The sequence below is a fragment of the Phalacrocorax carbo genome, chromosome 8, assembly GCF_963921805.1.
Source record: "Phalacrocorax carbo chromosome 8, bPhaCar2.1, whole genome shotgun sequence".
NCBI lineage: Eukaryota > Metazoa > Chordata > Aves > Suliformes > Phalacrocoracidae > Phalacrocorax > Phalacrocorax carbo.
In genome coordinates, this window is record NC_087520.1 from 22016707 (window position 1) to 22121457 (window position 104751).

The 104751-nt window shown below is 56.3% G+C and overlaps 2 protein-coding genes across 7 annotated transcripts; both read right to left on the reverse strand.

Moving 5' to 3' along the window:
- Positions 1–4095: 4095 nt before the first annotated feature.
- On the reverse strand, positions 4096–52785 carry PPARGC1B (PPARG coactivator 1 beta). Its single transcript, XM_064459007.1, has 12 exons — positions 52637–52785; positions 17108–17281; positions 14387–14599; positions 12403–12519; positions 10451–11618; positions 9878–9914; positions 9385–9449; positions 8252–9023; positions 7675–7750; positions 6689–6810; positions 6166–6317; positions 4096–4392 (listed from the first exon to the last, which is right to left on the reverse strand). The coding sequence occupies exons 1-12, from the start codon at positions 52718–52720 to the stop codon at positions 4289–4291; spliced, it is 3084 nt and encodes a 1027-aa protein (XP_064315077.1). The 5' UTR covers positions 52721–52785; the 3' UTR covers positions 4096–4288.
- Positions 52786–68743: 15958 nt separating this feature from the next.
- Positions 68744–93277, reverse strand: ARHGEF37 (Rho guanine nucleotide exchange factor 37). Of its 6 annotated transcripts, none has more exons than XM_064459011.1 (15): positions 92627–93277; positions 91010–92522; positions 89493–89652; positions 83560–83774; positions 83043–83166; positions 82538–82685; positions 81429–81628; positions 80738–80868; positions 80065–80169; positions 77947–78057; positions 76370–76699; positions 75284–75412; positions 74720–74915; positions 74116–74288; positions 68744–73724 (listed from the first exon to the last, which is right to left on the reverse strand). In XM_064459011.1, the coding sequence occupies exons 4-15, from the start codon at positions 83758–83760 to the stop codon at positions 73515–73517; spliced, it is 2058 nt and encodes a 685-aa protein (XP_064315081.1). In that variant the 5' UTR covers positions 83761–83774; positions 89493–89652; positions 91010–92522; positions 92627–93277; the 3' UTR covers positions 68744–73514. The 6 variants fall into 6 exon arrangements, with proteins under 6 accessions (XP_064315081.1, XP_064315083.1, XP_064315080.1 ...); XM_064459013.1 differs by having other exon boundaries at positions 91010–91112; positions 92046–93277; XM_064459010.1 differs by having other exon boundaries at positions 91010–93277.
- Between the last annotated feature and the right edge of the window lie 11474 nt (positions 93278–104751).

Below are 104751 nucleotides of genomic sequence, written 5' to 3' on the forward strand. Positions count from 1 at the left end.
AGGGTGGGCAAGGGAAGAGGAATGAAACCCGAAGGCTGCATTTGGCTCTGTATTGCTTCAGATTGTCGGGGATGGACTGCGACGCTTAGAACAAAAAGGGTGTCAGGGCTCAGCTATGAACAATGATGTATCTCAGTATTCAGCATACCTTCAAAAACAAAGAAAGAAAAAAAAACCAAAGCAGAAAAAAAAAAAAAAAGAAAAAAATAGTGCTGGTCTGCAATTGTAACACTCCTTTGCATGGACCAGTGCTGAAACCAGACACCCAAGACTGTAACATGGTGACTGAGCTGCTGCTTGGTTGAAGAAGATGTGCAGCCCAGCCAGCTGCACTGAGTAGGAATTGGGATAAACCTTTTCTTTGGGGCAGCATTGAACCTAAAACCCAGGATTGTCCTCAGCATTCAGCCCAGGCACTCAGAAGCATTTGCTCCTTCCCGCGGAGCCCCAGGCACCTGCTGGATTGCAGCCAGAAAGCCGTTACCCAACCTTGAACAACAAGCTTTTCTGGGGCAAATCTGTGCAAATAAAGCAAAGGGGCATTTTATCACAAGACTCTTCACATTCAGCATTTCCCCACAGTACCTGCAGGAAACTACTGGGGGACATTCTATAGTCATATAGTTTTAAAAAAATAAATCTCCTCCTCACTTATTGCCTACCGTAATGTACCCTTTTGCTCCCAGTTTCTCTTTGAAGTAGCGCTCCTGCCCACCCTGCAGCCCTGGCCCTTGCAGGTGGCAGAGGGTGGCTCCCCGGGGCTGCTGTGGGGGCTGGGATGCAAGGGATCCCTTTTTGGGACACCCAGCTCTGAGCTGCACCCACACCTGGGCACCTGCTGCGATGCCACAAGCTGGGTGGGACAAAATGCTAATCCCTGGGGGCTGGCGATCCCCACTCCCCAGCCCTGGCAGCTCCTGCAAAGCGCTGGGTGCCTCTGGCCTCCCGGGTGGCGCAGGCTGCCTCCCCTGGCACAGTGCCTGGGCATTGCGTTTGCTCCTGCTCAGCTTCCCTGTCAGCATCTGAAACAGTCCCATGCTGCTGAAGGAGTGAGCTCTCACCTGCCCTTTGTGCCCAAGTCCTCCTTCCTGCCCCTTTGCAGAGTGGAGCGCTGTGAGCTAAAGACACATTTATATTAAAAAAAGAAAAAAATTTTTTAAAAAATCAAGTGGAAACTTATTTTTCACCATAAACCCTGCGTGAGGGATTCTAAACCCAACAGACCTGTGCTTCTTGAGCTGAACACCCTCCACTCTCACCCAGTCCCTGGGGCTGGCAGCACGTGCCCCCAGGGCAGGCAGCACGTGCCCCCGGCTTTTCCCTGCTGCAGTGATGAGCTGGCAGGTGCAGGCAGCAGCAGAGGGCTGCCCCAGCCACAGTTGTGCCTTGCACACCTCTGCACATAGTGCTTAAGTACTGGAGACATTTCCTGGGGGAGGGAGGAAAACAAAACATCCCAATTTAATGGAAAAAAAAAAAGAAAAAAAACCACCAGAAAACCCAAACAAACAAAAAGACGAACCAACCAACAACAACAAAAAAACCCAACCCAACCCCACTTATAGGCTTCAGGCACCACGAAGACCACTTATTGCATCTTTTCCTACCCTACAGGTGCAGTACTGATCAGCTCTGTGCAGGACAAGCCCTCCTCTTCCCAAGCACCAGCCATGCTGTCCAGAAGCCAGGCACGGGCAGGGGCTGCGGGCCAACCTGGGGCACCCAGCCGCAGGAAAACAATGTGAAATTTTGTATTTGGGTACACCAAAACCAATGCTTGGGAAGCGACTGAGTGATCCCCCATGAGAGGGCTCCCCCTGGCTCCGGAGCCCCACAGCTCTGCACTAACCCTTCCCCTCTGCCACGCTTGATGCATCCCCAGAAGGGCCCAGCCGTGGGGGCTCAGTCCTCCCGGCTGAGCGGGAGATGGAAGAATTCCACTTACTTTGCTCTTTTTTGTTGTTGTTTTTTTTGGATTGATCGTTTTCTGAAAAACATCAGCACAGCACAGGACAGTACTACCCACCCTAAATGTGTCGCTATATACATTCTACATAAGCTCTATAGCAATCACATGTAAACATCATCGTTGTGAGGAAATACTAGGACAGAAAAAGGCAAAGCTACAATGAGGCAATTGCCAACAGCAGATGCTCAGTCTCGGCCGGAGCTACTTGTGTTTGCTAAGATGAGATGAGAAGTGTGGGTAGCTTGTGGCAGGAGAGACCCCAAACCTTGCTGCTGAGGCTGAAACGGCACAAGGACTGTTCCCTGACAGTGATCGCCACCAGTGGCAGATGGGGGACCCACAGTTCCAACCCCACAGCGGCCTGTGGGCCCTCACACCGCCGGGCTGGTTGTCGTCAGAACCACAGCTCCCCTGAAAGTGAGGAGACATAGCCAGGTCGCTGTGCTGGTATCGGCACTGCTGGCATTCCCACTCCTGCCAGAGACCAGCTGCACACACAGCCCCAGAGCCAAGGGCCACCTCAGCAGGGCTTAGGCTCTTGGCATCGCATCTTGTGCGATTTTGGAGGCTTTGGCCATACTCCCTGCAAGAGCAAATAGTACCCACACCAGGGAAATGAGAATAAAACCCCAAAGTCATGTCAAGGGGAGACCCCAGGAGACTCTAATCTATCTATTGGCAGAGTTAAGGCTATAATATTCTATCTACATAGGATGGCTGAATCCCTAGTGGTCTCTTCGTCTGAAAAATAAATGGAAACGATGGCGATGGCTTGAGGAGCAGCAAGATTCCCACTCCCTCAGGAAAACAGTGCCTCTGGCCAGCTCGCGGTGGGGTTTGCTCCAGCCAGTGGTGGCCTTTCTCCCCCTCCCACCTCCCCCGGAGATGGAGGAGCAATTTGCAAGCAAATTTCAGGGGGCTGCTGGTTGAGCACGCCTTAAATCCAGCACTGTTGTGTAGCCCCGAGGGGCCCCGGCCAGAGGCAAGGCAAGCATGCCACAGGGCGCCGGCAGCCGTGGGGGATGGATCCTGGGTGCCAAGTGGGTGCTGGGGAAGTATATGGCTTATCAGGTACCAGGCAAAGCGTGGCAGGGTGTTGGGTGGGACAGACATTTGGCACAGCTGCTGTGCCCCCTCCTGCCTCCCTGCCTCTCTGGATTTTGGGCTGGCTGCTGGGCAGGGATCACAGGCGGTTCTCACCCCACATGCTTTACAGGGGGTGGAAGCAAGCGGGGAACAAGCCACTTGGCCCGGCTGGTCTCCCAGCCACCCAAGGTGCTGGAGAGAAGCCAGCTCCCTCGCACGGACCCAGAGCCATCTGTTCCCCAGGCTGTGCCAGCAGGACCCACTGGATCAAGCCTGGCTGGCTCCTGCCCCCTGGATCCTGGCTCCAAAGGCAGCAGAGGGCTGGAGCAGCTCAGGCCAGCAGGCATCAGTCCCATAGTCCCCCAGGTAGTGCATCCTTTTACCACCCCTCTCCTTCACACCTGCAAAGCTGCCTGGCCCCACAGCAAGAACAGCACAGAGCTGGTGTGTCCCACCACCCTCGCGTTCCAGCACACACCAGGAACGGGCTCAGCATCGGGGTGCTGCGACCCAGCCGGGCTGGGGGGGGGCTCAGGCCACGTGAGCAAGAAGAATGGCTTTGACAACAAAGTGGGTGACCCCGACGTGACCGCCAAGCACCCCGGTTTGCCGGTGGGGGAGGTGGGCGCCTCCATGGCCGACGGGTGAATGCCAGCTCCGTGACTCTGCTCTGACCCCCCATTTGCTGAGTGGCAAGTGCCTCATTACAGTGCATAGTTAAAAATCAAGGAAGCGGTACAATAAATCTGAATTACAGTACATCTGAGCCATAAATACATTTTTTAAGTATATACTTTTTTTTCTCTTCTTCTATTAAAAATTAGTTTATAATCCTGATTCTATTCACAATTAACAATTTCATCATCACACACTACGGACAAAAAAATGTTATGGTGAACACAGCTGCAACTCCGCGGCAGGAGCACGGAGGGGCCAGGAGCAGGGAGAGGGGCCGGGGGGGCTCCTAGGCTCCCCCTAAAACAATCAGTCAGAAGCAGGGGGACTAACGTGTGGCAGTGAGACATCAACACCATGGGGACTCACAGACAGAAGCAGCTTTGTTCAATGTAAACATCAATCGGAAGGGACAGCAGTCTCTCTCTCGTGCGTGCGTGCTCTCGCTCTCTCTCGCTCTCTCTCGCTTTCCATAGACTGAATAATTTCTTTGAAAACGTAAACATATTGGAAGTGCCTTGACTGAGGTATTGAGGTATTCCTCCAAGGTTAAGGCTGTTACCGATGCAGGCTTAGCTGGGCTTCCTGCAGCAAGCTGTCAAAATCCATGGTCTCATACTTGCTTTTCACTGGAGCTGGGGAGGACTCCTCCGTGCTGCAATCTGGGAACGGCAGGGACAGAAGACAGCTAGGTCAGGGAGTGGGGCATGAGTGCTCGCTGCCTGGCGGGAGGGAAACTGAGGCACAGCAGGGCACTGCTCGCTCCCCTGCTACCAGCGTGCTGCACCCCAGCACTGCAAAGCCAGCCTTTGAGGATGAGGATGAGCCAGCCTGGATGAGGTGGTGATGGGGAAAGGGAGTGGGGACAGTCCTGCCTCTCCCCCGTTTAAAAGGAGCTGTTGGGCAGAGGGCCTGTAGCAGTGCCCAGCCCGGCAGGCCACACGTACCACAGACACCCATTTCCAGGTGTGCAAAAATGTGCTGGATGCAGCTGAATTTCAGGGCCATCCCTGTGGAAGCCACGCCAGTCACGGGGAAGGGGGTGCCTGCCTGCAGTGCTCCCCAGCCCTCTGTCAGAAGCTGAGCAAACAGTGCCACCGCAAAGCCTGGGGAATTCAGCAAATGCCAGAAATAAGGCTGCTTAATTTAACAGTAGCTTAACCCTTTTGGGTTTATAATTTTGAAGGAGCCGTGAATGGCAAGGTTGCATTTCACCTCTACCTGTGGGCTCCCCATCTCACCCATCATCTCACACCCATCTCACACCAGGGCGATCAGGATTTTAGGAACGAGCCCAGCTGTGCAATAAGGGGGTGAGTGCCAGCCTTGCAGCAATCTGCAGGTGAGAAGCACTGAGGAGGGTTTCTCCTCTGCAAGGGGGACCTCTGGCCTCCCCTCCCCACAACACCGCACTGCCACGTGCCAACACCTTCATCACAGGGTGCTATCTGTTTCCTATCTTCTCTATGCCCAAAATGAGAGGCCCTGGGATTTATTTAGAGGAACAGTGGGCATTTGCACCCACAACCAAAGTCAGAGGGATCGCTGCTCTGAGCAAGTGAAATATCATAAGGTGCTAAAAGATCAGGCAGTACTTGTGTCAGACTGGGCATATAGAGATAAGTCATGGCTTAGGGCTTTATTTCATGGGCCTCGGTCTGTCATGCATAAGTGGGATACTAGAACCACTTCACCCCCTGCAGAGGGTACAGAAATAAATTCATGGTGTTCATGAGACACCTGAAGATCACAGCAATGAGGGCTGAGCAAAGCTTGGATCACGCTTCTCTTGCAGTGTTAACATAGGGTTTCGCTCCTGTCCCTCAGCTCAGGATGCAGCCCTACCACCCGTGGAGGGACAGGGTGCAACGAGGCCCTGGCTATCATGGTCACCGAGTGGGGCAGGAGGTCTTGCAGCAGCTCATACAACGCAGAAAGAGTTAATGCGACCACAGCACATTTCAGTGCTGTCATTTTGGCTCAAAAGTGATATGCATTGTGGCAAATCTGTCCTGCGGAGCAGCAAACCACCCAGATAACTTTTTGGGCTAATGAGATGTTGCTGACTGCTTTCTCTAATGACTAGGAACGGACTTGTCTGCTGGAAAGAGTCCAGTGCTGTGTAGAAACGCAGTGGAGACAGGATGGGCTGTGGCCAGATGAGACCCAGCAGCCCTGGGCTGTGATGCTATGTTTTGCAGCCAGCACACTCTAGGTCCTCACACTGGTTGCTCTTCTTCTCTCCCCCGTTTCCCAAGCCATCCGACTGAGCTAAGAGCAGCTATGTGAGCCGGAGGAGAGCCAGTGGGCTTTCCACGCAGGCTCTAAAGAGATTTAGGATCCTTGGGTGACTAGGGTTCAGCACTGCAACGTGCCGTTACAGCTCTGTGATAATAAGCAGGATGCTTTGGAAAGAGCAGCTCCTGCTTTCTTACCCAAGTCAGCGTATCTGGTCCAGAACTGCCCGAGGCCACCAGAGCTGAGCTGGAATGAAGGCTCATTCCTCTTCCTTAGCGAGGTGCCGTTCTTCAGTGATAAGGCAGCATGCTCCGAATACCGGTAGGTGATGAAGCCATATTTATCGCCCCTGAGCAACCGGAGAAAGAATTCCAGATGTGATGGGCCCTGCAGCCTCTCTGACATGGCTCTGCCCAGCACTGCACCCCTGTCCCTCCACCCCATTGTCTGTCCATCCCACTGGCCCTCCATCGCGCCAGCCCTCCCCATGCCCTTGGACCTGGGACACACTGCGTCTCCTCACCCGAAGTGCTGAGACTGTGGGCTCGGCTGACCGAGGGGGTTGGCATGGTGCAGAGCATTTCACCCCACCAGCACAACCGCATCACTCACACACGCACAGCTGGATGCAGGGGTGTCCCTGCACCTCCTGGCAGCACTGATGCTGCTGCAGGAGAGGGGTTACCCGGAGCCCCAGGCCGTGGTTCACTTGCCACCTACCTATTAGTCCTGGACAGGACCTGACACTCCACGATTTCACCAAACACTTCAAAGCGTTTCTTGAGTTCACTGGAGTTCATGCTGCTGGAGAGGTTTCTGATATACACCACCCGGCCTTCTCCCTGGCAAAGCAAGCGACAGGTTTCAGGCTCCAGGAGCCCTGTGCCTCTGTGCTGCTGACAGGCACTGGAAATATAGGGCCACCGAGGAGCCCCAGGGAGCCAGTGCTGGGAATCACACTGCAGCAGGGCGATGCCACTGTGGGTGCAGCCTGGCATCCCTGGGGTCTGCCTGTCTCTGCTCCAGCTAGCTCACAGGTGACTGCTGAAGGGGACAGCCATACCCACACCCCTTAGGACGCTGTTACAGCCAGGCTGAAGCAGCCACCCCAGCTGCCGTCTCATTTAAATTTCTCCTTTGTTCCTGCAGCTTTTTCAGCTTCTTCTGGTGAAGATGCCAGGAAATATTCCCAAGAATTGCTAGGGGCAAAATTCAATTGCATTGCAGAAAAAAAATGCTAGAGGCATGTGTGAGCATGTGTGTGCATGCACACAACAGTAGAGAGGACAAATATTATTTCCCCAGGAGCCTGCCACCCCACCCAGCTCTTACCCGTGGGCACACACAGGGCTCCCAGTGCACAAGGCTGCCTCCGCTGTGGGACCACATCCATAACAGCTGAGAAGCTTCAGGGATTCCCCAGCTCACCCCGCTAACTGCCAGCGCCACGTGCGCTGAAGCACCGGCGTAGGATGCTCTGGGCATTTCTGCACCAAGGACTCTGTGTATTGCAAATCGCCGGTAGCTTCCACTTCACATTAGGTTTTTCTCTCCCCACCTGCACTCCCATGTCCTTGTTTAACACTGGCCTTGCACCAAGGGATGCTGAAGCCAGGGCTAATGGGCTGCACTGCTGGTTTATTGGAGCAGGAGATGAACTGAGGGCTGGGGATTGCTTTGTCCATGCAGGGCCCCCACTCACTTACCATGGCCTTTTCCCGTCTCTTCTCCAGCTGGCCCCGGTGCCCGCTCCCACCCTGACACTGCTCGCCGTTCTCACACCTGGGAAGCAAGGGAGAGGAGGTCAGCCAGGGGGGTGGGGTGTATCTGGCAGGGAAAGCTTCAAACATCAAGAAGCAGCTGAGGCACCTGGTGTCTGCAGCAGCAGGCAGGTGGGTGCTTGGAAACACCAGCAGCCAAGGAGAGACGGGGGTCTGGAAACACTGGAAAGGACACTCGAAAGTCCTTTCTGACAGATGCCGGGGGAGGTCCCAGCTGGTGCTCGCCCCTTCCCAGGCATGGCTCCGGCCCCTGCCCATGCCCCATCACCCCCAGCGCAATGGAAATCCCTGGCTGCTTCATCCTGGTGCTGCTTTCTCTGGCCATGGCTGATGTTTTCAGCAGCTGCTGATGTAGTACCAATTATTTCAATGTTTTTTCTTTTATTAATTAGCATCTTTATTACCTGGGCTAGCAGACTGGAGAGAGCTGGGGCTGCCATACACCAGGGCAAAAACACAGGGTACAAGAACAGTCCCCAGTCGTCCCCCCCCAGCCCTGTACCTGAAGGTCCGTCTGCTTGCTGGTGATCGGGACCGGCAGCACGAAGATCCTGAGCTGGACCTGCTCCGGGAACAGTAATGCAAACTGGTCCTGGAAAGGGGGTTTCTCCGCAGGCACAGCTTGGTGTCACTGTGCTCCTCTTCCTCCTCCTCTTCCTCCTCCTCCTCCTCCTCCTCCACGAGGGAGCCACTCTCACTGCAGCTGTCTTCAAAGACGGTGTCATACTCAGGGGTCTTGCAGAAGACCATGTCCTCATCATCGAGAGCACTGTCCAGAAAGCCAAAGTGCTTTGTTAAGCTGGCTCTGATCTCCTGGTCTCTCAACTGCTTGATGCCGTCCTTCCACAGCATCTCGCCGCCCGCCTCCTTGCCGCCGAGGTCCAGCCCCTGGTAGTGGGCAGCCGGGACCTTCCTCTTGTGCTCCATCTCCACCTGGCCTGTGGGCTCCCACGACTTGAGCACCTTCCTCTGCAGGGTGGCCTCGGGCTTCAGCACCTGGCAGTAGTCGTGGTCCCCGAAGGAGCGGGAGAAGGGCCGCTTGAGCACACCCTGCTGCTCAGGGAGTGTGGGGCGCCCAGCAGTTCGGCTCAGGTGGGCGAAGAGCTCTGTCCTCTCAGGGTGCTTCTTGGGGGCTTTCCGGGAGGCTGCCGTGTCCCCTGCACCCCCAGGGCTGGGGGCTGTCCTGTCCTCCTTCCCTGGCTCCTGGGGGATGTCTGGCTTGTACAGGTCCTCCTCAGCAGGCTTGTATGGCGGAGTGGTGGGTGGCGTGAGACCTGAACCCCCCCAACAAAGGGCAGGAGTCAGCTCTGCCCCCGCCATCCTGTCCCGTCCCACGCTGACACCTGAGCTGTACCAGGCATTGCAAGGGAGGGAGGCTGCTTGGGGAAAAAGGATGCCTGGTCCCAGAAGGCACCAGAGGACTCCCCCTTCCCTCCTGGCTTGCAGTGTTTGGATGCGGAGGCAGTGCATGGGAAGTACCCTGCATTTGCAAAGGAGAGCTCTTAGGCCAGAGAATGAATGTGCCTGCTTGGCTGGGCTTGGCTGGAGCTGGCAACTCCAGGCTGAATTCCGGGTAAATTTGCCCCCTCCCAGGGAGGATTTCTGCAAAATTAAAAAAGTAAAAGCCTGTCCTACCTGCTGTCCCACACAGCTCCACGGTCAGCATCGGCTCAAAGTTTCTCTTCCCAAAGGTTGAGTCACTGGGTAAGAGGAGAAAATAAGGAGGGAGAGGTGTTTAGGTGAACCACAGTTGCAAAAAACGAAAACAAAAGGAAGTTGAGAAAGTCCTGCCTACAAGCGAGCCCTCCCACCACGGCTAGAGCTAGACAGAGTAACCCCGTGGAGGGGTGCGAGGGGCAGGGTGGCGAGCTGCATGCCCTCCCTGTCCTACCCAGAGCTCCAGGGCACATTGCCACTGGCACACAGAAATGCCCTGCCTGCAGCCCAAGGCTCTCCGAGCTTCTTGCACCCACACAAGGAACGTGGCTCCCCACAGCCCTGCGCCCAGGTGCACAGCTCTGGTCTGCAAAAGCAGCTTTGCTTGGTCACTGCAGATGCATGCCCAGCCAGCCAAACCAAGGTGGCTTTCCAGCCCCAGTGCGGTTCATTTAGCCCCGTGCGCACTTACGTTTGTGCCAAGGACAGCGTGAGACACCTGGGTGTTTCTGAAAGGCAGGGAGAGAAGCAGGGTTACCAGTGGAGCTGTGCTCCCTCCAGTGCCCTCAGTAGTCGTGGTGGGAGCTGGGGCCCCTCTGCCCACCCTGGCCTGGGGCCAGGGACCATGGGCTTTGCCTGCCTGCAAGGCAGCAGCATCTGCAGGAGGGTTAACGCTGCCAGGGTTGTGCCACTCATGGTCACCAAGCACCTGTGGATAGCTGCAATTTTGGGACGCTGGTGCAGCTGAACCCTGGTGCCCAGGCACAGGGCGAGCCCACAGGGGAAAGGGGCCCAAAGCGTTGGGGCAGCCTGGTCCCTGCTGGGTTAGTGTAACACCGGCTCCTTCATCTCATTGTAAGGATGGGGAAACTGAGGAAGGAGGCCCCATGGATTGAAACAGCACACCAAAACCAGAACAGGGCCCCAAACTCCCCATGCATGGGAGCCCACAGCCAGCTGGCACTTGCCTGCAGCAGGGACAGTATGGGCAGCACGGACGCACTGGGGAGGGGTGAGCAGAGTGACAGCCCCTGGTCCCCCTTACCTGCTTGCTTCAGGTGGGCACAGTGCTGGCTCTCAGCCCCGTTGCCCACTTCACCATCTGCCAGGGAGCCCAGGGAGAGGCGCTGGGGCTCTGCCGGTGGTGCCATGCTCCTGCCGTCTCCCTCCTCCGTGCCCCCCACCTCCACTTCAGCCGCAGGTTCTTCAGCGGAGAAGCCCTCCAGCGCCAGGCATAGCGTGGGCTCTCTGCAGGCCAGCGTGTCCAGGCGGCCACGGCTGTCCCCTGCCTCCCGGGGGATGGAGGGCTCAGGGGGTGGGTCGTCAAGGAAGGAGAGCCAGTGGCCGAGCTCAGGGTTGAGTCTCTTGGACCGGCGGACGGCATAAATGGTGCTCTCCTGCTTGCGGGCCACCTTCCCTGCGGCTGTGCCGGGGCCACCGGCATGCTTCCCAGCATCGTCCTCTAGGCCACCCAGCTCCCACGGTGCCTCTGCCTCAGCCCCAGGGTTCTGCCGTGGCTCACCCTTCTCCGTTTTGGCTCTGGGTGCGCAGGTCCCACTAGTGTCCTCCCCATCCTGGGCTGGTGATGCAGGGGAGCAGGAGCCAGGCGGCCGGGCCAGGGTGGCGTACACAGGCTTGCCCAGGCGGTATGGCTTGCTGACGTCACACAGCAGGTCCCGTGCCAGCAGCTCCTTCAGGATGGAGAAGGATGCTCTGGGCTTCTTGCAGCCCCCAGCTGCCTGCCAGGCACAGCCTGGCTGGCTCTGGGTGCTGCTGGGGGGGCCTGGCTGCGTGGGGCAGTCCGGTTTGGCTCTCTTGAAGGGGCTGCTGCAGGGCTGGGGCTTGGCATGGGCGGTGTCGTGGGTAGGTAGCTTCCGCGGTGGCAGGCAGTAAGTATGCATGTAGCGGATGAGCTCCACCACCGAGTGCATCTGCCCCATGCAGGAGAACTGGCTGCTGGAGCCATCCTCTGCCAAGGAGGGGGTCACCAAATCACTGGAGCTCAGTGAGTCCTCACTGGAGTCACTGTCATCCTCATGATGGGTGCAGTCACCTGGGGATGGGTGGTGGCGGCTGCTGGGGCACTCCTCAGGCGCTTCGGGGGCTTTGGTCTGGGGGCAGGGGGCGGTGGAGGTGAGGTGCCGGTGCAGCTCAGTGCAGCTGCGGCTCTGCGCCTGTGGGACGCTTGCCCTCCTGTCCCGGGGACCCTCCACCTTTGGAGAAGAGAGCGGAGAAAATCAGCCCCAAGCTCTGCAGCCATGACCTGACGCAAGTACCATGGGAGAAGCCCCCCCAGACTAACAGAGCCACCCCACTTCCTTGAATCCCCTGGTCCCGGCCCACCAGCATCCCACCCTGCCTGGGGGTCAGCTCCACACCCCAGGGGGTTTCCACCAGACATGTGGGGCCAGCAGCCCAACCGCTGTGCCTCCAGTAGCCGGCACACAATGATGCTCCTTCTCCCTGGGAGGGATTTGCTGCTCTTCCCAGGCAATCTAATTTGCTGGGCCTAATGCACCGCACAATTACTATTAGCTAGTAGAAAAATCTCTGAAGGCAACTTCTGCTGGGTTTCAGGAGACAGGCTTAAGTCGGCTCTGCAGCATAGCATGCAGCTCTCCCCAGCCAATGGCTCCCGGCTTGGGCTCTAAGTCAGCAGGGAGGGTGGTGGCCAGGGACCATGGGGGACTTTCACAAACCAGTGCTCAGGGAAGCTGGGAGAGGCCTGGTCCCACTGGGTCCAAATAAGACCGAGACGTTTCCCAGCCCAGCACAAAGCCCGAAGGTTTTGCTGGGCCTGGACTGTAGCCCCCGCACAGACAGGGACAGAACGCTGCATGCTGCTCGCTGGCGGTGACTGTCCCTGCTTGTCCCCAGCCCCTGGTCCAACTCAGAGGCTGCCCACACTCCTCGACACTGTCCTTCGGTGACCTTCTTTAGGACGGCTCCCAAGAGGTGGGCGCAGATGGGCTCGAGCTCTGCCCACTGAGGAAGTACCTTTGTGCAGGGCCGTGTGGGTCGGGACTTAAGGGTCCCCGGGCGCCGGGTGCTCCCGTCCCGCTGACCCTCACAGCTTGGAGGCACGTGCGATGGAGAGAGGAGCAACTTCTTCAGCTGCAAAGAGAAGCAGCAAGAAAAGGAGTCGGCATCATAGCAAGGGCAGGAGAAAGTGTCAGCGGGGCCACAGCCCCTCGGCTCATGCCTATGCTGGGCATGTCCATTGCTGAGCATCAGACCCAAAAATGGAGGGGGTAAAATAAAAAGGCAGGAGGCATTTCCCACTCCCCCATGGCTGTGGGGGCAGGCGCCTGGCCACAAACAGCCCCAAGGGGGTCGGGGCCGTCTCCGCAGCATTCACCTGTGTCCCCAGGGGTCCCCCAGCAGGTCAGCAGGACATGAGGATATTTACTTCTCAGGGGCATCCCCACTCTAGCTAGACATACATGAGCTGTCATGGTGTCCAAACTTCTCACTCCATCAATTCTGCCCTTAGGTGGCAGAGACTTAACATTGGCATGAGTTTCAGCTTTGGACTCCTTGCTTGGGTTCCCGTGCAAGGCTCATTTAGCCAAAACATCCAGAGAAGGGCTCAATTCATTAGTGAGCTTGCAAGGCATTTTGCAGATGCAAGCCCCTGTGGCACCTGTTGAGGATCTTCCCCAATACACCCTGTCAAGTGCGTAGGCAGTGGGAGTGGGGTTCTCCCTGGGTTATCCACAGTGTCACCGCTTCTGATGGTAAGGTCAGCATAACATTTTTCTTCTACTCAAAACCATTTTTGGTTAGGGGGAAAGAAATGAAACCCCACACCCATCAAGAGCATTTCATATTCCACCCATGTTGCGCTGACAACTGAAAGCAACACAGCTCAACAGCAAGACGACTGCGTAGGTGCCAGGGGACTGAACGGAGGAGACAGATCTGGGGCTCCCATGCTGGCCAGCGGGCAGAGAGCCCCAGGACGGACATGGGGGGAGTTAAGGGGTGATAGAAATAGGGGGTGCCCAGGTCAGGGTCTGCCTGGAAACATCAGCCAGTGCACCCACGGCTTTAGCCGTGCAGCTCCTGTTGGTGGAAGCAACCAGCACCTCCCCCCACCCCTGCAACGTATACATCCTATATATACACATACATATTGTGTGTGATATATACCCCCCTGTGCAGGGGGAGGGTGGTGGAAATGCACGCTCTCACCACTGGATGTCACTCCTCCCCATCACAGCCCCGGCTTTTGGGGAGACGTGGGGCCAGGCTGGGGGTCCCTGGGGGAGACTGAGCCTCAGGAGGGAGCAGGCTGGGTGCCCCTGTCCCAGGGGACCTGCCAGCGACGGCGGTGGCTTGCAGCAAATGCTGCCAGTTAGTCCTGGCTAGGAGGGGGAGCAGGGCCAGAGCCCCAATACTGCAAGGAACCAAGAGGGATGCTCCGGTCACCACATCTGTAGGGACTGGAGGGCACACAGCCCCTGAGCAGGCTGTGGTGGAAGGCATGGCGGGAGGTCAAACCCTTCTTCTGAAAGCTGAAGGCATGGGCATGCCAACCCCCCTCTGTCCCTCCTGTGAGAGAAGCAGGGCGCTCATCCCTGAGGGAGAGCCGGGCGGGAGCAGCGACCATTGCCCATGGGCACGGGGCTGGGATGCACTTGGGAGACCCCTGGGCAGCCCCACATCCATGTGTCCTGTTAAAGCAGGTGTGGGTCTTGACAAACCAGCTCCTGCCCCTTTGACACCCACCCCCGCCCCCTTCATATATATATTTGCATACACATAGCTTGTTCCCATGAGGATGGTGATGGAGGTGACAGCAATGATGCAGAACATGTATACGTATACAATACAAGTATATGCTTTGGTATTGACGGTTAAAAAGAGTTTTAAGCCTAGAATGAAAAAATTCAGACCTTTGCTTCCTATCATACCCATGCAGCCGGCTTATCAGGGGCTCATCCAAATCCACCTTAAACAGTAGGAAGTAGGTTCTTACTAGAGACAGCTCATCAAACTCGGGGACCGGGGGTGGCCCCCCCGTGACCGGGGCGGTGGGTTTGGGGGAGGGGGCGGGCGAGGTGTAGGCATGGTTGAGCGTGTCCCCCTCTTCCATAGTTCGGAAGGCAGCCAGGCCCATGTCATCTCCCTGTATATCATCCAATGTCTCGGTGAGGGCTGCCAGCAGCGCTTCATTCTCGCTGTCTATTATCTGAAAGGAGCAGGCAGAGAAGAGAGGGGGAGTTAGGCTGGGCAGAGGGACCAGGGGATGCTGGGCAGGGGGTAAAAGGGGTGGCAGTGCCACATGAGAACCCAGACTTCCTGGTGACCCCACAGGGGACCTGGGAGATCTTCTCCCCAGTGGAGCACTAGGATGGCATCGGGGAGAGAGACCCATCTGGAAAAGGAGCATCAGTATGTCCCCCTGCACCCTCAGCAGGAAGATAATGAATCAGAGCATCTTCCCTCTCCAGAGTCGCCTCTACCCCACCATGAGACAAACAGCAGCGGATGAAGGATCTGTGATTAAAAGGCTCCTTGCCCAAATCCTCCTGACTCTGGGCTGCAGGCTCGCCAGGCACTGCCTATCACAGCACTGCTGAGCCAGGATGCACAGCATCCAGCCAGGATGGGAGCCTGGGGAGGGGGCAGGCAGAGCCCCCTGCCCTCTGAGGGGCTGAGGAGGCCCAAGAGGGCATGGCTAGTTATTCGCAGCTCTCCTGATGGGGAAGGCAAAGAAAATGCAGAGACCTGTAAGCTCACTCCAGGGCTGCCCAGTGGACAAGAGGGCATGACCCTCCTGGGAGCACACTGCCCAAGCTGCACTGCTGGCCAGATACCACAGCTTGCAACAAGCAGTATGGGGCTTTGTTTTCACTAAAGGCCCCCAAACGCAGGTACCTCCAGTTCAACAGGGGCTCTGAGACCTCACGCTTAAAGCTGGCTGCGCCCAGTGCTCTGTGAGGGACCCTATCGACAGAACACGACCCCCAGAACGAGATGGGCCTTGTATTACAGCTCCCCTGATCTATTTTGTTCAGCAAACAGCATGATCTGGGGATGCTGATGGGAGATTTGTGAATGTCTGGGGCTGTCCTGGGATAGGCAGGGCCGCGGGCTGCTCCTGCCTCCTCTCTTCCTGCCACACTGGCCTGCCCCCTCAGGCCCCTCTTTCCATCTGGGCTTCACCTTGGCTGATGCACCTTCAGCTGTCCCAGCACACCCCCCCAGTCCCACACGGCCCACGAGTCCCCTTCCAGTCTAGAATTATGATGCAAAAGCCCAAAAGAGGATGCAGAAGCTAAAAATGGCTGAAGTGAGCCAGGAGTTCCTTCTTTTTGGTCCTCCTCCATCATATTCTGAATGCAAACCATGTCCAACAAGAAGCAGGCTACCATCAGCTATAAAATTAGTGCAGGATTGCAAGGAGGACTGTTGACTGCACACAGCCTCCTGTGTTTCTCTCATCTTGTTTGAAAATTAAATATCTTTTGTTCCATGCCATAACCTTGCTCACAGTTACTAGAGCAGGCTCCAGGGAAGGGCAGCAGGATGCTCCGTTTCTTTTCGTCCTGTTATTGGCACAAGACCACTGTGCATACAAGTTCAGTGGGATACATTTCATCATACACTGCTGCCCCTAATGGGCCTGTCTTTTGCATTTATTTTCTGTTTATCTTTTCCCCAGGAAGTTCAGCGGAAAATATGCAGCTCGTGATGAAGGTCCCTCAGCTGGACTGGACCATTTTCAAGCACAGCATCAGCATAGCATAAAAGCCAGAGAGTTGTTATTATGGCCAGGTTAGAAAATATTGGGGCTTTTTTTTCCCTTCCTTGTTTAAATACAAATCCTCCTCCCTCCCAAAATGTAACCCGGAGTTGGTGACTAGCAGACACCAGTGGGTCGCAACCTCCTTGTCCGAGGGGGTAAGGGGCTGGGTGCTGCTTGGGAGGGCATGGCAACCCCAGCCCCTGAGGATGGGGCACATCCAGGGCATGGCAGGATCTTTGGGAGGGGTGGGTGGGCTGTCCAGCCTGCTCTGCCCCCAGTCCCTGGGCAGCCTCTGCAGCTCCCTGCCTCCAACCTGCCTGCACTATGCTCACAGCCCTGCCCTGGTGTCACAACTCTGTGAGATGCTCAGCTCTTCCACAAGTAAGGCAAAAACATGCCAAGGGACAGGGCCAGCCCTGCTGGTGCCCAGGAGCATCCTCTGCCCTGGCCCTGCTTTGTACCGTGTGGTCCCAGGTGCCAGCACAGTGGCCATCTCAGGGCAAAGGCGAGGAGAGAAACCAAGTTGCCCGCTGCCAGAGGGACCCTAGCCCCAAAGCCAGGGGGGGTGCCAGAGCTGGAGAGCTGGGGGAAGGGGCTGCTTTCTGCTCCTGGGAAATGAATATACATGCCCTGTGCCACAGCCCTAAGACCCCCACGCTGCCACTCCAACACACCCTGCCATGCTGGGAATTGAACAGGACGTGCTGTGCACCAGCTGTAATTCCCTTTTAATAGTACATCACAGCAGCCCTCCTCTGCTCGTCCACCTCCTCATTAGCCTTACTCTGCTCGCTCCCGTTTACAGCCAGCAAATTAATGAAGCACTAATCAGCTGGGGAGGAGCTATTAATAGTTGTGTGGTTCTCTCCTTCCTCCCTCTTTCTCCCACTCTCCTGTCCTCCCCCTGCCTCCATCCTCGGGTCTGCTGTGCCAGGAGGATGGGGGTACCTGGAAGAGCTCGGAGTCATCGGTGCTGTACTGGCTGGAGTCGGTCTCCGAGTGCTCCACACACCACTGCAGCTCGCTGAAGCAGCCGGCCGAGTCAAAGTCGCTGGCATCCAGCTGAGACAAATCAATCTCGGGGAAGTCAGAGTAGAGGTGCTCCTCGCCAGACACCTCATACTAAGGAGAGAAGAGAAAGTGGGTGAGCCTGCTGCTCTTCCAGAGGGGCAAGCAGCAAAGGCAGCGGCAACAACCTGCGGAGACGGCTGGTCTCCCTGCATTCCGTCACCTCTGCTTGAGCCCATTACTCAGACCCTCTTTGGAATCAGCTTTGCCAAGTGCCTCCAGGAGCAATTACATGGCAGTGGAGAGCACAGAGAGCACCTCTTTGCTGCACACCTTGCAAAACAGTTTGCACAGCCTGGCACTGGCACTGACGGTTAGTGAAAGCTGCCCCGCAACGGCCACCAAACCCCCCACTCTTGTGTCCCTTGCTGTGGCAGCCGTTGAAACTGCAGTGTCTGCAAGGGAAGAGCCTCGTCCCCTCCAGTGAGCAGAAGCTCAAAGCACAGCACAGCTGTCTGGACTGCGGTAAAGCAGCTGCTGTTGCTTTTAGGGGAAACTGAAGCCACCCAGGGTTATTCAGGTGCCCCAGGGATCAGCGATAGCAGAGCAAGGCAAGAGACTTGGGCTCACACAAGACAGCAACACATGGGGCCAGGCTCCTGTGGGTAGCCTCACACTCAGTCAGGGTGGCCGCTCTGTATCCCATCCCCATCCCTGCCACATGGCACCAAACCGCTTAGGGACAGTTCCTCTGGGGAAGCTGCACGTCCTGCACATCCCAAGGCACTGCCAAGGCAAGACAGACCCTGGGCCCCATGTCACACACACAGGATGAGAAAAATGGCATGGAAACAAATCGATGTCTGGGTGCACATGGGGTGATGCAAGCTCTAGTAACCGAGCTAAAAATCTCCATTTAACCACAGAAGGCAGCTGGGACCTGCCCTGCTTCTGCCTGTCTCCCAGCTTCTGTCCAGCCACAAAGCCCCACGGCTGCATCCAGAAGCCGCGGGAGCAAGGGCTGGCACTGGCATGGCCCTGCCCGCACTGCCGCTCACAGCCTGCGCCGAGCCCTCGGGTCACGCTCGGTTTTGTACTGACTGATGTCCAGGTTCAAACAGGGAGGGGAAAGGTCTGGTGCGACTCCTCCTGGTATTGGCTGCCCAGGGGGAGTTTTCTGGTGATGAGGGAAGCAAGTTTATTTACAGAACAAATGGATTTTGGAGAAGGCACACATCTGAGCACGTGAGAGCTGCTGCAGGGGCAGAACAAGGGGCCTCCCCTCCTGAAGTACCCTGGAAGAGTCTCCTCCAATGCTCAACGGGAAGGAAAAGGGATTTCAAACTGAGCGGCAGGAATAGAAAATACAGTGTTTCACTCTTTCTCCTTTTTTTTTTTTAATTGGGATAATCTGGGATTATCAGCTATGTTCCCACAGACTGAAGGGCCTGTGTGCCAGGTGCTAGCCACTGGGTTTAAGATACCCTGCGCCACACCAAAGGATGTTCCTGTGCACACACGTACACACACCCCCCTGCACACAGAACCCATTTTGCATTTCTCACCTGCTTTCTGCCCTGTTCCCTCCCAGGGGTGGCAAGGAAAGGGTGAGTGGCTTGGAGGACACAGCAAGGGCAGGAGAGAGCAGTTTCATGGCCTGATAGTGAGCCAGTGCCGTGCCCCAGCAGCAGACTGCCGGCCCAGCCATCCCCACGGCCACAGCAGGGCTGGGGGTTGTGGGGAGCTGCTGACACTGCCCCAGCCTCGCTGGTGAGGGAAACCCCATGGGGGAACAGGGAGCTGCCCCTGTGCTGGGGGAATGCTCTCCCCATGTCCTCTGCCTGCCGCTGGAGGGAGGCGTATCAGCTAGACATCCATGTGCGTGGTGCCGCCAAGTATATCGGGCACAAAAAGAGGTCTGTGCAGCCCCTTGAATGGCTGCAGGATCTGGATACTCCTCACGGATCCCCCAAGCCTGGGGCTCTTCAAACCTGCCCTGCAAAAACTTTCCTTCCCAGGTGGTCAGAGCGCATGTAGCAGGTCAAGGGTCCCTGTCCTCATCACTGACAGCTCTGGGGGACACAGATGTTACCTTTCCCCCAGCTGTCCTGTCCTCTCTGCTCAGGAACATCCTGGGCTGCTCTGGGATCAGACGTCCTTTGGCCTTTCAGATGTGTCCCTTACCTGCTGTGGCTTGTCCCTGATTTCCTGCCACCGCTCTTGCGCCTGCTCCAGAAAAATCTTGCAACAACTTTGGCTCCCACTTCTCCCCAAATCTTCCCATGGGAACAAAGGCAAAGGCTTTTATTTTTAGAAAAGCCATACATATATATATGTGTGCGCGCGCGTGCGCGTGCGTTCCATTAAAAATAGCAAAGCAGTCAAATTCTCCTGCTCCTTTTGATATGCCACAAGGGAAAAGATCCTGGTGCTGAGATCACAAGGAGCAGCTGACACCAGTGCTTGGGATGTCTTTTGATCAACTCCACAGATGTGACATGTCCCCATTGGCAATAGGGCTGGGTAAAAATAAAACTCCTGCAATCAAATGCTGCTGAGCTGCCCTCATTGGGCACCCTGAAGGCACTGCCATGCTGCATGCAGCTGTCCCGAGGCAGTGGTTGGCAGCAGATGCTCCCAGGTTCCCAGCTAGAACAGACCAGGAGTGCCCAAAAAATCTCTGCCTGCGTCGGTCCCCCTCCTCCCTGGAAAAAGCAGGGAGAGCCTTCGCTCAGCGTGGCCGCCCACATGGGCATGAGGCAGGGCATCCCAGGGCAAAGCTGCAGCTCCAGCCAGCCCCCTCTGCTAGAAAGGGTCATTTAACCAGCCCAGCCACCAAGGCCTTGAGTCTTGGGAGGGAATCTGTCACTCGGAGCACCGCTAGCTCGGCACTGAGCACCGAGAACAGAGCCCGTTGCTGGCTGCAGGAGTGGGGGAGGACCCAGCCCCTGGCCCGGGTAGGGGGTGGCAGTGATGGGGATGCTGCCTGTGGGCACTGGACCTCATCTGCTCTGACTTTCCCTTTTCCCACCCTTTGCATTTCCTGCTGCCTTGGGAGAGGAGTGAACTTTTGTTCTAATTTTACTTGGGAGTTTGTAGGAAGATCAGCCATGGGTTCTTGGTGTGCAGCCAGCAAACACCCATGGAGACATGCTCTAAAATTCAGAGAGATCCTCCAGCCCAGACACCTGGCCCGTGCATGCTGCAGCGTGATCACGACCAGAAAGCTGCCGGCAGATCCTTGAGACTTGTCTGATGAATCCCTGCTCCAGGGAAGAGGGATGCCCAGGAAACTATGCGGGTGCCCCCATGCCACACACCTACATCCTTTGGGGGGAGCAGGAGCTGAAGCCTGGGCATCCGCTCCAGCTGCAGGAGCTCCCCACAGCAGCACCACGCAGGCAGCTGCACCTGAAAGCCAAAGCTAAAAGGTGGAAGGCATTTGGGGGAACAGCCTCCATCCAGAGACGTCCTCCTCAGCTTTCCATAAAGGATGAACCAACTCTGACCTCAGCCCTAGCAGAAATGCAGTCACAGTTACAGGACAGAGAGGCAGCTGATACTAGCTTGCGTGTTGCAAGGAGCTTCGCTTCTGCAGAGGCTTTGCTTGCTGGGAGGACAGAGCGTAAACATTTTCATTCATTTACTGCTGAGCTCAGACAGCCCTTCCCCACTGTGAGAGGTTTATAACTTCAATATTGGTAGCAGGGGTTGCCCTGGGAGGCTGGCAGGGACCCTCACACCAAGGGTTTGTGCTCATTTTGTGTCCTTGCTGAGGATGACCAGATCCAGCAGCAGCCATGCTGTGTGTGCCCAGGGACAGCCTGGAGATCAGGAGGGCTCTGTGCCCGCTGCGGCTGCACCACCCTGCTGCCAGACCCACTGTCCATGTCCACCGTGGCAGAGCTGATGGTAGTGAGAAAGCAGGAGGGACCACCTCCAAACCAGCAGCCAAGGATGCCCAGAGGTCACCTTGCCAACTCTCCTGTCCCAGGGAGCTTCGGCTGCACCTAAACATTTCCAGTCAAGAACCAGCAGGCCCACTACACAAGCACTGCAGGTGAGAAGAGGCTGGCTTGACCCCCAGCCTGCGCCATGCCTTCTCCCGGAAACCCCATGTGAGGAATTCAGTCTAAGAGCTTCCGGTGGCTCCTTGGTCAGAATCCCTTTGTCTCCTGGGTCTGTGAATGGAAGAGCTCCCGGGTGCTCTGGGGACTGCACCCACCAGGGCACCTGCTGCTCTAACTTCCCATCCCCGATCTTTGCCCTTCCCAGGGCAGTGGCAAGCGGGACGAGGAGCTGGCATGGGGGTTAGCTCCATCTCCCTACACGATCATGAGGGTGGCCGATGCTGGCAACCATCTCTAGTGTCCCCAGCAGCTCCAGCATGTGTCCTGGGCTGGACGTGCAGCAGGGTGAGGGCAGCCAGCAGGATGCCCCATTGAGCACAGCTCCGTGCTGGCTCCTAAAGTCATGGATGTGGCAGGTGGGACATTTCCCCTTTCAGGTCTCTCCTGCTTTGGAGCAGTGTTAAGTCTGGTGCGGGGGCATGTGAGGTCTTATCTCTGCAGAGACATGAGGTTCTTCTCCAAGCCCAGCTCTAATTCAAATATTGGATTAATGAGACAGAAAATGTTTTCTGCTTTTCAGTGTCAACTTGGGCACCTCAGACTAAACTGCCCTGGTCAGCAGGCTGGAGAGGCTGGCTGGGGCCAGGCTGCTGGCTCCTGGGAGCAGCCTGTACCCAGCGAGCCCACCAAGAGCAGACATTGGCTCCATGTGTGCACAGCCAGCTTGGCTGGGGAGCAGGCAGCGCATGGCCCTCCTGCCTGCCAGCCTGAAAACAGGCACCTGCACCCGGAGTTCAGCAGCCTTCAGGCAAATGCTGATGCTCTGGGGTTTTGCCTTCCCTGCAGCAAGCCTGGGAAAGAAGCAAAGGGGCAATGCCACCTACAGGCACTGTCTTGAGGGAACCACAGCCCTGTTGCCAGGCAATAGCAACTTAAACCAGGGCAAGCAACAGAACTCAGCCGGCTGTTGCCTGCAGTGCTTAGCTGGATCAGAGGGCTTGGGATGGGGCAGTGACCGTGACACAGAGACCTGCAGGTCTTCTCCTCTGTCACACCCCTGACAACAGCACCAGGAGAAATTTCCCTTATCTGTAAAACTCCTGGGTCCAGCCCCTTGAAGTTGTGTCCAAGTATTTAGGAGCAAGGCTCTGAGTGCGCCGGGTGATGGCACATACATTGTGCTCATGTTTAGTGAGGCTGCAAAAGTTTAAGCTTCTGAAGTCTGCCGGCATGAAAGCGCTGCTGGATGGGCGCAGCACCTTCACGGGAATTTAATCCTGTTTAAGCCTGGGAGGCCGGATTTGCATTGCTGCCTGCATACACAGTCCCAGGATGCTTTGCAAATGCCTCGTCACTCACAGGCCACTTTGCTGTACAGAATAAAGGGAAGAAAGCGGCAGCTCCTCAGAGGGGCCAAAGGAACCAGCCAGAAACAGGCAGCCCATCTCCTCACCGAGGAGCTGAAGCGGTGATTCAGCCCCGCACAGAGCTTCCTCCCTCCCTACAGCTGAGTGCCTACCCAAAGCATTAAGGGATAAATATATATCCACACGCACTGGAGACAGAGCCCCAAATTAGCCAGTAGCATTTAGGCTGGGACCCAAACCAGCAGAAGGTGAGAAACACTGAGAACATTAAGTGTCAGCTCCTGCCAGCCCTCCCTCGGTGGCACGGACAGCGCCAGCTCCTGGTGCCCATGTTTGCAGTTGGCCATGGAGTTTCCCCCTCCTTGCCCTCACCCCAGGCTTGTCTCTAAAAAGGAAAGAAAATCCTTGGGCAGGGGTTTTGGAGAGAGCTGTCCGGGCTTATCAGGGGAATCCGTAACTACAGACTGCTTGAAATGGGGCTTACAGCCATGCAGGGAGACGGGCACCACCCAGCTGTTTCACTGGGATGAACTCTCCCCCAGGCAGGCAGCAGCAGGCTGGCTGGTGCAGCGGTGGGCACAGCTGCCCACCCTGCTAGCTGCTTTGGGCAGGTGGGAGCCCACTCACTCGGGCAGGCAGGGACAGGTGCCTGGAGACCCCCAGCACCCTCCTGAGCTGCCCCAGCACCGGCGCAGGGAGGCAATGGGGCACACAACCACCACGGCCCACAGTGGGGCCAAACCCGGCCCTATCGCCCCCGGGGTGCACCCTGCTGTCCCCATAGCTCCTACCCAGGGGACATGATCCCCATGCGGTCAGGCCACCAGCACCCTGGTGGGGGCAAAGCTAGGTGCTGGCAGCCCCTTATCATCCCCAAGGACATGCCAGCTCCATCCCAGCCCAGAGGGACCCGCGTGGGGTGGGCAGCCCCCCTCCAGTACCGGGAAGGAGGGCAGAGGTAGGGATGGAGGAGAGAGCTATAAATAAGTGTAAATACAGCAAGGAGGCACCTGGCCAGAGCTGTGAAGGTCACTGGAGTGTGTGCCAGCAGATAAGCAACCCCCCCTTCCCACTGGCATTTGACAAAATGTCAGTGTGAATGAGGGAAAGGTGGTGTCGGGTTGTGCCTTGGCCCGGCCACCCCTCGCCACCCCCTGACATTTATAGCCTGAGAGCCCCGAAGTGGAGGGTGACCAGTACCAACTCGGGAGGCAGCAAAGGCAGAGGGGACCCTGCCTGCAAACACACCGATGTGACACAGTGGAGGGAGGTGTGAGGAGTGCAGAGGCAGTGCTGCCGCTCCCTCATCCAGCTCCCCAGTTTTGGGGGAAAAAGAGTGCAGGAATCTCCCAGGCTCCCGGGTCTGCAAGGTGGCGTGCAACACCTCACTGTCCTGCAAGGAGCAGGGCATTTTGCCCTCTGCACTCTGTTGATTTTTAATTTTTTTTTTAGTTTTTACTAATCTGTTTTAACAATTCACCCCAGCCAGCAAGAGGAAAATCCAGCACTAGCATTTAAAGCCCAGACAAAATAAATAGCATGTTGATCCTTTCTTCCACTCGAGCTGCTCAAAAACAACTGCTGCTTGTCCGCATTGCTGCGGCACGTGGAGGCTGCCGTGGCAGTGCCGGGCCCCACGCTGGATGCCCTGCACCGACACACATGGAGCAGCCGCCCTCCCGATGCAGCCCGTGAGCTGCAGAGTGGGGAAAGGGGAGGGGGTGCTGGCAGCACCAGGCACCTGGCCCCGTGGCACCAGCAGGACGAGGGGTGCTTGGTGCCAGGCTCTGAGCCACAGCCCAAGTGCGAGCGCGGTCTCGCTCGCTGACTTTTGTCTTACATTAGAAGGGTGTAATTAAGACCAACCCTAAGAAGCCAGTAGTAGGAAATATTAAACATTAACTGCAAACAATAAACACGACCTTGCCAGATATCTTTGATATGGAGGAAAGATGGAAGAAATTGCACTAAACTATCCCTGAGTCACAGGATAGAAAAAAGGAGGCTGAGATACTGCTAATAATGCCCTGAATAAACAACACTCCGCTGGAACACTTTAAACAAAGGTGTGTCAGGTGTAAGAAGAAGGGCAGCAGCAAAGTATATCACAGGTTACAGAGCTGCATATTCATACTATACTCTGCAGCCGTTTATTTGGGCTTCAGATTAGAGAGTCCACTTCTGCCGGAGGTCTGGGGCAGGCTAGCTCAGGGCTGCAGGACCTGCTGGTGCTGGCAGAGCTGGGGAGACCCTGCAGCCCCAGCCGCCCTGCACAGAGTCCGGAGCACCTCTCCACTGCCGTCACCCTCTGGCACCACCACTACCGGGCGGCACCACCAAGCATTAGGCAAGGGCAGAAAGGGAGAACCAATGGTTGCTTTGCCCCATACAAGGAGAAGGGGCAGCAGGTAGACACAGCAGGGAACCAGCCATTCCCAAAGAGGGACACTCCTCTCTCAACACCAGCTAATGGAAACAGCACCTGCTAACTGTGGCTGCTGCCAAGCGCAGTGCCATGCTGTGGCTGCTATGTCCCCAGGATATGGTCTGCCAGGCAGAGGGCTGTCCGGGCAGTGCCAGCATGCTCAGGGACACACACAACAGGCTGATAGCAGTGTCTCCCATCGCAAGAGAAGTGTGATGGCTTTATCCTGCACCCCCTGAGCCACACAGCAGCACCCCATGCCAATCCTGCCAAGCAGCCAGCCCAGCAACACTGCCCACCACCTGCTGATCCTGGCACAGCAGAGAGTATCATCCCCAAATATGCATGTGCCAGTGACTCCTGCCAGCCTTGCCCTAGTCACTGACGGGTGCTGCTGCAGGCAGCGGCGCTGACACTGCTCGATGGCATCAGCCAGACAGGGCACAGGACGGGTCTTGAGCCCTGGCGGTATTTTCTAAGAAATTCCTTGTTATCTGCCCCAAAACCAAAGGCAGGACCAACACACAGCAAAGAGCATGTGCTGTGCTGGGTACAAAAGAACAGCAGGAATGGCAATGTCCCATCAGCTTGGGAGGTCTCCAGCCCTGCCACGTGATATCCTGGCCATGGGTAGAGAGGCACAGGCAGGAACAGGCAGGTGTTGCACTCCAGCGCGACGCTCACCTCCTCGCCGCAGCATTTCTGCAGTGAGACAGCACAGCCTGTGCGGGGCAAGGACAGAGCAAGTGGTGGCACAAGCCCTGCAGCCTCGAGAGGCTCTGCAGCGAGGATGCCCAGTGGGACAGGGAGCAGCAGGGGCTGGGGCTGAGGCCAGCAGAGGCATCGAGACCTTGGGGCCGCTTCCACTCGCAGACCCACAGCTGGAGGTGGCAAGAAATGCTGTGGCCCTGCAAGACAGGCTGGGGACCCCCAGGAGCAGGCATGCCCCCAAGCTCCAGCCAGCCTGGCAGCACCGGGGGCCCAGGCTGCGCCATGGGAAGGGGCAAGTGCCTGACTCACCAAGGAGCTGGCTAATAGTCAGCTCTGAGAGTCACAAAAATTCCCCACAATCACAACTCCCTCATTTTGAAAGGAAAACATGAGGGAGTGATTATTTTCAGACCTTCCTCTTCTGATGTCCTAGCAGCCAGCAGCCACATGACAGCTGTGGGCAGAGGGATGCCAGCGAGGAGGCTCCCCGGGGTTGGGGTGGCTGCAGGGGCTGGAGGAGAAGGAGCCCTGCCCCTGCCCTGCTCTGGCCACTGGCCACTTTGGAGGTTTGGTCACCAGCTCTTGGGCTGACAGGGCTCCACGAGGCCCGTTTAGTCCAGAGGATACTGCAATCGTCTTCCCATGGCACAGCACTTCCCAGCAAACACCAGTTCAGCTATGTGGGTGCTCTTCACCCTAGCACTGGCAGCTCTTCACCCCTCTCAGCTGGCTGCAAGAGCAAATCCCTGCTGGGAGGCAGCAAGCAATTGTCCCTCCAGCTCCCCGCACTATGACTGAGGTTGAACCTGCAGTTCCACGAGGAGGAAAGCAGAGCAGTGCCCGCAGGAAGCACAGTAGACATTACTGTGTCGTGCCACGTCAGGTTCCCGCTCCAGCTCCAGAGCTGCCCAGGCTGCATAGGCAAGCCCAGCCTCAGACATGCTCCCTACCCACAGCCACAGCCTCAAGATCTTCCATGGTGTTGTGCTTGGAAACCTCTCACTGGCTTTGCCGGGAGCCACAGCCGCAGCCTGTGGTCCTGGGAATACCTGAACTACTCCCAGGGGCTGGTACAGGCAATGCGGGGAAGCTGGGAGGCTTTCAGGGTCCACGGGCAGGCGGGAGGGAGCAAATGTGCTGGCAGGGCAGGCTCTCGGTTGCACCAGAGCCACTCACCCTGCAGTGCCGCCAGCTCTGGGGTTGCTGCCTTGAGGCTGTGAAGTGGAAGGGGAGGGAAGGCCAGCTCAGGGTGAACTATCATTACTGAAACATCTTCCTCCCCTGGCTCGGGACATGAAACAGGGCTTTCTGGGTGGCAGCTAGCGGGAGGCAGCGGCGTGGCACACAGCCTGGCTCTGCCACCCTCGGTGGGAGGGCTGTAATTCCCAGCGCATCCTGGCATTCCGTGTCAACAGCTCGGTGGCTGTGAAACAGGAGCTGAGGTTAAAGCCAGCCCAAATCCTGCCCCTTTACATACACACGTGAAGAGCTGGTGAAGAGAACCTGCTGACTGCCGGACACCACAGCCCAGTATTACCCCTCTGCCAGGTGTGTGTGTAGCCGTCATCTGCAGGATGCTTTCTACCTCCCCGAGCCACAGGCACATTTTTGGACCTTGCTATTGCTCCCATGCAGAGGGACTGTCTGGGCAGCCCTTCCCCTGCTGGGAGCGCTCCCACCCCCTTTTGCCAGGGAGGTGGCAGGCAGGGGAGGGGAGAAAGCATCTCTCCTGCCTGCCTGTCTGCCTGCAGGTTTTTTACCAAAGGCCCCCCTCCTCCCCTGCCACAGAAAACAACACGGTGCCCCACACTGTTCGGTGCTGCCCATGCCACCAGCAGCAGAGCACCATCTTAGCACTAATCAGTACAAGGTGGGAGATGGGGAAGGTTCAAGCTGGGGTTAAGAAGGCGCAATGAGGATCTTCCCACATGAGCCTGACTTCCCAGTGGGTCCAGCCCTGACACTCTGCTGCCACAGGCATGCTCCAGTGACATGCCGTGCCCTGCCAGGGGTCAGGGCACCATCACCAAACCTGACCCACGGTGACTCTCAACAGACCCTTTCTCCTGCCAGACACCGGCTGTGCTGGCCTTCCTGCCAGGGGGACTTCGGGGGAGCCCTCGCTGTGCCCAGCAGCCACATGAAAAATAAAGTTTTCAGCTGGAGGCACGAGGTTTCAAAGGGTGAAAACCACTGTGGAAAGGGCAAAACCTCTCAGATCCATCCATACCCTCCTGCCAGGCCTGTCCGTGCATGCCTGGGCCCATATTGCAGTGCTTGTGGAAGTGCGAGCCCTGCCCAGCCCACCCTGCCAGCCACCCCTGCTGCAGGGGAGTGGGCAGCGCTGCCCATGCCAGCTCCTGCCTGCTGCTCTGCATGAGGCCCTGGTACCCCATGGTGTGGCCTGCTGCCTGCACCTTGCTGCTCCTCATCACCAGGGTCTCCTGCGAGAGCAAGGAGGAGGAGATGCATCACCACCCAGCGTGGTCACTGCTTGGCTCTGCTCCAGCATAACTGTGCCCACGCTCACTGGTAAAGCCAGCGGGCAGGCATGACACGGGCACCGCTGCATCTTGGGCTCTCCCAGGCAGGGCTGTGCCAGTCCCAGCACCCCAAAAATGCAGAGAGCCAGCACAGCCGTATCACCCCTTCAGTGACTGAAACCACCTAAAAAAGTGGTGGGGAAGGGGGATGCCAACAGCTGGGTATTTTCCAGGTGGGCATCATCAGCGCTAGGAAATCACCAGTATTAACTGATCAACAGCACTGATACTATTCCAGTTATTACAGTGGGGAAACTGAGGCACGGGGATGTGAAATGAGAGCAGGTTATAGCAGGTCCCATGACCACGGGCTACGAACACAGCTCACAAGGTGGATGGCAGAGGCATGATCCCTGAGCAGCACCTCTGGGGCTGCCGTGCAGGCGCTGCCAGTGCCCGCTGCGCTTCACTAGCACAACCTGTTTGGTCTGGGGATTTCCCAGTGCTACATCAACTGCACAAGGCTTTACTGTGCCTGAGTCGGCACCGGAGCACTGCTGGTGGGCTGGGAATCAGCGGGTGCCCCAGCCAGGCCCCCAGGGACCTGGGGCTGGGGCTCTGTGCCTGCTTTTTGGCTCTGCAGGGAGCATTTCTAGGAGCTGCAGCCTAGAGCCAGCACTGCCAGCCTGGCTGCTCCTCCAAGCTTTCCCCAGTGTCAGGACCAGGCGCTCCCTTCTCCCCGCACAGCACACAACTGACTCACCCCAGAAAGAAACTGCTTCAAGATCTCCAGATAGAAAAATCCCTCCAAGGGCAAAAAGCTCCTTCAGGAGCACATGCAAACCTGGGCAATCACTCACATGCACAAAACTTCATGCTATTGCAAATTCACCCCTGTAAGGGACCACACCTTTCCCCTCCCCAAAACCCCAGCCCAACAGGCTCTGGCGGGGCTCATGGGAGCTGCAAGCCCAGGCTGGGTCTGGCCGCTCCCCAAGCAGGGTCTGGCTCAGGGCTGGGACCCCTCTTTCCCCCCCTCCAAACCAAGGGGGGTGAAGCCCACAAACGTGACTTCCTATGCTTAAATCAGACCCTTTTACCCACTTGATGACATGTGCCAACTCCCTCACAACACTGCCCTAAGCTTGGCTGCTCCCAAGCCTTGTCCCTCCCTATTTTTGACCCAGCTAATCCAGAGATTGACCTAAAGCCAGGAACCTCAGGACAGGCTGGCTTGAAATCCAGCTTTGAAACCTGCATGTGACAGCCAAGTGCCTAGGAACTGGTCTGACCCCGCATCCACCTCCGGCTCGGGAGCATCAGAACCAAGGATCCCCTAGGGTGTGCGGGAGGCCACCTCTGCCCTGGCAGCACCAAGTGCCAGATGGGCCCAAATCCCCATGCAGGGTTCACAGCGTTTAAGGTGCCTGCTTGGTGTGCCACCTTCACAGGTTTTGAATGGACCCAACACCTGGCAGCAGCACCCCAGTCGTGAGCAACTCCAGTTTCTGGCCCCACCACCACCTCTGCGCCCTGCTTTTATCCCCATCCATCTCCCCACTCCATGGAGGCTATCCGTCTCTCTCAGCTGCCTCTGCTCCCCGTGTCGGGGGCTGCTGGGTGGGACTGCAGCCAGGTGCCCTTGGGCAGAGCCTCCAGTGTCACCTTGGAGGGAAGCACTGTGGCCCCATCTGGGCAGCTGCAGGGAGGCAGGGCAGCGAGCCCCACAGCCACGCTCAGCATGGCACTGGCGAGAGAACCCTGCCCAGCCCACACACGCTGAGCCCATGGGTGAAACTGGCTCCACACCCTCCCACCACTGCCAGAGGGGAATGAACCAACCCTGCACCTCTGAGCCCCCAACAGCACGGGCACGGCATGCAGCAAGCAAACCCTTCGGCCTCTCTATCCAGCGCTCCACTGCGAGCGTGGTTCCAAGCCGTGGGCGACCGGGTGGAGCCACGCGTTCCCCCCAGACCCGGCTGAGCCGTGCTTGGTTATGCAAACCGCAACGGGAGCTGTTTCAACTAGTTGGACTGCTGCCTGGCAGTCAGGTGCCTTCCTCCTCCTCCTCCCAGTATGCTGCCAGTCCCCCGCAGGCAGCTGCCCAGGCTCCCACGGGTGTCTCTGTCCCCACACTGAGCATGCCATGCCTGCTACCAGCAAGGGGCTTTCCCTCCCTGGGTGCCCTGGGAGGTGGGGGCAGGCGTGGGGGCTCGCCATCCCCCAGCACAGCATGCTGTTATCACCCAGTGCAGCTGTGAACCAGCCCCATCAGTGGGTTTCACAGTCCTTGAGGTGTCCTCACGTGTCCCGGTACTGCTGATGCACAGGGAAGTTTGTCCATGCACAACTCGTACTGACCGGGAGCAGGGAGCCAGGACCATGCAAGCCCCAGGGTGCAGCAGAGGCGGGGAAGGGGCTGTTTGCCCCATTGCTGGTGAGTATTGCCCAGCACTGTGGTCGTGCTGGGATTTTGCACCCTGCCTGCATCCTTGGTGGGATGCAGGAACTCAAGAAAACTGCTCCCTGTGACCTGCTGCGATCAAAATTTGGATGGGTGCTGGGAAAAAAGCAGTCAAGGTCCTGTGAGCCACAAAGGAGGCCTCTGGCAGAGCTGGTCACCATGTCTGTCACCAGCTGGCTCAGTCATGTTCACGCCTCATGGCAATGGCTCAGAGTTTGGCTTTGACTGCAGAAAGGCTAGGCTAGGAGGGGATAGAAGCCAGCGCATGGAGAGCATCTGCTCCAAACAGCCTCCAATACGTTGCAAAATGGGGGAAAAACCCCACATCTGAGCACCAGGCATCTTCATGCAAATCTCATCCTTCCCAAGCCAATACCAACCTCACACTCTGGGATGGCAGGAAACCTGCAGCTCGGCTCTGTGCAGTGCTCTTCCTCCTTTGCACAATGCATTGGCCTCTCCTTAAATTTCAACACAGATTGCAGGGAATTTACATGCCACCGGTGGACTCAGTGGGGGCCTGGCAACCCTGGCTCCAGCAGTGAAATATTCCCTAACCACCCCCAGCTACTCCCAGCAGCTTCAGCAGCACAGCCAGCAATTTAGGCACTGTATGGATTAAGAGCTCCACGGGGCAATAGCTGATGCAGTGTTAAAATGTGGGATGAAGTGGGATGAAGCCAGCTGCCCACCTGCACCAGGGCTGCAGGGCTCCTGCCACGGATGGTGTCCAACCCAGGGGAGCCCAGGTGGGAATACGGAGAAGGAAAAAGGCTGCAGAGCCAGTCTTTGTACTGCTCACTGAAAAAGGGAGAGGAATCAGCTAGCCCAGCGCACAGAGAAGAGAGACGCTGGCCCAGCTGCACCAGCGGCAGTGCCCGGAGAGGAGCTGATGCTAGGCTGGGGTGACACAAGAGGTGGCTCCATCCCTACAACATGGTTCTTTACTACAAACTTCTGTGCAAGAAAATAAGGCCTTTGCTAAACCAAAAGGGCCCCAAGCCAGCTCCTTCCAAGGCTTCCTGGGATGTTCCACTCTACCCATCCCTCAGTGCGTGCCAAGCTCTTGTCATGTATACAAGTTTTTCTGTTCGGGGTGTTTTTCCAGCTGGTGCTGGATGTCCTTGACGAGCTTCTCCACAAAGGTGGCAACAAGCTGGAGGAGCGGGAAACCTGCCTGTGCTGAATAGTAAAAACCCTGGCAACGCCATGACGCTTCTCCAGACATTGCAGCTAAATATAGACTCCTCTTTTATTACCCTGACGGCTGCTGGATTGAGTGCAAGAGGAGCCGGAGGGCTGCACTGGAACTCCCCCTCGCCTGCGGACGGGGATTGCCCATACGCATCCAGTGCAGAAGCTCACACTTGCTTAAACAGGATGCAAAGCTTAAAACAGACCATAAGCCTTCTCCCTGGGTGTCTCCTGAGAAACACAGCTCGTTTGCTGGTGAAATGCTGTGGGTCCAAACCCCTCACTCTGCATCCTGGAGGGGTTTTGAGATGTGCTGGCGTGATCAGGTCCTGCCTGGGTGGGAAGGGATTCCCCCTGCTCCTGGCATGAGCAGCCGCAGTACACAGGCCACCCAGTGAAGGATGCTGAGCCAGCTTCCAAGAGCGCTCCAAGAGCGCGGCTTTCCTGTGGCTTCCCTGCAGGCAATACTTCCTCACCTAAAAGAGCCACAGATGAAGCGCTTGACCCCACTGCACTTACCGTGTCCCTGGGACTACGGGTGAGAGATCATTTCTGCCAAACACTCCGGTCACACCAGGATTTGTCCCTCTGTTGCAAATCCCGGAGGGAAGAAGACATGCCCCACAATTTGCTGGGGACCTGCAGCCTCTGTGACACCTTGCCAAGGTTTTTCTGAGAGACCTGGTTCACTGATAGAAAATGTGATGCCTGGGGTAAGGGGTTGATTCTCAGGGTAGGGAAGGCAGGTGAGGATGGAGACCACATCCTGCATGCCCAGGAAAGCACAAAACCCCACCAGGTTCAGCTCTGGAACATGGTGTAAGGCAGCTACTATGGGGCTGAGGCACAGGCAGGAGCAAGAGGGGTGAAGCCCAGGATGTTGTAAAACACTGCAGGCTGCTGCCCACACTCACACACGGCTGCGAGCTGCCATGCCGCAGCACTGCTCCCCTGCCAGCTGACCCTACACAGCCTCCCCGCCCTGGGCCAAGCTGTGTGGCCCCTTCACCTGAGCTCCAATGGGGAAGCATTCGAGGGGGTGAGACCCCAAGGGTGCTCCTGCTAAAACCCCAGCACTGACCCCAGCCCACGGCCCCCATCAGAGCCATCCCAGGAGATGCAGGGCTGGTATGAGCTGCCTGCAGGACGCCCACCTGGGCAGAGCAAGTTCCTGGGACTTTTCCCACTGCTGTCTGGCGGGGACATCGGAGCAGGGGTCCTGTGCAAGAGGCAGAAGGCTCGTAGAGCCACGCTCCGGTAGGTGCCATCAAGACCCAGGCTGTGTGCTTGCTGCCTCCATCACTACATCTGAGAAAAATGGGTAAAAAAGGGGATGCACTGCAAGCCAGCCCCTACCCCCCCATTACCAGGAAGTCAGGCTGGGCCAAGATGCTGCTGGCTGCTCGCAGCAGCCATTTCCCCCACTCTTGGCTCTGAGTCCCATTGAGACGGGGCCAAGCAGGACGGGAACTACAGGCATCCTGCCTCCTGCCATCGGTGCTCCCAGCTGGCCAGTTCATGCTGGGACACCAACTCCCCGGGTGACCAGGGCCGCCCCGCTGCCAGCACCACTGGCCTTGGCCACAGTACCTGCCCCATGACCGCAGCGCTGGCTGCGGAAAGCAGCCCTCCAGCTCCCCATACCAGCTGGCCTTTCCCCCACAGCCATCCCACTGGGCAAGTGGGAGGCTGGGAGGTGGCAGAAGGGAAGGGGTTAAGCCATTAATCATCCCTGCTGGAGAGCAACTGGACCCAGGGCCCATGGCATCCATCCTGTGCCCCATGCACCCCTGTGTTGGGACCACCCAAGGGTCTCGCAGAGTGGCAGGGGTCTGCTGGGGGCTGCCTTGTCCTGCCAGCAGCAGTGCTCCTCTGGGTGAATTGGAACACGTGCCGACAGCAAAGGCAGCCGTGGTGCCCACTACACCTATGCCACTGCCCACATGGAGACCGAGGCCTTGCACAGCACTCCTGCTACACTCCCACCCATTGCACACCCTTCTGCTACACTCCCACCCATCACATACCCTCGTACTGCATGCTCACCCATTACACACACGCCCACTGCACACCCTTCTGCCACACTCCTGCCCATCACTGGCACTGGGAGGGTGTGATGCAGGCACTGCGAGCATTCCCCAGGCAGGGGCAGAAGTGACTCCCCCTGCTCCTGAGCGTCTCAGTGCTGGCTGGAAGCTGAACTGGGGGGCTGCAGAAACAGCCCGAGCCCCTGGACACAAGGAATGTTCGCACCCCAGGCTGCCATCCCCCCATGGGGACAGGCAGGACAAGGTGCAGGGCTCATGTAAGGCAGCTGAAAAAGTCACCCTCCAACTGGCAGGTCCTTGGCCCCCATGGAGTGTCCCCACTACCATGGGGATTGTAGCGAGACTGGTGCTGCCAGTGGCCCACAGGGACCCACAGCAGCATGGCAGGGAGGGAGCTGGGGGTCTGCAAGCCCACGGGAGCCCTGTGCCCACGAACATCCCTCAGCCCAACGCTGGGTACAATGGGATGCTCCCAGTCTTGAAATTTCCATTCAAGTCCCTGCTTGCGGACCAGAGAAGGGGGATGTGTTTTGACCCTTTCCCCCCAAATCTCACCATCTTCCAACCAACCTTGATGATTTCAGAGCATGGAGAAGCCTGAAGCAGTCTAATCCTCACTGCATCCCCACACTTGGGGTGAGCTGGCCAGTCCCATGCTATGTTCTTCAACCAGACCTTACAGAAGGCAACAGCTCTTCTTTTCGAGTAATGTCTGGGCTCACAAGGCAGGAGCACATCAGAGACCTTCCCCTGCCTTTGGGGGCTGCTCCCCCTTCTCCCCTCGTTCCCTGCCCAGAGACCAGCCTTTGCAAAAAGACTTACAGCAACCCAAAAACTCCTCAAACGTGATTTCTGGATGACTTCCTCCTCCCTGTGCTGACATCTGCTGATGCAGCAGAGAGAGGACACATGGACATTCTGCTTCTGCCTCCACCCTCAGCCCCAGAGGCCTTTCTCCTGCTTTCCCCAGGCTCACGGGGGGGCATAAACCCTTCGGCAGTGGCTGGTATTTGGGTAACAGGGCATGGAACACTGGGTATGCAGAGCCAGGAGCATGTACTGCTCTTGTCCTGATGGCTGTCCGGCTGTGGCTGCATCAGCAGCGCATGCTCCAGCAACTCTCCCACGGCCGCCAGCAAACACCCTTGGGACCCCTGAGTCCAGATGTGAGGGGTGGCAGATGGGGGAATAGCTCAGAGGGGAGCAGAGTTTGCCTGCCTGCAGCTCTGCCCTCCCTGCCTGCAGCTCCCCGGGCTGGGGGTGGGGGGGAGGGGGAGGGGCGGGCTCCTGTGGCATCACTTTTGCCCACCCCCAGGACCACAGTTTATTTTGGATGATGACATGTGCTGGGTGAGGCTTCGCTGCTGTCCTGCTGAAAGGAGCCCTGTCGCTGTCCCTGATGGGATGCTGTGCAACAGGCTCCTCCACCCAGAACAGTGCAGTCCCCTGGCTGTGCCACCCTCCTCACCCTCCAGCTAATGACAGTAACCCTCTCCCACCTTTTCCCGCAGGAGGATTTTGCTAACGCCCGCCAAGGGATTTGCAGATATAAAGGGCTCATTAAGTGCTAACCACGCCCAGGAGCCTGCTGGCATCCATCTTGGCAGATGCCCAGCCCTGTCCTGGAGAAACCTCTGCAAAAATTGCACCCTGTGCCTGCCGGTCCCCTGCCCAGGGCAGCCCCTCACCCTGGCCATCACCCCTTGCCAGCAGCATGGGTCCTATGGGAAGGAGGCAGTGCCTGGGCAACAAGCACAGGGGACGTCCAAAGAAGGAAAGGAGTTGGACAGATGGAGGAGCCGGCCGGGCTCCCTGGCCAGCCGGCTGGCCCATACTGTAAAAGGAGTGGGAACAGGGACTGCACAGCTCCGGCTCCAGCAGCTTTACAATGGCTGTGAAGCTGAGAGGAGGAGGAGGAGGAGAATATTAACCCTCCCAGCACTGCCACATGGGGAGGACAAATGGCAGATTTCCTGAGGCTCTGCTTAACAGCAGATGGACAGGGGTCCCCCCGACTCCCATCCAATAAAATGCATCTGGTGATGCTTTCAGGCCTGGGAGCATGGAGTCAGGAGATGCTGCCCTCAGACAGGCTGTGGGAAGAAGGAGGAGGAGGATGAGGAGGAAGCGGAGGACGAGGCACGCGGTGGATGCCTGCAGGAGGGAAGTGACCCTCCACGGGTGCAAGGCCTCGAAGACCCCTTGAACATGGGCTCCCTGGGAAGGTGCCCTCCTCCTCATGCTGCCCCCAGGAAAGCACCCCACTGGGGGCTCAGCAGCACTGGAGGGGCAAGAAAGGGGCACCCATGGGTGCCACCCCTCAGGGTGCCTGCCCATTGACATTGCCATCCCTTGCTAGCTGCTCAGCAGGGAGCAGCAAGGCTGAGTGGCTGGTTGCTCAGCTTCCCTCCTCTTTTCCCTGTGGACATGCAAGCGAATAATCACTTTTTTCCTGCTTAATGTTTTCCTTTAAAAACATTGGGCTTGGCCTTCCCTGCACTTTTCTGTGGGATTCATCAGAGCTGCAGGAACCCAGGCGCAGCGACTGGAAGAGCAAAGGTATTGGGCACTTAACAGCAACTTCCCTTCTCCGAAATGTTTATTGGTCATTGACGTCAAGTAATTATTGGGAATTATTAATTAAGAAAGCATTTAAGAGCATTGCTTTTGTTGAGGTTTTGTCATTACAATTAGTTTATCAGCCAACAGGAGAAACGTCAGCCTTTGCAGTTGCTTGGAGTGCAGCAAAGCAAATTTCCCTTTCCGCAGCAAGTATTTTGCTTTGTCCTACCTTTGGGGACTTGCCTTTCTCCAGGTGTGCCAACCACAACAGCGCTGGAAACACCCAGCCAAAAGGACCTCAGGAGGCCATCAGATGGGAACACCATGTCCTTTCTAGCCTGTCAGAGCCAACTATGCATGGATACTGGCTCTTTTTGGGAAAGCGTCTTGACCAGACACCCTGATCCCAGGCAGGAAGCTGCAGGGTTAATGGGGTTGACTCCCGCAGTCTCTCCAGGGCCACCCTGCCATACTCCCATGCACTCACTCCATGTCCCCAGTTCTCATGGAACCTACCTCCCCGTGCCAGTGCTGGCATTCTGCTGCAGAGCAACTCGGTGCGAGTGCGAGCTCAGGCATGCTGTCATCTGCAGCCCTGCGTGACGGGCGATTTGGCACCAGACCCTGTCCCCATGCCTGGGCACCCCTGCAATGCTCTGCCCCAAGGGCTGGGCTCAGGGCTGGCAGCAGACTGGTGGGGCAGGATGCCTCCTCCCACCTTCACCTGGGTGACCTGTGTGCTGTGGCTATTACATGGTGGGGCGTCCCACTATCTGCACTTCGAGAGATTTTCTTTTCTTCTCTGTCCCACCCTGGGGAATTGGGTGGCTCCCAGGTGCTTGGCACTGAGAGTCGCTGCTTTGGCCGCCCACGGCTTTCCAAGGGCTCCCCCAAGCCCCTCATATGCCAGCAGCACCCACCACAGGCAGCAGCAGGCAGCTGGAGGGGTGAGCTGGGGCTGTGGGGGTGCCTGGAGAGGGGGACAGCCCCATCAGCATCACGCAGGAGAGGGGACCCAAAATTTATTCTTGGAGTGGTCCGGGACATGAATTTCAGTGGGTTATTGCTCCCTTATTTCCTGGGTCCTCTGGCCCACGGGAGCATGACCCTGTAGCAGGCTGCGTCCCTGCCTTTTACAGCCCACTCTTCTCTTGCCACCTACTCTGCTCAGCCCCATCCTTGTACCCTGTTCCCCATGGGAACAAGAGCCTCAGAGGCCACCACACTGCACCAGGCTGTACCTTTGAGACAATGTAAGCCCTGGGGAGCAGCACAGCTCCTCAGTGACCAGGACACAGGGGCAAGGTACCTGTGCCCCTGCCACCCCGTCCCGGCCACCTCAGCGCTCCCACCTGCCTGCTGGCTCTGAGTCCCCCTCCTGGGGCAGGCATGGCAGGATGGGCAGTGGGACATGGCACACGCCGGCAGCGCTGGCACAGGGCACGCTCGGCTATGCATGCACCCAGCGTGTGTGGCACGAGTTGGCCCCGGCGGGTGGCACGGGCACCGTGTGCTGCAGCTCCTGCCTTGCTGGAGCATGCACATGCATGCCCCATGCACACCTGCTCACGCAGACTGGAAGCTAGCAGCAACATGGTTGCTCCAGCACCCAGCACCCAAACCCCCACCCCGCTGAGCACCCAACACCCAGGCCTGGCTGGAGGGGAGGGAACGGCTGGGAGGCAGGCTATCCCCACAGGAGGCTGGGCTACCTCTCGGGATGGGGGCTTGAGCACTGCCCTGGGCTCTGATCCTGCCTCAGCCTAGGCAAAGCAAGCCTCGGGCTGGTCCCTCCAGCAACCATTCCTGCCCGCCCCCGTCTCTGCCGGCGCTATGGCAGTTCTTCCTTCCCTGAGACAGCCAGTGTGCCAGCGGGTGGGTGAGGCTGGGAGGGGTGCTGGGGAACTGGGCAGGCTACAGAGCCCATGCCCCCTGAGTGGCAAGCAGCACAGCTGCAGCCTGCGAGCTGTGAGTTCCTGCAGCCCTTCCATAGAGCAGGCTGCAAGCAACTGCAACCCAGACACCTGCAGTCTTGCGTTCCCAGGCTGATGTTGGTGCAACCCCAGTGCACGCACGCACCCCCAAAAGCAGCACCAGGAGGGACCAACAGCCCCCGCTCAGCAAGTGGGTCAGCTATATATAAACAGAGCAGCCCTAGCAGCGCCGGTACCAGGCACCTTCCTGCCTTGCATCATTGCCACCCTAAAAAACATGGCCTGCAGATGGGGGATGGCTCAGCCTGGGCTGCGGCAGACATGAAATGCTGCCAGTAACCAGAGGCACTGCTAGCCATTGCCCCGAGGGCTCCCAATCCCATGTCCTGCTCAGCTGGGGCAGCCACAACAGAGGCTGGAGAGACCAGGTGGGGACCATTGTCCACTGGAAAGACGCTCCCAGGAGGCCAGGGCGGCAAGCCGCATACTCCACCACACAAAGCAGGCCCCCAGGAGGGAGATTTCCACTTCCATTTATTGAAACCAGCTGCCTCAGCTCCCAAGCACCCAGGCAATAAGCTTAAAACCCCTCATTAAGGCTGCGCAGACACCTCCTGGGCCTGAGGCACACCATGCCTGCTCGGCAGTGTGCACGCACAGGTTTGGCTCGCAGGGTCACGTTGAACAGCCCCAGTGCAGCAAACGACTGCATACAGACGTTGTACAGGAAGATTGGGCAGCAGGGCAGTTCAGTCCCAGTATCCCCAGTTTGCTGCACCCCAAGGGCAGATACCTTCCCCAGTGCAACCTGCCCCACCTCAGCTGCACTGTTGGAGTTTGTGGGTCCAGTAAACCTGGTGCTGGAGCCCAAGCAAGACATGGTTTGGGGTGCTTTGGGCTGCTGCCCGTCTTCACAGACTTGCTGGCACCACACAGTAGGAGAGGGCTGGTGTTCAACCTGCACCCCTGCAAGTAGCTCGAAAAGCCCTTTACAGCCTGTAGGTCTCCAGTCGTCTACAGTCGAACATCACCAGCCTCTCGCCCAGCCTAGAGGGTTGGTTATTAGGGAAAAATGCTTTAATGAGGCAGCTCGTTAAAGGCAGGAACAGATTAGCCTGGGAAACCAAGGAACCCTGTGACTGCCAAATTCAAGAACAGGGGAAATAGGCCTTTCCCTGGCGGTGGTAAGAGATGCTGCCTCAAAGCAGTGGGCTGAACCCACAAAGCCTCAAAGCCCCTTCAAGGCCCTGCACCCTCCCAGGAGTCTGCATGAGCTCTGAAGATTGAAGATACCAGGAAGGGAGGACCACAGCTTGAAACCTATGAAAACACCCACTTAAGTTCAAGTGGAAAACACTCTATCCTCAGTAGTGAAGTTAAGGCACTGCCTTCTCCTCAAGCAGAATCCCAGCACCAGCGTGGACTTCCAGCAAGGATGCTCCAGGGAGAAAGCCTTTGGCATGACACAGCCCTGCTGGACAGGAGTGACGTGGGAGGAGAGACAAAGGCAAGCAAAGCTCCAAGTTATGGTCACCAAAGAAAAATTAACCCTGGAAAAAAAATCCTGCTCCATTTCCCACTGCAGGGAAGGTTTGCAAATCGTCTTTTCCCACAGCAAAATGAAATGCTGGTGAGCAGTGGAAGCACGGGTTGAGTGGGACACCCTGGGAAGTCAGGGTTACCTCAAAGCCACTTGGGCAGCAGGGAGAAGAATCAGGCCCATGCAATGACCATTATAAATGAAGGTGGGAATGGTGCTGTTAAAGATAACTATGTGAACAGGTACTATTAATAGCAATATTATGGGGCTTTTTATTTTTTTTGTGCTTTCTGCAAGGCTCTCTCTGGGATTGGTGAATGCAAATAGATTGGGCCCTGCCACAACGCCAGGGAAGCAACCGTGCGTGTGCACTGCTGGAGCCCAGCAGCAGATTGATACCCTCAAGGAATAAGGACCAGCAGCAAATGGCTGACTTGGGCCAGCCACCCATCACTGCCGCGGCAGACCAGCGCCGGCTGGGCACTCAGAGCAAGGATCCTGCACCGAAGCTGCTGGCGAGGCTGCCACCGTGCCGGTTTCCATGACGACTTCAGCACTTGGCACGAGATGGAGATGACAGGATCAGCCAGGAAAGTAACTGAGCGGAGCTGGCATCCTCCGTCTGCTGCGGCTGGCGGCACAGCACTGCCAGCCCTGTGCAGCCGGCTGGCACAGGGCGAAGCCCCGGCAGCCTCCGGGCATCTGGGTCCCCCTCACCTTACAGCACATGTGCTGGCTGCCAGTTGTCCCCATGAAGTGGACTTCCCATCGGTCCCTCCCCAACACCTCCATGGAAGTGCAGTCCAGGTCCCGACCCCCAGCCCTGCGCTGGCCGGGCGCATCCCCAGCACCGGCACCCCCAGCCAGGTTTATGCCCCTGGCTCTCGCCCCGGCACTGCACTTCCATTCCTGGTGGGGCTGTCTCCCCAGCAGCAGCACCTCCAAGCATACATACCTCTTCACATCCCAGCCTGTGGTGTCACGGCCAGCCAGCACAGCAGGCAGCCAGGCAGGGTGGTACCCAGCTCCCCTCTGCAGCACAAGGCGATGCTGCAGGCTGGGGCCGAGCTGGCACAGGGGCCAACCAAGCCCAGCAGTACCAGCCTGCACTGGGACAGCCCTAATCCTCACTGGCCCTTGGCCCCATGGAGGCTTTCCCTAGCTTCCAGGTAATCTAAAATCAAGCACTCCAGCCAGACATGCTCAATCAGATGCCTAGGGACACCACGGAGCAGTGGGGAACCAAACACCTGCAGCATAAATCTCCCCCGCTAGCATGGTGCCCCCAGCCCCAAAAGCCACTGGTGCCCAGCTGAGGAGCACTCCCCGGGGACCACATCCCTTGCCGAGCCTCTACATGTGGCCACTGCTTTCCCAGGCTGCTGGCGGGGAGCACGCAGGGCTGGGGCAGGGCAGAGGGCAGCTGGGACCCGTGGCACCCCCTCCCACCCATGTGCAGGGTCCTGCCACACACCCTTTTATTCCAGCAGTGCAATTAGCCCTGCTGACCCCTGAAATCCTCAGCCTCTCTAAGCAGCCATGCATTAAATCTTGGATCCAAGAGTGGAAATAGACTTCGTAAAAGGCTTATGGCCCTATTTATTACATTTTACGCATGACGGAGTCCGGCAGCACATCAGCGGCGCTGCAGTTGGTGTTAGCTCTGCCTCCACACTGAGGCAGATGGACAGACGGACAGGTAGGGTCTGGAGTGGGCAGCAGAGCCTTGGTGGGTGTCTCCTGGCTGGGCTTGGGTTGCCATCTGAGTGCTCCCTCAGAGGCAGGCAGGCAGGCAGGCAAGGGTATCGATCTAGATGAAAGCTAACACCGCTCTTGGGGCTGGGTAACCGTATCTGCTGCACATTTGTATTCCTTAGAGCAGGGCGGGAGGGCTGCAGCCATCTGCTGGAGTGGCTTCAGAATCCTGGGGACACTGCAAGCCCCCCAGCTGGATCTTCTCCGCGCTGCCTCCTCCCATTTCAATGCACAGCCTTTACTTTCTCTATTTCACCTCCACCTTGCTAGGACGAAATAACATAGACCTGAGGAGGACATCACCAAAGCAGCAGGGTCCTTCCTTCAGACCCAGACCACTTCTGCCTAGCAGGGACTGGTGGGGCTGCCACAGGGCAGCGCCGAAGCTGGCTGGTCCCTGCCCATGCGATGGGAGCTGAGGGGGCATTGCACCAGGATTTGCAAGGTTGTACAAGGGCACCACATGAAGCCAGCACGCACGTGTTCACCAACACCTCCCTGGGGGTCCCACTGTTTAGCCATGTGGCTCCTGCCCTGGTGAGATGGCAGGGGTGGCAGAGGACCCTGCACACCGGGGTGAGTGCTGGCATGAGGATGCACAGCTCCAAGCTGGGCAGAGGGCATGGTAAGGGGCAGGGATGGGCAGCAGGGAGATGTGGAGGCACACAGGGAGTCAGAGCCGCCATGTGCAGAGGAAGCAACAAGAAAAGCACAAAGATGAAGGCTCAAATAGCTGAAGGACCCTCGGCTTTCCCACAGAAAACATAAGGCAGCTCCTGTGCATCTCCATCAGGACCTGAATCACAAGACAGATTAGGAAGCCCCTGCAGCAGCACCAGTCCAGGGAGCCAGGCTCTCACTGTCAGCACTGCAAAGCAGGTTGGTGCTTATAAATAGCCAGCTGCAGAGACTCAAGCAGCATGTGTCCCGTGCCCCAAGTCCCTGGGACACCAGCATACATGGACACAAATGGCTGCTCCCCACTTCCTTGGAAGGGGCCCATAGCACCCTTATTGCAGGGCAGTTGGAGATGTCAAGAGACAAAAGGAAGGGGCACCCTGTGCACCCCCGAGAAACTCAGTTTCCATCAACACTTGGTGCAACATGCAAGCCTTGCTGATCCCAGGTGGTTTACGAGAGCCCCACCACGCCATGTGGGCAAGCCAGGGAGGTGGTCAGACCACACAGGCAAACCCATCTCTTGTGCCCACTCAAAGGCAACAAGGGGTCTGGTGTGTATGAAGAAGCAGAAGCGGGTCCGTGGGATGGGTGCAGTTCCTGGATCCTGCTGCTGCCCATGTCTTGGCCAAGCGTACAGGCCCCCGTGCCCGCAAGGGTGGAGAGTGTACATCCCTGACAAGGGGAAATGGCACCTGTGGGATGTCCCTCAGCTTGGCATTTCAGAGGGTCAGCCTAGCATCTCTCACTAAAGGATCCTGAAGGACTTTGATGCCTGCAGTGCCCAGTTCACCTAAGGGCAGAAGGACCTTCACCCTTCCTTGCTTTTCCACCCAACCCCATGTCGCAGCAATGGCTCTGCTCTAGCAGCTCTGAATGATCACCCAGAAGTGGCGCAGCCCCACGAGGCCCTTTGGCAGGGCAGGATGTGGAGGTTTTGCCCCACTGCTCAGCTCTGCTTCTATGCTTTGGAGCACAGCTCCTTCCTCCAAGGGGATGTGATAGGATGTTAGCAAATAGCATGTTCGGGCATAGGTGGGCTCTGGCCTCAAAAGGCATCAGGATAGTTAGAAAAAACCCTGCAGTCCACATCTCTGCAGGTTCCTGCTTCCCTGCCCCGCCACTGCCTCGAGCTCCCTGCTGCCTCAGGACGGCTGAAAGACTGCTCTGCTGATGGCAGGGGAATAACCCCCTCCTTCCCCAGCCTGATTGAATGAGGTTTAAACTCCCGCTAACACCCATCCACAAAGTCCCCATACCCGCCAGGGCACTTGCAGGCTAATCCTTCCTCCAGAATGGCTACTATATTTAGGTATCTAAATGAGACAGAGTGGCTCTTTCCAAAAAAGATTTAGTTTGGGTTACATAAATACAGAAACTTGAAAGCTGTGTTTCCAGGTCCTTGCACTGCCATAAGCAAGAAGCAGACATGGAGACAGTCTCTGCACACACACCCCCACCCCACCCCCCACCCCCATAATCTGCCTTTCATTTATTTTCAACTCAGCTGGATGTGCAGATGGGTTTCCAGCTCCTCTGGGCAGACAGGCAGCAAGCAAGTGGTGCAAGCTGAAGATGACAGAGCCTGGGCAAGTAGACCCTCAAGGGCAGCCCCCGGTCACTGCAGGGAGGTAGGGGCCGTGGATGCACTGCATCCTGGATGCACTAACATCGCTGCAGGAAAGCTAGGCAGCATGACCGAAAGCACGAGTAGGACGAGTCAATAGAAGTACGTCGAGCAGCTGCAGCCCTCCCTATCCATGCCTGTCTTAACAGTCTCCCCCCCAACATCCCTCCCCACTCAACTGCCAGCTTCCTTCCTCCTGCATCCATTTCCACATCCTGAAGTCTCTGGTTCTCGTGAGGAGAGGAGACACACATGCATGAGCATGTCCTGCACACTTATTGCTGCTCGCCCCAAGTCCCAGGGCTGCAGGGCATGGGCTGCCTCTCCTCTCCAGCTCAGCTGCTGGCACGAGCTGCTGGGGAGGGTTGGTTCCTGGTCATCAGCAAAGCAGCGTCCCTGCCAGAGCTGGGTGAAAACATGCACTGTGAGGGATCCTGGGGACATGTACCATGTGCTTTCATTTTAAAAATATATATATAAATAGACACGCTTATTCCTTCCTAAAAGGACATGGCCACAAGGAAAAAAAAAAAAAAGCAGCTCAAAAACCTCCAACCTTTCAGTCTGAGGAAACCACACAGTTCTTATAGGTTTGAGTTCTGTTACCTGGGAAATGGGTTTTAGCACCCAAACCCCACATGCACCAGTCTCCTGGTAGGGTCCCCCCCAGAGACAGAAACTTCCTTTTTAAGAAAAACGTTTGCAATTTTTTCTTTTCATTATTAGCACAGTTTGGTCATGACCTCCTGTGTGCAAGCTTGCTCACAAGGAGAAATGATGCTGGTTGGTTTAAATCACCAGCTCCAGCTATGCAGAGCTCTGGGGTTTATGCTATTCAAAGGAAAGTTTAAAAATCCTTCAGTCATTAAGATGCTGGAAGGTAGCTCTAAGCCACACACACCTCAATCAGGCAGGGCTGCAGGCTCCAGAACAGAGCGGGAAAGGAAAGCAGCTAAGCAGCCATGGTTTAAAGGGAGCCGACATGAATACAAAGTTTAATTAGCTCAAAGCCAAGGGCCATGGAAGTTGCAAACATTTGCACCGAGGCTGTGCAAGTCCCGGGAAATGAGGGGAGAAGGACTTGAGCTGGAACAAAGTTCAGCGCTGCCATGCTGGGCGCCAGGTGAGCAACCTCTATGTGGCAGGAAAGGGCACCACCGGCTCTCCTGGCACAAACCACTGCACAGCCCCACTGTCCTGTCCTGTCCTGCCCTGCCCTGCACTGGTGTTGACTGTGAGCAGGCAGAGCCCCGGTGGCAGCGGCTCTCCCACCTGCCCCAAGCCCAGGAAGTGCACGCACTGCCTGGGCAACATCTGAGGAGCCAAAAGACCACGGTCGCCCCAGCCCTGCGCCCACCGGTGTCAGCACGTGATGCTCACAGAGGGGCTGTGACAAGCCAGAGCCTGCCCCTGCTTTGGCCTTCAAAGAAAGCTGCGTGAGTGTGATGTTTTACACCTCCAGCTCCTTGCTCTTATCCAACTGCATGTACAACTATCACCCTGGCTGCAATCAGCATTGCTCTTTGCTCTAACCCAGCCTGGCTGCTGCAGAGCTGGCTGGAGCTGAGCCCTATCACTCTCATGTGCATGCAAAGGGTTGTGGCAGTGTCCCACTGGGATGTTTCCTGAAATACCCCACGGCTTTCTTCATTACGAAAAAAAAAAGCCCAACAACCAAAAAAACCATCACCAACAACAGAAACTTCTCACTCCTACCTAGGCACTTTGGCTAAAAATGAAGCAAGAAGGCTCAGCAAGAAGGCGCCAAGGCTGGGGGACAAGGATCATGCTGCCTGCTCCCGGCACCAGCTCCCCTGCACCCCAGCTGCTCTGTGCACCAAGGGACAGCTGGGGCTGCTCCGGCTGTGGGTCCCCTTGTAGCAGGACAACCAGGTCCCCAGCTGTCACCTGCAGGCGGTGAAACCTGCAGTCGCCCCTCAACCGGGCAGGAGGGAGGAGAAGAAACATGACTAGAGGCAGCTGGGCTTCCTTCCGTCTGCAAGGCACAGCCGGCCACCCCATCATGGTGCTCCGGCTGCAGCACAGACCCAGCTCAGCCCCCTGCCTGCACTGGGGTGCTCTGCCCTCTCCCCTCCATCTCTCCCCACCACAGGATTTCCTTGCTCTTGAAGAGCACAAAAATTAGGAAATGAAGGTTCCTTGGGGAATAGGTGGGGAAGGCAGCTTTTGGCGGGGGGAAAGGAAGACACCTCCCACACCCCTCACCCGCCACCCCATATGCTGGGGTTGAATGGGGTCCTGCAGCCTTCCCAGATGAAGGCCGGGGAAGTAGAACTGACAGCAGCAATGAATTGACTGCAAACTGAAACAGGAACTGAGGAGCCTGACCAGTGGCGCTGGCTCAGCAGAAGGGGCTGTTTCAGCCAGCATGCTCCCTGCTGCTGCAGGCAGCGACCACAGGGTACAGAAGCAGCACAGAGGAAGAATTTAGAAAATGCATCTCAGTAAAGATCCTCTGCCCCTGCAACTGCAGTCACTGCAAGAGCTCAAGGCACTCATTTTATCGTCCACCACCTCAGCACAAAAACATCCATATAAAGCATGTACTGCTCGGTCCCAGGGGAGGGAAGAAGTATCACATCAGCCCCCTGATGCACTGGGGTCTCTCCCGTTTCAGTCCCCATCACACAGGCTCCTCCTTGCCAAGGGCAGAGGCCTCCTGCTCCCAGCTGTGAGGGCAAATGCCTGCCTGTTCGCTGCCAGGGTGGGCAGGGTGCTGCGGCAAGGGTGGGTATGCACAGGCGGGTATAAAAGTCTCCTGTGACATTTCAGCAGGACCTTTGTTGTGCTCCCCCAATGAAACTCCGGATATGGCGGGAGGGCACTGGGGAGGCACCGGCACCCAGTGCCTGCTGGCTTTGCCTCGGGACAGCAGGGCTGCAAGATAAGCAAAGTATTTTCCCTAAGCCCCACTTTGCTGCCCAGGAGCCAGCAGTGATCAAAGGTTAGTCTGGCTACCGGATGGGGTCATCCCAAAGAGCCCCCAGGGCTGCCTCAGTCCCCACACTCCCCACCAGCAGACACCAGACTCACTGCATGGGGGACCCCTCCCTAGGGGGTTTCCAGCTCTTACAGGGCCAAAGAAGTTCCAGATTTTCCCCCGTCTTAATTCTGAAGTGAACCAGTTTAACATAGCAATTTGCAGGAGCCCAAGCCTGGCTGTTGCTTCTGCCTGGGGAGGTGCAGCAAGACGGAGCAGGGTAAGGATGGGGCTGACGAGACCCAGAGCGCAGCCAGATCTGTGCAAAGTCCTTCGGCATTTCTTGGAAGCTGCCATTATAAAAAACAATAAATAAATAAATAACAACTTTTGAGCCAGAGCTTAGGAAAAGTGCTGAAAAGCAGAACGGCCAAGTGATAAGGGAAGGGAAACATATTGGCTGGACCATCACCCAGTGCTTACAGTGTGGCTGTCCCTGGAAGTATTTCCCTACCTCACCTGACCCCCTGCCCCATTAACTTCAACCTTTGGTCTCTGGCTCGTTACTACAAGCAGAGGCAGCTTAAAACATCCTCATCTAGGCACTTGCAAGAGGGTAGTTTGCCAGGCAGCAGGCAGGCAGCAGAAACCTCCCCTTCCCAGCACGGCATGCAGGCAGAGGAGCTGGCTGCCCACTCTTGGGGTGCAGGCAAGGGGCTGCCTGAGCCCACGCCACTCAGGGAGGATGAGCACCACGTGGCTGGGACCGTGCCAGTCGGCCCGGCACAGCCACGCTAGCAGCAGTGGCTCCGGCACATACGAAGTTCCGCCGTTGCTAAATCACTTCAGGCTGCCAAGCAGTCATGAGAAATATAAGCCCATGCAGGGTTGCCATGGAGTGGGGCTCGGCTGCTGGAGCCCAAAGTCGATTCCACCAGCAAATGTGTTTGCTGGCCTAGGCCCTGCCAGCACGTTGTGTCCCCAGATCATCCTGTCCCAGCTCTTCAGTGGCGGCAAGTGGATGCAACATGCATGGCCCTGGTGGAGCCTTCTCTCTGGGGAGAGCCCTTCCCTTCCCCGGCAGGGCCAGAGCCCCTCCATGCTGGAGAGCCCCACTAGCGCCCTGCAGGGATGGTGCCCCTCACCCCGGTGACGCTGTCTCCTCAAGGCCATGGGCAGACAGAAGAGGTGGCTTTGGTGGGGTTTGCTCCACAGGCACCAGGCAGCAAAGCCACAGGCCGTCCCCACACAGTGCCTCTGCCCCAGCTAAATGGGTGACGTCCCGGAGATCTGTGGGTGTTGGCATGTGCCGGGCAGGGGAATGCGTGCCCTTGCCAGCACTCTGCCCACTAGCAGTACAGACGCAGGGCTCCCACACTCTGCCGTGAGCCAGCCCCCAGCCCCACCAAAGGGCATTTCAGAGCCTGGCGGGCACCTCGGGACCAGTGGCCAGCAGCACAGCAAACCACCTGTGAGGAGCCAGCCAACAGCGTCCTTGTCCCCAGCCCTGCACCAGGGACCATGGGACCTATTTCTCAAAGCCAGGAAGGGGTTTGGGGCAGGAAAGGCACCCATGGGGCATTTTCCATTGGATGAGTGACAGCACTGAAGTGCTGGAGCAAGTGGAAGTTTCTAACTACAAAGAGGCTTTTGACATTGGAAAGGTTAGTGCAAGAGCGAGATCCGTCTGCCTCACAAAGCTCCCTTTGCTGGAGGCACTAGGTTGAGGCCTTAATTATTCACCTGTTGGAGAGGTGCCTTTTCATTAAGAGGGGCAGGGATGTGCAGGCAGGAGAGAGGAAAGGCCACAGCACAGGGCAGCCCTGGGGCCCTGCCAGGGTGGGGAGCAGCAGGGGGTCTGGTCAAAAGCAGGGGTGAACTCAGGCAGGTGTGCAGGGACATTCTCCGAGGGGCCAGATTCCAGGCCAGCCCTCCTTTCCCCCGCCGCTGCTCTCAGCGGCAGGCTCAGCAGCACGCCACACTCACCATCACCCGCAGCCACCGCTGCGGTGCGGGCAGCTGTCGGCATCCCCAGCAACCACCGCCCCTGGCTTTGCAAATGTACCGGCGTGGCCTCTGCTAACTGCTACCATGCCACAGACACCTTGCAGCACTCTCCCGGGAGAGCAAGGCGGGTCTCCAGCCCCAGCAATGCAGCGGTCCTTTGACCGAAGCTGCAGCAATGCAGCCAGGCTGGAGATAAGCTTTGCACAGGCCCTTGGGCCGTCTCAGTCATCCAGACTGCGCCCCCACCCCCCCAATCTTTGAAAGAAAAATAGCAGAAAAAGCAGAATATCGGTCTGTTCAGTGAGAATTATCAGAAATTAGGGATGCATCCCCACTTCATTCCTAGCAGTAACAATCCAACTGATTGACTGCTTTTCCACCAAGGGCTTCGCTGTTCCTCCTGCACTTATCAATGGGTTAAGCTGTTAGCAGGAGGCTGAGAAGTTAAAGAGGGAACATTGTATTTCAGTTCCTGCGATCTTTAAGCATCTCTCCAAGAAGCATCCTGGTTATTCAGGCTTTTTTTTTTGTTCCCATCCCCCAGCTGCTGCACTTTGGGGCTTTTAAATATATCAAAGCTCTAAGAGTCAAACTGCTCCTGCTTCTCGCAGGGATGCTGAGAGCCGCCAGCCACTCCGCAGTGCTCTCGGCAGAGCTGCCTGGCTGGCACTTCCCAGCGCCTGGTGCCAGCAGATGAACCAGCTACAACCAGCCTCATACCTCTGAGCAGCAAAGAGTTGCACTAAATGGATTAAACAGGCCCAGAAATGACACGTTTTGAGTTGCAGCAAAACAAAATTGCTTTTTTTTGTTGTTAAAAAGGGAGAAGGAGCTGGCAGGAGAAAGGCAGATATCAAGTGAAAGACCCTGATTTTCTTTCTGTAGCAATGCAGGTACCATGTGAATCATCGCTGTCCTCGATACGTAAATAGAGGTTAGCAGGCATCCTCAGCACAAGCCCATATAATTAAGGGACTGATGCAAATATCCATGTCGAACCCTCACCACACATCACCCCAAGAGCCCTCCTGAGGATTTCTCTCCTGGAGGGGAAACAACTGCCTGGCACCAGCATGCACCCAACTGCGCCCTACTCAAACCTACTGCAAAAGCAAGGACTGGGGAGGAGCACAGGGGAGAGAGGAGGCGAGTCCGAGTTCCTCAAGATTTCCACGAAGGAAATGGCTAATATTCATGATCTCATGGCCTCCTGACATTGCAGTCTCTCAGGATAATCTGATCTTGTGCTGGAGCACTGGGGACTTTGCGGAAGCAGCATTTGAGCTTCATTGAGAAGTCAGTAACCCAGTTGTAAGCAGAGGCTTGTACAGTAGTAACGGGGAGAGACGTCAGCGGCCAGCCCGGGACCGCCTCCCACTCGGGTTATAAAGCAGCATGTGACAGCAGCCAGAGCTGGAGCCTTCCCTGCAGTTTCATCAGAGGTTAAGGTACAAGCGAAACACACGCTTACAACTTCAGACGCTTCTTAAGCAAATGCATGCTAATCATAGCTGGGGGGGGCTTTTTTTCTTTCCCTCCTTTTTTCCTTTTCTTTTTACCCCAGCCTTTAACTGCTCTGCCTGCGCACGTGGGGACAGAGGGGAAATGCAATTATCAAAAGCAGGCGCTGGGCGGGAGAGCAAACATAGGCTGCACACCACTGCCAAGGGAACCTGCAGCAGTCTGCAAAGATCCCTCTGCTGCTCTTCACGTTATACACCCTGCAGGCATCAGACTAGCACTAACTCTGTTTGTGTCCCTACGCTGCTCCCTCCATATAGGGCATGTATGGGAGAGGGAGAGAACAAGAAGGGACAGGCGCAGCAAACTGTGTTTTAGGAGTTGCCATAAAAACAGTCTTATTTCATCACAGGCCATTCCACAGTCCCAGATTTTGCAGGGGATCTTCACAACATGGTGGTTTTGCACCAGAGAAGGATGACAATTTGCAGGACTTTTTTCCCCCTCCTTAGCAGTCCCTTTTTGGAATAAGATTCCTAAATTGGCACATCAAATGCTGACTAAAAAGCAAAAAAGAAACAAGCCTTCAGATGTGTGCTGCAATCACACAAGCTTTCCATTTCACATTGAGCATGCAAAGAACAGGCCGGCTATTGCAGGAAAGTGGAGCCAGGAACTTTCACCTGCCCGAGGGAGCAATGGGGCGGGTGGGTGCTGCAGCCTTTCTGCCATACTTCCAGGGATGGCATCCCACACAACCAGCCTCCTCTTCTCTAGCTGACGGTTCCCTCAGCAATAATAAATCCGTCCAAATCAGAAAACGCAAACCCACTTACAAAATCTTCTCAGCTCGCTTCTCACCCTTCCTGACCCTTCTGCTGTAATCAACACGTCAGCAGCTCTTCCTTAACAAGTGAAGCTGCCACCTCCCCCCTGCTCTGCCCCCCACAAGCCGCCCGGGTCCCGTGCCAAGCCGGAGCATGCCGGAGCTGGTGCATGCAAGGAGAGGTGCTGGGACTACATCAGTCCAGGTGGAGGCAAGACTCGCCTGGTTCTGTCTGGCACATGCACCGGGGACAAATCTGATTTACCAAGTCTTGAGACCTTATCTGTTTTGAACCTAACAGCAGGATTAGTCCCTGTCCCATTCTCAACACACATGCTCCTGCTGTTTGCAATCCCGGAGCTAAACTGATGAGAGAGCAAGGGTTGGAATGAATGTGCTAGCTTCACAATCAAAGCTATTTTGTAATCTCTGGTTATGAAAGTGAAGGGCTGGAGGGATGATATATAACTACAGAAAACTCTTCCCACTTGCACCAGCCTCGCCAATCCGACTGTGAAACGCGCAGTTTTGCTCCAGATCAGTCACAGCTCTCGCTACTCCCCGGCATATTGTATAGCGCCTCTCTTCCACCCCCCAAAATGGAAAAGCATGCAAGCCCTATAGCCAGCACAGCTCACTCTCGTGACCGTGCGAGAGCTGCCAAGGAGCCTTAATCTGATTTTAATACCCAGCTCCGTCCAAAAGGGAGCCCATCCAGATTTTGAGGCTGCTGACTCGCAGCACCGAGACCCCCTCTCCCTACCAGCCCCCCCGCCCCCTTTCCCCCAAAACCTCCATCCCCCAGGATCCCATATGCGTGGAACTGACGCTCGGCATGACTCATCCCACAGCCCAGCTCTTATCAGCCCCCCCGCCGCCCCGAACCGCCGCGTCCCCCTCCCCACCTTTGCAAGATGGGGGGGGGGGGGGGGGGGGGGGGGAGGGCATGTTGCAAAAAGGAGGACTGCCAAAACCCATCCGCTTCTCCACACACACAAAATTCCCTGCAGAAGGGGGGGGGTCATGGGAGTCCACGTGCGAGTGGTGCTGAAAGCGCCGGCGGGGCTGCGGGGCTGCTGCCGCGCCGGGGCCGCCCCGAAGCCATGGGGAGGGGCGCGGAGAGGCGCGCGGGAGCTGCAGGCTTCCATGCATCCCCCCTCCCCGTGTTTCCGTGGGGCAAACGGAACCCCCGCAGACCCTCCGGGCACCTGGCGGAAGAGCCAGTCCGGAAGAGGGAGTGCGGGAACCGGCTCTTCCCCCAGGTGCCCCAGGACTGGGGGTGGGGGGGGGGAGCTGGGGGTTTACCGGCTTCTCCCCCGCCGCTGCACCGGGCTGGGGAACCGGACAGCAGAACCCACCCCCACGCTCCCTACCTGGCTATCAGCGAGGTAACTGAAGACGAAAGAGGAAAGATCCTCATCAAGCAGAGAGCTGCAATCCGGCGCCGGCTCCGCCATCTTCCACCTCCGGCTGGGGCTGAGGCTGCACCGAGCATGCAGCAGGCGCGGCGGCGGCGGGGAGCCGGGAGGGCGGCGGGGCGGAGCTGCCCGCAGCCCCCGCCCGCCGGCTGCGGGAGCCGGGGGGGCGCGGCGGAGGTGGGAGCCGCGCGGGGGAGGACACCCGTGGCTGCAGTGTGTCCCCCAGGACTTGCAGCCACGCGTCGGGCACAAGCACCTTCCCACTGGACACGCACCCACTTGAAGCACCTCTGCACGCACCTTAAAAGTGCCAGTCCTTAAAAGCAAGGGCACCCAGCATCACCGGGCGCCACTTACCAGCCCCAAACCACCCCTGTATAGCGATATATAAACCCCGAGTGCAGTGCCGAGGGTCACTTGCAGGCTCTGTGGGTCTGCACTGGAGTGGGGCCAGGTGGCTGAGAGCAAAGAGGTTACTCAGCTTGAGGTTGAGCAAAAGATCTTCAGATTTTCCGTATTTTCATCTTGATGCTTATCCCACTTGCTGTGAGCATCTTGTTGTCACGCACGTCATTTTTCTGGCCAGGGTTTTGAGGTGTATGCCAAAAGCACTTTCAGAAATAATTAATGACAGGAGGAAAAATCTCATGAATGTTCTATTGACTTACCTGTAACAATTACATGAGAAAGAGAAGGGCTTAGCACTGCAGCTTGAATTAGCTGACACACAACTGAGTGGCAACACCTCCAGATCCTCAAGTCCCCTCAGATGGCTCAGGCAGGCCTGCAGGAATAGTGTAAACGGGTGATGGAGGAAAGTGATGTGGAGTGATCTAAGTGGAAGGCTCTGTATCAAGGTCTGATGGGTGAACAGAAGGTGCTCCTTCCTCTGCTAGGAAAGGTTTGCTGCCTGGATGCATTCTTGCCTTGCTTTTGTTTCAAAGGGAGAGTTGTTTCTAGCCACTCTTTAATGCCTTCTGGCCTCCCTTTGGTTCAGCACATGCTGTGAACACTGGGCAATGTAGCAACATTGGGTTTTCCCTGATGATCCCAAGCCTTGCACCAAAAGAAGATGTCAGTGGACAGCATGCGTTATATCATATGGCTGATGAGAGCTGGGTGCAGGGGCTGCTGGGATGGGGCCAAGCAAGAGAGAAGCTGCTGCCATCTCTTCCTCATTGCTGTGGCACTTTATTGCTAATTACTGTTACAAAGTGCTGAAACAGTTATCCAAGGTGCTTTTCAGCTGCTCCACCAGCAATGAAACTTTGCTTGCCGTGTGTGGGAGGCCGGGGCCCAGAAGTGGTGCTGCATGGATGCACAGCTGTAGCTTAGAGCAGAGCACAGCGCAGCCAGACAACATCAGAAGGGCCCAGGGAAGGAAGTCGCCTTGCTCTGGGGCACATACAATTCCTTGCAGACCAAGACGCAAATTCCCAGTTGACCCCGCTGGCGGGTGATCTGGAGTGCATTCCTGCCCCAGTCCCTCCTTTGCAGAGTATGCGAGTGTGGAACGCTATGGAGAGAGGAGGTGAGCTGAGAACAGGAGGGACATTGACCCTGTCAGGGGGAAAAAGCAGGACTGGAAGGCCTTACCATGAAAGTAGTCTTTTGGGAGGAATTTGTTGCACAAAAGGCAAAGTTCTCTCTCAAGTATCTCGTGATTTCCTTTACAGCAGTTGTACTCAAATAGGAAGTAACCGATCATGGGAATGACTTGTGAATGGTTGTTCTAAAGTCAAGTTATGCATAGCCATGTGTTTCAGAAATACCTTTTTCCCTTCTAGTGTGGGTGCAAGCACGGTTCCTCCCTCCTTGCTTTCTAACCCAAGAAGATGAACCTTTTCCAGTCCCCAGCTGCCAGCAGCCTGCGGGGTGCCTGCCCTGGCAGCAGCCACCCGCAGTGTGGCTCGGCCAGGCAGCCCAGAGGCACCAAGGAGAACGAGGAAAGCAAAGCCCAGGCTGCGCTGCCCCATTTCTCTGAACAGATGTGGGTTAGGGCTTCTTTCAGGGATGGGACATCGGGGTCAGGCTGCCCTTGTGCCAAGAGGGGGTCTGAGGACAGCAGAGACGGAGTGAAACGGGGGCATCTCAGAGGCGTGGACTTGCTGCTGCTTCTGGGTTTCAGTGGGATCCTGAAGGACGAAGTACAGTTGCTCACGTGGCTGCAAGTTGGTGTTAACCTGCTCCAACTTCTGCTCCTGACTACTCTGGACTTTTGCACAGTCCAAGTGTCTTTCTGTGCCTTTTGGGTTTTTTCATCTACAGAATGGAGATCATACCACTTTCCTGGTCCTGGAGCTTTCAGGGGGATTGATTGAATAATGCTCACAAAAAGGGCTTCGAAAGCACCAGGAGAGGCGAAGGAGGACAAGATGTTATAGCTGGTATTGTCTCCACGTCCTTAGAAGTCAGTCATGTGGCAGCCTCAGAAACACCTGTGATGGGCAGAGAGGCCGTCCAGTCCATGGAACTTCAGTGCAATGGTGTGAGCGGGACACTATATTCCCTGTGTGCATGACCCTTCTCAGTCCACGCACAGAGTGACCGTGCAGTTTCCCTAAGTGCTCACGGCTTTCCTCCTAAATCAGAACCTGAGCTTTGTGAGCAGGAGAGCTGCCAGAGCTCTGGCTTCTGCTGCTCTCTCTATTCCTGTACTCAAAGAGGTGTCAGCCACAGTTGAGCAGAAATAAGCCCCCCGCGCCCACCCTTCACCCGCCAGCCCTGGCTAAGCTCCGTGGCACAGCGCCAGCACTGCAGCCAGCTGCAGCAATGCGATGCTAAGTCTGGAGGAGCTGGGGATAGTATTACCAAGGTAAAATATAACAGGAAAAGTCTGCAAATGCCCTTTCAAAACAGCAGAGAGTGAGTAATGTCATTAGGCCAGCGGTCAGGAGGGGACAGGGTTTGAAGGTACCATTAGCCTACCAAAGGCCAAGCGTGGGGCAGCGGCAGGAGCCAATGAGCAGTGGCTGGACAGGAGACACCCCATGCTGTGCAAACTCCCGCCTTTGGTTTCATGTTGCAGCTGCCCCTGTTTGTGGATGGGAAAATGTTGTAAGGACCAGGCAGTGAGAAGCAGTGGCAAATGGGGCTCCTCCAAGTTACAACATCTCCAGCCACCGTCAAGTCCTCTCCAGCCCCCCACGTTGTGACACTCTCTCCTTAGCACTAAAATTAAATTTGTGCTGTGGCCAGGATGGCCACCCTGGTGGCCGCTCTCGCTGGGGACCCAGGGGAGAGGGGCTCTCTGCTGGCTGGGTCTCTCCAAGTCATCAGCTGGGTAAGCTGGGGGCAACCAAAGGGGGAGGTCCCACCAAGGGTCTCCCAAAGTCCTCTCGTAAAGTAGACTTCATTCGTGTGGGCTGCTAATCAGAGGCCCTGCTTCCCGTGGGGCAGCAGTGGTTAGCAGTGCTGTGCCCTTGGGTTTCACTGCGTTTCTCTGCTTGGCTCCTTTCCATGAGCTCTGCTTTTCATTCCCCTTCACCCTGCTCGGTACTCAGCTCAGCCTTGTCCTTCAGCTGAAGTCACCAAGCATGGAACCTAGTGTTGCTTTTCCTTCATGCTTTCTGTGTCCGGTGGCTCCTGCTCAGCCGTGTTCACCTGGGAGTTCCCACTGCCACCTCCTCCTCCTCGATTTGTGACATGAGGGCTCTGTGATGCTTAGTGGTCAGCAAGGAGTGAACCTCTGGAAATGCACCACTGGGCAACATTGCCCCTCACTCTCCACAAGCCTGGGTGGAAACTGTTCCTCCTCTCTCAGTCTGATGTCCTTTTTGCCACAGGGCTGAGGACGGGACCTCTTGGGCTGGAGGGGATGTGGAAAACAAAACAGTGGCTTCAGAAGACAAGTGGGTGTTGGCTGGGCTCCTGGCTCTGCACTCCAGCTTGTCCAGAGAGCGGGGCTGTGGCTGTGCTTATTCGAATGTTGCCACTCCCACTCCAGCATCACTGGGCATCATTGGGGTGCAATGCCTCACCACGCCAGCAAAACCCCTCGTGCAGGCACCCAAGGGCACCGTATTTGCCTGTGCTGTGGCAGAGTCCCCCAGTCCCCTCTCTGGAGGGTACCTGGGGTCCCTCCCCACCCTGTGCCACCAAACTCAGCTTGCTGCAGCTCTGTTTCCCTGGAGCAGAGGTAGGACCTTAGGTGGCTCCAGCAGAGGAGCCCGTAGCTGGCACTGAGTGCACACATGCAGGATGATGTACAGGGCTCTGGCCTGCCCAGTTCTGCAGCCTGCTCCTCTCCAAAACCACACCCTTGCACATGGAGCTAAAGCCATGCAGTTATTGCAAAGGAAACCTAAGAAGAGAGAAATTTGGTGGCAAAAGCTATTTGAGACATATGGGAATTTCCCTCTGCAAGCAGCAGAGGCCAGGCAGTGGAGAGTAGGGAAGGCTCCTGCATGATGGCTCATGCTACCCACCAGCTGTGTGGGCTGAGCGAGGAGACCAGGATGCCCATCAACTCCTTATGGTGTTTTCAGTGACTCATTTGTCTGCAGGAAGCAGCACACCCGCAGCAGCTGAAGCAGCCTGTCCTCCTCCCTGGGCTGCTCTGGTGCATCAGGGCCAGCTGTCTGCTTCTGCCTGGGGACGAGAGCCCAGCAGCATCCCAGGGCACTTGGCTCACCCCGTATCTTACTTTATCAGGGGAAGAAACCCCCTGTCAAAGACCCTGCACCACTCTGCACTGCCTGACATTGTGCCATGGAGACCCAAGACTTCCCCTTGCAGTTTCACCAGTGGTATCCCCACGTGCTGCCCCAGAGGCAGCCTGGCATGCTGGCACCAGCTGCCTATTGGCATGTGAGGAAACAAAGGGAGCTGCACCATATGGCACGTGTCCCTCGTGCGCCACTGGCAGCTCTCACACTGCACTGGTGGTGTCTGTCGTAGCCCATCGATGTCACCCCACTGTCCCCTCACCAGCCCATCTGCCTTGTCCCTGCCTGTCAGGCTGCCTCTGGTCCTGGTGGCACTGCCCAGCCTGCCTTCCCTGCCTGTCCCTGCCAGACCCCCAGAAGCTGGGGTGTCTCCTTCATCCCCATCATCCTGCTTCCAGCCACTAGTCTGCTCCCTGGGAGGAGTGAGGGGTGGGGGTGAGGCTTGCCGAGACCCAGACCGACCTCATCCTCCTCTGCTGACCCCGGCCCCAAGCCAGGCAACTGCTGCCTTACCCCAGGGGCTGCTCAGAGTCTGGATGCTGCCATCTGTTTTTTTCTTCCTCTTTCTCTTTAACTGCCTCCTCCCGGAGGCATGCCATGATCGCCTAAGCAGGTCCTGATCCCCCTGCACCAGCAGAGCTGGCCAAAAGGGTGAGCAGCGAAGGGAACCACTTTGGATCCCCAGTGCTGCTGAGCGAGGACTTGTGGTTCCTCAAGCAGCTGTTGCTGGCAGGGATGTCTGTGGGCATCTCCCCACCTCATGGCTCCCAGCCCAGGGTGACCGCCAGCCAGGCTGCCCCCATCTGTCCCCGGGCCCCTGTCCTGCAGCACCCCCTCCACACCACCCCTGCCATCACCAGCTCTCTTCCAAGCATCCCCCACGGTGACTGGCTGTCACCATCGCCAGCCACTGCAGCCCCAGCCAGGGCACCAGCGGTGGAAAGGGGCTGGTTGTCAGGTCCCAGCTCCCCCGGACTGCAGGCACTGGTGTTAAGGCAGAAACCCCTCCACAGACGTCCCCTCCTGCTCCCCTTGCCAGCCTGGCAAGTGGAACCACCCACAGCACTTTGGGGAGCATCAGGGACAGGGCAGTGGGCTCAGTGGGGCTGGAGATCAAGGTGCCAGGGCAGCAGGCACTGGTGCATCTCCTGGCCCCATGCAGACACTGCTCTGCTGCTCCCGAGCACCTCAGCGCTGTGTCCCTGGGCAGGAGACACTTCAGCTCCAGCCAGTGCCATAAATAAAACCACGTTCTTTTATCCCGCCAAATAGATTCTCGTTGATTTTACCTAATCCTCCTCCTCCCTCCTGCATCCCTTCGATATGTGAAGTCAGCTGCAGAGGAGCTCAGGGAGCCGCAAGCCTGGCGGGGGAAATGCCACCCCCTCCAGGCCCTCTCCCTGGAGATAGCTGCTCTCCCCTGGTTTCGCTCTTTGAAAAGGCAGCACCACTGGAGGAGAAGAAACTAAGCTCCCTGGTGGAAGTTTGCTGGCTAATTATTTATGAATCTCCTCCTGACAGTGCAATTGCTGGCAGTGAGGCAGCCCCAGAGCCCCCTGCCACGGGGAGGAGGCTGAGGAGGAAGATGGAGAGCTCTGCTGGTGGGGCTTTCTCCCTGTGGTCGAGGAGCTCAGGGTGAGCTGACACATCACTTCCTTCTCCAGCTGCTTCGGTTATGGTTGTACCAGTGGCTGAGATAAGGGGGGCTTATCTCAGAGGTGCCCGGTCACTGTCCTGGGAAGTGCTGAGGGCTTATCCCAGGGTGGTCACTGGTCCCTTGCAGGTGATGCCAGCCGGGGGGCTCAGCACCCCCAGCAGGGTGGTGCATGAATACCTGCTTGCTGCAAGCAGTTATTCTGCACACAGGAGCTCCCTGTGCAGAGACAGCTAGCAACAGAAATAATGCAGCAAAATCACAGCTCTCACAGTCTTCCTGGCACTTGAAAGTGTCTTGAGAGCTTGGAAACCTGCAAGATGCTCTCATTCCCATCCTTTCCCTGCTATCCTTGCCACTCGCTGCCTGTGCTTTGGTCCCCCTTTCCCGAGGGGGCGTGCAGCACTTTCCCAGCCAAACGGTACCAAGTTGAGCATGGCGAATCCTGCCCGCACCATGCAGCAGGAGGCAGGGAGGCCGCGTGCTGCCTGCCGGAGCAGGGCTGCAGGTGACTCATCGCCATGCAGTATGCAATTACCAAGGCAAGTGCAGGCCCCTGCTGTTTTGCACAGGTATCTGTGTCAGCCAGGGCTATTTCTAGCTCTCTCCCCACTCCTGGCTCCTTTGAGAGGTAAGGAATACAGCCACCTAGCTACTCTGCCTGCCACAGGGACGGGTGTGATACGCCCGTAAGTGAAGAGCCAGGGGGTTGGATATTGCATCCCAAATCGCACAACTGGAGGAGGAGGGAGTAGTGTGTGATTGCCCATGCATTTTATGTATTTAAGGGCGCATGCACAGCCGCAGACCAAATGGAGACACAGAAAGATACAATGAGGCTTCACAGTGCCCATTGCCATGGACTAACGCCAGGCAAGGAGAACTCAGAGCTGTTAGCAATGCTGGTAGTGCTAGAAAGTAAGCAGCAGGGATGGGATGAAGCAGAGTTTGGAAAATGCTCTGGCCTGGAAAGGCAGGGAAGGGACCAGGATAAATGGAGGAAAGCCATATGTGGCAGCACCTTCTCCCCTCCCTGCCGGGGCAGATAACTGCAAGCTCCGTGGGGCAGCATCTCTGTCTCCTGATCTGTACACTGAGTGCATGCCATCCCCCATCAAGCTGTTAAGCCAAACCATGCTCAAAGAGTGAGATTTTTTGGTTTCCAAAATGCTTGCCTAAGACTTTGCTCATTACTTTTCCCTCTGGTTACTGTGAGCAGGAAGTGGGGGAAAGCTTAGGCATTGAGCGCTTCTTGGACGAGCTCCAGGCAAGGGCTACGGCCCTCCAGCTGCAAGACCCATTCACTACAGGGGTTTTGCAACTGGGGTTGTCACAACAGGGCAGCAGCTGCAGCTCATTCCCTATGGCCATACACAGAGGCAGCTATACCATTGCACCAGTGCTCTGTGCACTAAAACACCTCTGTGCTGGGGTGGACAGGGTACATCCTCCTGGGAAGCCTGAGCAGGCTGATTCTGTCCAGGAGAAGTGAGCTTGTCCTTGCACAGCCTTCAGGAGTTTTCCTGGGGTGCTGGAGGTTTGCTCAGCTTCAGCTGGAGTCTGTGATGTGGGGGAAGCCTCCATAAGCAATACAGATATGCCTGGCATGGGCCACTCTGTGCCTGTGCAGCATGGTGAAGCAATGGATATATGACATTACCGAAGCCCCAGGGACCCCTTGCACTACTTGTCAGTGCATGTGGTATGTCCTATTTAACTACCCTGAGGATGAGCGGTGTTCATCACCCAGCTGGGCTCAGGCAGGTGGGTCTGCTGGAGGCAGGCATGGGGGATAACGGCCAAAGGAGGAACAGATATGGAGCTGATACCTGTGAAGGGGCTCAGATAACTCCGTGTGTCAACCTCCTGCCTTGGCCTGACACATGCGCACCAAAGCCTGGCCTGGGGAGAGCGTGAGGCTACAGCCAGACCCCTCACAAGTGTGGGCTGAGCCCTCTGTGGACAAGCCACAGCGGCTTTGTCCTTCCCACACCCCCTGGCAGAGCCCTCAACATGGGAGAACTGCTACAGTTTTTTGCTGGAAAAATCACATTCATCATCCTCAGCACCACCTCCCTGGCCTTTGTCACAGCCTGGTGCCCCAGTGCCAGCTGCATTTTAAAAGCATTATTTATTTTTAATAAAAGCCAATCTAAACAGCAGTATTGTCACGATGATAAAAATAAAAATGCGGGTGTTGTCACTACTGTCAGCATCCCCAGGAATGGGGGACTGGCAGTGCCCAGCTGTGCTCCCTGTCCAGCCTGCACTACCACATGGGCAGAGGAGGAAATGTCCAGCAGTGCGTGCCTGCAGGCAGCCTCTGCCAGGAAATGCAGTGCCTGCTTTTTATTTTTAATACACAGGTGCACTTCTTATGTATACTTGTTGTTTTCTAAGTGTTTAGAAACTTTAATTTCATTTATTGCATGAATAAATGAGCAAATATGACATATACAAATGCTGGAAAGTAAATTAGTTAGTTAAGCCCCTTCATTAAAAGAACTATGTATTATTAAAATATCTACATTGCAATGAGCTGATATCACATTAGTGACAGTAATAAGAAATGCTGTTTATCCATACGAAACTAGATTTTCAGGGCACAGATCTGGCAGCGTGCGTTGAATGGGTGTGTGGCTGAGACCATAAGCCACGGCAACCAGCAGCATCTCTGTTTGCCTGGGGAGCCGTAGTAGGTCACAGGGCAGTATTTCACCTCCCAGGCTGATGGCCAAGCCAAGAGCTTCACCCCAAGGTTGTCCCTGCCTCTTCTCCCCAGCCCCATGGCGGTGTCACATAAGGCGGGGTGAGCAGGAAGCAAGCAGGAAGAAAGCCTCACTTCCTGAGCATCTCTGCTCCTTCCATCCCTCTTCCTTCTGGCAGATGGGAATAAAGCTTTGCTGGAGGCTCCTGCACCAGTACCACTGTGACTCTGCCTGCTCTGGCCGGCTCTGCTGGTTTCTCCCCCAGGGCCGTGGGTTTTGGCAGGGCCAGGGTGCCGCACCAAGGCTCCTCTCAAGCTCAGTTTCTCCCCGGGTTTTCCAGACTTTATTTGCAGGTGTGAGCCCCATGAGTGGCTGTATTTGAATGCTGCCTGGGCAGACCAGACTGCAGCCGCAGCTGAGACAAAACAAAACCATCATTCATGGGTGGTCATTTAAATTCCCAGCAGCTGTTCCCTTCCAGCACACTCATGCTCGCCCTCCTTTGCCGTCCACAAGCACTTCTGGGGGCTTTTTCCCTGGGTGATAGAGGAGAGGGTCTTCCAGCAAGTTCACCTGCGAGCAGCATCCTGCCTCCTCCTGCCAGCTACAAATAAGCGGCTAGTCCTGGGTGGACAGTAGCTGGGAGCTGCCCATCCTCTGGGGGTCTGGACCCACCAGGGGGTTCAGTCCCCCATGTTGCCCTCTCCCTGCCCCGGTGCAGTGCGTCATGCAGGGCCAGCTGGGTCCACACCCCACATGAGGAGTCCCGCATGCTCACTGGCACCCGCAGCCCCTGAGCTGGTTATGGGTGCCCTGCAGCTGCCTCCCTGGCCCTGGCTCATTCCCATTTCCTCGTGATGGTGCTTCACCCCTCTGAGGCTGAGCCTTGCTGTGGGGGTGACTGCCCAGCCTGCTTCCAGCACTGCGCTGCCGGCTCCAGTGGAAGAACTGGCTCACCACACCAAAAGACACTCAACTTTCCAGGGCAGGGGTGCAGACAGGCACACACCCCTGGGACACCAGGGTAAACTCAGTGCAACAGGGTTTTGGGCCATGGGGGACCCCGAGCAGGAGCTGAGCAGTGTCTTTTTGTCCCTTAGTGTGCTCAAATGAGAAAGAAATTGCTCATGTGTGATTTGGTCTGCTTGGATTTAACCCCAGTGCTGCTTTCGCATGTGGCCTGCTGGCATAAGGGCCTGGCAGCGAGGAGGCAGCGGCACACTGGGCACTGGCAGCAGGAGCGAGTATGCTGCAGTTTTCCAGCTGGAGACAGGCAGCTGTGAAGAGCTGGTGGTGAAATGCTGCCTGCAATCCCATTACAGCTGCGAGCGTGAATGAGTTTAGTGGCCTCAATTTAATTCCCATTTGTACATGGTGGAAAAAAAAAAAAAAAAAAAGAGGAAGAAGACTGAAACCATGGATCGGCAAGGATTGGCTGGGATGGGGCTGCATGAGCTGCAGCATATGGGCATCAGGAGATGCTGGGGAAGCTCCCAGCTCCAGGCAGAGGGTGCTGCACTGGCAGCAGGGGTGGGTGCCATAGGGGGAGGAGAGGGACACATCGTTCCCACTGGGTGTGCTGAGCCCGGGGCTGGGAGAGTGACCACAGTTCTGTGTAGCTGGAGCCCATTGGCAAGGCAGCGCACCAGGCACAGGGGTCCCCCATCCCGGCTGGAGAGCTGCAGGCCCCGCTGAGCCCCATGGGGTTGGTGCCCCTGTCTTCCTCCTCTCCTCACCCCCGGGACATGTGTGGGGCTGGGACGGTCCTGGCCACCAGAAGGTGGAGGAAGGAAGATACCACTTAAAGCCCTGAAGAGCTGGGGCTTTGATTTAAAAAAAAGAAAAAAAAAAAAACTGTGAGGACTTTCATTTGTAATTGCTTAGTGAGTTAATGACTTTATTTCTCATTCTGATTTGATGCTCTTGTCTCTGATGAGCCAGACACAAAAAGGGAGAACAGGTAAGAGCAAAGAGGCCTGGTTGGAGGGATGCTGGAGGCTGCTCAGGGCCCAGTGTCCCCCAGCCTGGAGCCCTTCCAGGGGATTTCAGAAATGCTGTTAGCACTGGGAGTGGGACCACAGGCATGGGGAGGGCAGCAGCCACCCCTGATAAGAGATGGGCTCTGCCCCATTATGGCTACGGCAATTGCACTAACAAGAGCACTAGGTATTTTATACTTGGCATGATCTGCCCAGATTGCCCTGTACCACCCCGGCCCTCTGACCTAGTCCTCTTCTAAGAGGAATAAACCTCTCTGATGGGGAGGAGAGGAGCACTTCTTCCCCAGACACCTCCAGCTGGAAGTGGGGACCTGGTTGCCCACCCCTTGCCCCTGGGTAATTGCCAAGGCCTGGCAAGACTGTGGGGAATGCCCCCAACCTGGGGGAGTTAATCAGTCCCAGACAAACTCTGGGCCTCCTGGCTGCATTTCTCTATCGTGAGAAACAAACAGATGTATTTAGCCTCAATTAGCCTTTTTAAGATCGGGAGGACAATCCCAATCTCTTTGCACCCAGTTTCCTCCAGCCTAAACAAGAAGCTGGGCAAAACACACATTTTCTTTGGTGTGAGGGAGGTTTTTCCCCTCCCCATCCCTTTTTTCCAAGTTCTGCAAGCCCTGTAGAGATGTGAGCAGAGCTCTCTGCAGCTGGAGGGCTAGCATCTCAGCTCTTCCAAATAAACAGAAAAATGACCCAGTTTCTTTATTTTCCTCTGTTCCCAAAGTCCAAGCGCCCAAAAATGAGAAGGTATGTGGAAGCCACAAAAAGATTTCATGTACCATGGCAGAGCCGGGTAATGAAAACAGGGGAAACGGCTCCTGCCTCCCCTGCTCTGACCCAGGGATGGCGGCAGCACATCCTCCCCAGGGTCAGCTGGTTAGTTCCCAGGTCAAAGAAGCAGGAGAGGCTTTGGGGCTGACCCCCAGCTCAAGTCCCACATTGCCTATGAACCACTCAGGAAATCCGTCATTCCCTGTCAAACCCCAAGGGCTCTGGTGCTCTTTGCCCCCAGGTGCATGGGGGTTTCTGGACCAAACAAGGTCCCAGACTGGTGCGAGCAGGATGCTGGCTCACTGACTCCAAGGAACATCTCACTGCTGTGGTTCAGTCTCACAGCCCCAGGCTCTGCAGCTGGATGCGCCTCTGCTTCCACCCAGGAATGGCTCAGGGTGCAGGAACAAGGCTCTTCCCCAGGTTTTTTTCCCTCAGTCCTTTTTTCTTTTTTTGAATGGTGTCAAGGGGGTTCATATGGTCCCTGCACCCCACAGGGACCAGGCTCTTCCAGGGCAGGGTGGAAGCCTCCGCAGGGCTGCTCCAGTCAGCTTTGCTCCAAGTATTAAGGTAAGCGGCAGAATGTGCCCGGCCTTTAACTATTCCTATCACGTCCCATCTGGAGACAGAAATCTGCCTTCTAGCTTTACAATTAAAATTGAAATTATTTGATTACAGGGCTTCATTAGTAAAAACAAATACCAGGCACCCTTCTTCCCTCTCCCCTCCACCATACCCACCCAGTTGATCTACCCTGGGGCTGTTTTAGATAAATCCCAGCCAGGATGAGGGCTGGGCACACAAAGGGGGTTTGTGTCTGTAGTTTGTAACTATACTCAGGTGCAGCCCAAAGGAGGGAAATTTTATACCCACAAATCACCCTTGTCAGTTAGAGATGTAGCAACAGCCTCGGATTGACAGCTCGATGGACTGCCACCCAACAGCAGTTGTAGCAACGGCTTTAGCAGCAGCAGGACATCTCCTAGCCCTGCACAGCCTGCTGAACTCTTGCAGACCTTACTGGGAGGCTCCTGAAGCCCATGGGACTTCTGATTTACACTTTGACTCCGTTCCCTTCATTCTGTGAGTCCTTGCAATGGGGCCATTTGCACCTACATGCTAACCTGGACTTGCCATTGCAGGGTCCTTTTTTCTTCCCCACAGCTGGCTCATCTCAGTGGGAAAGCAGGGAGCATGGGGAAGGGCTGAGCCGGCACGGAGCAGGCTGCCCATGGTGTATGCAGATGTTCAAGTCCCTGAAGCTGCAGCAGTTCTGGGGGAAGTAATTCAGTTAACACTTGGGTGTTGGGAACAGGCTGTGCAGGCTGGGAGAGGAGGAGTGCTAATGAAGGAGGGCTTGGGAATGCTGCTGGCTTAGAGTGCCACTGCTGCTCACCCGGCTGCTCCCAGCAGCCAATTTTTCCTAACAGTTGGGATGGCTCCGGGCAGTGGGGAGGTGAGGTGGGAATTAGGCAGCCTTTCTGCCTCTGGTGCCTGATGGAGGAGAGGGCTTTGGAATGGCTCTTGATGATGAATTCGTGTCCTATTTGAAAGCACCTCTGGCAAAGAGCTGCTATCCCTCCTGTGGCATGCTGGCAGGCACCCCACCAGAGCCCCAAGTCTGCAGAAGGCAGGACACCCCTGCTCCCTGCCTGTAGGCAGGGAGGCTTCCCTTCGGTGCTCGCCTGAGCTTCTCCATCCCCACCGCCCACCTGCACTCTGCATTTCCTCCAGGAAAAAGCTGCTTTTTAGGTTTCCCCAGCACCACAGCATGTGCAGCAGCAGGGCTATGCCTCTAGCAAGCAGCCAGCTGAGCTGGGAACTGGCTGAGGAGACTGAGCCATGGTGCCTGCACACCAGAGGCTGGCGGGGACTCAGCAACCCCTTTAGCCCTCCCTGTATAATGAGTGAAACCTGGGCCCAGAGCTGCAGGGCCAGGGGGCTGCAGCCACAAGGCTCAGGCTGGGGAGGAAACCCCTGGTTAGGAGTGGGGCCAGTTGTGCCAGCTCCAGCTGATGGCAGTGCCTAGTGGCACACAGGGATCACATACACAACTTTTCCTCGGGACAGCAAGGCTGTCCAGGCAGAGTAAGTGGAGAGAGGAGCAGAGCTGGTCTTAGGAGTCACCGTGCCCAAAATGGCTCAAGGCCATTGCGGTCTGGGGGCCACGAGTGCCCAAGGTGGGACCGAGGGTTTTATTTGGGATGCTTTTGCAGGGATGTATTTGGGAGGCACTTGCAGTCCTAAATACCGCCACTGCAATGGCCGTGTGCAGCCACCCAGAGGATGGAGGCACGGGGCCGCAGGAGGAGAGCTGTGGCCGTGGGTGTCTGTCCCCTTTGCCAGGCGGAGCAGTGAGAAAGGACAGCTGTCACAGGAGCTGTCAGGAAGGCAGGGAGGGTGCTCTGCTCCTTAACTCCTGTGGCCCCTGGAAAGCCCCAGGGTGCTCTCTGGCAAGCAGAGTGTCCTTGGGGACAGGACAAAACCACAGGGATCTGCCTTTTGCAGCCAGGTGGGTGAAGCCACTCATGCCATGGGGGCAAGGAAGCCCCAAAGGAAAGGGTGCATCACCCCAGGACTGCCTGCTCGGGGGTTCCCTGCCTGGGGCCCCCTGGGGTATGACAGAGCAGAGGCGTGTGGTGCAGGGGCTGGCATACTGGCTGAAGTACTGTCCCCAGCCGCTCCAGCTGACTCATGTCACGTCAGGGACCGCCTGGCTTCCCAGTGGCATGAAGCCTCCCCCTGGCCAGTGGCACTGGGCCAAGCTGCGTCCAGGACAGGCAGAGGGGCAGGTTATAAGGTTACACTGAAGAAAGATCAGCTCCTGGCAGGATGCTCCCATCCCTGGCTGTGTGCCATCTGCCTGCCCAGCCTCAGCTCGGTGCCTGGGGATGCTCCAGCTCCATCCCCTGTGCGGGGTCCTAGGTGCAGCCCAGGGATGGTCGGCTCTGACTGCAGGGATGTGCTCCAATAGTGGGGTCTGGCTGCGGGGATGTGCTCCAACAGCAGGGCTGAGCTGCCGGCTGGTGGGCAGGGAGTTAGTTCCCTCTGCCTGGGCAAGTGTCACCAAGTCAATGATGCTAACAGCATTGCTGTCCTACCCTGGCTTGCCTTGCAGGCTAAATCTTTAACCAGATCAAGGGTTTAACTTTATCAGTGGCTGGAAAAACGTGTCACCATTTCCCTGGGGCAAAGTATCTTGATCCCTGAAGAAATCCCAGGCATGGCTCCTTTTCCTGGGCCCCACTCAGCAGCTCCCCAATGCTTGTGTCCAACTATTTGGCACAGGGACCCATGGGACCCTCTGGGCCAGGGAGCACCCTGCACCCTGTGCATGGCCAGGGCTCCCAGCTGGCCTCATCTTCCTTCCAAAATCATAGTTTGTGCAGACCCAGGCACACCGGCACAGTGCCAGCATGGAGGAGCTGGCACTTCCCCTTGCAGGGTGTAACTGGGCATGGATTGCCCTCAGTGCAGGCAGCACAATAGGAAAGCAACTGCCGGAGCAGAGACTTCTATGTCCCCTCAAGGACAGCTCTCCCGCTGGCACCAGAGTCTCCCTGCCAGCCCCACCAGCACCCCAGCCCTGAGAAGCTTTCCACAGCCACTGCCCTGAGCAGAATGATTGATTATCGTTATTAAGGCTGGAGAGCAGTTTCTGTGCACACCAGGTGGTTCAAAAACGATTAGTCACCCTCTGGTGAGGGGGGACCAAGCTGCACCTCTGTCCCTGCGGAGGTGGGAGCCCACCACCACCTGAGCAAGGGTCCAAGGCAGTTCCTGGCACTCCTGGCACAGCCAGAGGGAGACCTATCTCCTTGTGGGCAGTATCTGATGGGCACACTACCTGCCAGCCCTTCCTGGGAAAGGGCAGGGCTTTGGCAGCAGCGCAGCCCCAGGGCAGGGCTTGGTCCTGTGCTGACCCCTGCACCCTCAGGGCATCTGATGGCGGGGCAGGGGCAGGGGGAAGCAGGGTCTGCAGCCCCCAGCCTGGCCCAGCCCCATGGCAGGTATTCATCCCCCTCCAGGGTGATACGACCACAGCAGCTTGTGCTTTTGTGTGGGATGGGCGCACTGGAGGGGCTGAGGAGGTGGGGAGGGGTCCCTGGGTGGGTACCATCCAGCAGCGGTCCTGGGGGCCTGCGTCAGGCACAGCTCCAGCCAGGGGCTCATCTGGCAGCGCCGCGACAGCAGGAATATTGGCAGCAGCTGGCTGCCTGCTGGGAAGGGAGGGCTGTAATGATGGTCCGTCTCAGCAAAGGTAGCAGAGCATGAAAGAAATTTCACACTTTATTAGACAATTCAGGTGCTGGCTGCGCAAGCCTGGAGAGAGCATTGCTGCTCATGCCTCTGCTCCTGTCTTGCAGCCCCAGGGCCACTCTCCATGGAGCTCAGCCCTCCCTCAGGCCGCACAGCACCACACTGTCAGGGCTGGCGGCATGGCTAGCAAGGACCAGCACAGGCTGCCGGGGGCCAGGGTGCCGGGACTGCAGGCTGCTTCACATGGGGTCCCACACATGTGCAGGTGCCTGGGGACAGCATAGCTAAAGGCTGGCTCTGCTCGGAGCCAGCTCAACTTGGCAGTGGTGGTGAACTCAAGCACCATGCCTGCAAACACAGCTCCACTCAGGCTAGCTGTGCCCTTCAGCCTGGGGCAGCCACCCTGCTCCTCTCCTTCCCTGCCCACTGCAGCCCTGCTGTACCCCTTCTCCCCTCCTGGCACCCCATGATGAGGGGACAGGTCTGGGTGTGGAAGCCCGGGCTTGGGGCTTCCCTGGCAGCAGCTTTCCTCTTGCACGTCCCCTCTGCCTGGGTGCCCCAGCAGAGCCAGTGGACACATCGACACCTGGGCATGCAGCCATCCTCCCTGTGATCTGGGTGTCTCCATCTGGAGATGTGCTTTGCGGCTCTCCACCCTGCCCACGGCCACTGCCGTGTCCCCAGTGACAGGCATGCCCCACAAGTCAAGGGAGAGCAGAGTCTGAGCTGGCAAGGCCCGCTCTCTGGCATGTGGCCAGGCTGGTGCCCTGCACCCCAGGGACACGGCTGTGTGCTGTCACACCTCGTCGGTGGACGCTATCCAAATGCCTGCATGTCCAGGATATGAATCAGCCTGGACAGCAGTGCAGCAGCCACTCCTGGACAACCCGAGTTGCCCAGCAGGCTGCTCCAGCAGCCAGGCTGTGCTGGTACCAAACCCCTTGCAGGTCAGCAGGCAGGTTGCAGGCAGCAGTGCCTGCATCACTCCGCTGCCACCTTGCAGATCAGCCCCGGGCATGGCAAGACCCCGGCCAGTCACATGTTTCCCTCCCCCTTTGTGCAGCCCTGCTCCCGTGGTGCCAGACCACAGCACAGTGGCGCCCAGGCAGGGCAATGCCTAACCTTGACCTGACCTGGTGAGGAGCCGTCTCTGCCCGGCTGCCCCCCCATGCCTCTGGCCACAAGCATGTTCCACCGGGCCAGCCAAAGCATTCCTCCGAGGAGAGCCTGTCCTCACTGGGCTATTTAAAGGCACACTGGTGCCCTTTATTCCCCCTCGTGTTTAGGCTGGAAGAGCCCTGTACCCTCCAGCGACTTCAAGAGGGCACTTCCAGGCTTGGGGCAGCAGCAGGTGCAATGAGTTTGGGTGAAATTATAGGAGAATTGAGGGATGTTGGTGCCCTGTGTCCTGCAGACAAGTACTAGGGCATATCCTGGGGATAGACCCCGTGGGGTAGGTCCCACAGCTATCGAAGCTGGGAGCGAGAGTGGTGGATACTGCAGAGCTCAGCTCACTCCTTCAAGTTCAGAAACGGAAGGAGACACACAAACTAATTCCGTTCTTCCTAGCAGGGATGTCCACAGTGTGCTCCAGCTGCTGCTGGACCTCAGGGTAGGCAGGACACCAGTGCCACTGCTGCTGGGCAGGATGCTGGTACTGGCTGGCTCAGCACCATACGAAGGAGCCTCATGGTGTCTCAGCTGCACCCAGCTTGGAGCACAGCCGTGTTATCTGGCAGGGCACAAGCCTCACACAAGCACCATGTCCCCAGTGTGCTGCCACCTCCTGCAGAGCGCTGGTGTGTGGCTCATGCACATCTCCTGGTAGGATGTGCATGGGCTCTTTTCACCTTGCCCTTCATGCCTGTCAGCCCTGGCAAGCACTGGTAGATGGACATTTGATGGGTAGAGTGGCGGCCCAGGAAAGGCAGTGGGGATCTAGGACACCTCGCAATAGCCTGCACCCCCTGTGCCAGCTGTGGGGAGGGCGAAGAGCTCCTTCTGTCCAGCACTGACACACAGGCAGCACTGGCGGTGGCTGGAAAGAGGGAAAGGGGAGCTGTTGTTTCTGAGCACATGAAATCCAGAGTCCTGAAGAGTGGGATGGAGAAAGCCCAACTGATTTTATGAGCTGCCTATCAAGTCCTACCCACCCCAGGTCACCTTCCAGCAGGCAGATCAGGGCATAGGCAGCAGAAGTTTCTCAGTGCTCTTTGTCTCGGTCTCACCTTTCACCTTCTGAAGGGTCCCAGGCACCTATGGGCTATGGAGCAGGACCTTCCTGAGCTGCTGATTCCTGCTATCACCTGCGCTGGCGTGAGGCTGATTGCATCTGCACCCCACTGAGCTGGCAGGAAGGTGGCTGGGGAGGGAAATCCAACCTGATGTGATTTGATTAGGAACAGAAAAATCCGGAGGAGCCATCAGCAGTGAGCTGGAGGTGTGAGCCCTGCTGCTGCAGGGCTGGCACTGGGCATGCGAGCCTCAGAAACACAGCCTCTGCCCAGCAGCCCTCATCCTCCCAGGCTGCCTGCTTTCCCATCCCAAGCTGATCATCAACCTTTCCCCAGGCTGGGAGCATCCCCAGGCAATGTCCCCAGCTCCTTCGCTGCTGTCTTCTCCCAGGCTTTGTGAAGGTGAACGTGTGCTTGGGCTTTCAGTAGCACCTGGGCAGAGGTAGAAAGTCCCCAACATCCCCACAGATAAAGCCCCAGGACCCTGCAGGTACAAAGGAGGGTGAGCCCCACATGCAGCTCTACCCCAGACCAAGCACCTGGACCCACATGTGGGATGCAGAGCAAAAGCAAAGCAGCGTCTGGGGCCTGTCCCCACCTGCCTGGCACCCACCCCATCCCTCGCCACACAGTGTAAGCTTGGGTGAAGACATACCACATCTGCCCCCCTGCCCAGCCCACAGCCTCGGCTGCATGGCAGCACTGTGGGAACCCACACCCAGCCACCGTGCTGCCAAAGTACATCCCATGGGGAGCCTGTGGGCAGCCAAGCATGCTGCCTCCCTGCCAAGCAGGGCACAGGAGCTGACATGCCAGCGCTTGCCAGCTGGGCCATTGCATCTTTGATGTGGGAAGCGGCAAGTGCCCAGGGCAGCCGGGATGACGCCAGGCTGCTGCACGGGCGGATGCCTCCAAGCTCCACCACCCGTGGTGGGCGAGGGGTGGGCAGTGTGGCACCACAGGCTGAGCTTTCCCATGGAGGGAGCAGGGACCCAGTCCCTTAGGGCTGCAGGTGGGAGCTCCCAAATTCCCCTCTGACACCATGTCAGCACTGCCGTGGGCACGGCTCCCTGCCCTGAGCCCCATCAGCATCATGTAACAGCACAGCATCAGAGCAAGCCATGGGGAAATTGAGGCATAGAGTTATGATGTCTCAGGCAGTGGTGGGAGGGAGTGCTGTCTCCGTACCCAGACTGTGCCTTTGGTCAGGGACTGACCAACACAAGTTGGTTGTCCCAAAAACCTCTTCCACAGGGCCTGTGCTTCTAGAAAGCATGCGTGTGTCAAACCACTGGAGATTTGTGTGGGTTGGCAAGGGGCACATGGTCTCCTGAGAGCCCCAGGGGCTGTGTTCTCCATCCCCAGCCCTGAACAGCACAGGCTGGGAGGGAAGCAGTGCACAGCTCGCTTCCAGCTGCTGCCCCGGCACAGCTGTGCTCACACCGGCACCACCAGCCCTGCCACCTTGGGCTGTTCCCATGCTGGCCAAGGACACGTACACTCCACTGCAGCAGCAAAACCCCTCCACAGACCTGCCAGCGCCCCAAAACCAATGCTGCCAGTGCCTCTGCTGAGGCGTGCTGGTAGAAGGGTGTGGCAGCTCCGCCATCTTGCGGCCGCGCTGCTGCTGCTCCAGGCTGCCATGGGCACTGTGCAGCCCCACGGCACGGCCCCATGCGTGGGGGTGAGCCCATCAGCACGGGTGGGTCAAAGAGACAGTATAATATGTTATAATGTCAGCATATCAGTCACACGAAATAGCATTGGTGGTGTACACAGCGTTTCTCATCACCAGAGCTCAAAGTGCCTCTCAAAAGGGTCAGTAGCATCAGCCCCACGGTGCTGCAGGGCGAAACCGAGGCCAGGAGCAGTGCTTGGTGGCCAGGAGGGCTGGGGAGGACCGCGGCCACAGCACTCAGCCCAGCACCTTCCCATTGGTGACGGCATGGCCAGGCACAGGCTGGCGTTGCCATGCCTGTTAGCAGGGCATGGAGGCTGTGCCCTGGGGGACCACAATGGCACGTCAGGGTGGGCACCCAGGAAGGCATAACACCCTGGTGAGGAACAAGGAGCCATGTCTCCAGGGCTGTTCTGCTTCGGTCTCTGCACTGAAACCAGCAATTTCCCCAAGAGCTCCAGAGGCTCTGTACCAGGCTGAAGACCCCCTCTGCAGCACTGCACCCTTTGCAGCTTGGTCCTTCCTGTCTCATCACCCCTAGGGACACTTTTATCACTGACATGGATTTCAGCAAATCCCTGGAAAACTGCAGCTTCCTGCCCTCACTCCCTCATACTCCTTTCCTTTGTACAAACACAGACAAGGCTCCCTCGGGCCTACCCATCCAAACGTGCCTCCGGACTGCCATCCCTTGCACCCACATCCCTGGGCCATATTCTGCCAGCTGCTTCCCACCACCTCCCTGGTCCAGGACCACCACGGTCACCCCCCTCCAGCATCTCCCGTGATGAGTCCTTGGGTGCCAAGCAGACAGCTCTCATCCAACCAAGCCTGTACCCTTGGATGCCGAGCTGGCCGTGCTCACACAGGTAAGCTCCAGCCCGTGGGCTCCTGCACAGGGATGGTCACCAGGTAGCTGGAGGGCACATAGCCCCTCTGGCCGCTCACATCCACCAGACTCCATTCCTTGCTCCCCTTCTTGTCATGTGGCTCCAGCACCACCACAGGCTGCCCTGCCTGGAGGCTCACCTCCTGCGGGCTCCTGGCTGTGAAGGAGAAGCCAGCAACCACCTAGAAAAGGCAGCAGAAAGAGGGAGGAAGCCCTTTGCTGGACGTGAGAGTCAAAGGGGGAAAGGACATACATGGCAGGGCAGCACCTAGAGGGGACATGGAGGTTGTTTCCAAGAGGGTCCCATTGGATGGAGGAACACTGAGGACCCCACCAAGCACAGTTCTTTTGATCTGTCCACCCAAGGTCCCAGCACAGCAGACACCAGCCTCATGGGGCATGTGGCCAGGGGCTGTGACACTCCCCTGCTAAGCACATGGCTGCACATGTATAACCACATGTGTGCTGGAAAAGCAGGTCCACCTTCCCACCCACACACTGCACACACAAGGACCAGCATGGAGCTGGTGGGGTTGCTAGGAATGGCGCTGGGGGGTGTCTCCCCACTCTCACCTGGAAAGCTGGGGTGAAGGTGGCCACCTGGGGCCTGGGAGCTTCAGGTGATGCATACGAATGTCGCCTTCTCTCTGTGCTGCTCTCCAGGGCTGGCATCTGCATCCCGGGCTGCTGGCTTTGTACCGGGCAATAGGGCTGGAGTTTTCCAGCAGGCACAAACCCTCGGGGACCTGGAGGACACACAAACACACACAGGTCATGGGGCCCTGCTGACTGGTTGAAGGAGAGAAGAATGACAACTTGGCTGATGCCTGGCATGGTATAGCAGCCCTGTTCGAAATAGTCCATTACTAGGGGATAATCAGCAGCAACACCCTACCCACCCCCAAAAGGGGTTTCAATACATTTCTGTGTGCACAGGATTTTCCTTTCCCAGCCATGATGAGGCACGAGTACTCCCTCATGGCTAAGCCTGAACTTTACAGCTAATGGCATGGGTGCAGCTGGCAAGGCAGAGGTGGGTTTGGGCTGAGCAAACCCTGGAGGGGAGGATCCTGGAGACAATGGCCCACTGTTTCATCCAGGATGAAGAAGTGGTTCGGTTTTGGATTCTGACCCTGGTACCAAGGCAGGGGGAGGCTCCCCGTAGTGCTTACAGTACCTCCAGCATCCACCAGCCATCTGCTCCTGTTCCCCTTAGTGTCCACACTTTGCAGCAGAGCTACAATCTGTCCCCTTTGCAAGGTCAGGTCCAAGTCTTTGCTGCCTCTGATGTTGCTTGTCACTTGGTAAAGTTTGTCTGGGCCATGCTTGCTTACAAGGGAAAGGACCTTCCGCTCCTCAGTGGGGTTCAGAGGCTGGTAGGGAGCAAAAGACACAGGAGCACTTGATGAGACAGACAGGAGGCTGAGGCCTTCCATGTACATGTGTTGTCCTTTCTGCAGAATCACATCCCCATGAGAGGTTAGAGGAGAAACTCCTTCACACTATCTGCTCTACCTCATGGTTTGGAGATGAGTGTCCAGAAACAGAAGAGCTGAGACTGTTTCATCCCTGTTTTTTTCCAGCCAGCTGCTGTCAGGGCCTGGGGGAAATACCACGGCTGTGGCAACTCCCTGTGCCACTTTCTGATCCAATCTCACCCCAAGAGGACGTTCTGCCTTGGGAAGCCACAGTCCTACCTCTTCATCCAGCTGGCCTGAGACACCCCCTTCCCAGCTCCTACCTTTGTCACCAGGCTTGGTGTGACCATCTCAAATGCCTGGCAGAAGGTACGGAGCTGAGCACCAGACTGCTGCAAGGTGTCTTCCACCATCTTCCAGAAACTGGGCAGAGGCATGCGGCCACGAGGCATCTGTGGAGACAGACCCTGAGATCAGAGAGGGCCCTGGGGCGGGAAAGAGCTGTGGGTAGGGTCAAAAGAGAAGGAGCAGGAAGAAAAGAGGTGAGAAAGGAAGAGAACTTGTCACTAAATATGTACCTTGCATCTAGGATGTGGTTCCCTTTGGCAAGGTGAGCTGCTGCTCTCTGGCCTTGAGCCACCTGCCCTGGGCAGGGCAGCCACACGTGGAGGACTTGGGCTGTACCCAGCCCACAGCAGGAGTCCCTGGGTCCTGATGTCCTGTCCCAAGCCCATGGTCCATACCACCTGACTAAAAAGGCAGACAGGTGGATATAGCTCCAGGGCAGATGTCTTCAGTGTAAGTATCCCAAACTAATCAAGGGAAATCCACCTTCATGACTAGGTACATATGAGCAGTGCCTGAGAAAATACCTCTCCATGGCTGCATCTTATTCTAATCTTGGTCATGGGTCAGGCCATGGTCATGCTCTAACCCAAGGCTCTGGACTGGCCAGACTCACCACGTTTGCAAATGTCAGGCTCAGAGAGTGCTGTGTGGTGAGGAGTTCTGGGAGATATCTCCCAGGGGATGGAGGTTTGAGGGATGCTTTTTCCTCAGGCCAGGAGCTGTCCTTCTCCTCCTTGCCTTCCCAGCACAGTGCTTTCGGGAGCTCAGAGTTAACACTGATCTCTGAGGCAGCACAACAATAAAATACCAGTGGTGCCCTCAAAGAGAGAGCAGGACAGTTCCTGGCAGTGAAGAAGAGAGAGTTTGTCTTTCCCCAGCTGAAAGAAAATAGAGATCACTTACAAATGCTAGATAGGAAGCAGTGTGTCTGCAAGGGCAGGCTTGGTCTACAGCAAACCTTCAGTGCCCTGACAACCAAGTGGTGTTCCAAGCCTGAAGAAGGCAGGTCTGGCTCAGCACATGTGCCAGTTTGGGAACACAAACCAAGGGGTCACTCTCACCTGCTCTAGCTCCTTTTCTGCCTGGTGCAGGACCTGGGCAGCCAAGTCCTGTTGCAGGGTGCTGAGGGAACACAGTATCTGCCCCAGGAGCTGCAGAGCCACCTGATTGAATCGCGGGAGCTCAGCCACAAGCAGGGCGTTGATGGCAAGGTAGGTGTTCATGGCTGCCTCCTCGTCGTATGTCACGCTGCCCATCTCGCTCTTCCGCTCCTGGATCTCCTCATAGTCCAGCAGCTTGTCCAGTCGCTTCTTGACCAGCTGTTGTGGCCCCACCAGCATGTCTGAGAGACTGTAGAGGGGCTGGCAGACCAGCCTGTCCAGCCGTCGCTTCTGTGGGGCAACAGAACCCAAATCTCCACGTGAGCCCCCCAGATGGGCCCAGCTGTCTGCATGGGGCACTGTTACACAGGAGAAAAGGCTTGTTGAAGAACCTGTTGAAGGGCTTGTGTAGAGTGGGGAGCACCTGAGGCATCCTTCCCCAAAGGCACAGAGGATGCCAACCAAAGCAAACCCTTGGTAGAAAGCAGTCACGCATGTCACGATTCAGAACTTGTTCTCCATGCAAATGATTGGGTAGGACCCTCACGTACCAGGTCCCATGGGCCAAGGGGGATGATGCAGTGACTGCCCCATGCAGGCCATAGTCTCCTGGTTTGACGGAGGCCCTCAGCCCAGGGTCTGTGTGGTTATCCCACATAGCTACCCTCCCTCCCTGTGCCGGCACTCCCTGGGGATGCTGGCAACCAGGTGTGGGGTTCAGGATGTCCCAACACACTCTTCACTGCTTGGAAAACCTCCCTTACCACATTCACAGTGGCAGCTACCACCCAAGAGAGAGTTCTGGGGAACCAAGCAGGGGTGGTAGAAGGAGGCAGATGGGGGGCTCTTGGGCTCCCAAATGCAAGTACGGATGCCCACGAGGTGTGGGTAGGTTGGACTGAGGTTTGGTGACAAACACCTTGTGTGAGTCAAATAAACGGTACCCCTGGTTTCCCACCATCCTGTGCTTCTCTTCAGCCCTGCCTGCATGGCTGGCCATGAACATGGCAGGGCTCTGAAGGCACAAATAGTCTTTAATGGCCCAGACCAGCCTCACCTGGGGCCTACACCCACACCCCTGTCCACAGCCCATTTAAGGGCCTTCAGCTGCTACTTAAGCATTGTTGTGAGTGAGCTGGTTTCTGCCTCTGTCTCCTGGGTGGGCTTTGGACCTCTGCTGTAGGTAGCTCAGCTTGTAGATGGACCCCTTCAGATGGACACTGCAGCTTGTCTCCAGCCCTGGATGGACTTTGGAGATGTGTTGTAGCCATGTCCCTGTCTCCTCCTGTGTCCTGGATGGACCCTGGAGCTGGTTCTTCACTTCATGTGTCTGGGACTGCTGACGGACCCTGTTACCTGCCCCTTCACGTTCAGGCCCCAGGAGACTGTGCCTGTTGGTAAGGTCACTGTCTGGTCTGGTTCCCCTCAGCTCTCGGCTGCCCTGCCCTGGCGCTAACCCCTGCTGTACCCTGGCAGAAGGTGGAACACCAATGCTTGGCTGTGGCCCTGGAGGAGATCTACAGGGAAGGAGCACTCACAAACTCTGGGTAAACAGTGCAATGGAGGTATTCCGCAAAGTGGCAGTACTGCTGGGCAGGTCCCTCGTCGATCTGCAGCTCACACTTGTGCGGGGTGGGCAATAGGAATGCCTGAAAGGGAGAAAGTCATCAGACCTGACCTGGAGAAGCTACCCAACACTGGCTCACCCATCTGTAACTTGTCCCTGTGCTTCCAAAGACATGCCAATGCCCCAGCCTGGGTCTTCTATGCTAGCAGACTGGTGGGACTGATGCTCTGGGCTACTCCTATCTGCAAGCCAGGGAACTTACTTGGGTGTTGACAAACCGCTCCCCTTGAGCAGGGGTCATGCACTCGCTTGCAAAAGCACTCCTACCCAGCAAAGTGGCCAAGGCTGCCCTGTGCTCCCAGGCAGCCTGCCCCAGCTTAATGTTTGATGCTTGGGTTTGGTGCTCCAGTAGAGTTTCTTGTATTTGTGTACAAAATCTTCCCCCTGCCTCTGCATGGAGATTGAGGCTGGTAGGAAAGGAAAGCAGCTAACGGTGGTTTGCATGGAAATGCTCCTCTGCTTTGAGAGGCTTTGCTGTAATGTTAAATCTGTAGCCAGCAGCCTCCTCCCTGGCTGGAGCCAGATTTTGACCCACAACCTCTAGACCCAGGAGGGAGCACTGAGCTTCCAGAGCCCCAGCCTGCTGCTGGTGCCAAAGGAAGCCTGACCTCCTGCTCCTCTGAGCACTGTTCCTGCAGTCAGTCCTGGAGCAGCAGGGCAGTTTCTGTTTGAGTCTCATCAACCATGGCTGCCATCAGGGCACTCAGAGAGGCCCATCTCTGTCCTAAATCCTTTTGCCTGTGATCATCTTTAGGAGACACTTCCTTTGTAGTCCTCCTTGCCATGAGAGGGACTGGAGATGGAAATATAGAAGGGGAAATGCATTGACCCTTTGAGCAGAAGGTGGCAACTGAGACCGGTGTGCTTTTCCCCAACCCTACAGGGGCTCTTACACAAGCAGAGGTGGCTGTGATGATCTTGGACACACCAAGATTCGCCTCTCCTTGTGGTGGGGGCATTGGTACAGACAGACACACAAGAGGGAACTGCTAGCCATCACAAAGGGAGGCCAGGCTGTCTCTGCCCTGTAAGAACATGTCTTCATCGGCTCCTCAGGGTGTCTTTGAGAATCTTTCAGAGAGAGAGACAGGGCATGCATGCAGCCTCACCTTCCCCCACCAGCAGCTCCTCTGAAGTAGCATCCAAGCCCCAGCATGAATCCGAACCACAGCTTATTATCGAGGCTGCCCAGCCTATTTGCTTGATGTCCTGTCTGAAGCCAAGAAGCTGGCTTAAAGAGGTGCAGCTCACTGAGGGGCAGTTCCAGGCAGGTCCCTAGGAGCACTTGATGTCCAAAGGAGTGATCACACCCTGTCCCCCTAGCTGATGCCACATCTCACTATCATACAGATTGCCATCCTGTTTTCTATTCTAACCCTATTTTACCCACTCTTTGGGCTATGGGGAGTCTTTCTGTCCCCTTCTTTCAAATCCTGTATGGGGAGCCCTTGTCAATGTTTTTATGACAGGGACTTTCCAGCCTTTGAATTGCTGCTTTCTGAACCCTCTGCCCTTTCATGACACTTTCTTGATAATACCGTGTCTGGAGATTTCAAGTTTTGCTATTGCTCATACTTCCATTTCCCTCAGATGCCCCAAGGGATTTCATGAGAAAACCACAGCAGCTACTCAGCTGGGTCATCTCAGCAGGGAAGTTTGTTCCCTTGATTTGGGAGCACTTCTGCCTTACACCAGTTATGCAAGAATCGCCAGGCTGAACAACACTTAGCCTTCTCAGCTATTTAATGCCTTGAAATAATGATCAGTTTAAGTACTGATTATTCTCAAAAGAGACACAGCTCAGACTGTGTCAATGAAGCCTTGACTTTGCTTTAAGCTCTGCTGGACCCGAGTGATCCTTGGATGTTGTGCAAGCCCCTGACACAACATATTTAGCTGAGAGATGCTAGTCCCTGAACATCCCCAAATGACAGTGGTTTCCATAGGGCTTGAAAGTGTTCTGCAACCCCAAGAAACAGGTCCTGAGGCCTGGGTGGGGCCAAGCCCCTGCAAGTTATCAGGGCTTTACCTCTAAATGGCCCAGGTAGGATGCCATGTTCTCCTTCAGCACAGCCACGCTGGACACCACACACTGGAACTTCTCCTCCAGCTCGTCATATTCCCTGTCCTCTGTCTGCAAAGCAAGAGGCAGCTTATCCCCATCATGGGCAGGCCAGGTGATGCCCCTCACTGGGTGGTAATGTAAAAAGCAGCCAGGCACCTGCCTGAAGCTCACAATGCTGGGGATGGGCAGGGGAGACCTTGAGAGGCTCCAGTAATCTGAAAAAGGCCAAGATCTAGGGTGCTTGGGATGCATGCAGAAACATGGCTTTCACTGTGGTTGTGGGGCTGGAGAACACCGGGGTGTCTTTTCTTTTGCTGGGGTGCCTGAGGGTCTGTGAGTCCTTTGGGAGCCAAAGCACTCCTCTGCAGTGCTCTGAGGCAGGGAGCGAGGTGTGTAGCTGCATCCCTCCTACCCTGCTCGTCCCTGGGACTGGGGATCAGGAGCTACCCTTATGCTGCTTGAAAATGGGACTGTGGCTTGCGACAGCACAGGCCATTGGGTGCCAGCATGGGCCACACCACCTCGGCCCTGCTCTCTCCACCCTGCTGGCGAGGTGTCTTGGGAGGCAGCGGAAAGCCCCAGAAACAACCCAAGGAGAGGCAGTGGGTCCACAGGGAGTGGGGTGCAGACTGCCCACCTTGGCCACAATGCCAGCCTCATGCATGAAGAGCCGGCTCAGCCGCGTGGTCTTCTTGGCAATGGAGTGCGTGTTGAGGCGTGCGAAGCGGTCCCGCAGGGTCAGGTGCTCGGCCTTGTTGTATTTGTTTGCTGCCTCAGATGGGGGCACACAAGGTGGGAGGAAAAAAGATCAGAAGAGGAAACTTCAGGGCAGCATCCTCAGCAGCCTGAGCAGGCAATGTGGGTCAGCAGCACTGACGCCCCAGAGCTGACAAGTCCTGATCAACAGGATAAGCACAACCCACATCAAAGAAGGGCAGCCCGGGGGAAAGTACTATGAAAACCAAAAAGAAGAGCAAGCTCCAGTTTGTGGTGAGCCTGATTTCTCCTATCCCAAGGGCAGGACTGTTCCTCCCCATTCACCAGCTCCAGGAATGCAGACAGACTGGTTTTGTGCGCAGCCCCCACCATGCTACCCTCCTCCTGCAGCGTTCAGGTCTTGCCCAGAGTGGCATCTGCAGGACCAGAGCAGTGCCAGGAGCTCCCTGCATGAGTCTGCAGCTCTACCAGGCAGGACGGGTGGAGGGCAGGAGAGCTTTCAACTGGTTTAAGTGTAAATTACTGCAACACCAAGGGGAGATGACTGGGGTTGGGACAGGGCTTCCCAGACACCATGCTCCCTACCTGCACCGTGCCCCCTGCCTGCTCACCTACTTCTCTGCGCCGTTTGTACTCATTGATGTTGGTGTTGACCTGGGCCATGGCGCAGACAGCTGCCTGCAGGGCTGGGTAGGCGCTGGTGCTGGCAGGGGTGTTCTCCAGGATCTTCCCCAGCAGAAGCGGGTATTTGGTGATCCTCTGTACTGGCATCACCAGGAAGAAGCTGAGGTCCGATGCACCTGTGTGAGGCCTGATGGAGAAGGGGAATCGCTTGAGGTTGGCATGCAGGGCTGCCTGCCTGCCCTGCTGTTCCTCCCACCTTCTCTGCAAGCGTTTTTGGGGGAAAGCAGCACCACTCCAGCTGCAAGGAAGATTTGCTGCCTTGGACCCGCAGGCAAGCTGTGCCCAGCAGCTGGGGAGGTTTTACGGCTGTGAACCCCTGCTCCCTGCAAGCTGCAGGGCCACTCCTCCGGGTGCGCTGGCAGGGAGATGCCGTCCCCGCTAGCCCCAAAGGCAGTGCCAGCCCCGGACAGGCACCCTGCCTCCCTGAACAGTGCTGTGTTTGTCTAGCTAGGAGGCACGGGATTGGCGCTTGCTCCAGGGGCAGCGGGGAGGGAGGGTGTGGGCAAATTGCAGGCAGGCTGCAGGCAGGACTCCCCTTCTATCCGCATGCAAGGCATTATTCATTTGGGGGTCACATCACCTGTGCCCTGAAGCAGAAAGCAGCAAATTCCAGTAGCTCCTCTGCTGCCACTCCTGCTTCTCTTGGTTCCGACAGTGCTTGTGACCCCCCCAATAGTTCAGGAGGGGTACAGCAGGCCCCCTGCAGCCAGCCCATCTCTCTGATCAAGCTGGGGAACATGAGTCCTCTGTGGACACAGCCTCTTGGGCTATGAAGCAGGCAGGAGCTGTGGGTGCCACGCCATCCCTTGTTTTGGGGTCCACCATAAAAGACTACCAACCTGTAGTGCCCCTTTCGCCCCAAGGATGCAGGTCAGGCTGCCAGAGGCTATACCAGGCAATGCCACAAAGGTGATGGCCATGATATTACACTCAGCCTGGTGGCATGTACCCATGCAGGCAGCTTGTCCAGAGAAGGGTAAGGCCAGTAGGTAAAACAGGGAGAGGGAGGTGGTGGCCTCAAGCAGCAGGTACCTACACTGTTGCATTCAGGGTCTTCAAGATCTCCTCCTGCAGCCTGGGGTCCTTGCGGTAACTCTCCAGCAGCAGCAGAGCATGCTCGTAGCTGGCACAGTAGATCTTGTAGACGTTCTCCATCTCCTCCTTGAATTCCTGGAACAGGGCACCTGGGGAAGGAGAGCGAGGCTGGGAAGGATAGTATTTTTCTATGGCCTCAGAGAAAGGTGGAGGTTTCTCCCCAGCCTGCTGGAAGGATGAAGCCAACAGAGCAGTGTCAGCCAAACGTGCCACAGCAGCACTCTGCCCCCTGGGCAGTGCCGCTAAGCTGGGCCTTATGCTGCCCCCATTACCGTGCGTGGTTGTCTGCGGATGGCAGTGTCCAGGCAGCAACGCTTCCCAAAGGTGCAGGAGGTGTCAGGGTGGGGTGGGCGGGCTGGGAGCTGCACAGCGCCAGGCAGCAGCACTGCCAGCACCAGCAAAGGCATGGGTGGACACGGGTCAGCTCTCAGCATTGCACCACTTACTGATGCATAGCAGCTGCTCATGCTCCTGGGTAGCCGTGGCCTCAAGACCCTTCAGGAACCGTCTGGAGACGTGGAGGATTTCGTTGGTGTTAGAGAAGAGTCCTTCCAGGTCAAGATCAGGCAGCTGAAGTGAACAAAGGTGCCCCAGGGTAAGCCAAATACATCAGACAGAAGTGGACCCTGTGTTCTGGAGGCACTCAACACCCGCCTGAGCACTTGTGTCCTTCTAGCTGCCCCATGCGACACCCGAGGAGCTGGAGCAATGCTCTTTTTCAGGAGGCATTGGGTATGTGCTCCCGAGCAGGACAATGAGGCCTTTTCATGTTACATATTGCAAAGTTAAAGCCATAGGACCCAAAGTCTATCCAACCCAAGACCTTGGCTGATCAGGGGGGCCCAGGAAGACGGAAGCTCTGCATGTGGTTACCTCCCTGCAGTGATTTCTGCATCTTGCAGCTCTTGACAGATTCACCCTAAGGTCCCCAGCCCCTGGTAGAGGGGACGCACCCCCTCTCACCTGCTTCTTCTGAAGGTGTGCCTGAATGTCTAACACGCAGAGCTGGATGTTGTGGACGTAGCTGGCCTCAGTGGTGATGAGCTCCTCCACAGCCAGCTGCTGGCTCAGCTCCATCCTGTTGCAGGGTATCACCTCATAGATGGCCTCTTCAGTCTCTGCTGCATCCTTGGCATGGGGGTCTGCCCCGCAGGCATTCGCCATCTTGGTGTGACGCTCTGCAGGGGGTGACAGAGGATTAGGGACAGGCTGTGGCAAGGGCATCCCTGGGACTGGTGTTCTGGTGCCCAACCCAGCTCCGTGCCTGTGCTCCCTCCCCTGTGCTGGGGACACCCCACAGCACAACCCTGGGGATGCTCAAGCCATCTGCACTGACAAGCAAGGCATGGATGACACTCCAAAACTGTAAAACTGCAAGCCTGCTGCAAGCCAGGGGGTGGGCTGGCAGCAGAGGGCAGGCACCCACGTGTGGCAGGCAGGGGCTTGCCACACACATGTGTGCAAACCCTGGCAACCACGTGCAGGCAAGGAGAGCCCCAGCTGCAGGCAAGGAGAGCCCCAGCTGCAGGCAGGGGCCGGGCAGCAGCGACCCAGCACTGTGACTGCACAGGGGTTGGTCCCCAAGGGCAGAGCAGAGTTTGCCGCCTCCGTGCTGCCAGGGCTAGCTGTTCCCTCCCTGTTTTGGTTGTCAGCGCCTGGCAGGTTGCCTCGTGTTCAAGAGTCCTATTCAAAGTACAAAGAGTGTTTTGCAGTCCTTGAACAAAGGATGTTTCTGTGGCAGGGAGAGCTGGTTTAAAAAGTGACGGGGATGGGAAGAGAAGTGGTGAAGCTGCAGGCACCTCCATCAGAGGCACTCGCATCCCTTGGTGTGCAATGCCTGTGTCCTGCCCAGTACAGCCTGCTCCCCTCTAGTTTCTGCCTGTGGAGACTGTGAAAAAATGCAGCTGATTCATGCTGTTTCCTTCTCAGGGAACATCCGCTGCTCTAATTGATGCCGAGGAGGATGGAACAGCTCCCAAAGCATCACAGATAGTGCTCAGTCCCAGGCAGGAGACCTTGAGAGAGAGACACAGTGCATCCCATGTTAGCCTAGCACACAGCTCATCCAGATCCGGGCCCCAGCCAGGGGGAGGGATGCTGCCAGGCAGCCTGTCCTCAGAGGCTGCAGAGGAGGTGGCTTGGCAGGATAAAAGCAAGACGGCACAGGGAGGGTGGCTCGGCATCTGCCCTCCGCTGCCTGCCCAGCCAGTGCCAATGCCTGCACCTGACTGCCAGCCAGACCACGCCAGGCCAGGCGCCCCATTTGGAGGCTGCAGCCCCCCGTGCCTGCAGTGGGTGCAGAGAGAGGGGCTGGCAGGACAGCCCAAGCCTCCACTGGGGAAAGGTCCAGCTGATAAGTGGGTGATGCTGTTGCGAGCACTGGACAGGATGAATATCCCCTCCTGGCACATGGCCACAGCTGCGCTGGAGGAGAGCTGGGCTTGGCACAGCAGGCAAAGGCCAGTGAGAAGGTATGGGACCTTCGCCTGCCTTACAGGGGCATGTCACCCTGCCAGCGTCATCCCTGCTGCCGTGCATTTGGCTGCCACCCGTGCATTTGGCTGCCACCCCTGTCTGTGGCATGGCATTGGCTGCTATAGGACACAGGGTGTGGGAGACACTTTCCTGAGCCCCTTTGGGTGCTTCCAAGGTGTCTAGGCAGAATGATGCCCATCAAGGAATGGGACAAGGTTGGACAAGCCCAGCGTACTCTGCCTGGGTGTGACAGCAAAACCCTTGCTCAGAGGAAGTGCTGAAGTGGGAGCAGATGGAAAGCCGTGATCTGAGACACCCCTTGAGCTCTAGAGAGGTGCCCTGCAGCTTGAGGGCATGCAGGTGCTGGAGTGTCACTGGTCCCTGTGCCAGCATCCCCCAGAGCACACAGCTACTTTCGGGGGGGGGTGTCCCCAAGCTGGGGAAACGTCTTTCCCTCCCTTCACCGTACCCCACCGCACCCCACCCCCCACCCCCCGCCCTGAAACATCAGAGGAACACGGGAATAGTGCAAAACCAAAAAGACGCGTTTCTGGGTAGCATTGGACCAGGGGGAGGGAGGAGGAGCGGGTTTCATTTCTCCTCCCAGGCAGCTGCCTGCCTTCAACATGTCACTTCGCCTCGGTGCCTCCGAGCATCCCCGTCCCTAACGCAGGGACCAGGCAGCGTGTCCCCGCCCAGCCAGCGCTCAGGACCCCGCCGCGGGGATGGGTGGGCCGGCTGCCACCCCGCAGCCCGCACCCCGAGAGACGGGCTCCGCGCAGGGCCGTGCCACCCGCTGCTCCCCACGCCGCTGTCACCTCCGCCCCCCAAAAAGCAGCTGCCCCAGCTCTTACCTGCGGGGGAGGCAGGGGCTGGAGCCAGGGAGCCGGGCCCGGCTGCGGCCGCTCTCCTGCTGCCTGCGGTGAGTCAATGATCAACCCGCGGCGCCGCAGCCGGGCCGGCGCGGCCGCTGTGGGCAGCGCGGGCCGCCCACGGCGCGGGGCGAGGGCAGGCGGGCGCCCGGCGCCGGCGCCCGCGGGGGGGGCTGGGGAAGGCGAGCCGGGGGAGTGGCTGCAGCGGCGGGGGTGGCGGGGGGGGACACACGCGACACGCTCTCATCTGCAAAAGCAGCTGGTCCCCAAGCGCCGTGCCTGAATCTGTGTCACCGCCTCCCCCCTTTTTCCCCTTGTCCGTTCTCAAAGCAGCACAGGCGCCCTGTGCCGGGCGGCAGCTCCCGCAGGAGAGCAGGGACCTTGCTGCCCCTCCAGTGTCCCGCCACCCCAGCACTAGTTGGGGGAGCCCGGTTGGTGCCCTGCTGCTCCTACAGCCCATCCATGAAGGCACAGGCTTCCCGTTGCCGTGTTATCCTGCAGGCAGGCATGACCCACACGCCCCTCTGATCCTGGCTGATCAGCCACAGGAAAGGGTTTGGAGTAAACAGAAGCAAAAATATATAACTGAGGAAGTGGTTGCACAGATTGGGCCAGTTGGAGCTAGCGGCTATTTGGTGTGAAGTTTCTTTCACTTGTGAGGTGTTTGCATGCTCATAAACAAGCTATTGAGAAGCTGAGAGCTCAGCCTGGCCTCAGGGAGGGGACGGTGGCACCTGGGTTTTTTCCAGGCTGACCCACAGTGTCCAAAAAGCATCACAGTAAAAAGGACTCTGAGTCTTTCAGTGTCTCACACAGGTCACAGGCAGCATTTGTGCCTAGAGCCAAACCTCCCACAGGCCAGGATGAGCCCCACAGGCTGCACCTCTGCAGGCAGGGTGGGATGCAGGCAGTGAAGGCATCAGGGCAGGCTGGCTTTCCTGGCACCAACACTGGGTGGGAGCCAGTGGGGCAGATACATGTGGGCCCCCATTCTGCCCTGCCCAGCCCACATCAGCTCCTGCACCTCATCTGGGGGGGGCTGGCTCACACCCCCAGAAACAGACCCAGGGGGAAGGGCTGTGCTGGGGGCCCTGAGCCAAGAGCATGAAATGGCCCACCCTCGTCCCCGCACTGGAGGAATGCAGCAGCACACAGGAGCAGTTGTGGAGGGATAAGCTGGGCAGCAACGCGGCAGGAAGAGCCAGGGGCGGGAAGAGGCAGAAGCATTAACGCCTAGGCAGGTTTTGGGGGAGAAGCCAATGCACAGCCCTGTTCCCTGGCTGGCTGAGTGGCTAGGGTAAAGCCGCCCCATGAGAATGATTCCCAGGCTGGCCCACACCATATGGGCTTAGGGAGAGACTTGTGGCCACAGGAGAGACCCACACATGGCTGGGCAGCAAGGGCTTTACCTGGCTGTGGCCTTGGGGACACAGACGTTGTCCTTCCTTGCAGGTGGCAGCAAGGTTTCAGTCCTCACCCAGGTGCTTTCTGAAGCAGCAAAACGCCTGTCCAGGCAGCCTCTGGGCTGGCATTGCAGCAGTGTCAGGAGTTCCCCAGCTCCATCCTTGGGCAGGCCCTCTTACTGCTGCATCCAACAAAGCCATTGCCCCTTGAGGCACATCACCGCCACTTTGCTCCCATCAGCGTCTTATGGCTGATCACGCCAGGGCAGGAACCATGCTCCTGTGGCTGCCAAGGGAGTCCCGGCAGGGCAGTGCTCCCTCCTTGGAAAGCATCCTCACCCCACTAGGGCTGGCACAGTGGGATGGCATCCCTGGCCACTCGCTCCGCCCTGGCTGGCTTATGCATGGGTGTTGCCTTGGGCATATTTCTCATTCCAGTCCGGTTTTTCAGATGCTGGGTAACCTGGCTCTTGCAAGTTCCTTGCAGGATGGCCTCACTGTGGAGCCCTGCAGGGAGCAGCTGATGCCTCCTTCCCCTGGTGCAAGTTTCCTTCCTGCTGTGCCACTGGCCCCATACTCCTCCCATCCAGACCCAGAGCTGGGGCTGCTGCAACTCCACTCAGCTCGCCCAGGTGGCTCAGGGACTGGGAGCAGTGTCACAGCGCTGTCACAACCCCAGGGCTCCCCAGGGAGGCATGAGAGCAGGCTGGCCACCCTGGCCTGGCTCTTCTTAAAAGGGAGAAGCAAATAGGCACCGGCTGGTTGAGCACAAATTGTGTCCCAGGGTAGGGTGTTGTGCTCAGGTTAAGCCAAGCTAAAGGGTGCCAGCAGGGTGGGCCATCCCCTGGTGCTCTTGGCATCAGCACCCTTGTGGGCAGCCAGCACTCCCACCCTGCCAACAAGAAACCTAGCAAGCAGTGGCAGGGCGTGGGACTGTGCGTGGGGCCATTCGTGGGACCCTGATGCGGAGGGCAGCAGGGAGCCAGGACTGCCAGGTTTGTGTAACCTCATTGCAAAACTGTGTTTGCAGGATGCTTCTCACAGAGCAAGGGTGAGCCACCTTTATGGCACTGCCTGGCCCTCTTCATACCTGCTGCCAGAGCAGGAGTGCTCTGCCGGCTCTTTCTGGAGCATTTAAGAAAAAAACCAACCCCAAGATGCTGGTGGGACAAGGTCTCCCTGTGAAGCTCCTTGTGTCATGACCACAAGCCCAGTCCAGAGGCTGGAGAAACACCCACTTGATGGAGCTGGGCTCTGGCTCAAAATAGGCATCGGGGTAAAAGCATCAGCAAGAGGGAGGCAGGCTTGCAGGGCAGGAGGCTGCAGGCTGTCTGAGCCAGGCTCAGGCAGGAACATACAGCTGCCCAGCATGTATGCAGCCATCCTGGGAGAAGGTACCATCGCAGCCAAGAAGGCAGTTATTGCCCCCCTACATCTCACCCCAAACTTCTGCTGGCTCCTGGAAAGCCTTTTGCTGTCGACAGGGATTTTCCCAGCTACCCAGAATGTTAAAGCTCAGACTATTACGACGAAGGCCATCAGGGGGCTCTCTGGGCACACACCAGATAAGCTTTGAGTTAGATATGGCTTGCTCAGAAAATAAACACAACTTCAGCCATGCAAAGCACAACAGTTCAGGCTGTGCCTAATAACAGCAGGCGGGGGTTCCTCTCTGAGCAGCAGGTTTGCACAGGAAAGTTGCATTTCCTCTACTTAATCTTTTCCATTATTACTGTTCTTGGGATTTCTTTTCTGTCTTGAAAGGTCTTTGTGACCACATGCTGCTATCAGCCATTCATGGTGGAAATGAAAACATGTGGAAAAAATAGCAGCACAAGAGCGTGCTTGCAGGTGTGTCCTAATCGCAAAACTTTCTCCCACACTGCAAGTCTAGGAAGCAGACTTTGCCTCCAACACCATTGCTTGTGTGTGCTGTGCAAAGCAGGGGAATTTGAGCAAAGGTGCTAGGGAAAGGAGGAAAAAAAGCACATGAAATGAAAGGTGTTCATTCTGCTGAGCTGGCCATAAGCATGAGCAACTCCTGAAAAACCACATAGATATCATTCCTTTCTCTTCCTTTTTCCCTTCCCAGCTAATGCAACCTGTGCTTAAATTCGCCATGGGGGGGAAGGAGGGCTGTGCGTACCTGCTCGGGATAATCCCACGCATGAACTTGGCCAGGGCTGTGCCGAGGGCCTGCTACTAAGCAGGTAGAAATTGTGGTAGCTCCAGCAGTCTGGAAGGAGTTGCAGGCTCCAGCCTGACAGCTGGGGGAGCACTGCCTGCACCACGAGGCAGAGCACAGCCTAAAAATAAGCAGATAGAATTTGATCCAAGCAGAATAAATTAAGAGTCAGCTCTTTATTTCTAAGAGGGTTATTTATGGGCCTCAGACCTCCTTCATGGAAGAGGCTTCAGCCTCTCTCAGCCTCTCTGGGGCTACAGCAGCTCAACTCTCCTGTATCTGCATTTTAGTGCTTGAAGCTTCATGTCCATCAGCCTTTGTGGTCCTTCCTTCTTCCTACTGAGTCCCTGCTGCCTTGCATTGCTTTTCCTACCCCAAGATCTCCATTTCTCTCCCAGGGCCAAAGACTCTGGCCCTTTTACCCATCTGTCCTATGTCATCAGCTGAGCCAGCCGATGGTGAGGACAGCTCGAGGAGAAAGTCAGATGCTAATTTGAGGGCATTGAATGCCAAGGTATCTGCCTTTCTGCCCAAACAGCGGTGCCTGCTCTCTTAGGACCACTGCAGAGGTCTGCTGGGGGCCTTCTGCCATCTCTTGCTCAACGAACCAAGCAATACTGATATTTATCCTTTTCTTCCTCCCATTAATGCAGGGATGCCAGCGGCTGCTTTTCCTGCTGATATCTCTGCTGATGAAGGATAACAGTTTGCTGGAGAGCACAATTACTCAGTTAGCAAACAGGTTATTTTGTAAGGGCTGTGGTCTGCAAGGTCTCCCATCCCTGTCCATCAAGGACACACACACCAGGCCCTTCCTGGGGGCTGGTAGCTCCAAACCTGTGAGCAGGACAGGCACTTAGTCCCTGCTTCTGCCCTGGCCTAGCCTGGAAAGCCATGGCCAAGCAGCACGTGGAGGTGTCCACAGTCCATGGGCACATGGGCAGGGGTGCCAGGGAGGGATGGAGGTGTCTGCAGCACCCTGCAGCTCTGGGAGGAAAGAGAAATATCTCCAGGCCAGTCCAGCCTCAGCTGGGGTCACCAGCACCCCATCATGGGGCAGTGCCAGCAACAACACCCCTTGCCCAAAGCACCCCACAGGGTGGACGTACCATCCCACTGAGCATATTCTGCCTGGAGCAAGGAGGTATTGAGACATGAGAAAGGTACAAAGAATTTAGAAAATTCTGGTGGTTTATGCTGTTTAGTCATTTCCAATGATCAAACCGGCATCTTCTCCCTGCCTGACTTTGTATGGTTTCTGCTCCTGCTGAGGCATTGCCACCACCCACCTGCAGAGCTGGAGCTACATGTGCCCACCACCTCCTCCCAGTGGCATACCATATTTTTGCCCTGGGCCGCCCACATGCCCAGGCACCCAGGCACCCTGCTGCTGGTGCCCCACCCTGGGGTGCGGTTGCTCTCCTGCACAGGGTGAGGGAGTGAGAAGATAAGCAGAGAGGCATCCCCTCAAGATTCACCTTCTCCTTTGGGTCAGGTACCTCTGGAGTCCCACCAGCACCCGCTCCTCCAGGCAAATTCCTGCAAGGGTCGTTGTTCTGGAGTCACTGCAGTAGCTGCCGCCTGCACAGGAGATGTTGCAGGAGCTGACTTCTCTCACTCGAGAGAGAAATGAAGGGTGGCAGGAAAGCAAGAGCAGCCCTTTGAAGCTGCCAAGCCGGTCTGTGTGCAAGCTCTGCATCCCTTGCTCCACTGACGCAATGGGGAGTGCCTCTGCCTTGACTGGGCTCATGCCTCCGCCACAGAGAACCGTAACAGCTGCCCCTTTGAGAGGGATCATCGTGTGCTTGTTTCACTACTGAAGGCAGACACCCAGCCCAGGAACCTCAGCTGATGCGCTGCATCTCACAGCATAGCAAGGACGTCTGAAGCAAAGACCTTACAGTAGGCCACCAGCTTCGTGCACTGCCAGGGAGGAGGGCAGGGGTGGGCAGCCCCCAAGTTTTGTGCAATGGGCTAGGGAAGCCCACGGCCAAGAGCCTTTTCAGGGGAGCAGCCTATTGCCTGGGCTACCCCTTCATTTCGTGAGCAGATAAACAACCAAGCAGGGAGAACCAGGCGTCTCCACTGGAGGCTGCGGAGAGCTGGGGGTGGGCAGCTGCCTGGCATTAATGGAGGTCTGACTGCAGATCCCTGATGGGACAGCACTGGTGAGGCTGAGAGGACAAAGAGATGTAGCTGAAAAACCCAGAAGGGGTGAAAAGAGGCTGAGGTTGATGGAGAGGTCCAGGAGTCCCTGGAGCCCCAGCAGCTGCAAGGCTCCAGGACCAGCTTATGGCATTGCCCATACATCCTCCGCTACCCACCTCCTCACATCTTAGCAAGGAGGATATTCTACTAGGGAGAAGTTTGCTGTCGAGCAAAACCAGCAGCTAATATCATGGGGTACAAAACAATGGCCAGGAGTCCCATGTGGTGGTGGCACTGTGGTCTGGTTAGAATGGGCACCCGTTTGCCCAGGCCCCAGGGCCCCATACCGCTCAGCTCCCCCCATACCTGTCAGGTTATCCTGGCTCCGGCAATGTGGGGCTTCCTGCCAAAGCAGTAGCACCTGGCTGGGTGTGCTCTGCCCCTCAATCACTTCGGCTGAAAGCAGAGCTCCCCTGTGCGTCAGCAGCCACTACTTCATCTCCTTCCCTCCAGCCACAAGATGATGGCAGCGTCAGAAGGATGTCTCCATTATTAATGTGTGTAGATGAGATGCCATCTCCAGCTCTTCCACCCACCTTGACTCACCCGCCTACACCCTGGCTGCAGGTCTCCTCCCAGGCCATGCTGGCGGAGAGCAACTGGCTTTGCCACCCTGCAGTTAGAGACCTCTCTGCCAAGCTTTGGGTCCTGCTCTTGGCCAAGGGGGTTCACAAGACCATCCAGCAAGGATGCGGGGAAGGAGACCTGGTTCACATGGTCTGCTGGGGTGTCCAGTGAGATGTCTGTCCTGGCCTCCCACCACAGGCCCTTGGGGACAAGGTGCTGTACAGGAGGGAGAGAGAAAAACCCACTGGGCAGATCAGTCATTACAGGAAGGAAAGGAAGGACTGAATAAAGGGTCTGTTTTCACAGCAAAGGGATGTTACCTGTGAGAACCACTGAGTGTGTCCGGAAATGGTCTGAAAAAGGGCAGGAATAGCAAAGCAATCATGTTTGCCACCAGCATTGAGATTTTCAGAGCAGAGCAGACAAGTGCAGGCTGCAAGGAGCTGCCGGGTCCCTCTCACTGAACAGTGGGACGGTAAGGAGGACAAGGAAACTCCGTGCAGGCAAAGGCAGAGCAAATGCACAGAAGCCAGTCCTAACGCTGGTAACCCGGTGATGGGCTCTGACCAGCGTGACTCCTCCCAGGAAGGACATCTTAGGGTTAGTGCTAAATGATGTTTGCAAAATGTCTGGAGCAGAGAAAGCGGAAAACTGAATGTTGGAAGTGAGCAGGAAAGAAACAGGATGAGAAAAGAAACCCTGCCGCTGCGTAAGCTGGCGATGTGCCCATGGTCAGGAGGCTGCATGCAGGTCTGGCTCTCCCTGTTGCCTCCATCTCAAGAGGGATATGGAAAAGGCTCAGAGAAGAGAAGCAGGAATGACCAGCCTCTGTGTGAGGAATGGCTCCACAGCCTGGTAAAAAGATGACAGAGAGGGGTGTAATACAGATCTGCACTGTCTTGGGAGGCACGCAAGTCTATGGAGGGGTGATTACTCACCATCTCTTCCAGTATAGGAGTACAAGCTCCAAATGAATCTGCCTGGAGGGAAGTTTAAAACAAGGAAAAGGAAGTTGTTCTCAGTGCAACGTATAGTTAAACTGTGGAGCTCCTCACCACAGGATGTGACAGATGCAAAGCATTTAAACAGGAACTGGATGAATTCATGGAAGAAAAATCCTTTGGGTTATTACATACAAAGAACCATCATCTCTTCCTTAAGGCTGGAGGACTGGTGGGAACTGGGGGACTATTCCTGGGAAGTCTTGCTGTGCCCTTACTCTGTTCCCCTGTAAACATCTGCTGTGGGCCACAGCTTGAGCCAGGATGTTGGCCTAGATGAGCTGTCACATGGCTCTTATGTTTTGTCAAACCACTGCCCTGAGATGAAGCCACAGACTGGGCAGCTCCCCGGGAACATCACACACTGCGTCCTCACCCGGGGGGAGCCCAGGCTGCTCCGGTCGCAGGCTCTGCAGGCAGGCTGCCCCACATGAGAGGGCTCAGCCCTGCCTGTGCTGCATACCAGACCAGCCATGCCCCCATGAGATGGTCCCATTCCCTTTGGTCATAATAGTCAACTGAAGTTCACTATTTTTCTTGAAGTGCTTTTTGGAACGCTTCACCACAGGGAACATCCCTCTGCCTGGTCTCCTCTGGATTTTCAGGCAGCATACAGCCTAATGAAAGCAAATACTTCTGCTGCTAACAGCTGTCTGGTGATGTCCCCGAGACAGAGGAGGGGGAAGAGTCTGGGAATTCATGGAAACCACAGTATATGTTCCAGTCACAAAAAGTAATTTTAAAAAATTTCTTTTGCTAGAACTCAGTCCCGCCTTTTTCACCAGCCCGCTCCTCTGCGTGCATGTCTCCCCTCCGCTGCTTAATGCTCCCAAACATTTTAATCAGCTCAGAGGTGGCAGGAACAGGCTGTTCAGACATGGCAGCTGACTCCAGTGTCTTCTGTTTGCCTGCTACCACACGGTCTGGTGATAAGATCTGATCATTATGAGAGCCAGGCAACCCACTGAATTCAGTCTGAATTTGGAGATTTCAGAACACTGTCTCCAGTTTCCCGGGGTGATAAAGCAAGCCTCACAGCAAGGGCATATGGGGAGATGCAGTCATGTGCCTGGAGTTCCCTGCAATGCACCAGTTCTCAGCAGCTGGGTACCAACTGCTGGGTATGGAGATGTGACTCCACCAGCTTTAATGGGAAGATCTGACTCTGGTCAGGCTCCTCTGTTTGGGATAGGGTCCAGCAGAGGTGAAACAAGGAGACATTTCTATTTTTAGAAACATTTATTTTCAGGATAATTTTTCAAAGAGGTGACCGACAGGGATCCATGTACTCCAGAGACTGAACACACCAATTGCAGTGTGGGTCACTCTGGCAGCTACCTGACCCTTGGGAAGTGAACAGGATGCTTTGAGAGGAATGATCCTTCTTGTAGCTCCTGTCCAAACCTGCCATGAGAAACCATCCTGGTACAGCAGCACAGAGACGCTGGGGTTATCCAGTGCCATGGCTGGCAGAGAACTCACAGCCAGGACCTGGAGCCTGTTTTGACTTAGTGCATTGCTGCTGCAGTTCATGCTGCAGCACCCAAGGGGTGCTCTGGATGCCTTGCCCACCTTTTGGCCAGAGGAATGTTGTCACCTGCTGCACCCCATGGCTGCAGCAGGTCCACCCTTGGGTGAACGACAAACTTTCATTTCTTCCCCTCCGGTCTCACACCTTTCTTTTTCTCCCTGCAGAGGGGAGGCAGGTCCCACATGTCTGAATTTTCCTGAAAAGCTTCAGAATGACATAAATTGCCTGTCTCAGATGCAGGTTGGGTGCCAGTCCTAGGAGTCTGGCTCTGTCAGCCCAGGTATCATGGGCTTGCCATGGGGAGCCACGGCTTAGCCACCACGCACCTTCCCCTTCTCTGGGGATCCAGGGGGACTCTGCATCCCACTGGAGGCAGGATCACAAGAAACTTTGTGACAACAGGGCAACCCCTTCACTTAGGAGAGAGGTGACGAGTCTTGTGCTTGGGTCACACGAGATTTTGATCTGCTCCCCAGGCACTAGTGGGTTTTGGACCAGACCAGCAGCACCTGTAATCAGGGCAAGTCATCCTTACCATGTGGCATTCCTGTGCTAGGTGTCAATTGCCACTGCACAGATGTGGCCTCGCAGACCCAAATGAGACGGCTGCAGAAAGGAGCATGGGTACGAGAGCCTGCACCCAGAGCCTCTGCAGCTAAATCTTGTCATGGGCTGTTAGAGTTGCCTTCTGCTCTGTAGCAGGGACCAGTCCCCACCAGCACTCACTCCCCCACAGTGGAGGATGATGCAGAGGGAGTTTGTGCTGCTCACGCCTGAGCTGCAGTGGGTGCAGAGCAGAAGGGAGCCTCGCCCTTAGCTGGTGCTGCTCCCAAATTTGCATCATGGGCATCCGCAAAGTGCCGTACTCTTCAAGGCACCCAGCTACTTCCCAGGGCACTCACATGACTCGCTCTGTGCCTCTGAGCAGCAGGCAGCAATTCAGACTACTACCAGAAAACATGGTGACCAAAAGCTGCCTTGCTGTGTCACAGAGCCAGAGTTAAGCTGTCCCCACAGGGTCTTGCTGCCACCCAGCTCTGGGACTGAAGCTGGTGTGTCCCCAGCAGGTTTCGAGTATGGGCACAGTGAGCTCAGGGCTGCCCATGAGATCCAACAGAGCCATTTCTGTGTCTGCCCACATGCTGGCTGGAGGGTCTAACACAGACACCTGCTTTTGCAAACCATAGCCCCTGCTCCTCTGAGCTGTGCTGAACTGCTGTTCATTGGTGCTAAAATTAGCTGAAGGTCCATCAATAAAGGAGCCTTGAAAGAGCTCGCTCTCAAAAGCATAAAAGCATCAAAGTGGGACAGCCTGCACCCTTTTCATCTGCTCACTCTGCTCCTCAGATGATAAAGTGGAACCCACACAGTGTAACTGCTGGTCCAGAGGAGATGTGGAGCAGGGCATTGCGCATCAAGGGGCTGATTGATTTGTTAGTGATATTTCCAGCACTGTGGTGACAATAACATGTGATGAGCCTTTCTCCTTATCTGGCACTTTCCACCCTGCGCTTTTCACAAACGCTAATGAACCAGAGCTCGTGACGATCTTTGGAGGAGGGGAGAGAAAAAATTCAGGCATAATCAGACAGCATCTCTAAGCCCATGTGTTTTTTTTTTTAATCTCAACAAGAATCAGGTTGTGAATGACACGAAAAGCTGCTCCATTGAGCAGAGAAGGTGTTCATGCCTGCAGGTGAGTGTTGGAAGGGACAAGGTACAAATGGATCCTCCCCCTGGGAGGACACACTCAGGAAGGGGCTGGAGCCCCAAATTTCCAGCCACAATTTGTCTGGAATCAGGTGCACTGGCCTGAGTCCAAATTCTGGGATACTTTGCCCATTAGCATCCCAGTGCAATGACCTTGTCCCTGGCTTCTGGGAGATGGGCCAGCACTCAGCATCCATCAGAGCTAGACTCCTGCGAATCTCCCTCAGGATTTAGAAATCAGGAGGGATGGCCTAGGAAATACCATGTTTAAAAATCACAGAGACATTTGCAAACAAGCCCCTGGAGGTATGGGGCTCCTTTCCACATGCCATGCTCTCCAGGCTCTCTGGGATGCTCTCAAACATGTTTTTCTTTTCAATATTGGGAGAAACCAACTTGCTTCGGAAAAAATGGAAGGAACTGTCATGCCCTGACTCCACAGGACTAACTCCATGACCCCTGAGGAAGTGCTGATAAAAGCCACCATGTGATGTGCCATTAGTGATAAAATCACCAGACTCAGTAGCCTTTGATTGGGTCCCTCATCTGCAATCTGCTCGAGTGCTGATCCTTATCCAGAGGGAGCCTCTAAGTATTTTAAGGTTCAGGAGGCAGGAGGCAGAAGGAGCATCCCTGCTGCAATAGGGCCTGGGGGACAGAGGGACAAGGCCTCTGCTCACAGCTCCATGTCATTTCTCCCCTGATGTGTAAAGAGATCCAGAGCACCCCAAGAAGAGGGTGATGGGGAGCCTGCTGGGACAGACTGTGCTCAGCTGGCTTCTGCCACTGGAGAGCAGCAGTGCCCACCCAGCACAGCCAAAGCCTGCACTGGGCAGGCAGGACCGAGCTGGCCACATCCTGCACTCCAGCCCCACTGCTCTACTGCTGCAGCACACACTCTGCACCACCTTCTTTTATTCGTCTTATCCTCCCAGGCATCCTAAACCACAGCACGTGGCACATATAAAATCCATGCTCCCTAAAATGGTTCAAGAAACTATACTTAGAGAAAAGATTTACTCCCAGGTGTATCCATGAGCTGAATATTTTTTGCGTTAGAGGAGACTCACCTCAGTGATTTGAACCTGACTGATTTAAGCAGTCTCACAGGGGAAATGTGCCTTGGATGTCAAATACCAGTACTCTGCACTAGCAGGGTAATTAATTCAAAAGCACCAAAGAAACTGCTGCTGAAGACTTACCCATAGTACTTGACATGCAGTGAATCAGCTGTGCTGCCATTTACATATTTTTTGGCCCATGACTTCTTCAGAGTCTCTCACCTCACCTCCCAGTGCATCTGCTCAAGTACCTGAAGCAACTTCAAGTCTGACATCACTGGAAAATTTGGACCTCACCTTCACCACCATTCAGCAAATTGACCCTAGTGATTGTGCCAAAGGAAAGGAGATGCAGTTCCTCCATCTACCTACAGACGCTTCTGGAGCTGCACAGCCTCTTGGCACTGGATTAGGGAAGGAACCTGCTTTTGGAAATCTTGTGACCTTTCATGGAGTTAAGGCAAGGTAAAACAAGGTATCCCAAAGGAAATCAGATGAGCTCCATCAAGAAAGAAACTTTTTGGGATCTCATGTCTCTGAACCTTTTTGCCTGGGTGGATAGCCCAAGCTCTGCAGCAGAGCCAGGGCAATCCAAGCAGTCTGCAAACACTGCTGCTTGGCACTAATATGTTCACGAGAGAAACTGCAGGAAAGAGTCTTCCAAGGAGCTTCAGCTGTGCACTAACAGCATTTCCTATGAATCATCAAGATGACTTGAAAATCCCCCTTTTCCTGCAGTACTTTAAAAAAACCCCTCTCTCCAAACAGCCAGGAATGTCCCAGACCACAGAATTTCCCTCTAACTTCTTGCGAGGCTTGTAAATGGCGCTTTTAGCTCATGGACATCTTCTTCCCAGACCCAGATACCTTTGGTTCAATTCAAACACTGTGAGAATGAGATTTCTCCCACTGTCCCAGCCCTGCTCCAGGCTCTGCCCAGCTGGCCAGAGCTGTGCCCCAGGTGCAGGGTCTCCCATGTCCCTTCCCTGATGGAAGACGAACAAGGCACGATGCTACATCCACGCTGTCATGGCTATGGATGATGGGGTCTGTCTGGAGATAATGATGTGATCAAATGCAAGGGCTTGCTGTAGCTGGGGAAGGCTCGCCACAGCCTTGCCTGTCTCTGCTGCCTGACTCCTGCAGTAGTGCTAGAAATGAAATCCCAGGCTCCAGGTCAGACATGGCATGGCTGCTTGTATCTTTTCTGATACAACAAGGCATCAACGGTGCTGGCTGTACCCCTGAACTACAAGGGATGACAACTTTCTGAGGGTTATGTGAGAACACTTAAAGTAGGCACCCTTGCCAGAAATAATGGTGCCTCTTGCCTTGTGCCAGCACTGGCATTGAAGCTTTGCACTGAGAGCCAGCCTGGCAAATGCAGCCAGTATCAGACTGCTTTGGAAAAACAGAGTTATTTTCAACCTGGACCAGTTCCCTGGGCTGGCTCCCTGCAGCCCCATGCTTGGCCCTGTCAGCACAGGGGAGGGACCAGCGGGAGGGCAGGGACAAGTAGCCCTGGCAGGGGTGGCCAGCAGCACCTCTTTGGTGCCTGTGGATGCCCGTGGCACGGGTGGGTGTCAGGCAGGATATTGCTTAAGGAATGCAGAGGGATCGGATCCCTCCCGCCCCACTCAATGCCCTGGTAAGCCCCACATCATCCCACTCTGCCAGAGGCACCTGCAGGGGAGCAAAGTTTGGCCAGATGGGTGGCAAAGCCACCCTAACAGGTGTCCTCAGGCATGCAGACAGGACCATCTGAAGGTGAGCTACCTCATGTGTGGGATCCCAGCACAAGCCTGGTTTGGTTCCTACCAGTGCAAGCTGCTCCTCTCCAGCAGTTTTCCCAAATGCCAAAAGCTCTGCTAAAAATAGCTGGATGGAGAATCAGCTAAGGTCAGCACAAAGCTGAAGCTCAGGGGCTCTGGAAGGTGAAGGCCCCTGCAAGAAGGGAATGCTGCTGGTATAGTGGCTTGGGGGAGGAGATGCTAGAGCAGAGCAGGTGTCCCCAGACAAGCAACCTGCTGTGTCTACAAATCTGCAACCCAGATCTAATTTAAAACACAAATCCCTCAGCCTTGCTAGAAGCTCACTTGCCCCTCCTGCCAAAGAGCAAAGAAATGCTGAGATGTTTTTGGCTGCCCAGGACTCAGTAACACCCATTGGTGGTGTCTTGGTTTGTGCATCTGCACCCAGGTTTTGTCCACTTACAGAGAAAATTGGGGGCAAAACTGCCTTGGGTTCTCAATCTCTCTGAGCCAGTGAACACTTCAGAGAGCAGATCAGACCTTGGTCGAAGATATGGACCCTGCTTGTTCTTGGCTACACAGGGTACACAGGGTGAACTTGACCCTCTGGAAAGGGTCTGATGCCAGGTGGCTGGAGGGATGAGTCAAAAGACAGAAGACAGAAGTTTTATTTCTGAAGATCTTGGGTTTCTGTTGATCCCACTCTTCCTTTTCCTTTGCATTAGCTCCAGCTTTTTTGGACTCTGGCATGAGATGATTTGATTCCCTAAACAATCAGAAAACTAGCCTGGCCAAACAAGGGTGTCATCTCCTGCCAGGTTAGGAGGTGCATTGGCTCAGTGAGGGGCCGGACTGCTGGAGCAGCTGGCCAGGAGTGAGCAGGACTCTGCCACTGGGCAGGAGATGGGATCTGTCAGCTCAGTTCAGCTGCGGCATGCGTCTTTGCTCTTTGCAGTCTGTATTGCTTCTGCGCTCAGGATGTGCATCCGTGGTGTCCTACCTGCAGTAGTGGGAAGAAAGCCATGGAAGATGACAGCTCTACTCTGGAGAGGCTCTGAAATTATAACTTGACCTGAACGCGAGCTGACCGCTCTGGAGCAGAGGCACTGCATGCCCTTTGACTTCTTCAATCATGACTTTGCTTAGCTTGTCATTTCACTGTTCCTCCCTCCTCAGGAGCCTTTAGACAGGACCCTGGGATATCCCTGCTGCCCAGAAGGATGAGCAGATCCCTCCTGCTCCAACTTCATGGCAGAACATATTTGCTGACATGGTTACAAGCATGCAAAGAGGATGCTGCTCCATCAGCGCTGCATCAAACAGCTGGTTTATTACACCAAAAACACTCTTCTCCTTTGCTGGGATCAAATTAAGAGGTTTGGGGATGCTTAGTTGCAAAGCAGGCACAAATAAAGGATGAGCGACACTGAGATCAAGAAGGGCCAGTCACACTGGAGGCTTCGTCACGCAGCAGGCCTTCTGGCCTACCTTCTGGAAAGAGAAGAGGTGGGATTTATTCCTTTCACTTTATCAGGTGATACACCTAAGCTTGTTTTCATTGTCTCAGTGTCCCTGAAAGATGTGAAAAATAATAATGAACAGGAGCTAAAGAAGAGCTTGCGGATGCTCCAGTTGTCCAGTTCACTCCATCCTCTTTGGTGGTGGCACTGAGGCAGGTGTTGTCCCTGTTAGCAGTGAATTCTATGATTCTGGCGTTCTCTCCTGGGTGCCTGCAGAACACCTTTCCAGTCAGTAGGGGATGTTTCTTCAGTTTTCTCATCTGACCACTCCTGTCTGGTGTTTTGGCTGACAGCATGGCATTGCCAACAGGGACAACCCTTGCACTGTCCCCTAGAGCAACTTGAGCCATTCGAGTCACTAGTCTGGCAGAACATTAACCCAGGGAGAACACCAAGAGAAACCATTCAGACCATTTTCTGTAGGCTTGGAGAGCTGAACCAGCCACAGAGGTGCTGACGAGCCACCAGAGCTCGGCATTGCGAGCAGGGTGAGTAGGAGTATAGATGGATGCAGAAGTGAGACCACACTGTATGAGCAGCAGTGAGTCCTTAGAACAGGCCAGCTGCCGTGAAACCACAGCCTAAAATTCCCCTCCCAACTTACAGTTTCAGTGCTTTTATTTGACATAATTTTAAGTCCAATGAGTATCTTTGTGGGTTTTATGCTTGTGTAGACCTTGGTATTGTTTGTATTTGTCTTCACCAACTTCTGTGCTTTCCTAAAGACTTAGGACACAAACCCAAAGGCAGAGACCATGGTAGGACTTTTACAAAGCCAGGACTGCTTTCAGACTGTCAGAATCTTAATTGCTCAGCATGGCAAACCCCAGACACGGTGTCACAGGATGTGGTTTTCCACAAGGGGCTGGGAGGGGAGTTTTCCTGCACTATGGCATGAAGACAGAACAGATCTGGTGGCCAAAACAAAAACCAGCAAAAGCTCTTGCATGGGTAGACTTTGTTCTGACACAGGAGGGGACAACACACCAGGTGAGACTCACCTCCAGATCTGATCATATTCTGGACATCTGGGACCCTTCAGGCTATGGGTCTCCTCCAACCCCATGCTCTGAATAGTGCTGTTCATTCACCAGGTTAATTTCTGCCTACCCAGAAATACACATGCACCCTCCTCTTCTCTGAAACTGAACAAAGTTCTCCTTGCTACTGTGGAGACATAAACAGAGCCCTGGAGTGGCTGAGATGTAAATCTGAGAGGGAGGATCCAACCTGGTGTCCCCAGCCCACAAACAGATGTGGTCTGCAACCACAGGAGTGAGGAAACGGGAAACAGGCTGAAGTCATCTCCGCATAGCACACAGTGGGATGCTGGTGCATGGGGCTCTCCAGCTTTTCCTTCACAGAGCAGCCAGAGCTGGAGATGGGGTGGAGGTTCTCACCACACTTCTGGTCCCAGAGCAGGAGGGTGTTCACAGGTATCCTCACTGCTCCTTGCCAGGGGTGATGAAGCTGCAGCTGTGCTGGTAGGTCTTTCTTCTCTTCTGCATCCTGGTTTTAGCCTAGTTTGTGCTGGCTGACTTCTGCCATCTCTCTGCTATCCTCCAGCCTGTCCTGCAGCCCTTCCCACATTGCCTAGACTGATCTTCCTTTGAATCCCCCCATTCCCATTCCTCCTGCAGGACCTGTTAGTGAACGCAAGTTAAAAATAACCAAGACAAAAAATACCAAATGCTGATTGCTGGCCATCTATTTTTGCTCAACCCTCAACCAGACTGCAGACATTTTGGGGAAGATGCGCGCCTGGGTGTATTTGCACCGGGCTTGGCTCAGCCAGTCCCTGCCCTGTGTGATGTTCCCTGACCCAAGGCGCCAGCAGTGTCCCCTGGACACAGAGATGTCCCCCGGCAGGCAGGAGGTGGCAGCATTGCATAGCCCAGGAGATCCTACTCTCCTCCATACCCGTGCAGGTCTATTTACCGGCCAGGAGCTGCAGACCTGTTTTTCCAGCTACTCCAAGGATACGTGACTCAAGCCAAACGCCTCCAAACTGCTCAAATCCATCCATCCAGAGCAACCATTAAAAACAACTAAACCCCAAAGGCCGCTAAGTGCATATCAGTCCTGAACTGTCTGCAAATCACCATCCACAGCAATGTGAGGGCAACTGGGGACACAGTGGCTCTGCATTTAGAAATGAGTGTGATGTTTAAAGATACCTCATTTGCCCTTGAAACTCCAGCCCCCTTAACTAGCATGTGATGCATCTGAGCTCCTCCACACAAGAGCCACGTTCCCTTTGAGTGACAAGAGTGCAGATATTCTTGCTTGCGCGAATGCTCCTGACAGAACCGAGGCGGGAATGAGTTGGAGGCTAGCTTGCTCTCGGAGCATCGTTTTCATTCTGGTGCATCTGGCACAGTCCGAGCCGAGTTTGAATCCTTTGTATTTTATTTTCATTAGAGATGCGGAGAGACCTGTAGTAAAACCTTGAATCTAAGCTCTCTAAAACAAAAGGGGAACTTGTTGCTGATATTTGCAGTTCAGGGCATTGCTGGCTGCCAATCTTCCCTCTCCATTCCTCCTGTCTTTCACTGTGGAGTCATCCTGTAGCTGACCGAGTCCACCACAGGAAGAAACACAGGCAAACCACAGCCTTCCCTCACTGCCTAATAGCCAGATGGACACAAGCCAGGACTTTTTTGCGCTTGTGCAGACAGAAAGTGTTTGTACCACAGTGCCTTTACCAAGCTGGAAAGCAACATGGTGAGCGCAGTAAAAGCATCTATCACCGTGTGGATGCATTCTGTCGAGACAACTCCTCTACCTTTATATGAACAACTTCCTACAGCTGTAGCAATATCCTAACCTGGACCTCTTCATCTCACTTTCCCCCCAAAATATTTAGCTATTCAAAAAACTCCATGCATAGACCAGTCTTAAAATAAACCTTTTTATTATTATCATGGCTTTGGGTACACCAGGCAAGATGGAAAGCAGTTTCTTTGACTGCTCCCCTTAAAAGCAGACACTCTGAGTAGGCTTTCTTTCTACATACATGAGCTACATTACCGTAGGAGCTTTCTTTCTCCTGCAGACTGAATCATTTCCCAAATGTATGCTTGCACAGCAGAAGACGCCGCTCTGACAGAGAGTGATGATGAGTCACCGGGAATTCACAGTTTTGTGTTCCTGCATAGGAAAAACTTAAAGTACCAAGCAAGGGGGGAATGGAGGAGTTCTCACTTTTGACAGGCAGCAAGAAACAGTTCCCAGGGCACAAGCTGCTGGTGGGTCAAAGCAAGCTGGGGAAGAAGAGCTGAGTGTAATGGCCACGTGAAGGCAAGGGCCAAGAGATGTGGCCACGATGGGTGGCTCTGCCCAAAGTGTGGTCCTTGTGAGGGGCCCACAGCTTCCTCAGGCTCCTCCTAAATCCTCACCTGGACTGAGAAATGCCCAGCAGGAACACACACAGATCTGTACTGTGCTGCAGTCCCAGAGGGCTGAGGCTGAGGGTTGCAGGGATCAATCAGACATGCCAGGCCCGGCAGGGAAGGGTGATGGAGCAGATGATGTGTGAGCACAGGAGCGGGTAAAGCAGCACCGGTCCCTCAGCTCTGCCCCATAACCTGACATGCTGTGGGTACCACAGGGAGCATGAGAGACAGGTTATTGTGAATTCATTTATATACAAAACTAGGCCAACAGTGTGCACGCAGGCCAGGGTTTGGGATCTGCTAAGAACCTCAAAGCAGTGCCAGCAGCCCAACCACAGCCCCACGCAAGAGAGGTGTGAGGCATGCATCATGGCCGTGGCTCTGGTCCAGCCATGCCACCTGCTCCCCAGCCCCAAGGGCTGCTGTGCCACCAGCAAGAGAAGGGCTAGTGACAGGCTCCCCACCACTCAAGGGGT

What these genes read in the sequence shown, in the direction of transcription:
- ARHGEF37 (XM_064459011.1), bottom strand. Translation starts at nt 83,760, where the DNA reads ATGGCGAATGCCTGCGGGGCAGACCCCCATGCCAAGGATGCAGCAGAG. An exon ending in TGAGCAGCTGCTATGCATCA is followed by an intron (nt 82,686 to 83,042) that starts GTAAGTGGTGCA and finishes CTCCTTCCCCAG; the next exon opens with GTGCCCTGTTCCAGGAATTC. An exon ending in GCACTGTTTACCCAGAGTTT is followed by an intron (nt 76,700 to 77,946) that starts GTGAGTGCTCCT and finishes GTTGCCCCACAG; the next exon opens with AAGCGACGGCTGGACAGGCT.
- PPARGC1B (XM_064459007.1), bottom strand. Translation starts at nt 52,720, where the DNA reads ATGGCGGAGCCGGCGCCGGATTGCAGCTCTCTGCTTGATGAGGATCTT. An exon ending in GTTACCTCGCTGATAGCCAG is followed by an intron (nt 17,282 to 52,636) that starts GTAGGGAGCGTG and finishes TTCTCTCCTTAG; the next exon opens with TATGAGGTGTCTGGCGAGGA. An exon ending in GCAAGCAGACGGACCTTCAG is followed by an intron (nt 7,751 to 8,251) that starts GTACAGGGCTGG and finishes CTTGCTTCCCAG; the next exon opens with GTGTGAGAACGGCGAGCAGT.